This window comes from Podarcis muralis, chromosome 1, assembly GCF_964188315.1.
Source record: "Podarcis muralis chromosome 1, rPodMur119.hap1.1, whole genome shotgun sequence".
NCBI lineage: Eukaryota > Metazoa > Chordata > Lepidosauria > Squamata > Lacertidae > Podarcis > Podarcis muralis.
Genome location: NC_135655.1, coordinates 11,892,830 through 12,037,008, shown reverse-complemented (window position 1 = coordinate 12,037,008; position 144,179 = coordinate 11,892,830). Strand labels below are relative to the sequence as shown.

The 144,179-nt window shown below is 46.1% G+C and overlaps 1 protein-coding gene and 1 long non-coding RNA gene across 6 annotated transcripts in view; one reads left to right on the top strand and one right to left on the bottom strand.

The window, feature by feature from the left end:
• Window positions 1-28,640: 28,640 nt before the first annotated feature.
• NUDT14 (nudix hydrolase 14) lies at window positions 28,641-82,235 on the bottom strand. 5 transcript variants are annotated; one of them, XM_028745820.2, is made up of 6 exons: window positions 81,938-82,198; window positions 59,347-59,390; window positions 50,272-50,364; window positions 40,458-40,522; window positions 37,637-37,874; window positions 28,641-30,065 (listed from the first exon to the last, which is right to left on the bottom strand). In XM_028745820.2, exons 1-6 carry the CDS (start codon window positions 82,016-82,018, stop codon window positions 29,822-29,824), a joined length of 765 nt encoding a protein of 254 aa, XP_028601653.2. In that variant the 5' UTR covers window positions 82,019-82,198; the 3' UTR covers window positions 28,641-29,821. The 5 variants fall into 5 exon arrangements, with proteins under 5 accessions (XP_028601653.2, XP_028601737.2, XP_077779471.1 ...); XM_028745904.2 differs by lacking the exon at window positions 81,938-82,198 and adding an exon at window positions 75,775-76,136; XM_028746157.2 differs by lacking the exon at window positions 28,641-30,065 and adding an exon at window positions 30,073-35,440 and having other exon boundaries at window positions 81,938-82,235.
• Window positions 82,236-134,134: 51,899 nt separating this feature from the next.
• LOC114584816 (uncharacterized) overlaps window positions 134,135-144,179 on the top strand; it is a 16,993-nt gene continuing 6,948 nt past the window's right edge. Inside the window, exons 1-2 of the long non-coding RNA XR_003703706.2 lie at window positions 134,135-134,566; window positions 134,958-135,014. This is a non-coding gene — a long non-coding RNA (uncharacterized LOC114584816). The remainder of the gene's footprint in view (window positions 134,567-134,957; window positions 135,015-144,179) is intronic.

The window sequence follows — 144,179 nt, the reverse complement described above, 5'->3', positions numbered from 1 at the left end:
CAGAGCTCCTCCATTAAATCTGCAGGTGTGGCAGTAGAAGCACTAGACCAATGTCTTGTCTCAGTAATGGGCCAGAGGAGAGTCAGTGAACTGAAACTTAACCCACGGAAGCCCTGCTGGTACATGGCTCAGTTGACTGGATGGATGGATGCAACTTGCTCTGGATGGGATTGAACTGTATCAGAAGGGGCAGCTTTGGGGCACTTCTGAATCCATCAGTATCACTATAGGCCCAAGTGGCCTTGGTGCCTCCCACACCTTCCATCCTCTTTGGCTAGTGACCCAGCTGCGCCCCTATCTGGGCCGCAACTGTCTTAACTTCTGTTGTCTGTGCTCTGATAACCACTGGATTGGATGACTACAATGCTAGACTGCCTCTGAAGATGGTTCAGAAACCACAACTGGCACAGAATTGGATAGCGAGCTGGTCCAAATATTTGTTGTTTAGTCGTATAGTCGTGTCCGACTCTTCGTGGCCCCATGGACCAGAGCACTCCTGTCTTCTACTGCCTCCCGCAGTTTGGTCAAACTCATGCTGGTAGCTTCGAGAACACTATCCAACCATTTTGTCCTCTGTCGTCCCCTCCTCCTTGTGCCCTCCATCTTTCCCAACATCAGGGTCTTTTCCAGGGAGTCTTCTCTTCTCATGAGATGGCCAAAGTATTGGAGCCTCAGCTTCACGATCTGTCCTTCCAGTGGTCCAAATATACATCACCAATTTTAGTATGACTGCACTGGCTACCAGTTAGTTTCAAAGTACAGGTTTTGACCTATAAAGTCTTATAAGGCTCAGGACCCCTGTACCATGGGGACCGCCTCTCCGCACATGGACCCAACCTGGACCCTGTGGTCATCATCTGATGCCCTTCTTTGTGTACCCCATCTATGGGAAATTTGGAGCGTGGCAACGCAACAAGGGGCCTTTGCAGTGGTGGCCCCGTTTGTGGAATGCTCTCCCCAGAAATGCATGCCTGGTGCCACCTCTCTCTATCTTTAAGCACCGGGGGCAAAGACTTTTCTCTCCTGTCGAGGAAAATGCACGTTACAGACCCAACTTCCTTTTTAACCGCTTTCATTTCGTGGTGGAAGACATGTTTTCTGAAAATAAGGACCTTTTATGCTGTTGCGGTGTGCACTTTGGATAAATGCTTTTTTTAAAAGGGCATTTCATCATCTCCCTTGCCTTCAGACAAACCTGGCAGGGGGAAGGCAATTCATTCCATGACCTTGGTCTAAAGCAAACAGAGGCTGCCCTGTGCAGCAGGTGCAATGAAGTTGATCGACTAACAGCCTGGCGCAGGGAGTGTGGGGATGGGTTGGGCTCAGCTAAACATTCAAGTGTTCAAGTGGCCTTTCACCAAAGGAGGCATGCGGCTTTGATTTAGTTCTGGGGAACAATTGGGCTCACACCTTGCCCGCTTTGTGCTGCAACAGGTATGATAAATTTGGAAATGCCAACCACTGTACAGTGGTACCTGGGGTTAAGTGCTTAATTTGTTCTGGAGGTTCGTTCTTAACCTGAAACTGTTCTTAACCTGAAGCACCACTTTAGCTAACGAGGCCTCCCGCTGCCGCCGCCGCACGATTTCCGTTCTCATCCTGAAGCAAAGTTCTTAACCCAAGGTACTATTTCTGGGTTAGTGGAGTCTGTAACCTGAAGCGTCTGTAACCTGAAGTGTCTGTAACCCGAGGTACCACTGTAAAAAGGGGCGGGGGGAGAAGTCCTGTAGAGTTGGGAAAAGGCAAATATGAAGTGACATGACAGAAGCTGATAAATGGCATGGATAAAGTATACTAGGACTCATGGGCATGCACAGATAAAAGACCTTCTTAAAGGTAAGGGTAAAGGGACCCCTGACCATTAGGTCCAGTCACGGACGACTCTGGGGTTGCGGCACTCATCTCGCTTTATTGGCCGAGGGAGCCAGTGTACAGCTTCCGGGTCATGTGGCCAGCATGACTAAGCCACTTCTGGCAAACCAGAGCAGCGCACAGAAACGCCGTTTACCTTCCCTCCGGAGCGGTACCTATTTATCTACTTGCACTGGTGTGCTTTCGAACTGCTAGGTGGGCACAAGCAGGGACCGAGCAACGGGAGCTCACCCTGTCGTGGGGGTTTGAACCGCCAACCTTCTGATCGACAAGTCCTAGGCTCTGTGGTTTAACCCACAGTGCCACCCGCATCCCTGTAACGCAGCACATATTGAAACTATGGAACTCATTCCTCCAGGAAGCGGTCAAGGCCACCCAACTGACTCATGGAATTGTAGAGTTGGAAGGGGCCCAGGGTCATCTAGTCCAACCCCCACACTGCAGGTATCACAGCTAAAGACAGATAGAAGAAGATGCCTTCACCCTGGTACAGTTCCTCTTTATCACATACAACGGCCAGCAAGACAACAAGAATCCGCCGGCAGCATACGAATCAATCTGGCTAACCTGATCCAAAAACCAGGGCTGGATTTAGGTTTGATGAGGCCCTAAGCTACTGAAGGTAATGGGACCCTTTATATGCCCAGCTGTCCTTTGTCAACAACAAATTGTCTCTGTTTTTTGTGTTGAATATATGCTATATGGTAATTTAAGGACCTGATAGCTATCTAAAGCCGTTTGCACATAACAAAATATGTATTTTATCAAAGTAATTGTTGAACCGAAATACAGTCATACCTGGGGTTGAAGTTGCTTCAGGTTGAGCGTTTTCAGGTTACACTCCGCGGCGACCCAGAAGTAATGGAACGCGTTACTTCCGGGTTTCGCCGCTCACGCATGCGCAAACATTCAAAATAATGTCATGCGCATGTGCAGAAGCGGCGAATTGCGACCCGTGCACGCGCAGACGCGGATTACGTTCTGCTCTGGATGCGAACGGGGCTCTGGAATGGATCCTATTCTCATCCAGAGGTACCACTGTACAATTGAAAATATATATCCAGTTTTTCCCCCTTTAAATTTTTTGGAGGGCCCCAAGAGAGTGGGACCCTAAGCTATAGCTTGTTTAGCTTATATGTAAATCCGGCACTGCCAAACACACACACACACACTGCTCACACAGAAAAACAAATCTCACTACAGCCAACCAAAGACAGCCAACCACACCCTAGGCCACCCCCAACCTCCCTCATCACTAAGGAAATACAATGAGCGAATAGTAAGAGAACCCACACAAGTGACGCTGACACAAAACCCCACATATACACTAAGTAGAAGAATGGAAGCATTGCTACCCCACCCCACTCACCATTCCCCCCTCTCCCTCTTTTCTTCCTAACACTGTATGTAACACAACAAATAAAACTGATCTGTAGAAAACACAACTTGAAAAAAAAGAGACAATGCATGTATTTTTTGTAAACTAAGAAATCTTTAATAAAAATATATTTAAAGAAAGGAAAGAATGCGTGGCAGATGGCCATCCAAACTCTGTTTAAAATCCTCCAAGAAAGGAGAGCCCACAACCTCCTGAGGGAGACCGTTCCACTGTCCAACATCTCAGATGGCTTTTAAAAGAGGACTGGACAAATTCAGGGAGGAGAAGGCAATCGATGGCTACGAACCACAATGGCCGTGTTCTGCCTCCACAGAAGGGGAGAGGACTCTTGTGCTTGGATTCTCTCTCTTTTTTAAACAAAAGTTTTTTATTTATACAACAAGAAAAACACACACACACAAATACCAAATTACACACAAATTACAAAAATAACCATAGACACATAATTTTCTTAGCAAACAATAAAACATCTGTTGGTCTTAACACTAAAGACCCAACCTCCCGCCTATTCCATATTTCAAATTCATATTACTTTTTGCCAGTACACGCTTTTATCATAATTGAACTTATTCTCAATAAATCTAATTTCTTATATCTACCTTACAAGTATTACTGAAGTTCCTCGAATGCTGCAACAGAATTTAAACTACTATATTTATTTTTCAGATAATCTTTGAAAACCTCCCATTTTGAAACAAATTCCTGTTTTGATTTATTCTTTATTTTTTTCTGATAAGCCATCTAATTCGGCATATTCTGTCAGCTTTTGGATCCAATCTTGTATAGAGGGGATTTCATTACTCTTCCATTTTGCTGCGATCAAAACTCTTGCTGCCGCCGTCGCATATAAAAAGATACCCTTCCTCTTTTGTGGAATATCCAAATCTGTTATTCCCAGGAGGTAGGCCTCTGGCTTTTTATTGAAAGAGATCTTTAGCATTTTTTGCAGTTCTGCATGGATACTCTCCCAGAATACCTGTATTTTCCTACATATCCACCACATATGGTAGAATGTTCCTGATTCACCGCATCTCCAACAATTACTTGACACATTTTTATACATTTTTGAAAGTTTCCATGGTGTTAGATAGATGGTGCTTGGATTCTCTTTGAGGGTTTCCCACAGGTATCTGGGTGGCCCCTGTGAGACCAGGACGCTGGACTAGACAGGCCATTGGCCTGATCCTGCAGGCTCTTCCGATGGCCTTACGTCCCCTGCCAACAAATTGGAACAAATGTTCCATGAAGACCCGATATAGTCTAATCTCTGTGCAAGCAGATCAGGATGAAGGAGCGGGTCAGTCGAGGGAGCATCCTTCTGATAAGCGAAAGCCTGTGCAAGGTAGGGTTACCAGACGGAAACCTGGAGAGCCTTTACGCCTCCCGATAAGTTATCTCTGGCTTTTGCCCATGTGCTGTGGTTTATCTGCAGCCTCGATCATTTGCATCAGTTCAGGGAAGTGGTCTGGCCAAGGGACAGGCCGAAGCAGCTGCCTCTGCCTTGCCAACTGTTGCGTCAAGAGCTTTAAAGGTTTCCGAATGGCCCCTGTCTTTGAATCTGGCAATGCTGGTGAGTGGAGGGCTAAGGCTCTTCCAGTGTGGACACCCGGCACTCTCACTAAAACTACATTTCCCAGCATCCTCTGGGGTAAGTCCTGGTAGCAACCCAGCCAGATGGGTGGGGTATTAATACTAATAATAAGCTAAACTGCTATAAAACTAATATAAATGTTGAAATATACTCGGAGTCGTTCATGCTCTTTATTCAGCTCATAGTGGTGAGGAGGAATGGAAGTTCCCCCAGAATGTCTGCTTTATATACATTATTTACACAATGGGCCCCACGTGATTGGCTAATTCCGGGATTCACCTGTAGGCCAATCAGGTTGCGGATTCACTTCCACCTGGAGCTGGATAGGGTGGCTTCTGTGGAACAATCAGACTGCTGAATTCTGGATCCTATTGTTCTAGGACCAATCAGACTGCTGCAATCTGGATCCTATTCTTCTAGGACCAATCAGACTGGATCCTATTGTTCTAGGACCAATCAGACTGCTGCATTCTGGATCCTATTGTTCTAGGACCAATCAGACTGCTGCCTTTTGGATCATATTCAACTCACTACATAACAAATGTGTTGGGCGGGTGAGTTATTGTTTTGCTATTATGTTATGTATTTTTGTACTGTAAACCATCCTATGACCTTCAGATGAAAGGCGGTATATAAATTTAATTGATTGATTGATTGATTGATTAATAGTGTAGAGAGAACCTCTGGGCTCAACATCTTCCAGTTGCAACACTGTGACTTATTAAGTTTGATGTTAACAGATTCAGCTTACCCCACACAGAGCTCTTTGGGGAAGCCATGTGTTTTAAATCTGCTTAAAATGGATGGACACAACCTCAGATTTTACTTGCCCTGATCTTTGCCCGAGTGTTGCTTACCTGGTCTTCCCTCCCAGCATAGCAAGTCTGGGACTGGTTGCAACTCTTTCAGCATTTCCTTCATTTTATTTAGTTTTGTTTTTTTAAGTAGAGCATAATTTTCTTTAGATACCTTGGTTGGACAGACCTAACCTTCTCTTCTACATTTTGACCCTCATCCTGCCATTTTCATAACGCAGGAGAGCAGTGAAGGTCACTTCCCCCTCAAGGGGAGGGTGGGAATCCCTGAAAACTTTGCAAGGAGCAGAAGGAAGAACGAACTGGGATGGGTAGGGAGAGAGAGAGAGATGTCAGTGCATTTGCAACACATGACTCACCCAGGAGGGCTGGAGATTGCAGAGGGAGGAAGGAAGGAGACTTAGAGAGGATGGATGGAGACAGTAAAACTTGTCAGTCCGCACATCTCCTGGCATGCGCTCACAGCGAGGAATGTGAAGGGGTGGAAGGTTGTGCAGGCAAAGGGGTGCCTTCTGAAGGGCATGTCTGAACAGGAAGTGGAAGGCATGTCCGCTCCTTGTTCTGGGTGAGTAAGAATGTTTCAAAGAAACGCGGGGGAAATGCCTGTTCTGGTCTTCCAGGAACAGTGGGACGCAGGCTCTGGAATGGCCCTCAAGCCGCAACTTCCAAGTATGGATTTGTGCCTTTTAAAAGAGGTGATGAGGGAGGTTGGGTTGGAAGTAGAGGTGGGAGAATCTGTCAATTTCACGTTCTCATTTTTTTCATTTAAGGTGAGTTCGTTTCCACATCAACCTGCGATGGTGGTGATGATGGTTAAAAATGTTCATTAAAAATCCAGCAAATTTATCCAAATACGCACATTTTTCTATGCAGTTTTTAATAATAATAATAATAATAATAATAATAATAATAATAATAATACAATAACAAGAATAATAAATAAATAACCTCTCCTGGTATGTCCCATGGAGGACCTTACGGTCTTCAAACAAAAACATCTTGGAGGTCCTGGGCCACAGGGAGGTTAGGCTGGCCTCAACCAGAGCCAGGGCTTTTTCGGCTGTGGCTCCGATCTGGTGGAACGCTCTGTCACAAGAGACGAGGGCCCTGCGGGACTTGACATCTTTCCGCAGGGCCTGCAAGATGGAGCTGTTCCACCAGGCCTTTGGCTGAGGCACAGTCTGACCACCTCCTTTGGTAATCCTCACAGAACTCTAGCCCAATGGTTGCCATTAATTTGATTCTGAATTGATTTTAAAATGAATTGATTTTAGAATGCTGTGTTACTTTTATTGTTGTTAGCCGCTCTGAGCCCAGCTTCTGCTGGGGAGGGTGGGATATAAATAAAATTTTATTATTACCGTATATTATTATTAAATAAATAAGCCACCCATCTGGGCGGTTTCCAACAAATTGAAACATTAAGCACAGTAAAACATCAAATATTAAATACTTCCCTATAGAGAGCTGCTGTAGAATAATAATAATAATAATAATAATAATAATAATAATAATAATAATAATAATAATTTTTGCAAAGCAGTTTTCCCTACTCTAATGCATTTTTTTGCATGTTATTTTCAAGCAATATGTGCATTTTTACACTCACTTTACTCTGCTTATGGCATCTTCGTTCAAATGACTGCATGGCACAACACTGCCGATGCCGAAGGACAGCTGTGCTTTGGTTCATGTGTCGTTTTTGGAAAAAGCATGAATTGGGTCTGTTCACCTTTAAATGCAAACCGAACCAAATTTCTCCTGCATCCCAAACGACCCGTGTGCAGAAGATGATCATTTATTGATATGCTGTCATCAAAGTACTTTGAACTGCCCCGGTTGTGGCAGGGTGCCAGGGCGCAGCTTGTCCCAGAACATCATATGGCACAGGAATCATGATATACCAGAGAGTCTTGGCGCACAATAAGGACATAAGAAAAGCCCTGCTGGATCAGACCCATCTAGACCACCACCCTGTTTTCACAGTGGCCAACCAGATACCTCAACGAAAAGCAAATAGGATCCAAGCACAGGAGTATTTTCCTTGTCTTTGGTTTCCAGCATCTGGAAGCATGATTGCCTCTCACCCTGGAACCAGAGCAAAGCCATTCTGGTTAGTGGCCAGGGCCGGCTCTACCATGAGGCAGAGGGAGGCAGCTGCCTCAGACGGCCAATTCTGAGGGGTGGAAAGTGACCTTCAAGGTGTGCCATGTGCTCTGCCCTGCATCTCATAATCTAGCTTTTTGCCCTAGCATGGCCAGTCCGCCAATAAGGCAACCTGAGGTAACCTGCCTCAGGTGGCATGCTTCTCCCACCCCTCTCCCTCCAGAGCATGGGCCCAGATAAGTGGGGGGTGGGGCGGGAAGCATCAGTGCCACATCTTGCCTCAGGCCCCACAAGGTCTTGGGCTGCTCATGTCTTTATTCCCTGCTTGTTCCTGGTGTGGACCTTTATCCCACCCTCGTTCCTGATGCAGACGTTCGCTTACCCCTTCTTTCCTAGTTGCGGGGAGGCATTTTGTGATTCACCTCAGGTACCAAAATGTATTGGGCCGGTCCTACTAGTAGCCATTGGTAGACTTATCCTCTATGAATTTGCCCTATTTTAAATCCGTTCCTTTTAGTGGCTGTCACTGCCTCCTCTAGCAGCAAGTTCCAAAGTTTAACTACTCAATGCGTGAAGAAGTGCTTCCTTTTATCTGTCCCAAAGCAATAACCACAAATACTTTAAAAATAAACATAGGAGGAATGCTTAATTTTCTGTCAGGGCTCCTCTCTCTCTATGACACATTGGAAACAGGCAGAAATCCGGCCACCCCACTATTGCTGGGCAATTACCATGTTAGACAAAACGGCACCTTTTGAATTCTCTTTGACTTTCAAAAATACATTTCATTTCAACACTCTGTTTTTCCTTCAGTAACAGCACCGGATCCCAAGGGTTGCTAACCTCTCCTGCCAAAAAACGCTTGTTTCAAACCTACCCGTTTGCGACAAGTTAAAAGAGAGGCAAAAAGAAAGGAGCGTCGTCACAGGGCTCTGTCAGGAGCGAAAACAAGAAAAAGATGGCAGCCGTACTGAAGACGTGGCAATTTTCACAAAAGTGCATTGTTGTTGTTTAGTTGTTTAGTCGTGTCCGACTCTTCGTGACCCCATGGACCAGAGCACGCCAGGCACTCCTGTCTTCCACTGCCTCCCACAGTTTGGTCAAATTCATATTAGTAGCTTTGAGAACACTGTCCAACCATCTCGTCCTCTGTCGTCCCCTTCTCCTTGTGCCCTCCATCTTTCCCAACATCAGGGTCTTTTCCAGGGAGTCTTCTCTTCTCATGAGGTGGCCAAAGTAGTGGAGCCTCAGCTTCATGATCTGTCCTTCCAGTGAGCACTCAGGGCTGATTTCCTTAAGAATGGAGAGGTTTGATCTTCTTGCAGTCCATGGGACTCTCAAGAGTCTCCTCCAGCACCATAATTGAAAAGCATCAATTCTTCGGCGATCAGCCTTCTGTATGGTCTAGCTCTCACTTCCATACATCACTACTGGGAAAACCATAGATTTAACTATATACGGACCTTTGTTGGCAAGGTGATGTCTCTGCTTTTTAAGATGCTGTCTAGGTTTGTCATCGCTTTTCTCATAAGAAACAGGCATCATTTAATTTCGTGGCTGCTGTCACCATCTGCAGTGATCATGGAGCGCAAGAAAGTAAAATCTCTCACTGCCTCCATTTCTTCCCCTTCTATTTGCCAGGAGGTGTTGGGCCCAGTGGCCATGATCTTCGTTTTTTTGATGTTGAGATTCAGACCATATTTTGCGCTCTCCTCCCCCCCCCCCTTCCAACTAACTTCGACTCCCCTGCTCTCCTGCATCAGATTTCTGGGCTAATAAGAAATTGATGGCGGCGGCAAGCAGCCTCCTCAAAATAAACAAAGTCAAGTCAGTCCAGCCCAGCCTCTCTTGCGGTTTTCCCTTTTGAGCTTCCACAGTTTTCCCTGTCAAACGTAGCACTTGAGATGGCAGATGTGATGAGAAACACCCACCACTGCCAGCAAACACCGCCTGGGCCTGGTTGTCTTGTAAGGCCCCTCGGAGTTGCCTGCTTCCCTTCGGATCGTTTCTAGCCTGAGGGGGAAAATAAATAAATGAAGTGGGGTGGGAAATCCCAGGCCAAGGCTTTACTTTATTACTTTATTACGGTCATAGACCAGCATAAGCAAAACATCTAAATAAATAGCATAACAGTATGCATCTAAGCGAATAATTCTTAAATAAATGGGAGCAAGAACCAAACTTAATTAAGCGGGTGGCACTGTGGGTTAAACTACAAAGCCTAGGGCTTGCCAATCAGAAGGTCAGTGGTTCGAATCCCCGTGACGGGGTGAGCTCCCGTTGCTCAGTCCCAGCTCCTGCCAACCTAGCAGTTAGAAAGCATGTCAAAATGCAGGTAGATAAATAGGTACCGCTCCGGCGGGAAGGTAAACAGCATTTCCGTGCACTGCTCTGGTTTGCCAGAAGCGGCTTAGTCATGCTGGCCACATGACCCGGAAGCTGTACGCCGGCTCCCTCGGCCAGTAAAGCGAGATGAGCGCCGCAACCCCAGAGTCGGCCACGACTGGACCTCATGGTCAGGGGTCCCTTTACCTTTACGCATAGATAATGGGTGACTAAAAATTTATAAGAAAAATTAAAAGATCAGTTAACACAGCTATATGGGGTTGTAGCCTTATTAATCCATGGGTAGGAGGGCTTCAGAAGTGCGGATCTAACAATATGGGCCTTCAGTTTAGGATTGAGTTGTAGCATAGACCATTCTTCGTTGGATATCTATCATGGCAGCACAAAATCTGGCGGCTGAATATGTGACTTCTGGGCTCTCGTCCTGTAATAATAGGGAGATGTTGTGTTGTTCTGAACATCCAGGAAACTTATATAAGATGGGTTGGATAAACCTAGTTCGAATGTCTATATAATCCTGGCAATAAAGAAGGGCACGCTCCGTTGTTTCCTGCTGCCCAGAGCCACATGGCAGGCCAACCCTTCTTGGCTCCAAGAACACGCCAGCTTGTAAGTGAAATGATTGCCTTGGATGTCAGGATCCCTCAGGATTACATTAGCGCACTAGGTCGGATTTGGGAAGCAGATTAAATTTGGGTAAAATCTCAGTCTGCAAACTGGGGGCGAGGGAATGAAGCAAATCCTTTTCCTCATCAACAGCAACTCATGTGATGTCACGCCACTGCTTCATTTGCATAGGTATGTTGACAGATGAGCTGACATAATTTTTAATTCAAGGAATGAAAATGTTTCTCCCTTTTGGCGATTTGTGTGTGTGTTTAGCTGATTACGTTTAGCGGATTACGTATGTTGCCCTCACTTGTTCTCCGGGTGCATGGGGTTTTAGGGGAGGGGTTGTACCTCTGGTGGGGGACACGTTGTGCTCCTTCTGGGGTAGTTTGTGCACCTTTGGTCCCCACTCTGCAGTCATCTCTCACCTGTGGCTCCTAGAAGCTGGCAGCAGCATCTGACAATGGCCGCACCCCAGGAACAGCTTTGGCTGGTTGGCTAAACCAGGTGAGGGGCGGTGATGGGTCTCCAACCCTCTGCCCCTGCATGCAAAGAGAGACTCTGGCGGATTGAGCAGACAAGACCAATACAGTGGTAGCTCTGGTTACAAACACTTCGGGCTACAGACTCCACTAACCCGGAAGTAGTACCTCGGGTTAAGAACTTTGCTTCAGGATGAGAACAGAAATCACATGATGGCAGCGGGAGACCCTATTAGCTCAAGTGGTGCTTCAGGTTAAGAACAGTTTCAGGTTAAGAACGGACCTCTGGAATGAATTAAGTTTGTAACCAGAGGTACCACTGTAGTGGGTCCAATGGTTAAGAAGGCCGTTTCTGCAGGTGCTGTAGAGGGAAGTGAGGGGCAGATGGGGCTTGTCAACCTGGGAAGGGAGCCCGTCTAGGAGAAGGAAAACACTGGTCCTAAATCTCCGGAGTAAACCCTACACAAACACGGAGTGGAGTTGCCTTTGGGTGAGTGTTGCTGTAGGTGTTTTCCTGTTGTTTCTTGTGGGACGGGAGGTTCTCAGCATCACCATTTGCTTCTGTGAAATGGGCATTTTGTCGTGCCCACAATACTGTCGTCCCCTCTGCCCCAATTTCCAAATTAGCCCCTGGGGCCAAAAAAGGTTGGGAACCCCCTGCCACCGCCTCCCAATTAATTTTAAAGAAGTACTATTTCTTTCTGCCCAGCAACAACCAGAGGAAAGCAACAACTTACTCTTTGAGCAGCATTATGACATTAACTCTGTTTCAAAAAGAAAAAGCTCCAAGGGCACTGCCACTCATCCACCTGCCCCCCCCCCGCCCCCGCCAGCCCGGTGACTTATTTTGGTTTGGAGCAAGCAATCATTCGGTTCCTTTAATAATTAAAAGGCATTTGAGTTGTCTAAGCCTCAAGAAAGAGATAAGCAGCTTTCTTAGGACCAGAATTCAGACTGGTTTAATAAGGCGCATTTATGGGAAGTGCTCTTGGCGCTTAGCAATGCAGCACTGAACATTTTGGGTCTCTGGGAGACAGAATGAAGAAAGGCAGTGCACATCACCCGCAGATGATATGAACTAAAATATTAAATAGTCAGCGGAGGGTAACTTTCAGGGAATTGAGATCAGGCGTGATTTTTCATTTTTTTTAAAAGGAATATTGCAAAACAAGCCTGGCATTGCTACTGCCGACCAGATAAAAACCATAAGCATCTTAGCAGTTTAATTCTGCAAGGGAGATGCAAAAAATTAGCCAGGGATGAAAGACAAAACCCATAATTAAGAAGGGCGGATTCAGCTCACACGGAATGCATTTCCGGCTGTCCCCCCCCCCGCCCCCCAAATCCCACCTTCAAATTTCCGACGTGTGCATCAATGTCAGCTGGGAAATGCTGGTTTCTGTGTACATGCAACCATGCTAAAATTACAGGATATTTGCAATGGCTAATCTGATAGGAGCCCTTGCTAATCTGCATACAGATGGCTGGCGGATGTGCTAAGTACTGTATCACTTTATGATACTGAATACCTTGGTCCAGCCAGGGCTTTATCAGATGCTGCTGTTGCTGCAGGTGCAATGGATCAGGATTCCCCCCAAGTTGCCTACAAAGGGGCCGTTACACTTTTGTGAACTCAAATAAAAGGGTCGGCTCAAAAAGAGGGAGAGGGGCAGCTTTAACCTGCCCAGATGGCATCCATTGATTCTAATTCCTGCTGAACCAGAGTCACGTTACAGAGTCCTTTTAAAATTTATATGTACATGTGAGCCATAGGCAATGTTATTGGCAGACCTCTGCATAGAGGCAGAGACAAAGAGGCGCTTCGACGTCAGGGGGAAAAATAAGAGCGATTTGTGCAAAGATGCGCTCCCTTCTCCGACTTTCGTAAAGCCAAGGAGCCTCGACTGCCGTATCTTTTCCTTTGCGGCCTTTGTTGAAAACACCGACAGTGGAAAAGAAAAGAAAAATGTAATGGAGGTTAAGCCAATTATAAGTGACACATGAGATTATTGTGCTTAAAACCTCGAAGCTGATGATTTGTAGGGATTCTCAGGACCCAGAATTTCCACTCACTTTCCAGGCCTGGACATGGCATTGAACAGAATCACAGAGCACGGTCAGAAGGGAGTGTTGGGGAAGAGATCCCCACCAGAGGTGGCACACTTCAGAGAATTATGGGCTGTCCCGTGAATCCGCTGGATGAAATAGCAGAAGAACGTTGCCTCAGGAGAGTGAGGAAAATTCTCAAGGATGATTCACACCCTGTCCGGCACTTTCTTGATCTCCTGCCCTCAGGTAGAAGATACAGAAGCATGATTAGTCGCACCAACAGGGTAAAGAAAAGCTTCTATCTGTGGGCTGTTAGGCTGCTGAATGAAAAGATAACAACAGGGCAACTGAATTTTGGGTTTGGTGGGTGTGCTTCAGTAAACGAGGGGAATTAAGACTAAGAGAGCTGAGTGGGGGGGGGGGTGCTTGTGTAATCTCACTGTATACAAGTTGTACAAGTGACAATAAAATATTTCAATTTCAATATTTCAATTCAGTAATGGTTCCAGTAGCACAGTTGCTCACTGGAAGGACAAATCGTGAAGCTGAGGCTCCAACTTTGGCCACCTCATGAGAAGAGAAGACCCTGAGGTTGGGAAAGATTGAAGGCACAAGGAGAAGGGGATGACAGAGATGGTTGGACAGTGTTCTTGAAGCTACCAGCATGAGTTTGACCAAACTGCGGGAGGCAGTGGAAGACAGGAGTGCCTGGCATGCTCTGGTCCATGGGGTCACGAAGAGTCGGACACGACTAAACAACTAAACAACAACAAGCTCAGTTGGTAGAGCAACAGACTCTAAATCTCAGGGCGGTGGGTTGAAGCCGCATGTTGGATGAAAGATTCCTGCACTGCAACACATTGGTTCCTTCCAACTCTACAACTCTATGAAGCTGAGGGATGGGACACAAAGGTCCTGCCATTCCTCTCAGCAATGGGAACCCCAGAAGAAACTGGCTGCTGGATCAGACCAATGGTCGATCTGGTCTAGCATCCTCCTCTGACAGTGGCCAACCAGATACCAAGTGGTATTCAGAGTTATTCTGATATTGGAGGTGATATATGTTGGGATACTGCTGGGGAGACGGGGGCATCAGGGAGGTCCCCAGCTGGCTCCAGCCACCGGCCGGCAGCCGGATCATCACCGGTCTCCCTTGGAAACAGCATCAATCAGCAACACGAGTCTCAGATATGTTTAGAGACCCGTACATGCTTTATCAGCAGAGCAAATAAATCTTCTCACAGCAGAAGAGGCGGACCGAGCCATGTATAAGCAGTATATTACAGCATTTGATTCAGCAGCAGGAACAAAGGGGAAAAACATGTCTGCTTCCCTTCGTCCCCAGCAAAACAGCAATGCAAAAGCTATATACAAACGGAAGTTCCCAGCAAGTGCTGGAAGTAAACAGGCATGTGACACACAACAGATGCCCAGACTTTTAGAAGACATCTGAAGGCAGCCCTGTTTAGGGAAGCTTTTAATGTTTAGTAGACTATTGTATTTTAATATTTTGTTGGAAGCCTCCCAGAGTGGCTGGGGAAACCCAGCCAGATGGGCGGGGTATAAATATTAAATTATTATTATTATATAGTATAATACAATAAGTATAGTAAAGGTAAAGGTACCCCTGCCCGTTCGGGCCAGTCTTGCCAGACTCTAGGGTTGTGCGCTCATCTCACTCTAGAGGCTGGGAGCCAGCGCTGTCCGCAGACACTTCCGGGTCACGTGGCCAGCGTGACAAGCTGCATCTGGCGAGCCAGCGCAGCACACAGAACACCGTTTACCTTCCCGGGGGTGCTTTCGAACTGCTAGGTTGGCAGGCGCTGGGACCGAGCAGCGGGAGCGCACCCCGCCGCGGGGATTTGAACCGCCGACCTTTCGATCGGCAAGCCCTAGGCGCTGAGGCTTTTACCCACAGTGCCACCCGCGTCCCAATATAGTATAATACAATAAGTATAATCAGCTATAAACACACATATAACATTATTGTCCTAATACATATATGATTAATAGAAACCAACTATATTCTGTATAAACTTGTTCCAAATGTCAATATATTTATCCAAACAAGTCTACGTTTATAGGCAATTGGTTCGTATGTTGCGAGTGTTGTCATGTTTTAAGCAGAGGGTTGTTTTTTGAGGGGGGGGTGTGTGTCTGACATGGATGCTTTATCTAAGATTCCTGCATTGTGGGGGTTTGGACCCCCGGGATCCTTTCCAATTCTACGATTCATGTTGATTAAAGGGTATCTTATCTTTATTCTTCCAATTCATCAATATTGGTCTCTTGGCCACAGTTAGGGCTTGTAGAATCCATTTCCATTGTCCAGTTGTCAGCTTTTCCCACACAGTCATATTCCCCAAAGAATCCTGGGAATGGTACTTTGCTAAGGGTGCTGGGAATTGTAGTTCTTTGGGGGAAAAGGTAAACTACAGTTCCCAACCATCTTTTATGGGATGTGGGTGTGCTTTAAATGCATGGTGTCTATGCAGCCTAGGTCTGACGACACGCAGTAGCCTCCCAGAGCTATGCCACAATGCACAGCGAGATGCGAGATATTCAGAGGGCTATTAGAAGGTTATGCTAGCATCTCAATTTCTTTATCTCTCCTAAGACGGTTTGGCCTTTCGGATGATATCTCCCTGCACGGCAGACTGCTACCGTGGAAGCCACAGGCTAACTAAGTAGACCGCTGATCATCCTGCTTACAGACTTGAATTAAAAAGCTTTGCCGATCCATCTTGAGGTCGGACGAAGGGCCAGGCACCAGGATAAGCCACGAATCGCCACCTGGCAGCAGGGCAGCTTTAAATCTCCTCTTTCTCCTGGCCAGTTGTTATTCCCCCCACTTATTAAATAAATGTTGCTACGAATCAAGGCCGACAGCCACGCAAGCAAGATGGAGTCTTTGAAAAAACAACAGCAGCCAGGCCGCGAAGAGCCAATAAAGGGAGCCAGACCAAAGAATGCATTTTTAAAAAAGGAAATAATGAAAGGAGAACAAAATAGACAAATGTTCACTTTTTCCGCCACAGACACTGTGCAAGACATAAACGTAGGGGCCAGCAATTGGAAATCTGAAAAGAAGCTCCTCCATTTTTTGGCAGGGGTTAAGGGTGCCAACGGGACGCGGGTGGCGCTGTGGGTTAAACCACAGAGCCTAGGACTTGTCGATCAGAAGGTCGGCGGTTCGAATCCCCACGACGGGGTGAGCTCCCGTTGCTTGGTCCCTGCTCCTGCCAACCTAGCAGTTCGAAAGCATGACAAAGTGCAAGTAGATAAATAGGTACTGCTCCGGCGGGAAGGTAAACGGCATTTCCGTGCACTGCTCTGGTTCGCCAGAAGCGGTTTAGTCATGCTGGCCACATGACCCAGAAGCTGTACGCAGGCTCCCTCGGCCAGTAAAGCGAGATGAGCGCCGCAACCGCAGAGTCTGTCACGACTGGACCTGATGGTCAGGGGTCCCTTTATCTTTACCTTTTAAGGGTGCCAACTGGTTCTTCAGTTGCCAACCCAAGTTCTCTCTCCTCATCTGATGTCAGGTACCCAGGTGAGCATAAGAGCCTGGCTGGACCAAACCAAAGGTCCATCTGGTCTATCATCCTTTCATGGCCTCCAACATTTCTCTGATGAAAATTGGGACATCTTATTCCATAATAATGATGGTGATTTTATTATTTATACCCCACTCATCTGCCTGTGTTGCCCCAGCCACTCTGGGTGGCTTCCAACATATATAAAAACATAATAAATCACTGAACATTAAAATAAACTTCCCTATACAGGGCTGCCTTCAGATGAGTTCTAAAGGTTGAATAATTACTTATCTCCTTGGCTTGGAGGTCGCATAACTCCAGACCCGCCAACATTTCCCTGATGAAAATAGGGACGTCCTAAGGATGGCGCTGTGGGTTAAACCACAGAGCCTAGGGCTTGCCAATCAGAAGGTCAGTGGTTTGAATCCCCGTGATGGGGTGAGTGCCAACCTAGCAGTTCGAAAGCACGTCAAAGTGCAAGTAGATAAATAGGTACCACTCCGGCGGGAAGGTAAACGGCATTTCCATGTGCTGCTCTGGTTCGCCAGAAGCGGCTTAGTCATGCTGGCCACATGACCCGGAAGCTGTACGCCGGCTCCCTCAGCCAATAAAGCGAGATGAGCGCCACAACCCCAGAGTCGGTCACGACTGGACCTAATGGTCAGGGGTCACTTTACTTTTAAGGGAAAACAGGGCAATCCAGGATCAAATCAGAAAGCAGGGCGGCTTCTGTAAATCCGGGACTGTCCCTGGAAAATAGGGACACTAGGAGGGTATGAAATAATAATAATGTGCAATACATACTGAGCAGAGTTGTCATCAGATTATACACCATGTCTACCTAGCAGTGAACTCTGCAGCTCAATGCCTGAGAGTCTCCTAACACAAGTTTATTACCTGCTCTTCTCAGATGCAACTACAGTGGTAGCTTGGTTTCCGAACTTAATCCATTCCGAGAATCCGTTTGATTCCTGGAACCGTTCGAAAACCAAGGCACGGCTTCCGATTAGTTGCAGGAGCTTCCTGCACTCCAGCGGAAGCCACGGAAGCTGTGTTGGACGTTCAGCTTCCGAAAAACGTTCGCAAACTGGAATACTCACTTCTGGGTTTGCGGCGTTCGGGAGCCAATTTGTTCGGGAGCCAAGCCGTTTGGGAACCAAGGTACCACTGTATAGATCATGGGTAGGCAAACTAAGGCCCGGAGGCCGGATCTGGCCCAATCGCCTTCTAAATCTGGCCTGTGGACAGTCAGGGAATCAGCATGTTTTTACATGAGTAGAATGTGTGCTTTTATTTAAAATGCATCTGTGGGTTATTTGTGGGGCATACAGATTCATTCATCCCCCCCCCCAAAAAAAAATTAGTTCGGCCCCCCACAAGGTCTGAGGGACAGTGGACTGGCCCCCTGCTGAAAAAGCTTGCTGACCCCTGATATAGATGCATTTACTTTCATGGATATTGTTAGAGGTCGGGTATTTGTACTATGAATCATAATGCATAGTTGAGGAATAATAGCGGAGGACTGATGTATCGGTAACTCCTAAATAGGGACATTTCGAGTGGTCTGGGGATGGGAGGAGAAGCGTTTGTGTTGGCAGGGGCTGGGGGGGGGTACCTTGGCCTGCCCAAGCCTTTGGCTCCTTTCCCCCCATTGATGAGCTTCTGAATCGCCCCCAGCTTGGAGCATGTGTTGTTCTTGCTGCTGCCTACATCTTGCGAGGCTGTGTCCTTCTGCCAAGTTCATCTGCAATTCTATGGGCCGCTCTGGAGCTCCGGACCCGTCCCTCTCGCCTCACAGGAGCAGGTGGAACAGCTGCAGCTTCTGCAGAGAGAGACAGTCAGTTGGAACGCTCCCTTTCCCAGGGAGAGTTTGGCACGGCAGCCGCTCTCGGGTTCAAAGCAACTGAAGGATGTCGGCAAAGATCACCCCTCCCCCCCACTGGGAAAAAACCCCCACAACTGGCTCGGGTGCCAAAAGCGGCGTTTGCCATGGGAGCACACCTGCTCTGGGGTCAAGGGGCAAGGCTTGCCCTGGATACGGCAGGTGGCTCCTCCCACCTGGGAAGCCTTTGGTGTGGCGTGAGGTGGCAGGGGGACAGGAGGCGGGCGGGAAGAAGCCATAAAGCCTCCCAGTGGACTGCAGGCCTCTTTTGAGGGAGGCCAGCAGGAAAGCAACATTGCAAGTAGGGAGGAGCCACCAAGAAGCTAGTCCTCATGAAGTCTAGAGCAAGCGTAGAAGGCCAGGAAGCTCTCGGTCAACTCTGGCCAGGGCTTGTGAACCAATTAGGTGTCCGTAGCCAAGTCACTCTTCCTGCTGTTTAGTCGGAGGGAGCAGGCTTGTTTTCTCCTGCTCAGAAGGTCAGGACTCAAACCAAGGGCTTCAAGTTGCAAGAAAGGAAATTCTGACTAAACATCAGGAAGAACTTTCCAACAGTAAGAGCTGCTCGACAGTGGAACAGAGGTGGCGGACTCTCCTTCCTTGGAGGTATTCAAGCAGAGGTTGGATGGCCATCAGTCATGGATGATCTGAGATTTCTGCATTGCAGAGGGTTGGACTAGATGACCCTTGGTGTCCCTTCCAACTCTTCAATTCTATGATTCTGTGTTTTCCAATTAAAATCAACAGCTGGCATTTCCGCTGCTGTTCAAAGCTTACAGCTGTCATGTGGGCATTTATAGTGGTACCTCGGGTTACAGACGCTTCAGGTTACAGACTCCGCTAAACCAGAAATAGTACCTCGGGTTAAGAACTTTGCTTCAGGATGAGAACAGAAATTGTGCTCTGGCGGCACGGCAGCAGCAGGAGGCCCCATTAGCTAAAGTGGTGCTTCAGGTTAAGAAGAGTTTCAGGTTAAGAACGGACCTCTGGAACGAATTAAGTTCTTAACCTGAGGTACCACTGTATAAGGTCTCCCCCCCCACAATGGGGCAAATAGCAAGTGTGGGGAGGGGGTTGGTTTTAATCAGGATAAATGGGGAATCGTGAAGAGTTTCGTTCCTGATCCCTTTTCTAGATGCTACAGATTTTTTTTAAGAAACCAGAGAGAATCTCCCCATTATGTGCTCCCCGCTACAAGCCGCTTCTGTTGCACAACTGATCCTCTGTTTCTGTTTGCTTTACTTGGATTTATTATTGTCGACTGATTGATTTTTGCCATTATTTTTTTTCAACAATATTTTATTGGTTTTTCCAGATACAGATTACAGAAAAAAAAGACAGAAAAAGAAAGGAAAATAAAATAACAGAGGAAAGAAAAAAAGTCAACTTTCCAAGATATTTTTCTCAAAACCAACTGGACTTCCCCACATCTCCCCCACCCTGCATTCTTTACAATAAAGATATCAGCAAATTATTACCTTGTTTCGTGCATTCCTTTGTACTTTCCAATAGTTATACTTTATGTTTAAAACTCATTGTCTAATTACTTTACCTTCGAATAAAGATCATGTTACTTTAAACGTTGGTCCTTTCATAATTATAAACTTAATTTCCAAATCTCCAATCTTGTTGCTGAAGCTAGATTTTCTGGATCATGCAAACTCTTAACATTCATATAACTTAAAATATTTTTGTAAATAATCTTTAAATTTCCTCCAATCCTCTTCAATTGTTTCTTCTCCCAAATCTCGGATTCTGCCAGTCATTTCAGCAAGTTGCATATAGTCCATCAATTGCGTCTGCCACTCTTCCAGTGTGGGTAAATCTTGTGTCTTCCAGTATTTTGCAATTAATATTCTTGCTGCTGTTGTGATTTTTGCCATTTTTAAACCTAGATGACATTTGGAACGGAAAGGCAGGGCATAAATATATATATATTTTTAACAACCAATGGAGAGGCCCATCGGACTTACAGCGAGAAGTTCTATCCTTGTCCTGTAATTTAGAAAAAGAAAGGGGGAAAGTAAAGAAGAAAAGCTGTGGTCTATGTATCTTAGCAAGGCTGGTTTATTCTTCATTGTAAGTAAGGGAATCGGCAGGCAGAACATGACCTTGCAGCGGCCAGTTCACACCTGCCAACTGTTTGGAAGAAGATTGCAGACAGCACCAGGTGTGCCGTTTTCGACAGATTTTATTGCTGGGTGTGTCGCGGGTGTATTTTTGGAGGCGAGATAGCCCACAGTGGCGATTCTGTATCAGAGTGGCCTGGGGCTTCCTTAACAGAAGGCACGTCTCTCCTTTAAGGGTTATCAGAAGACAGCTCACTCTATGTGAAGGTTTCCCCTATCTGAAAGCCGGTCCATTCCAAGCTGTAAGGAAGGAGAGGAGGAAGATCTATTAACCGTCACCACCTAGACTGCAGACTGAGCGAGCGGGCAGGTTTGCTGCTATGGTGAGATAGATGTGTTATATCTCTATTTAAAGGTAAAGGTAAAGGTACCTCTGCCCGTGCGGGCCAGTCTTGCCAGACTCTGGGGTTGTGCGCCCATCTCACTCAAGAGGCCAGGGGCCAGCGCTGTCCAGAGACACTTCCGGGTCACGTGGCCAGCGTGACATCGCTGCTCTGGCGAGCCAGCGCAGCACACGGAACGCCGTTTACCTTCCCGCCAGTAAGCGGTCCCTATTTATCTACTTGCACCTGGGGGTGCTTTCGAACTGCTAGGTTGGCAGGCGCTGGGACCGAGGAACGGGAGCGCACCCCGCCGCGGGGATTCGAACCGCCAACCTTTCGATCGGCAAGCCCTAGGCGCTGAGGCTTTTACCCACAGCGCCACCCGCGTCCCTTTATATCTCTATTTAAATTCTAGTAATTACGCCTAAATTTTCAAGGCTACATATTAGTCAGTGCATGCAAATCTGCATCTTCTTCTTCTTTTTGGAGAGGGGTGCACCCCCCCCTTGGCAATCTATAAGTGCCCATCTGACTCCATTGGTGGTGTTCTTGAGATGCCCCGAATCTACATATGGGAGAATTTTGTTTGGTCTGCATTTCAGTGTGGAATTACAAAATCTGCGTTTCTCAGACCGATATGCGAACACAGCTCTCTTCTGATATTCACACTGCTCTGAATTCAGTATAATCAGTGCTTTTTTCTTTAAAAATGTTTAGGGATACTCTCATTTTGACTCACGAAAATCACCATTTTATAGTTCAAATTGGAAAAATTAAATGGACAGAAGTACAACGATTCACAAAATGTTTAGGGGTATGTGTACCCCTGCGTCCCCCCCCAGAAAAAAGCACTGAGAATACCTGAAGGAGTGTCTCCACCCCCATTGTTCAGCCCGGACCCTGAGGTCCACCTCTGAGGGCCTTCTGGCGGTTCCTTCACTGCGAGAAGTGAGGTTGCAGGGAACCAGGCAGAGGGCCTTCTCGGTAGTGGCACCCGCCCTGTGGAACACCTTCCCATCAGATATCAAGGAAATAAACAACTACCTGACTTTTAGAAGGCAATTAAAAGCAGCCCTGTTCAGGGAAATTTTAAGGTCTAATGCTTTACCATTTTTAAGGTGTTGTTGTAAGCCGCCCAGAGTGGCTGGGGAAACCCAGCCAGAGGGGCGGGGTATAAATACGAAATTTATTATTATTGGCATGGCCAATCATCAGAGATGATGGAATTTGGAGGCCAATAGCATCAGGTGGTCCACTAGTCCCCAAGCCCTGCACTACAGACCTCTTCTTTTGCTTTCAGGCTCCCCACTTATGTTGGGGTTACACTCCCAGGTACTGCACATATACGTGAAATCGTGTATGGTGGGGAAGACCATCTGAACACCCTCTACACCTCTGGAAACCTTTGCAAAACCCTTAAAGAAACCAGCAGCACTTACCAGACTGGCATAAACGGTGGCAAAGGTGGCTCTCAGTCTTCCTCATTGCTGGAGAACAATTTGGAAACAAGAAGGGACCATTTTGGCCCACTTTGCAGTTTAAATGGATTTATGTATTTATTTCCTGGTGCTGCATGTATACACGGTCGTGTGGGAGTCGAACCAGTGCATCGTGGGTTCTTGAAGCTTGATGGAGCAAAACATCTGTACCTAATATACTCAGTGAAGCACGTACACAAGTGAATGTACACACACATTTGTGTTTTTGATCATTTTCACGACAGCAAAAGGCGGCCCAAACAGTCTCCCCTCACCTTTCGCATTTGACCCTTGCATAAATGTCTGCAGCGCAGGCTGTGAGAATCCTGGGTGTCAGTAAAGGTGATCGAGTTTGCATGGCTGAAAGTTCTGCGTTGGGTTATGCCGGCGTTTCTCAGACTTGCGTCCCCGGCTGTTGTTGGACTACAACTCCCATCATCCCTGGCCACTGGTCCTGCTAACTATGGCTGGTGGGAGTTGTAGTATGACGGGGTATGCTACCCTTCATAATTTCCTGGGGGAATAGTGTGGCTTTTTCATTAAAAGAAGGAAAGAAGCCCCTACATATATAAAAAATCTCTATAGGAGGAAAATCAGAATTCCACAAGTGATTATGTTCAAGTTGCAATATTGTGTTCTGATTTGTCCTAAGGCGGGGAAAGGAATTATGCTGCCACTGGAGCCTGGCTCTCTCAACCTAGGAGAGAGATATAGGAGATATAGGAGGAGATATAGGTGATTGTCAGGTTGGCGGTTCAAATCCCTGCGACGGGGTGAGCTCCCATTGCTCGGTCCCTGCTCCTGCCAACCTATCAAAAGCATAAAGTGCAAGTAAATAGGTACCGCTCCGGTGGGAAGGTAAACGGCGTTTCCGTGTGTTGCTCTGGTTTGCCAGAAGCGGCTTAGTCCTGCTGGCCACATGACCCGGAAGCTGTACACCAGCTCCCTTGGCCAATAAAGCAAGATGAGCGCCGCAACCCCAGAGTCTTCCGCGACTGGACCTAATGGTCAGGGGTCCCTTTACCTTTATAGGTGATTGTCAAGCTCGGAGAGGATGCTTGCCATTGGCCACTTATCCACTCCACAGCTGAAACAAATAGTGCAAACAGTTCATCTTCGCTTGTAAAGCTGACATAGGTGATGAGCCTTTGTTCCTGGATTCTTTTGCTTGCAGGAAAATCCACATTTGTGCCCATTCCGATAAATGATTTGTGTGTGAGCGGTTGTCAACCGATTGCGATTAGAGCAACACGCAAAAATTCACTGTCTTGTGTCATAGGGATTATACCTTACACATTGCGAGGAAAAGAGGAGAGAGACTTGTACGAAATTTGCACAGGCTCACTTAGTGTGCAAATGCAGAAATTTGGAAAACAATTCCTGTAATATAAATAGAAAGAACACCATGCATCTCACCATGGTGAGGAAGAGTGACCTGGGAACCTGCTTACTGTTGACGGGCAACTTCAAGGCTCCTCCTGCTCTTTTCTGAAAGTTCATTGCCTTTAAACCAGTCTTGGACCAGTTTGCCTTTCACATAAAGGGCTCTCTTGAAACAGAGGACGATGGCTGAGAACCCTCCAAACAGAGGAGAGTCATCTGTAAAACAGGACTCAGGCCACCCTGGATAAATTTGTATAGTCAACCTGGAAGCAACATCTATGAACTATGTGTGGAAACAGGGCTCTGGGATCAAACCCCAAATTCCTGATTATATAGCCCATAAAAAAAAGCCTATGCATATTTTCAAGGGCAAGGCCATAAATATTAAACATAGTTCAAGATGAGCCCGATTAGGATGCTAATTAGAATGGGAAAAAACATTTGCCCTTATTAAAGAATGGTGGCTGGCAGGCGTGTGATCAGCAGATTAGATTAGATATGCAAAACAAAGTGCAATGTGGAGATTTCGAATAACTAATTAAAAAAGTAATGAATATAGCTAATGGGCACAACCCACTCATTTATATCCCCAGTGGTGTAGCTCCCATTCATTTCAATGGTGCCTCAGCTCCCCAAAGGATTTTGCCCAACAGGTTTATTGCATTAAAAGAACCTTTAGAGCTTGAAGCTGTATGCGTGGCAGGTGGAAGAAAAGGGAAGGTGGAAAGTTATTTACAGATGTGACTTGGGAGATCTGCAGTCACAGAGCTCCTTGATCATCATGGTCTGCTGCCCAAACCCAGCAGATGCAAATCTAATTAGATCTAATTACACTTTCCAAAAAGAATGCTAATTTGAGGCAACGGTGTGCAAGGGTGTCTAAGTGCCTCTTTTGCACAACGTGATTTGCCTCTGATTTCTTAAACAACAAGCTCTTTCCAAACCACTACTTTCGGTTAACAAGACACAGGTCTCTGGAATTTAGCAATAACAATCACACCTTCTATCTCTGTTTCCTAGTCTTGATTTCTTGCTGCATGTCCCCAACAAAATCGGCAACCCGGATTTGCTTGTTAGAAATGCTGCTGGTGTGAATTGCTTTTGCTGGTTTTAATCTTGGCCTTCTTTCCTGGGTGTCTCCTTTGCACCAGAAATAACCATTAATAAGGGTGTAAGAAGGCATCCTTTTCCACCCCGTATTTCTCGCATGCAGTATTGTTTCCGTTTTGCTGCAGTCCTTTTCCTGCCCCAAAGTACATACGGTAACTCATCTTGCTGTCTGCTGCAACAAAATTACACAATTTATGTGCGCTGCGTAATGCTACTGTTAGGTGAATTTGTACTTGATTGACTGGTGGAACCCAAATACAGTGGTACCTCAGGTTAAGTACTTACCGTAATTCATTCCGGAGGTAACCTGAAACTGTTCTTAACCTGAAGCACCACTTTAGCTAATGGGGCCTCCTGCTGCCGCTGCGCCGCCAGAGCACAATTTCTGTTCTCATCCTGAAGCAAAGTTCTTAACCTGAGGTAATATTTTTGGTTTAGTGGAGTCTGTAACCTGAAGTGTCTGTAACCTGAAGCGTTTGTAACCTGAAGCATATGTAACCCGAGGTACCACTGTAATGCTCACTAATGGTTCTTCACCATCTTGGAGAAAAGGAGAAAGTGGACTACCACAGGAATTGACCAGGACCTGTTGTTGTTCAACATAACTGACTTGGATGAAGGATGGACTGGCGGCGGAGAGGACAAAGAAGAAGAAGGGGAGTTTTGTGTGTTTTGTATTTTTTTTTCTTTTTATTGACTTGTACCGTTTGATTACTTTTTTCTCCTTTTTCTTTTTCCTCTTTTTTTCCTGTAATTTTAAACTCTCAATAAATATCATTAAAAAAAGAAGAAGAAGAAGGGGAAATGGTAATCGTTGTCTATTCTTCCCATACACCCCTCAGACAAAAGGAGCAAATCTATTCACTGGTCCCACTTCTTCTTGAACTGCAACCATTTAACACACAGCTGTGCTCCACATTAACTGAGCGAAATAAATCCCCGGGCAGCATTATAGGGCCTGATCTACACACTTGGATTTATGTTTAGAGGTAAGCTCCCCTTGATCATGAAATAACCCCCCCCCCCAAAAAAAAAACACCCCTCACATTGAGAGCTGCTTCCTCTGTTCAGCTTCCTTTTTGCTTCGTGGGCAATTCAGTAGCCTTAGCTGTGTGGCGCTGCAGCGCCGCCACCGCCTTAGGCCAGAGGGGGTACTGCAGCTTTCAGCCCAACAGGGACCAGGTGACCTCAGGAGCAATCTGGTCTTCTGCAGCTTGTTGCCCTGTCCACTGAAGCCAGCTTGCCTGACTATATCATCCTTTGCACACAAGGGCAGCAGCGGCAGCGAGGGCTGTAGATGAGGATCCGTTTGCCCAGAGCTTTGCCGCCACAGAGAAAGTGCTTCCTTAGTAGGTTTGCAGGTGCAAATATGATCTGGCATACGGTGGTGAGCTTCGATGGGAGTCCTGTGTGCAGCAGCACTGTCGGCCCCCAAATAGGTTCACATCCGCATGGCTTTAAATCAGCAGCACTGCTGCAGAATGTGCGCACCTCCTGAGATTAGCTGCCTCCGAACATGCATTTTAAATCGCCCCACTGACACAGATAGCATTGCCATGGTAATTAATGCTAACACTGTGAGGAACGGCACATTTAAGGTGGCGGTGGGGAGATTTCCTATTTTAGATCCCCTGCTCTTCGGAGGATGGCTGATTTGCTCTCCATTGACAATGATGTCACCTTTCACAGCATTAGTGAAGGCTGCATTTTCACTTTATGTATCAGCATGAGGATTCCAGGGACTTCGTTTGGAAATGAGAACAGGCAATGCAATTTAATTTGTCAGAATCATGCGCTACTCCAGAACATTTTGCTTTCATCACTCTTTATTTTTCTTTTATTTATTAGACAGCTTTTGCCTCTGAACCAGATTCTCAAAGTGGCTAACAAATTAAGATTTTTTTAAAAAGGCATGATTTAAGACAACATCGAACTGATATACAAAACAACATGATAAATAGCCTCTTAAAGCGATCTCCAGCTTCCGCGATCTTCCAAGCCTTTCTATGCAGTCTTATTAATGAAAATAATAGCTGTAGTTACAGAGGCCATTTACAACAGAATTTAAAGCGGCAGCAGCAGTACCAATGTTAAAAACGCCATGACCAAATATTAAAATGACGACTAAAAAGTAAATTTAGACAGCGATACGGACCAATTCTAAAAAGGGGTCAGAAAACTAGATCCCGTGAGAACAGAGGTGGGTAATCTTTGGGCCTCCAAGCATGGCCAAAGGGCAGGGAGAAATCTGGAAGCCAGAGGTTCCCACACCTGCTTTAGAAGCCCGAGGTAACAGAAATATTCAATGTGAATCGATTTCTCAAATAGGCTTAAGGTTTTAAAAAGACACCATAAAACAGCAAATCAGTACACAACATAAAATGGTAAAAAGCAGAGCACAGCTCAAAGCCACTTCCAGCATCAGCAACAATCTGCCCATCCAACCCAATGCTGCCTACTCTGATTGGCAGTGATCCTCCGGGGTCTCTGGCAGGGGGTCTTCTTCCCAATCACCTGCCACATGACGCTTCTAGGTGAACTATGCACCCTCCACCTCCACAGTAACCTTACAGTGGAACACAATTATTTCTATTGGGAGGGGATCAAGCAAAGATTGGCCCCAGAGGAGTCAGATTCAAGAGTAGGAGAAAGATTTCATCGCAGGGAACGTTTCAGACATGCAATTACCGTATTTTTCGCTCTATAGGACGCACCCAACCATAGGACACACCTTGTTTTAGAGGGGGAGGAACAAGAAAAATAATTTCTCCCCCTCTCTGCGCAGCGCCCCTTCAGCAAAGCGGCAGGAGAAACGGAGCCCCTTCCATTTCTCCTGCCGCTTCGCTGAAGGGGCGCTGTGCAGAGAGGGGGAGATTTTTTTTCTTGTTCTCCCCCTCTAAAACAAGGTGCGTACAGTGTGTTCAAGGTGCGTTCAGTCACCTTCAGTGAAGGTAACCCGAAGCCTCCGGAGCGCAGCGGGAGTTCTTTGGAGAGCGCGCTTTCCCCCACCGCCAGCCTCAAAGAGCAGGTCGGGGCTGGCGGGGGAAGTCCAGGTCGTCCCCCCCCCAGCCCCATGGACCACACATTCGCTCCATAAGACGCACAGAGATTTCCCCTTAGATTTTAAGAGGAAAAAGTTGCGTCTTGTGGAGTGAAAAATACGGCAAGCTGGCAGAGCTGTCACAGAGAAGCCGGTGCAACTTGCAATCAGGTTTGAGGACACAATATAAGTGCTAGGAGAGGCTCCCGAGGGGCACAGAAGAACCTTGGTCCAATGGGCAGATTTTATCTCTCCCACGCCTGTGGGCCAACTTTGATAGGTGGGAGGAAACACATGCCTGTCAATCAAATGATGTCGCTGTGACTCCAGCTGACTGACACCTGTCAAAGTTCAAAGGGTGCAGCGTTTCCCAGGCACCCCAAAACCAGCTGATTTTGGCACCCCAAAACCAGCTGATTTGGGGGTGTACGAGAAGCAACTTGCAGAGGGCTGAGCACGCCCTGCAAGTTCTGTGCTTGGCACTTGGCGGAGAGCCTTGTGCCGGGCTTCCAAAGCAACCAACGACCAGCTGGTTAGGAAGAGCAGCTCGAGGAGGTTGTGTGTGATGCCAATCTATGGTGCTAGCAAAGCCCCGTCCTTAACTGGTGTCATATATGAAGTTGGGTGTATGGCAGGTATGTGTGGCTTGGCCAAAACAGAGACCACCAGCCATATCTGGTCCCCTGACTGGTCTCCTCTGCAGCAGCCAACTTTGACTCAGCAATTCCCAAACTGGACCAGGGCTCATCAGTGAGAAGACGAAACACATTTGGTACCTTAAAGCAAAGCCAGGGCGACTGCCCACAGAGAGCGCTCCGCCCTTGCCTCCTTCCAATGAGCTTTCACCTCCCTTTGCAGAGACATAGCAGAATTCCTTCTCTCCGTGGGGGCTGTTCGTTGCATCCCTGCGTGAGTCACAGCTCTGCGCCAGTCTCCTCCCAATGGGGAGGGACAGCCAGATCATCGGCTTATGCAGAAGTGTGTGCTTGCACGCGTCATCTGAAAGGCTAGTAATTCTTACTCCAAAAGTCAAACTTTTGGAGTGCCTGTGGCGGTTATTGCTCTATCCTTTAATATGCTTTTCCCGCCAGCGGGGTTTGCACGGCGTAATCACACATTACATGCATGTATATGTAGAGTAATCCAAAGGACCTTTAAAAAAAACGAATAAAAGACCCTCTTGCAGTGCATGAAACAGAGGCCGGGGGCGGGGAGGGGAGGGGGGGAAAGCAAGGGCTTAATCCTTCCCTTCCTCACCGTTTTGTCATTCCAAATTGCCATCCCCAAACAGCTGCTGCTGCAAATGCGTGTCTGTCCTAGCAAATTGGGATTCTGCTCCGCCAGCTTTAGCAACTTCTATGCTGTCCAGCGTTACGTTCAACCAGTCAATAATGAACTCACGGCTGTCAAGACTCACTGCCAATGGTGGGCGAGGACTTATGTCTGCAGCTGCAAATGATGTCAAATGCTTAACGGCCATTTGCTTAACGGGTGGGGGGGGGGGGGGGAGAAAGCAGCAGTTTCCTAATTTCTATTTTTGCGACTCTTTCCTGAAATATATACATTCAGAAAGGGGGAAAAAAATCTTATAAATGGTTTGATGGTTGGTTTTTTTTTTTTTAAATGAAATAAAAAATCCCAACCTCACCCCTCCAGAAATCTCAGCCATGGTTATTCTTTTTCTAGCAGCTTTGGGACAACGTTGGTCTGGAACCACATGAAGCTGAAGATGAAGCCCATGGTTTTAGGGAGAGCTTCGTCAAAGGCAAAAGTCATGCAGTCCTGCAGAGGTATCTCCACCACCTCAATCAGCTCCCCTTCTTGTGGCTGGCCTCCGCCTTCGCCGGCTTTCATCTCGTCTGTTACCTCGGCGTAAAACAAGGTCTGCTTTGATCCAGACACACCAACACCAGATCTTTAGGGGTGAGAGAGGGAGAGGGGAGAAACCAGTATGTATTTAAGGAAACCTTACATGAACACCTGTCAAAATAAGGGGCACTCTGCAACTGAGAGCAGAACGACACAGTGTGAGAAACACAGGATGTTGCTGAATGGCAGCCCTGCACTTCTGTAATCTGTAGTATATTATTATTGTTGTTGTTACTATTACTATTACAGTGGTGCCTCGCAAGACGGAATTAATCCGTTCCGCGAGTCTCTTCGTCTTGCGGTTTTTTCGTCTTGCGAAGCACGGCCATTAGCGGCTTAGCGGCTATTAACGGCTTAGCGGCTTTAGGAAAAAGGAAACAAACTCGCAAGAACTCGCAAGACGTTTCGTCTTGCGAAGCAAGCCCATAGGGAAATTCGTCTTGCGGAACGACTCAAAAAACGGAAAACCCTTTCGTCTAGCGAGTTTTTCGTCTTGCGAGGCATTTGTCTTGCGGGGCACCATTGTATTATTATTATTATTATTATTATTATTATTATTATTATTACCATCCAGCTTACACATTTACACGCAGCTTACATAGCTTATACTAGAACAAGCTAAAACACAGAAAAGCATAAAAATGTAATTAAACACTGAGAATTGAAATAGCATAAAAAGATCCATTAAACACGGACAATAAGAATATAAACATCACGACACCAGCCCTTTCCTCAAAAACAGTCAGTTCCCAAATATCTATTGCAGGGGTGCCAACATGAATAAAATATTGGGGGGTGGGCAGGTAAGCCCCATCCAATGTAATTGATCGACCGATGTAGCGCATGCACAGCATCTGAATGGCAATGCCCATCAGTTGGGGGCCCCCCTCAAATATTTTATTGGGGGGAGGGAACCGCCAAAAGGCCCTCGGCACTGGACCTCAGTGTCCGGGCAGAACGATGGGGGTGGAGATGCTCCTTGTTGCATGAAGGTATGAAGTTGTATGAAGAAATCAGCTGGCTGGGTTAAGACAGACGGTTGCCATTCTCACAGCAGCCCTGCGTTTCTTCTTGGTTCAGAGAAGGGTGGTCAGAATGATCAGGTGGTTGGAGGAAATCCCCTCTGGGGAAATGCTACATTATTTTTGGATTTTTGGTGACCCAGGAAGGAGATGATAAAGTTTTATAAACTTATGCATGGTGTCGAATGAAAGGGAGAAAAATCTTCTCCCTATCTCTTAATACCGGAAACGTAGGGTCCTCCAACAAAACTAACTTGAAGCAGATTCAGGACAGACAAAATGAATGCAGAATTTAAAGGTATGGAATTTGTTGTAAGTGGATGCGGCGATGCCCACCAACTTGGGTGGGAGAAATTCATAGAGGGAACGCCTGCAAAAGATTATTAGTCATGCCAGCCAGATGTTCAGTAACATCTGCAGAGGTGCTGCTGTGGGCCTTCCCCTGAGACTGGCTACTGGATGGGCTTTTGAATTGATCCAAACTGATATATTTATGTTCTTATAACACGCAGGCATGGGGTTTCCAGTTCACAATCTTGCTGCTCTGCCACACTTCCAAGTTAGACACAGTGGTACCTCGGGTTACATACGCTTCAGGTTACATACGCTTCAGGTTACAGACTCCGATAACCCAGAAATAGTACCTCGGGTTAAGAACTTTGCTTCAGAATGAGAACAGAAATCGCACCGCGGCAGCAGCAGGCCCCAATAGCTAAAGTGGTGCTTCAGGTTAAGAACAGTTTCAGGTTAAGAATGGACCTCCGGAACGAATTAAGTACTTAACCCAAGGTACCACTGTACTCTCTCTCTCTCCATCTAAATATATGTTGCAATAGGTTTATTTGTCATCCATTCTTTCATTTATTTTGTGTTCTCATTTTGTATTTCTACGTTGTGCACTGCCCTGTGATCTTCAGATGAAGGGCAGTATACAAATTTAATAAGTAAATAATAGTTATAGTGAAATAATCTACTCTAACGTTTCTGAATCCATGTTCAAAAATTGACACTTATTGATCATCCTGTGCTTTTAAGCATACAAACCCTCCAGTCAAATTATGAAATCGATTCATTAATAAAAGAAAATTCAAGCAAATGCACTATGCGGCATCTGAGGAACGTATTATACTGCTTTTATAAGCAAATCCAAAATCACGACGCTCTTTGTACTGCACGCCAATTCCGTGCACACACACACAATGGGTAAGCTGATGAGCGATTAAGGTAATTTCCCAAGGTAATTGATTTGGACCTTTACACAGTTCTGAGGTTATAAGTAGCAGGTGCAGGAAAAACACACACACAAAGAATAGAAGCAATTGACACAAAATTATATTATATTATACTATCTGCAGACAGGTGTACTGGCAGGTGATTCCGTCTAATTACAAAGCATGTCATTGTACTGTGGCCATTAACCAGAGCAGTAAGGTTAAAATTGTATTTATGCGAAGATTACCATGGAGAGTACAGCATGAGACAGCATTAACTCTACCAGGTATGGCCAGTATACTGTATTTTTTATGGGAAAACATTAAAAGACACCATTGGCAAAATAAAAAACAAATGAAGTGAAATCATATGTCCAAAATAATAATGATAATACTAATGATGATGATGGTAATAATAATAATAATAATAATAATAATAATAATAATAATAATAGCCCACCCATCTGGCTGGGTTCCCCCAACGACTCTGGCCAGTTTCCAGCACATATAAAAACATAATAAAATATCGAACATCGAAAACTTCCCAATACAGGGCCTTTTAAAAGCTTTGTATCTTCTTGAGGGCTTTCCACAGGGAGGGCGCCACTGCCGAGAAGGCCCTCTGCCTGGTTCCCTGTAACCTCACTTCTCTCAGGGAGGGAACTGCCAGAAGGCCCTTGGTGCTGGACCTCAGTGTCCGGGCAGAACGATGGGGGTGGAGACTTTCCTTCGGGCCAAGGCCATTTAGGGCTTTAAAGGTCAGACCAACACTTTGAAATGGGCTTGGAAATGTACTGGGAAATGTGCTAGATAAGAAACTTCTGAACAGCAAACTGTTTTCTGCTTGCCATTCCTCATATTAGTGAAAACAGTGTACAGATATGCATTAGATGAGGGGAAATTGCACTAAAATGGTGATGACTTTCCATGAAAACTATTATTATTATTACTACAGTCATACCTCATGTTACGTCCGTTTCATGTTACATTCTTTCAAGTAACGTCCCGTGGCGACCCGGAAGTACCGCAAAGGGTTACTTCCGGGTTTCACTGCTTGCGCATGCACAGAAACGCAAAAAAATGTCACACGCATGCGCAGAAGCGGCGAATTGCAACCCATGCGTGCGCAGACGTGCTGCTGCAGGTTGCATTCATTTCATGTTAGCAAACGGGCCTCCGGAATGGATCCCGTTCGCAACCAGAGGTACCACTGTAGTATTATTATTATTATTATTATTATTATTATTATTATTATTATTATTATTATTACAAAACTGATGTGGAAATGCGGCAAACAAAACTTTTAAGATTTGAAAAATGAGGAACTGACCCTGAGGGATAACTCGGCCATTAGAGCACGAGACTCTTAATCTCTGAGTCGTGGGTTCGAGTCCCACATTGGGTAAAAGATTCCTGCATTGCAGGGGTGGGACTCATAGCTGTCAACTTACAGATTTGAAAATAAGGGACCAGCAGCCTCAAAAATAAAGGATCAGCAGCCAAAATACGGGATTTTCCCAGCACAGGTATATTCAACTTCTGAGCCCCTCCAAGCCAAAGGCAGAAAAGCCCAGCCAGCAGCCAAGCGGTGGTTCCCACTGCGCAGCAACCTGGCAAAGGGGATGCAGCAAGGAAAACCACCGTCACCTCTCCGCTGGGAAGCGTTGAGCAAAGGCGAGTTCCCAGGCAACGCGGCCGATTTGATTGGCACAAGACATGCAAGCTCCACCCCCTAGTTGTTCTTAGACTCCTTATTGGGTGAGCAATGCAGCCAAGCAACACAGCTGGAGCCTCCCTCCTCCCTGGCTGGCAGGGAGGGAGGGAGGGAGAGGAGCTGCTTCCTTTGAAACCCGGGAAATTTATGGGACACCATCAATAAGGGACAGCACTGGGATAAGGGACTTTCCCACCAAATAAGGGACGGTTGACAGCTATGGTGGGACTAGATGACCCCTGTGGCCTCTTCCAACTCTACAAATCTGTGATTTTGGTTCTGTGACTGGTTCAGCCATCCCTACGCAGCACATAACATAGAGTCTGCCATTTAAATGACACTCCAAGGCCTAAGTTATTGGCAGAGAGGTAGGCAAAACTCAAATGTCTGGGTAAAAGGGGAGGGGGCTGTGACTGGTGTAGTCTTGCTTCTTCTGTCCGTCCTCAATCTCTGTAGGGACCTCCTGCTCTTCCCTTTGCCTCAAAAGAGCAAACCCAGATGCATCCATAATTATCCCCCCACCCTCCAAATAACATTGACGGAATGATAATACAAATGCGGAGCGGAGGTGCAATTCCCAGCCTGTTTACTCAGGAGTAAGCCCCCTTGAGTCCAGTGAGGATTATTCCTAAGTAAGCAGGCCTAGGATTGCAGCCTGTCTTTCACACCAAAGAAAGCACCTTTTCATCTGGGAAGCCAATAGCATAATCGGGCTCCAAGGAGTTGTAAGAGACAGCTCCTCTGTTCCTCTTCTCCTCCCCCTAGCAAAAGCTCCTTAATCCAGCAGGAAATGACATTTGCCAGGATTGACAGCTGTGGATCTGAATTTAATTCCCAGTCCCCCGCCCCTCTTCTTCTTCTTCTTTCTTAAAGCATGTCAGTGTCCACTTCAATAGAGTTGTCAAGGGGAAAAGCAAATAAAGTTTTCCTTTCTTTGAAAGTCCCAACTCTCCATACATTTCGACATGCATCTCCAAGTAGGGGAACAGATGCTTCCCCCCCCCACAAAGCTGCAATCTGGGGAGGCAGAAGGCTCTCAGCACATTTTCATTTTAGATTATTTAATTCTTGACATTTCCTTAATTCCAAATACTAGACGCATTCTGCATACACACAGTTGGCTTCCCCTCTTCGTTCTGGTGGAATTTCAATGTGCCTTTTTTTAAAAAAAAAAATCCTTCTAAAATAGTTGGGATTACAAAATGTATCCCAAATTGCATCTCATAATTTTGATTTAAATCAGCATGTAACGTCCCAAGGGCTGGAAAATGATCCACTTCAGTAATTCCTAAATGATGTGCTGGGGCACACCGGTGGGCTGTGTGGAACAAATGAATTAAAAATGCAACTCTCCTATGCGCTCAGTGTACTTTCTCAAAGGAGGCTGCCTGGTGTTTCTCTGCATGATTTGTTGTTCCGGCACTGCATTCTTCCAATCCACTCGGACAGGAGGTAAGACTTGAGAGGCCTTGGGCTAATAATAATAATAATAATATAGAAAAAATGACCAGATGTTAAGGGGACAAGAATAGTTGTTATATATCCAACAGTCTGATTGTGTCTGTGCCAAAAAAATGCCCCATATAGGTAGTTTCCCTCACATCATTTCCCCACCTACTGAGAATTGTAGAGTTGGAAGGGACCACAGGGGTCATCTAGTCCAACCCCTTGCAATGAAGGAATCTTTTTGCCCAACATGAGTGGGGCTCGAACTCGCGACCTTGAGATTAAGAGTCTCATGCTCTATGGGAGTGGGACAAGGGGACACAAGATGGAGCTACTGTTTTCAGTGGTGGAGCCATGTCAAACGTGACATTTTAGTTCAGCCCTGAGTAACTCTGTGCAGCTTTGAAGAAAAAACAAAAGGGGAAATAACTTGTCCGGAACTTAGGTGGGCATGGTTAGACTTCCCCGCAAACTAATTGCAGGAAGAGATATTATCTCTCCTGTGCAATCCACCTCCTCTTCAACCCCCAAGGAAGTGAAGCAACAGGTGAAGGCAGGTAAAGGCTTCCCTTGTCAGGCTACTATTGAGGAAGGGACAAAGCTTTTATTGCCTTTTCCAGCTTTCTATTTTGTTTGTTTTATGGCGGTTGTTGATGACTGAGCTGGGTTTAGGGTGGCTGTTATCTGACTGGAGAAGGGGCATAGCACAGTCAGCCTGCAGGTCTTGGGTTCAATCTTTCAGATCTCCAGATTAAGGGGGAAAGAAAGATCTCAGGAGCAGGGCTAGGAAAGATCTCTGCCAGAGACCTTTGAGAGATTCTGGTGGAGAGCATTAAAGAACATTAGCCCATGATCTGGCTCAAAGGGTTGTCAGAGTACCTAACTGTGGGATCAAAACAAAAAAATTCCTTCCAGTAGCACCTTAAAGACCAACTAAGTTAGTTCTTGGTATGAGCTTTCGTGTGCATGCACACTTCTTCAGATACTTCAGATAACTGTGGGATGTAATCCATTGGTACAGTCAAATGCTACATTCCTTATTTCCCTGGAGTGGACACAGGCAGGGGGACATCCAGTCAGGGTAACTTTCTCTTCCATTGGTCTGGAGCATCCTCCCCCTGCATGTGACCTGGGAGATGGGCATGGCTCTGGCTGACTCCACAAAAGAGCCAAGTCATGCAGCCATTTTCTTAGTCTCTAGTTCTGTCTTCACTTGCTTGTTGATCTTTTGCTGCCATGCTGCTCTCCTGGAGCCATTTTGTTCTCTTAATGTAATTTTGCTGTCTGCTGGCTCTCAGCCAGCAGCACATGAGTTCAGTCTCCATAGGAGATGAACTCACAGTTTCTTTGTGTAACTACTAAGTAAAGTCTGCCTTTCAGGGATCAAATCGTGAACTGAAACGTGAGTAAACTTTTTGTTACTGTACTCAGAAAGACTCTTGTATCTTTATTCTTTTAAGAGCGATCAAAGGGGACACCAGGAAAGAAACTTAACTAAGAGATTCAAATGAATCTGCAAACTTGCTTCCAGCTACATTGAGAGGAATCTGCTCTGCTACATCACTTAGTAGCGTCAGTGAAGGAAGGATAATATTATTCAATATATCCTTTCCTACTATCCTTAACATTCCCACACTAACAGCATGTTCGGGAAATGTTCGGCTTGTCTGATTTCTAATAATAATAATAATAATAATAATAATAATAATAATAATAATAATTTATTATTTATACCCCGCCCATCTGGCTGAGTTCCCCCAGCCACTCTGGGCGGCTCCCAATCAGTGTTAAAAACAGTACAGCGTTACATATTAAAAACTTCCCTGAACAGGGCTGCCTTAAGATGTCTTCTGAATGTCAGGTAATTATTTATCTCTTTGACATCTGATGGGAAGGCGTTCCACAGGGCGGGCGCCACTACCGAGAAGGCCCTCTGTCTGGTTCCCTGTAGCCTCACTTCTCGCAATGAGGGAACCGCCAGAAGGCCCTCGGCGCTGGACCTCAGCGTCCGGGCTGAATGATGGGAGTGGAGACGCTCCTTCAGGTATACAGGACCGAGGCCGTTTAGGGCTTTAAAGGTCAGCACCAACACTTTGAATTGTGCTCGGAAATGTACTGGGAGCCAATGCAGATCTCTCAGAACCGGTGTTATGTGGTCCCGGCCTTCATCAAGGTCTACCCTGCCAGCTGCTCTCCGAAAACCACCAAACCCAGATCCACTTACCTGCACGAAGTAATTTTCTTCAGGCTGGCTGTAGGGATCTCATACCCACACTCTTCCAAGACTTCCATGCAAGCTGTCTCTTCCAATGAGAGCTCTGGCTTGTCTACAATGCCAGCGCAGAGCTCATAGGTCACTCCCGTTGAAGGAGGCAAGTGGCCTGGCAGAGGGCACCAGCTCTCCTGGTTTTCACGTTCGAAGACTTGAGGGCAGAGCCGCTCCATCTCACACATGTAGACAGCTGGAGGGAGGGGGGAGGTAAAATGTAAGACTCTGGCACTCACCTTACCTTAACAAGAGATGGCCAAACCATCACACCAATCAAACACCTCCGGCCTCTATTTATTTATTATAAGATGCATGTTATTACAGTTGCACTTAGAAGTCCCTGGTGCATTTACTGTGCTGCGTTGTTTGAAAATAAGTTTGTGTGTGGACATCCAATTAGTGCTAATTAGCAGAACATGAGAGACTCTGCATGATTTACAAAGTTAGATTCCTACAAGATCTCTCTCCCTGTCTTTTTTTTTTTTAAGAAGAAGAGTTTGGACTTGATATCCCGCCTTTCACTCCCTTTAAGGAGTCTCAAAGCGGCTAACATTCTCCTTTCCCTTCTTCCCCCACAACAAACACTCTGTGAGGTGAGTGGGGCTGAGAGACTTCAGAGAAGTGTGACTAGCCCAAGGTCACCCAGCAGCTGCATGTGGAGGAGCAGGGAAGCGAACCCGGTTCCCCAGATTACGAGACTACCGCTCTTAACCACTACACCACACTGGCTCTCAAGATCTCTCTCTCTGTCCCCCTCCAGCATTAATTCTACTTTGGGGAGCAACTTCTGTCTCAAGGCAACTTCCGTTTGCCAGCCAACATTTCACAGGATTCATTGATACTCGCTGGGATGTTGGGCTGCACATGATGTACCAGGTGCGCAATGACGAGTGTTTCAGCCTGTCAACTCAGCTGCTGTTTTGGCAGAGTTATGAAAAGCACGCGTGTTTGTTTAAGAAAGCCCTTTTTCAGCACATAGTAACAGCCCCCCCCCCCCCCGTGCAGAGTGGATTGCGGAGTGGAATTTGCAAAAGACCTTTTGCATTAATCTAGAAACAGCTGTTGCGGTAATACTCTCCTAAAGGAAATGCTAAGAGCCGTGTAATACCATCAAAGGAAGCACAAAGCGCTGGATTCTGCACGCTTGATCCGGTCTATGTTGGCGTGCAGACTGCCAAAAGGCAGGCTGCTGCGGTGAGAAGCCTTTGTTTCAGGAAGGCCACCTTTTTCTCTCGGCCTTGCATCTTAGCCTTTCATGGCAGCCTGGCAATATATAAATTAATCTGCCATGCCGTGGGGGATAAGGGGTAGGTCACACCTACATATAGGCTGCCATGAAAGGATTGGAGTTGGCCCAAAGAGTGGGGGTCCTTTAAAAAAAGGGGGGGCTGAAGAGGTGGGAGAAGTGTCCCAGGTGAACAAAAACAAAGCAAAAGGAAACTCCTAGAATTGGAAGATCTACTGAAGATCAGGTCAATTCTGTGTCCAGGGCAGCTGTCTACCAGCTCTATCTGGTATATGGTATACAGGCTGGGACCCTACCTGCCCGCGGACTGTCTCGCCAGTGGTACATGCCCTAGTTCAGTGTTTCCCAACCTTGGGCCTCCAGCTGTTTTTGGACTACAATTCCCACCATCCCTTGCCACTGGTCTTGCTAGTCAGGGATGATGGGAGTTGTAGTTCAAAAACAGCTGGAGGCCCAAGGTTGGGAAACACTGCGAGTCTCGCTTGGACTTCTGCAATGCGCTCTATGTGGGGCTACATTTGAAGGTGACCCGGAAACTACAACTAATCCAGAATGCGGCAGCTAGACTGGTGACTGGGAGCGGCCACCGAGACCATATAACACTGGTCCTGAAAGACCTACATCGGCTCCCAGTACGTTTCCGAGCACAAGTCAAAGTGTTGGTGCTGACCTTTAAAGCCCTAAACGGCCTCGGTCCTGTGTACTTGAAGGAGTGTCTCCACCCCCATCGTTCTACCCGGACACTGAGGTCCAGTGCCAAGGGCCTTCTGGCGGTTCCCTCACTGCAAGAAGCAAAGCTACAGGGAACCAGGCAGAGGCACCTGCCCTGTGGAACACCCTCCCATCAAATGTCAACTACTTGACATTTAGAAAACATCTGAAGGCAGCCCTGTTTAGTGTGACATTTTAATGTATTTTTGATCTTTGTTGGAAGCCACCCAGAGTGGCTGGAGAAACCCAACCAGATAGGCGGGGTACAAACAAACAAACAAACAAACAAATTAATTATCATCATCATCTAGTCCAAACCCCTGCAATGCAGGAATATACCTCTGTCCCATACAGGGATCGAACCTGCAACCTTGGCGTTATCAGCATCAGGCTCTAACCAACTGAGCTATCAAGCACTCTGCAAAAGGCAGCTGCTTTCTTTAGTGGGTCACACATTTCGAAGCCTAAATGGTTGGGACTAGGGAATCTAAAGCATGTTTGTAAGTGTAGTGCACCCTATTGTCCTGGGATAGCTCAGTTGGTACAGCATGGGACTCTTAATCTTGGGGTCATGGGTTTGAGCCGCAAAAGATTTCTGCATTGCAGGGGGTTGGAGTAGATGACCCTTGATGTCCCCTTCCAACGCCACAATTCTATGATCCTACAATTCACCAGAAAGGCTAGTGCATCTTCCCCCATCTCCATCACAAAATATTACGCCACAGGTATTCAAAGGGCCACCTGCTTTTTACTGCTAAAGCCCCTCAAAAGCTGTGCTTCAATGGAGAGCAAGAACTAAAAGCAAAGAAAGGGGATTACCTGGACGGAACTGCTTCACCACAACAAAGCACCGCCGAGAAGTATTAAAGATCAGGATGGCCACGCTGAGGAAGGAGACAAAAACACAAGGGAGGAGAAAACGCAGATCAATGCACTTGCAAGCAAGGAGGCATCACTAGGCTTTAATGGGTTTAGGGGCTTGGCCTTGGAAGGCACAAGAACACAAGCTAAGGACACAGTTGTTAAATTCATAATTAATTTCGGAGACAAGTCTCTGGCACGACTCTATGTTTCCGCACACCAACAGGTAGAAAGCTGTAGAGTCGTCTGGACACATGGCATGCAATAGTACTGGGGACAGATGGAAATGATAGTTATAATGACCCTAAGTGGGACTGCAAGAAAATGTCATGGTGTGGCTCCTGTCCAGGGTTCCGGTCAGCCACACCCACTTCCAGGACTCCGCCTTTCTGTTTCCTGCTCCCAGCATTCCATGCTCACTGAGCATGCTCTGTCCTCTTGGGACGGCTTTTCCAAGCAGCTGCCCCTGGTTCTTTTTCCTAAATATTTTCGTGCTTTTTCTGCAGACCTTGCGATTCCCTTGTGCCTAGTGATATCGTTTCTTGGCTGCATAAAGACCCCCACTCTTATACAATCAGTACATCTTATAGGATATGAAACAGAGGCTTGGTTGTTTGAGACTTCCATCATATGCCAGACCGCCAACATTTTCGGCATGTTGAAGCAGTTGCCATCAACAAAAGAAATGGCGCGTGTATGACTGGCGTGTCAGTTAGTCATTTGGGACCATATTTGCTGATTTCTGCGAAACTTCTCTGGAGCAAGTGCCGTCGCTCTGACGCACAGAAGTGAACAGAAACTTATATTAAGATGGGCAAGTGGTTCCGGCAGTTATTTTACATCAGAGACAAGAAAGCATCAGAGAAAGTTGTAGTCAAAAAGGTTCGCAAATAATCACAGAAGAATTAAATAATCAAGAAGCTTCATCTTATTAATCAAATTGTTCCCTATCACATGTTAATAATAAGTAACGATGAAAATATACTTACTTATTTCATAAAATGTACACAATGCTTGATTGCAAGAAAACTCAAAGAGGTATACCCTATTTGAGGCTATAGAAAGCTTTTAATATTCCCCTTTTCTCCGTCTTTCTAAATTCATTTCCCCAACTGACTCTAAATAACATCCCATAACCAATTCTAAGTGCCTTGGAATTATCTTGTCAATCTCAAGAAGCTCTCCACCAGTAGTCTAAAAGGCCTAAAAGCATTGCACATGCAAAATGGCTAAGAATTGGAGGCTACGACACTTAACACAAATTATGCTGTGAGCAACACACACACACACACACACACACACACACACACTTCCTCTCCCTATAATATGGGTTCAGTGTAAGTTATGGCAGTTTCTGGAAGGCAGACAAATAATTGTGTATCCGAGGGTGACATGATCTATGCAAAACTCAGCCCAGTCATAAAACTCTACATAAAAGTAAGATCCACTGAGCCCAGAGCGACTTTCCTCCCCAAGCACAGATGGGACAAAATGAAGGGCTGACGAAATTCCACCCTCACAACCTGTTCTTCCTCATTTCCCTTTGGAAATTTGGAGGTATAAAGCTTCTTACAAATTTTTCCCATGCTTTTTATATGGAAGAGATTTTATCCTGGTTTTTCTAGCCGGATTTAATGCCAACTAACTGTCAAGCATATTTGTTAATTGATGTATATATTAGAGTTCCATGATAACTTGTTGACTACCGAATATTAATTTTGACTGATACCTTGCCCTGTTTCAAAGACCCAGGAATCTGTTCAAGGCGGCTGAAGGGTTACGGAGAACATAAAAGAGAGAGGTATCAAGGAGTTATACAATGCCATAGTGCTGAGAAAGCTTGTCTTTAATTCTTCATCTGTGAGATTTGCACAATGTGAAATGTGGTTATGTTTGATATTATTAAAATTAACCACAACCTTAATAAAAATAAAAAGCAGTCTCCATAGCACTGCACTTCAATGATATTGTTTCCCCAGCTTCCTCCCCCCTCTCTTTCTGCCTCTTCTATCTGTTTCCCAAAGGCTATTTTTTTGGTGTCCCCCCCCCCCCAGTGTTTTTTCCTTATAAAAACCACCCACTAGGACATGGGGTATTGCTTTCTATGAGCCAGATCGGTAATAGCCTAAGGACCTGACCATGCATGAATCAGGGTCTCTAATAAATGCAGTCCATTCACTCTCCCAAAGGTCCCCCAAGCTGTCCAGAATTAAATGGGTGTCAACACAAGCAATACAATTTGCTTGCTTATGATTCTAGTTGAATTCTGCAGAGTGCAAACAGGGGTAGAGGCAACTGCCCTACGAACATGTCGCCTTCCTACCCAACAGGTAGCCTGCATAGTATCTCTCAGGGATGCAGGACATTTGGAGAGGAAGTCATGCATATTGCCACAGCAAGAGGCACATCCTGTCTCGTTTTGCCCCCAATGGCCAGTGAGAAACCAATGACAGAACCTGAGAAAAAGCTAGGAAAAATATTTTTCACACATAGACGGGCCAGAAATGGCAAAACGATAAATTTTGAGGGGAGGGTTAAAACCATCCGATGAAGTATTTTCTCTTTCGGAATGAGGAACCAAGGCTTTTAAAGTGAATTTTTGCAACATTGCTGCTGATTCCGACTGGGTGGCTAAGCAAGCAACATTCTTAAGGCGGTGCTGGAAAAAGCATTTCCAAATATTGTAGAACGCAGAAGATCTTCAGGTTTTAAGTCTCGGAGTGCAGTCTGGGATTAGGGGAAGCAAACAAAGTAATAAAGGAAGTTTATGGATCATAAGAAAGAAATCCTTGCCAATATTTCAACTTCTCTCAAAGATGGGGGGGAGGGGCTATACTCTCCCCCATAAATGGCTGCATAGTTTTCAGAAATTTTGCATTTCTGATCTCACAGAGGAGTTATGTGCCTCTCAAGGGTTTTTAATATGTGTTCCGCTTTTTATCACGGCCATAATGATTGGATACTACACGAGTAATACATTTTCAAAAGGCTCACAAAATTAGAATTTATATTCCAACAAAGAGACAGAAAGAGAGAATAACGATGACTTGAAAAACGAAGTAGCATGTGTCAACTCACTGAAGAATGGGTTATTATCCCCCCCTCCTGATTCAGTCACTTAAAGACATACACAGAACAGATGGAACAATCAGAACCAAGCTGTCAAAGTTAAGGAACAAGATCAAATTAAACTTGAATGGAATAGTGTTTTCATTACAACTGTCTCCTTTCTGTGCCATCTTGAGACAACAGGGAACGTTGAAACACGGAAGATTTGTGAAACTTAACAAAGTATCTGCAAAAAGCCAAATTAGTTGTTAGTTCAATTAATAGTTTAGCTTCCTTGAACATTGATGAAAGGGGTTTTCTTGTTCTAAATTGGAAATGTTTGTTTACTGTCAGATATTTAAGGCGGTTCAGCGAACTAGGCTTCAGATAATTTACTTTCAGTTTCCCTTAAAAGTGGCAAGCCCTTGTGAACTTGGGGAGGTTGAGGCTTATCACTAACTCCAGGCACTGGCGGAGGAACGGGGGCGGGGGGAGCACATCACCCCCGGCCCCATCGGGGGGGTACCGTCATGGCCGCCCCGACACGCGCCGCCACCCCACCACACCCCCAGGACGCGCAACAGCCACGCCCCCACCTGCTCTCCGCCCCCGGTGCCAGAGCATGCAGCTTCGCCATTGACTCCAGGCCAACTTCAAACCACGGTTTATGGAAACTGGCTTGTTCAAACAGCTAATTGTAAACCATTGCCCCCAGTTCTCACACTATGACAAGCTGAGTTTAAGGGAAACGGAAGGTAAATGATGCCCAGTCCTTCTCCTGGCTATGTGAGAGGAAGTCGCGGGGACTGCACAAGTCTGACGCTCGCTTGGGCTCATTCCAGCTCAAGCGCATCACACTAAACCATGGTTTAGTGCAATATGCAAACACAGCTGAAGTGAAACTTGGTTAGGCTGCCCAAAATATCAGACAAATGAGAAGATAAATGGGGGGTGGGGACACAAGCTGAAATAATTAATGGGCCTGCTCATTCCAGTTTCCATTGACTTTTTTGGGGGGGGGGCTTGGCCTAGTGGTTGAACACTTCAGCCCAGTATGCCTGAAGGAGCATCTCCACCCCCATCATTCAGCCCAGACACTGAGGTCCAGCGCCGAGGGCCTTCTGGTAGTTCCCTCCCTGCGAGAAGTGAGGTTACAGGGAACCAGGCACAGGGCCTTCTCGGTAGTGGCACCCGCCCTGTGGAACGCCCTCCCATCAGATGTCAAGGAAATCAACAACTATCTGACTTTTAGAAAACATCTGTAGGCAGCCCTGTTTAGGGAAGTTTTTAATGTTTGATGCTTTATCGTGTTTTTAATATTCTGTTGGGAGCCACTCAGAGTGGCTGGGGTATAATAAATAAATAAATAAATAAATAAATAAATAAATAAATAATTTGTGTCTCTTGTTTGGCACTGGAACCTCAGCATCTGTTGTCCTCTCCCCAATGAGGGAGGCTTGGGGAGGATAGTGAAGACTAGGCATTGGGGGGGGGGTGAGGCTAGGTAGCGAAAGTGTGTGTGTTTGTGTGTGTGTGTGTGAATGTCATTTTGATGTGGGAGATGCTCCAAGGGAGCAACACCCAATTAGGAATACTGTACAGCCAAGGTTTTTTTTTCCGGGGGGGGGGGCAGAGGCATGTTTGCATATTAATGGATGTTGAACCCTTACTTGACAACACAGTAACCATTCTGGTGCTACTTGGATTCCAGTTGTCCTGGATTTCTTCGGATAATGAGGAGGGGGCTTCCACCATTGGAAAGTGCACACACAAACATTATTAAAAGGTTTATTTGAACAAATGAAATGCTTTATATCCCCCCCCTCCCCCGTATTGTAGTGACAACATATTTGGCACCATAATGGACGAAAGATTAGATCCGGCCACTGTGTTGTGTTATGGGAATGCCTAAGCAGAACACAAGGGCAGGAAAAGAGTAGAGTCTCCTTGGAATGTATGAAGCATACACAAGAATTTAATCTGAAATTGACATCAAAAGGCCCCGAACAATAGCTCTCATGTGCAAACATGCCAGAAATGCATACAATTTGTTTTTGTTCTTACACCCTCCCTGGAGAATACAGTCAACAAAACTTTGTTTCGGGTCCATTGGGATGCTGAGAGACTACAGAAAGAGCCGATGGGAAGAGAAAACTCCTTGGGAAGCGAGGGTGCCTCTGACCTGCATATACTGCTCCCTCACTTGCAAAGGCTTGCCCGTTCAAGTCAAGAGAATATTCCCAAGCTCATCCCTTTGGCCGGGGCAACTCCTCCTCCTCCCAATGAATCCTGCAAACTCAGGAGATCAGTGCTCACACCAGAGAGCTCAGAGGAGCGCTGCAATTGCTCGAGTCACTGAGTCAGGGATCCCAAAGCTTGAACCAGCAGATTTGACCCTAACTGACTGCTCGTCTGGGAACTTTGCTCCAGAAACTATGCTGCTCATCAAGGGGTTGTGATACGACGGTATTGTCATCTTGCAATGCTCCACCCTCTGGGACAGCCAATTGCTCCAAGCAGTTCCCAGCAGGGTAATACTTCTGGAGTAGCCTGCAGTCCTTTCCCCTGAGCAAAGCCACTTCCGCCTTAAGGAGGAGGTGGGGTTGCGGGCACTCAAGACCCCTTCTCGTGTGCAGGGGTGTGGTCAGCCCTGTGCGATTGGGGGGCTCTGGCTGTGTCACTCCCAGGCTGACCAACCCGGTTGGTCTGGAGGTGTGGCCCGCTCAATTTAAATGGGACGCAGCCGGGAGATCTCCTCTTTCCTCTCTCACCAGCTCCTGTTTTTTTTTTTTTAAAAAAATCCTTTAATTTGCTTTAAACAAATACAGATAAATATAAACAACCAAAATTACAAAAGAAAAATCCTTAATAATAATAAAAATGAAAAAAGCTAAAAAACTACAAAAAATATCAAAGTACATGGCATAGAACATAAGCCATTATGGGAAAGGAAAAAGGAAAAGGGAAAAGGAAAGAAGAAGAAGAGTTTAGATTTGATATCCCGCTTTATCAGTACCCGAAGGAGTCTCAAAGCGGCCAACAATCTCCTTTCCCTTCCTCCCTCACAACAAACACTCTGTGAGGTGAGTGGGGCTGAGAGACTTCAGAAAAGTGTGACTAGCCCAAGGTCACCCAGCAGCTGCATGTGGAGGAGCAGGGAAGTGAACCCGGTTCACCAGATTACGAGTCTACCGCTCTTAACCACTACACCACACTGGCTCTCCAGGAGGAGGCGGAAAAAAAGAAAAAAGAAGAAAAGAGGAAGATGAGCCAAAACACAAGAAGGCTCATCTATTGTACGCTTCCGTCAAGGTCACAACAGGTCATTATTCTTATCAATTCTCTCTATCTGCATTCCATAGAATCCCTCATCTTGGAACCAGGGAACATTTCCCTATGCCGTATCATTCTAAACATCACCAGGTCTTTCTTGATGAACCCTTATCCCCTAGATAATTATTTAAACAGCTCCTGTATTTCCTTGCTCGTGGATCTCCTCCGTTGGATCTCTTCCGCTCCCCGTGTTGGCTGCCGTTCCTTCTGGGCTTGGTACAGTTCACAGCCTCTCTGCCGGCTTCCGTGAGCGCTCCTGGTTCCTCACTCCTGGTTCCTCACTCCTGGTTCCTCGCACCTATTCCAAGGTGCGTTTACAGGTCGGCTTTGGGGCGCAGTGCTGCTCTCTGTTCCTCGCTCTAGGAAGCTTTGGAAGGCGCATTCGGGTGACCAGCTTGGAGGCACATTTGGGGGTTGATCAGCTGAGAGGCGCAGGACAGCTCTCCCTGCTCGATCTTGCTCTGTGTGTCTGTGTCCTATCACTGATGCTTGACTTTTGTTCCCTGTTCAATTCTTACTCCTTTCCAGCCTCATGGGTGGGCAGATTCCTTTTTAGCTAGTAATGGAAAAGGTAAAGGACCCCTGGATGCTTACGTCCAGTCGAAATCAACTAAGGGGTGAGGCGCTCATCTCGCTTCAGGCCAAGGGAGCCGGCATTTGTCCGCAGACAGCTTTTCCAGATCATGTGGCCAGCATGACTAAACTGCTTCTGGCGTACAGAACACTGTGACGAGTGCCAGAGCGCACGGAAACGCTGTTTACCTTCCCGATGCAGTGATACCTATTTATCTACTCACACTGGTATGCTTTCGAGCTGCTAGGCTGGCAGGAGCTGGGACAGAGCAATGGAAGCTCACCCTGTTGAATGGATTTGAACCGCCAACCTTCTAAGTGGCAAGCCCAAGAGGCTTGAAGGTTTAGACCATAGCGCTATTAGCTAGTGACCTCAGCAAGCCTTTGACATTGCTTCCTGCAAGTTTCAGATGGGTCCTTGTGATTGACTTTGTGATTGAAGTCCTTGTCCAGACTTCACCTCCATTCTTTTCCAGCACAGATGAAGAATCAGTGCATCTCACTTTAGAACTCTGCAAACTTTGCCCACTTCCTCCCTTGACTCGGATCTTGATTCTGCAAGCACTCTTGGCAACAGCAGTGGGCAGGAGTTACCTGCAACCCAATGTATGACAGTTTCATCGAATTTCATTTTCTTACCCTCTGCTTGAGAATGTTCCACCCAAACATCAGAGGATCTCATTAACAGAAACCATTGCCAGAAAAAGAAATCTGAATGAGACAGTTATATCTTTATAAGCTACTGAATTACTGGTGGTAGTGATGGGGATGACAACCAGTTGCAGCACAGTCCTAACCACGTCTACTCACAAGTATTACTGAATTCAATGGTTCTTATTCACAGGTTAGGACTACAGCCTTCGTCTCAGGATGAAACTGGATGTAGAGCTAAAACAGTCCTATACACAAACTCTCAAGTGCTGAGATTGTAAAAGCACTGAGTTCATAGAATAGAATCATAGAGTTGGAATAGACCACAAGGGCCATCAAGTCCAACCCCCTGCCAAGCAGGAAACACCATCAGAGCACTCCTGACATATGGTTGTCAAGCCTCTGCTTAAAGACCTCCAAAGAAGGAGACTCCACCACACTCCTTGGCAGCAAATTCCACTGTCGAACAGCTCTTACTGTCAGGAAGTTCTTCCTAATGTTTAGGTGGAATCTTCTTTCTTGTAGTTTGGATCCATTGCTCCGTGTCCGCTTCTCTGGAACAGCAGAAAACAACCTTTCTCCCTCCTCTATATGACATCCTTTTATATATTTGAACATGGCTATCATATCACCCCTTAACCCCTTAACCTAAGTTGGTTGAGTGGCGACTCAAATGGAGAAAAGCCAGGGGGAAAGGGAACTGGTAAAAAGCAAAAGAGATATTCACTAACTTCTCAGTTACAACCAATGCATAGTTTTTGAAGAAGGCAACTAAGAACAACACACCATAAACATACAATGTGATAAATGGAGTGACATTCACCTCCTTTAATCAGGCAGGCAGATCAAGCAGCTTAGGCAAGAGAAAACACAGCCACTCAACTCCAGGGCCGTTGCACTAAAGCTACAGCCTTTTGATTATTTTCTGGTGCAACCCCTTTCCTTTCCCAGAGCTTTAACCATTAATGCAGGCAGGCCCTGGATTAAATGTGGGCACGCCTGCACAATCTTTCGTTGGCTCATTGAGAGCTCCTTCAAAGCACGCTGCATCTCGCTCCCCCCACCAAAGGCCAATACCGTTCCAAATGGCTACTTAAGATGCCGCCCCTCAGAGACGCAAAGCCATAAGCTCTTGACAAAAACACTCAGCCTTTCATACTAATAGCCAAGTGGACGCTCTCCCCCTCAAAAAGGAAGATAATTAGAGAGGTCTAAAAGGCTATCCCTAAAGAAATGGTTTTTGCAACCCCCCCCCCCCCAAAAAAAGAAATTCATCATGCAATGTACATTTTTAAAAAATGCATTACAATCGTAAATTTGGCAAGTACGTTTTAACTTTTCTGCGGTGATGCAAAACACTACTAACCTGATGTTGTGGTCAAAGGGCTCCTTTCTTTTTTAAAACCACAATCCAGTATCAGATATATTTGGCAATGACTCCTGTTTGACGCAAGTGCTATGAGATTATATTGAGTTTTATAGCTTATTGTGCAAGAGTAAATTTATAACAGTGATGGTATTTGGGGTCTTAAGGACCTCAATCTTAATTTATATGGGTCCTAGAGGCCTAATTCAAACAGAACAACAAATCCCCCTCTTTCTCCACACTTGAAGGGAGAAAGCTTAAACCAGAGCTTTCCAAACTTTTCATGTTGGTGACACATTTTTCAGACATGAATCATTTTGTGACACAGTAATTCAGTTTTACTAACAAACCGGAAGTTAAACTAATCCCTTTCCAGCCCTGGGAGGAGCGCCGGGAGCGTTCGTGCAACACACCTACACACTACAGCCGACACACTAACGTGTCACGACACAGAGTTTGGAAAATTTTGGTTTAAACCATTCAGTTTGTAGAGAACAAGCTACGGTTTCCTGTTTTTTAATCTGAATAAAGGAAACTATGGTTTATGCACAACATAGTTACTCAAGAAACCAATGTATCAAATCACTGTATCCAGCAAAGTAGTGGGGAGGGGGGCATAGTTAGCATTTCACTTCAAGATTGGGCCATGACCTCCTGATACCTTCCTCCTGCAGTTTTCCATTTCATTAAATACCTTCTTACATGGATAAAAAATACTGAAGCGTTAACACCTCCTTATCTGAAATCCTGCATCAACATAAAGTAGGAATAGCAATGCTATAATCAAAATTATAATATAACCTGCAATAAAGCATGTCTCTCCTCCCAAAGCAGGCACTCTTAACTCTCCAATTGTTTGACTTCACCCCCGAAGGCACACTCTTCCAGTGTTTCCTGAGACAGACGGATGCCAAAAACAAATCAAAATTTTTAATGCAACCCCTGCAATAACTTAATTACAGTGGTTTCCTGCCCCTCATTAATGTTAACTGAAGCCTAAATGATTCCAAAACTCTTCTAGTTAAACATTCACATTGCGTGTGTGTCCATGTATCTGTGTTGAAACACCACAGAACCCCTTTATTGTACAAAACATGCATGAAAGATGAACTAAGAAGAGCAAAAGGAAATTGTTTTTTTATATGTATATATTTATGCACCTGCAGGGTTAAAACAACAACAGCGTGAATGGGGGGGGGGGAATTACTTTAGCAAGATATTCCTTGTGACGCCACAAGCAACAAGCCCTGCTCCTTTAACAATCAGCCTTGCAAGAGAATGAGGAGTAGCAATAATTTTTAAGGCGTATTAACAATCCCAGAAGCATCTATCTTTGAAACATAAACCACAGCTACAGATTATTACATTGGCTTGAGCTGCCTACGGCGTTTTATTTAATCAGCGTATAAAAGAATGAGGTGCCGAAGGACATTTTTTAAAACAAACAGACGCTCAGCAACATGGGTTCGTGTGTAATAATGGATAAAATATAGAGTGTAAGAAATTAAGCAACAACAAAAAAGGGAAGTGGGCTGTCGGGCCAACATTTTGTATACAATACACCGCATCAGTCACAGCATTTTAAAGTACAATATACTGTCTCTCTGTGTGAGATACTTTGGCCCACATCCCAGGATCCGCAAGACAAGGAGACCTCACTGTTCCAAATCATTTTAAGGCGGAGGCGCAGGGAATATTTAAATAAAATTTGAAGTCTATTGTGCTTATAGATTCACTCAGCTTTTTTTGGGGGGGGGGGGTGTCGCTTGCGACACGTGTTGCAATGACCTTTGATTATTTGTAAAAACTGTCTTGCCACCCCCACCCCCACAATGCATTACGTTAACACCCTAACCCTGAAGGAATCCAAAACTGCGATGGCACACAGAACAACTTGCACTGGTTGCCACGATGGCAGACCCAGTCCCCTGCCTGCTGGTTGCAATCTGTGCAGTGCATGTGGAGACAGCTTTTTAGAAACTAAGGGTGTGCCGCGAACGCAAGATTCACCTTGTGTCTGTTTTGGATCTGCTCTGTGGTGTTCCAATTAGATTTGTTATTTGGGTGACGATAATTCACTGGGGATAAAAACTAGACCAGTCCATCAAAGCAAAGGATCCCTTCTTTTCCTCTTTACTCCTTTCCCCTTTGGAATGCTAGTGTTTCCCCAATGAGTCTGGTTTAACTTCTCAGAAAAGGGATGGAAGAAAAGTTTGTGCATCTAACTTTCTGGATAAAGCAAGGCCACAAGGTGACTTGGAAGTTTAGAGGGTCCCTGATCCCACTCACGGCATCTTGTTAATGGTGCAATCCAAGGAGCACGATATCATTACTCAATTCACCCTGGTTTGCCTCATTATGAAGGCTAACAAAGAACCACTGCACACCCTCAGCAGAAATGATTTTCATGTGGTCTGTTGACGAAACACCCTAAACACTCTCTAAGAGTAGTTCCTAAGCTGTGCACTGAGGCACGCTAGTGTGCCATGAAAAAGTAGGAACATGGTAGTTGTCTTATGTGTTCATTTGTCTATTCTGTTGTCTACTCTGACTGGAAGTGGCTCTTCAGTGCCTCAGACAAGGTCTTCCCATCACCTACTACCTGATCCATCTGCTTGAATTTTGCGTAAGGAGAAGTAAGCTTCCCATTTTAATTCAGAAAAAAAGAGTACCGTATTTTTTGCTCTGTGAGACACGCCAGACTATAAGACGCACCTAGTTTTTGGAGGAGGAAAACAAGAAAAAAAAAAAAATTCTGAATCCCAGAAGCCAGAACAGCAAGAGGGATTGCTGTGCAGAGATCCCTCTTGCTGTTCTGGCTTCTGGGATAGCCGCACAAAGCCTCTTCAGGGCAGCGGGATGAAGGGTCCCCCTGCCCTGAAGAGCACACACATGACACACACACATTTCCCCTTACTTTTTAGGAGGGAAAAAGTGTGTCTTATAGAGCGAAAAATACGGTATTTCTCAGCTTTCGGAAAACTGGAAGCAGTGCCCTATCTTTCAGTCTTCCACCCATCCATATTTTTGTGCCACGATACAATTTTGCACATGCACATCTGCCAAGAGTGGTCATTGCCAGGGCTTTGATGCCAACCAAATCTACGGCAACAGAATGGCTCTGCAGATTTACTTGCCACGCTGGCAATGGCTGGCCTTTAAAGTCCATTCCCCTGAATTTGTTAGCAGTGTAATAATCCAAGGGACCTGGCCTTTAGGACTGGACTCTAATTGAAAATAAATTTATACACTATAGGAGGGCCAACCCAACAGGCTGTGTTATTTGCTAGCCTCCATCCAACCTGTGGTGCAATGGATGAGAATCTCACCTTTGTCAAAGAGGCATTGTCTCAACCACACACAAAAAGCAGATGGTTTCATAAATGCACACCTCAATTCTTCCAGGTGAGCAGGAGGCACCATCATGCTTCAGGGGCGCATTCCAGACAGACAAAAGCTTTTGAGAAGTGTGTGGGGCAGGGCTGGGGTGTGGCCTAGGGAAAAGGGGTGTGGCTTGGGGAAAGGCATGGCTTGGGGGAAGCCCAAGGGCTGAGAAGACCCAAGAGCCGCATGTGATTCATTTCAAGGCAGCTCCCTATGTTCCAATTAAGGTCCCGTCCAAAGGATAATTATGAACGTGTGATACATACAAATCAGATAGTTATCTCAGTTGAAAGATATTTGGTTCTTTGGCTCATTCCTCTCGACAAAGGCAGGATGAAATTCATTATTCCCTGCATCATCCTTGATAAAGAGGTGTCAAGTCCAGACTCGACCAGCTTCCAAACCCTGCTGATTGCACAACATCCCTTCGCAGCTTGTTCAAAAAGCTTTTCCTTAATGTTTAACCTGAAATGTTCTGTCTTCAGCTTCAGATGTCTACTTGTTCTGTTCGCGGTGGCCAAGGAAGATAATTGATACCTGTCTGTTTTTAAAGATCTCTTTACATGTTTATAAAGAGCACTCTTGTCTCCCTGTAAGCCTTCAGGGCCCAAGTATGAACAAGCCTCCCTCTTGTAACAATTCCCCTTGTTTGGTTTTCATTCAGCATGTTTGCTTGGTCTCCTTTGAACTCCACCCCCCCATTCAGAATATGTTGAAAATATTTAGCATTACTCAAAGATCCACTCGAGCTTTTTATCATTTTGGCTCGTGTAATTACTGGGCTGCCAAATCCCATTGCATGATGATGGAGAGGTACTTCGGCTGGTACCTCCCACTATGCCCGATAGAAAAGCCTGATTTGTTCAGTTACAGGGCTCTGGGAAGGCCATCATGAGGGCTCTGGCAGCTTATTGGTGACCTTCCCAGAGCCCAGTAAACAAGGAAAACCTGCTGGGTGCAGAGGTGGGGGGAATAAATCAATGGAGAACGGGGAATGGTAGGCTTCCCCTGCTCTCCTTTTGTTATTTATTCATTCCTCCATCCTGGGGACGCGGGTGGCCTGCTGATCGTCAGGTCGGCGGTTCGAATCCCTGCGGCGGGGTGCGCTCCCGTTGCTCGGTCCCAGCGCCTGCCAACCTAGCAGTTCGAAAGCACCCTCGGGTGCAAGTAGATAAATAGGGACCGCTTACTGGCGGGAACGTAAATGGCATTTCCATGTGCTGCGCTGGCTCACCAGATGCAGCTTGTCACACTGGCCACGTGACCCGGAAGTGTCTGCGGACAGCGCTGGCTCCCAGCCTATAGAGTGAGATGAGCGCACAACCCTAGAGTCTGGCAAGACTGGCCCGTACGGGCAGGGGTACCTTTACCTTTACATTCCTCCATCCATGTAAGGTAGTGATCACATATATGTAAACTGAGCGTACGTTGCAGGCCCAGTGTATTCAATGCTTTCAACATGAATTGAGTTCCCAGGTGGGTTATCACATGCACTGGCTATTTTGCAGGGTCTTGTGTGAATTGCATAGTACACAGTTCGACAAATAGTGGGACCGTTGGGTGGGGTTTGGAGGCCACCCAGAACCTTTTGGCCTTACAGTATGACAGCAGGAGATCTAGGAGAAGCGTCAGTAACAAAAACAGAACAAAAAGGTTTCCTTTGTGTGCAGCTGTTGTTTAAATTTAGTACTCCAAAAGTTAAAAAAATGGGTATTTTGTGGCAGCATCCAAAAAGTCGCAATTAAAAAACAAAACAAAAAAAACAAGAATCATGATACATAAAATATGTTGGTCTACAGCTGAGCTTTCCAAACTGTGTGTTGTGACACGTGTTGGCTGCCGTGTGCAGGTATGTCATGCAAACGCTCCCCGTGCTCCTCCCAGGGCTGGAAACGGGTGAGTTTAACCTCCGGTTTGCTAGTACTGGGACGCGGGTGGCGCTGTGGGTAAAACCTCAGTGCCTAGGACTGTCGTATGGTCGGCGGTTCGAATCCCCGCGGTGGGGTGAGCTCCCGTCATCCGGTCCCAGCTCCTGCCCACCTAGCAGTTCGAAAGCACCCCTAAGTGCAAGTAGATAAATAGGTACCACTTTATAGTGGGAAGGTAAGCGGCGTTTCCGTGCGCTGCGTTGGCTCGCCAGAGCAGCTTCGTCACGCTGGCCACGTGACCCGGAAGTGTCTTCGGACAGCGCTGGCTCCTGGCCTCTTAAGCGAGATGAGCACACAACCCCAGAGTCGGTCACGATTGGCCCGTACGGGCAGGGGTACCTTTACCTTTGCTAGCAAAACTGAACTGCTCCTCTAGAAAGTGTGTCACCAACATGAAAAAAGTTTGGGAAGCTCTGATTTACAGGCTTCCTGAAAGGTGTGGGAAGGTTCCTAGAATTCTTTAAAGCGTGAAGTTTTTATGGAAACATGTTACAGTTTTTTCTCTCTCGTTTTGACTCTGCAAAAACTCCCTTTACCTTGCCTCAGTCTGAGGCTTGCCTCTTGTTTTTGCGGGGACTCTTCTGTACGTGATCATTACGCCCACAAAGGTTAAGGGTGCTATGCCTGAGGGCTGACGTGAAAAAAGTGCGACTCAGACCTCCCAAACCTGTAAAAGGATCTCTCATTTCAGCTGCATATATAACATGCATTTGAGACATATTTGCATACATTTAAAGGGTGCTGGGGAAGAGTAGCTCTGTAAAGGATAACCTACAATTCCCAGAATTCTTTGGGCATAAGCATGTGCTTTAAATTTACGGTGCACACACAGCCTCTGTCAGAGAGCTACCACTCCCAGCACCATTAACAAACTGCAGTTAACAACACTATTATTTATTACAGGGCAGTTTACAATATGAATTCTTCAGAGGTGGGCAGGTGCTTTAAAACTACCGTATTTTTCACTCTATAAGATGCACATTTTCCCCTCCAAAAATTAAGAGGAAATGTGTGTGCGTCTTATGGAGCGAATGCAGGCTCCTTGGCTTCAGCGATAGCAACATGAAGCCTCCGAAGCGCAGTGGGAGCGCTCCCACTGCGCTCCTTGGCTTTGCATTGCTATCTTTGAAGCCTGGAGAGCGAGAGGGGTTGGTGCGCACCAACCCCTCTCGCTCACCGGGCTTCAAAGATAGCCACCTGAAGTCTCTGGAGCACAGCGGGAGCTCCCGCTGCGCTCCGGAGGCTTCGGCTTGCTATTGCTGAAGCCAAGGAGCCTGCATTCACTCCATAAGACAAGGTGCGTCCTATGGTCGGGTGCATCCTATAGAGCGAAAAATACGGTACCTTATGAATGTTACCTTAGAAAGGTGTATTTATCTAGGACAGCAGTGCTGGTTGGTACTGACGGCAGTTTTCATCCAAAACATTTGTAGGGCACCAGCTTGGGAAAGACTGATCCAGTATATGCTCACATTGGCTAATTTAATGAGCCTGGTTTTTTTTAAAAAAATGCTCAGTAGTTTCTACCACATGCATGGACCTGGGATTGAAGGCCAAGTAGTTTGGAATCTTGTTATCTTTAGTGATTACTTAAATTTAGAATATTATGAGCGCATTCAAAATATCTTATTTTGCGATCTGAATGCATCACTACTAAAAAAGGAAACTTTCTTTTAGCATGGTCCCACAGCTTAACGCACTGCGTCACAATTGAGACCGCAAAGGCAACTGATCTCCAGTTGTGATTTTAAAAAGGAAAGGAAAAGAGGAGTAAACAACGTGGAAAGACTAATGAATGAATCTGTAAAAAAAGTAGTACAATGCTTTCAGTAATTCAAATCTCAACATCATTAGCCACAGCCAATTTGACTGAGAGGAGCAACCTCTTTTGCATAGGCGCCAATGAAATGAACATGAGTTTTCAATGTCGGTGGCATGTATACCTTTGTAATGCAAGGGAGTTGAGTTAATATGTGAGCATTATGTTGCTTGTTCAGTGCATGGAGCATCCGTATTAGAGGCCAGAACAGTTCGCCCGTCACCCATAATCCTTCCTCCAATGCCTGGAATTGGCTGCTATCAACATGTGAAAAGGTTCTAGGGGTCTTGGTGGACCACAAGCTTAACATGAGTCAACAGTGCGATGAGGCAGCAAAAAGAAAAGAAAAGAAGCTAGTGCTATTCTTGTTCTTGTTGTTTAGTCGTTTAGTTGTGTCTGACTCTTCGTGACCCCATGGACCAGAGCATGCCAGGCACTCCTCTCTTCCACTGCCTCCCGCAGTTTGGTCAAACTCATGCTGGTAGCTCCCAGAACACTGTCTAACCATCTTGTCCTCTGTTGTCCCCTTCTCCTTGCACCCTCCATCTTTCCCAGCATCAGGGTCTTTTCCAGGGAGTCTTCTCTTCTCATGAGGTGGCCAAAGTATTGGAGCTTCAGCTTCACAATCTGTCCTTCCAGTGAGCACTCAGGGCTGATTTCCTCCAGAATGGATAGGTTTGATCTTCTTGCAGTCCATGGGACTCTCAAGAGTCTCCTCCAGCACCATAATTCAAAAGCATCAGTTCTTCGGCGATCCGCCTTCTTTATAGTCCAGCTCTCACTTCCATACATCACTACTGGGAAAACCATAGCTTTAAGTATACGGACCTTTGTTGGCAAGTTGATGTCTCTGCTTTATAAGATGCTGTCTAGCACTGTCTAGTGCTATTCTAGGTTGCCTCAACAGCAGTATCAGATCAGGGAAGTGATAGTCCTACTCTATTCTGCTTTGGTTAGACTGCACCAGGAATACTGTGACCAGTTCCAGGCACCACAATTTAAGATGGATGTTGACAAGCTGGAAGGTGTGCAGAGGAGGGCAACCAAGATGATCAAACGTCTGGAAACCAAGTCTTATGAGGAATGGTTGAAGGATCTGGGTATGTTGCAAAGAGAAGCAAATCGGGTGACCCCCAAGCGTGCTGCACGTTTGAGAAAGGGCAGATTACGAAACTGGTCAAGCCAAGAAGTAAATAAAAAAGAACGCAAGAGGCTTGCAGCGCAGGAGGCATCCGCAACGAGTTCTACCCCAAAATAAAATTGATCTCTGCATTAACAGTTCCGGATGACAAACTTAGGGGCCTGGGGTGAAGAAGCCCTTTGTATTCCTACAAAGGTATAAAGGCTGCAGTGCAGAGCAAGATGGCTTGGCATGCTCACGGTTGAATGCTGTGCTCTGTAGTCACAAAAAAAGTTGCCGGATGACAGCTGCTGCACATGCGAAGGCAACAAATGTTTTGTGACCAGAGATGACTGGTGTGACACGTGCACCTTATGCAATCGTGTAAAACAGCAAGCAGCTATTTTAAAAACGTCCTGTGAAAAAGTCCTTTAAAAACTATAATTGCAAAAAAACACACACCCCACCCAGCCCTTCTAGAAAACATATTTAGTGAGCTTTTCTCTGTAATCCCCCCCTCCTTTAAAAGGCTGCTAGGTATCATAGCTGCAGTACTTATGAAGTGTTATATGCTGGAGAAACAATTTATGAAGTTATTATGTTCGAGAACAGCAAGGCGTAGCGAAGTACTGCATTTCCAGCAATTCACTGATCTCTCTAATCCCCCAAAGGAAACCTCTGGAGACTGGCCTCTCTTCTCCAAGCCGAACAGTGATGTTTTTGAAGTGTGTTCCCTGGCTTTGGAACTCCCTTCCTCTGTGGGCATACAAACAGTCTAAACCAAGGGTCAAACTAGACGTGACACTAAATGCATCACTTGGAAACACGTCAGGGCTTTTGAAATTTAATAATAGATGCGTGGGAGGCGGGGGAAAGCTTTTTTTCAATACAGTATATGGCTAACAGCAGCGTGGGGGGTTTCAATAGGAATGCAGCCGGGAAGGGTTAAACTTACCCTCTCCGTGTGATGCAGCCCCCATCTATTAGTCTATTAATATCACATCTGATTTGGCCCAGAAAGCCAATTCAAACTATTAGGAGGGGAATGAGGAATGGTTCATATAGAAAATGTACTGCGTCAGTATGAAGATTGGGGGGGTGGATGGTATGCTTGAATGCATAGCCATGTTTTGAATTTCCCTGTATGGCTAAAACCAACATATCAGCCCAAACCCAAACAAATAAATCTCTTCTAGTCTAGCTGAAACCTCCTTCCTGGTGCACTGTTCCCCTTTGAGAGGATGGTATAAGTGCCAGACCTTTCACAGAGATTTGCTGTTTGTACACAACCAAATGGATGCATGGATTGGATCAAACTGGTTAAGAGACTGAACTATAATTCAGGAAATCTCTGGTTTGAATTTTGCCTCTGCTGTGAATTCACCAAATGTCCTTAAGCAATACTCTCGCTCTAACTCTTAGTTTCAATGCCAGGCCTTATAGGACAACCGGCTCACCTGAGAGGGTTTGGTATACGAAGGATGATGAATGCGAACAATCAGAAGTGCTATATGACTGTTAAGTGGATAGATAGATAGATAGATAGATAGATAGATAGATAAGATGAGAGAGAAAACTGATTGGTTGAAGGAATATGTAAAAGAAAAAAATGCTGCAAAATTTACCTGTCATGTGTCCTCATGAAATCCCATTTCTTTGAAATGCCATTCTGCAAAACAAAAAAGCCATCCCTAACAATTAGTACAGTATGTTAGTCTTCAATCAACCAATCAACCAATTGTTCCATACATGTGTATGGTTTAAATGCTATTGTAGCTTATGTTGGAAGCTGTTTGTATTTGGCACAGAGGTGGCATAGAAATAGTGTTACAATAAATACATTTGATCAGTTTAGAATATTTTGCCAAGAACTATGGCAGTAAAGGGAAAGCAATGCTGGGGCTGGGGGCTGGGGGGTGAGGAACTGGTGCCACCGGGGGAGAGATACGGGGTCTAGAACCACCATCCTAGCTTCTGTTGACCTACTTGGTCTCCTTTAAAAATTCCCAGCTGGATGACCAATGGCAAGAGAGGGCAAGGTTCCTGCACCTTATCATGGTTGCACATAAAACACGCCATGTACCTACTCTAGGCTTCATTTCTCACCATCTAGTCCTTGTGAGAATGAAGGAAATAAGTCACATGTTACCCCTGTATTTTCTGGAATTACGCTACAACCTCTTTTCAGCCTTTGGGTTTTTATTCATTCATTTGCCATTTCACACCAAGGAGTTTTCCAAAGCAACTTACAACATAAAGCTTAAAAAACCCATATAAAGCACAACAGCTAAGCATGCTCATCCAAGATTAATTATAAAAGGGCAAATCCTTTTAGGAAAATGAGCACCGAAACAGGCCGAAACCCGCTCACTCACTGCCCTTCAGATTAATGATCAAAGGCCTGAATGTACAGCAATATTTTAGCATTTAGCACCAGGCTTGCTTTCCGGGAGAGAGCACTGTACAAGTGGGGAGCCACCACCGAAAAGGCCCTTTCTTGTGTTGCCACCATGCTCAACTACCTCAGAGGAAGCAGGGGGAGAAGGGCCTCGGGTGGCAAAAGGCTCCTTGTTTCATTGTGTTATGTTTATTTGTTGGTTTAAAATCGTATCTGTACATAGGCAGAATTTCATTCAGACTTTTGCACAAGGCCCTGGTTCATCTTTTGATGAACAGCAGCTAAGAAATACTTCACATAAATAAATTGTCGCAATGTGTGAACAAGGCTCATTTGGCAGCATGTTGAAAACCTTAAGCCAGGTGAGAGAAGAAGAAAAAGGATGAAACTGAGTCGCTGGGTGGGTGAAGATGCAGCACAACAAAGGCAGGCCTGAAGGCTTCTATACGGAATTTGTCAGGGCAACTGAACACAGAACAGTTGGTGGGGATTAGGCGACTGCAACACTGCCTTGGATAATAAGCTTCTGAACTTCTAGAAGTTTAACCAGGCTTTTTGCTGCTGTTGACACTGACTGTTTGTCCAATGGCTGGTTTATATGACATTTCCACAGGGCTAATTACAAAGTGGTTGCTCATTCTAGGAGAAACTCTCCTCAGACTGCTCTGAAAGCAGCTCTGAAAGCAGTTAAAACTGACCAAATCTATAAGGAGGTGTCATGGGGGGCGGGGAATGTATTTAGTTAAATATGCAGGCTTGGATCCTAAGATAAGTTAAGGGTGTTCACAGAGGGAAAGCTTCCCCCCACCCCCCATTGCCCAGATATCACTTGTGACCCCTGAAAGGCCTCTCTGGCAGACAGGGGTTCCCTCCTGAACAATGTGGGGTTCAAGCCTGATCACTCCCTGCAGAGATTCACCCCAGCCCACGTAGTTCACAAAAGCCCCAAAACCTTCCAAATAGGCTTCAGGTAATTGCAGGGGGATGTATTTTCTTTCAAAATGCGGGGATTTGCACTCTCCAGCGGGAGAGAGCACCCAGCAGGTTTAAAAACACTCTCAGAATTAAGCAACAGTATAGCATGAAATATAAATTGTTACAACTCTTTTGCAAATCCTGTTTAGTCTGCTTTAAAGCTCTTGCCCCCCCCCCCCAACCCTCTGCCAATGAACAGACCACACACTCTTAAGTAAGTTAAAAATGCTTTACTTACTAAAGCCAAAGGTCTGGTTCATGCATTATTCCACGCAGCAGCAAAGAGAACACAAGTACTTTTGGGTGCAAATACAGACTTTGGCAATCCCATCTGCCATTGAACCCAATGTGTTTTCACTATATGCAATTTTGGCTTTAGGTGCGATCCCTGGAACATAATCCCTGTGTTAAATTGCAGGCTTGCTGTGCTACATAAGCCTGACACAATTTCAAAGTGCTTATCTTTCTTTACCAAATACAAGAAAAATATACGTGCTAGATTAGATCACTAAGCTAGGCCTTTGGAAGATCTTCCGAAGAAAGCTGGAAGCTTTCCAATTTAAATGATCCTATTCAAATTTGCATAAGGTAATGTAAAAATTTGCAGAAAATTTCCCAATTCGAAAGTTTTCCAGAAAACTCATCTGTACCTGGCCCAAACAATTTCATTTAGTAGCACACTGCAAAGACAGAGCTTTCCACTTTTGTGGACTGTTTAATCTACAATAATGAAGACATAAATAGATTTAGAGTCCTCTAGGATAGGCATGTTTTCGCTTATCCCTATGCACTGGTCCAACAAAGCTTTGCAAAGGAATATCAAGGAGCAAGATTCAATTTTGCATGGCCAGCTTGCACCTGTCCAAATAAATAATGCAATAAACAAATGAAAGTGTCCAGCATCCCATTGTTTGCTGTGGCAGAAACTCAAATGACTGCCATTTGCTGCCATTGTCCTTGTGTAATGCAATTTGAACTCGGCTCTATGCAGCCGAGTTTCTATTGTGCCAAATGCCTGGCTCTTTGCTAAGAGCCCGCTATGAAGGCTGCTAATTATTAATTCCAGGTAAACAGTTGCCAATGGTTATATGACTCTGTGTACTTTGCAGAACAATAAATCCAACTGTGCTTATAGTGATTTTTATCAAGAAATGGGCAAGTTCGTGGCACTGATTTATCTTTCTCCTGTTCAACAAACCTGCATATTCATAGAATGATGAAGAGATGGGCAAATGGGAATACACTGGTGGGTGTGGGGGGGGGGTCTTGTAGGGCCCCTAACATAGCCCTACAACTGCAACTACTGCAACCATTATTATGCACTCCAACCTCTGCCTGTTACTTGGGAGAAACAACTGAGAAATGTTAGCAAGAGTATTAAGATCCCTTTGCTTGTGTCTCAACTTATGGGGGAGCAAGTCAGTAGCTGTCAAGGGCCGGCTGGGCACAGAGGAATGGTGGGAGGCACCAGCTGGGGAACTATCAAGGGACGAAGGTTCAGAGGCTGGGAAGTGGTGGTGGGATGACGATGAGTGGTCAGAAGGAGAAGAGGGAGCAGACTGGGAGGAGGTGTTGGAAGCTGAAGAGGTAACAGGGCTTAGTGAGCAGGAAGAGTCTGTGGTAGAGAGAAGTCCAGAATCAGAATGAGAAACTGAAGCAAGCAAGTGGGAAGAGGGAGGTCAAGAGGCAGAGATGAATCAGGCTGGGTAAGTGTCACGGGGGGTCTCCCCCTCCTGCTGAGACAAGCTCCCCTCCCCCATGTCTCCCAGAATCAGAAGAGGGCTGAAATGGGTGTAGCAGTGGCAGGCTGCATGCAGGTGCAGTCTCTGATTGCCTGAAAAAAGACTGAAGAGGAGGGGCCTTAGATGGCTGTGGGGAGTTGGGGATTTTCAGTCTCAGCAACTGATTCAGGGAGTAAGACCTACCAGGGATGGGCAGCGGTGCTCATTAGGCCTGAAACTCAGCCAAGTCTGGGAAGATCATGTTTTTGCTAATGAAGAGTTAACGCCAACTTTGAGCAGTGTGTGATTTACTGCTGGCTTGCTCTATGACAGTAGCCTCCACCGATGCAAAACGTAGCCCCTCATTAGAAACTGCTCGACTTTTCAGGGTTTGCAAAGTAAACAGCAGTCTTGTTTATTTCTCTTACTGCAACCAGTTTGTGCATTTGAACATTTAAATGTGATGTAATCAAGTGGATCCATGTTTTGCATGCACGTTCTCTCCCCCCTCCCCCGCACGCAAATAGCTAAAACAACAGAAAGCCTCCGGCAGCATCTCTTTCGTAGTAACTCATCTCCAAAGGCCTGTTTAAATAAACATGTTTCTACCTGTCTGTTACCCCCAAGCAATGCTAAACTGGTTGGCCTACTTCGGGAGAGGGTGCCATAACATGGAGGCCACAGCTGAGAAGGCCCTGCCCCAAAAGACTGCAAAATACTATGCCCCACCACCACCGCCTGGCATAAACTCAGAAAAAGATCTTGCCATTAGATCTGTAAAGGCAAGGTATGAAGGTGCTCCCTCTATGGCAATCAGGTTTTTAGTTCAAGGAATCAGAGTTGGAAGGGACCTTGAGGATCATCTAACCTAACCCCTTGCAATGCAGCAATATGGAGCTGTTCCATATGGGGATGGAACCTGCAACCTTGGTGTTATGAGACCAGGCTGTAACAAACTGAGCTATTTACATTTGAAAATGATCTGCAATGTGTACTGTCTCCAAGCTCAGTAGCAAAACACCTGCTTTTCATTCAGGTGGGCCCAGATTCAACCCCTGGCATTTCCAGTTAAAAACCTCTCAGGTAGGGAGGTTGGGAAAGCTTTGACTACTATCAGTGCAGACAGGGTCCCCATTCTGGACTGGATGAACCAATGGGTCTGACTCAGTATAAGGCAGACAACCTTTCTCCCTAAGCCAAGCTGTGCTAGCCGCACAAAAACAAGAGGAAGATGCTTAACCATCATTCTCAACATGAACCATCTCCTTGTCTGCTGCACTTTTCGCTCCCACTTTATTTATCCATTTTCCATTTTAGCTTAATGGAAATTGATTTCACATCCATGTGGTTTGCAGGAAAAGATGACGGGAGATTTCATAATTTGGGGTTGTTGGATTGGATTTTTTCTTTTTCTTTTTGCTAGCTGCATTATTAATGCCGGCTACTGTCATGTGAAGTCAATAGCTAACATCTCCAGTGACTATGGCAATGCCCTGGCACGCTCTTTACCTCTAGGTCAATCTGAACTTGGCGCGATTCGTTAGTGTGCATTTCCATTTGCATGCCTCCACCCCTGCATTGTTTCAATTAGCCCTGTTTTAGGGCATCACTTTGAGCGCGGCCTTCGTGTAAACAGAATTAACGAGGAAGAGAAAACAAGGCTTCGCCTTCCGTGCCAATCGCCGCTTAAAACCAGGAGGGGATTTTGAAAGGAAGCACACAAGTCTATTCTCCATGCGATATTGTGAAATCGGAATTATCAACATAAATTGTACATCGCAAAACAGAGGCAGCACGTTTGGGCTTGCACAGATTTCTACGGAACAAACTGAACTGAGCTCCTTTCTACTCCCCGTTGCAAGAAGAATGGCATTCCAACACCCCCTGAAGTGGGCGAAAAATATGGCTCCCCTTTCAAAAGACGTTTCCCAACACTATGGAAAGGAAGTCTGGTGTGGCAGATACAGCACTAAACTTGGCCCTGAGCTCAAACATCTGCCTACCTCTCTCTTGACAACCTTGCCTGTCCACCTAATCTAAACTTCTCGGGGTTTTCATGAGGGCAATATGGGATAATCCCCATATAATACCACCCTGAGCTCCTTGGAGGAAGAGTGGGATGCGAATGTGATCAGTAAACAGATGACTGTTGGTACTGAATAATTGGATGAGATTGTTATCTTCAGCTGTGATACTGCGCTTCCCAGTGTCCATTGGGAGCTCTGAGGTGTTTGAGGACAACCCCAAAATTCAGGGGGGATGGATGAAATCAGGCTGCTATAAGAAAAACCCCACTCACCTCTGCATCTAGCTCTCTCCTCCACTGAGCTGGGAAGCATCATGGCCGGCTCTACCATTGGGCAAGGTGAGGCGGCCAGCCTCAATAAACAGATTTAAGGCTGCCGTTATTATTCTCACTTGCTATTGTATTTATGTTATGCTACCACAGAGGGTTTAATTGGTATTTTCTGCTGCAGGCACCAAGAATGAATCCCGTTTGTATCTCAAGTTGGCTACCTTGAACTAAAAAGACATTTAAACCAACCAATCGGGGGACGAGTAGAAACTATCTCCCCGCCCCCTCCCAAGAATGGTACACAACCCAAAAGTCGCACTGTAATTTTTACAAACCGTATCCATTTTAGTCTTCAAAGCGAGGGTTATATTTTGGCAGGAGACTGTAATGAAACTGCATCCAGATGGTGAAGGCAGTATAGTTTTACTGTTCAAAAGGTGTCGTTTTTACCCATTAGGAGGCAAAACAAACATTTGAGAAGTGCATTCACTTCTTCAGCTGTTCATGTGAAACAGGGGGCCAGGCCACTATTTTTATTTCAAACCCATCAGCTCCAAGGACAGGTAAGCTAAAATCTGCAAAATTTCCCTTTATTTTTAAGACAGCATCGTGAGGTGGATTTGTAGGCACAAACTGACACAGCTTTTACTCCTAGGATTTATAAACCCTTGATTTACTTTGTGATGAGGCAACCAATGCCGCCAAATTTTAAACAGATGAGTTATTTCTGCCAGCATGTGGAAGTGGAGAGAAAGTGTCAGGCTTGGGCCAGGGAGACCTGGGTTCAAATCCCCGACCCAGCCACAAAGCTAAACGAGTGGCCTTTGAGCCAGTCACGATCTAACCTTCCTTATGGGATTGCTGTGCAGATAAAACAGAAAGGAAGGGAACCAAGTATACCATCTTAAGCTCCTTAGAAGGGAGGCACAGAATGCCTCTATACTGTATATTGCTTTGTCATCCAAAGCAATCGCATTCTGTCTATAAAGCCCACTCTTTTCCTCAAGCAAGCAGACAGTACTATGCTGAACTTGATACCTGAAAGGGGGGAGGATATGTCGCCGGCACTAGGAAAGCTGATAGGTTCAGGGGTCAAAGCTACGGCTTTTCCTGCTACCTTCAGTTTACTGCTAGGTCAGCAACTGCATCTAAGGTTATAACCTGGGATGCAGATGTGAGGCAACTGGAACTGGCACAAATTGATTCTGGGGGTGGGGGGTGGGGAGCAACTTGGCGCTTCAGTAAAAGAAAGAGCCGAAAGGTGGACGTTATACCACTTAGTGTTATATGGCTCATTTTTAAATAAGGGATGATAAAAATAATAATAATATTATTTATACCCCGCCCATCTGGCTGGGCTTCCCCAGCCACTTTGTGCGGCTCTGAACAGAATATTAAAAACACGATAAAACATCAAACATTAAAAACTTCCCTAAACAGGGCTGCCTTCAGGTGTCTTCTAAAAGTCAGATAGTTGTTTATTTTATTGAAATCAGATGGGAGGGCTTTCCACAGGGCGGGCGCCACCACCGGGAAGGCCCTCTGCCTGGTTCCATGTAGCTTTGCTTCTCGCAGTGAGGGAACCAGCAGAAGACTTTTGAAAGAGGACCTCAGTGTCTGGGCTGAAAGATGGGGTTGGAGACGCTCCTTCACGTATACTGGGCCGAGGCCATTTAGGGCTTTAAAGGTCAGCAAGCACCAACACTTTGAATTGTGCTCGGAAACATACTGGGAGCCAATGTAGGTCTTTCAGGACCGGTGTTATATGGTCTCGGCAGCCACTCCCTGTCACCAGTCTCGCCACTGCATACTAGATTAATTGTACTTTCCGGGTCACCTTCAAAGGTAGCCCCATTTAGAGTGCATTGCCTTACACAGAGTGAGAATACTTGGTCCACCTAGCTGAGTGCTGTCTACACTGGCTGGTAGCGACTCTCTGAGGTTTCTGCAGGGGAATTCAGCCACGGATCTTCCACAGATGCTCTACCATTGAGCTACGGCCCTTTCCCCAATAATTAATTTGCTTAAAAAAAAAAAGAAAAAGACAGGGCCCAGCTATACATTCTGGGAACAGTCCAACACTTCCTACATGCCGCACAACGAAGACTGAATGATGCTCATAAAATAATTGTGTGAGGTTGCAGGTAAACTGGGGTGCACTGAGTTGCGTCCCCCACTTCTATTTCCCAAGGGGAAAATCTTCCAGCAAGAGCCAGATTTCTACCAAAACATCCACAGTCAATCCTGGCCCAACCTTTCCCTCTATGAAAAGGGGAAAGCAAGCAGCGATGTGACTGTAAGTGCGGAGAAAGAGACCTTAAAATAAACACCATTTAGCCATGTTTGCTACACTGGTGCGCCAAAGCACTCGGTGCAATTCACAACTCAAAATAATGGCTAAGAGAGATGATACTTTATAGGGGAGGCAGAGGAAAATGAGCAAGTAGAAGCTCTATACTAACTCCCCCAGTGGAACCTGGTGGAATTGAAGAATATGCAACCAACCTTTCCACTAAAACCTGAAGACAGAAACTGCCAGGGTCAGATCATTATTCCTCTGTAGCAACCTCCCAAGCCTTCTTGCTTTTTTAAAAAGAGAAAAAGGAACCACCAGAAGGAGAAGCACTAATATAGAGCATTTAGCAGGTGAGGATTTTCACTTTTGTGGGAGTTGTAACTATAATGCCTTATTTAAAATATCTCCGTATTTTAAATCAGAATCACAAAAGTCTTTTTAACAAGCTATCCTCCTATTGGTATGTTTCACTTTGAAAGCAACAACCGTTTTAGTAGCTCAGCCTCCTCAAAGTTCCAGAGAAGCCATTTTCCGCTCACTTGCTTTGAAAGTCATTAAAATAACTTGATGAAGAGCAGCAGCGGGGGGTTAATGGAAGGCAAGGCTTACACACAATCTTTAGATTTCCCCCGAAGACTTTCTCACAGGACCTTCTTACAAAAATCACGAGGACCTTTCACCTCCCTCCAGTCCCCTGCAAAAATCAATACAAAATGGACAGATGCTACCAAGCCCCCGATTTTAAATTATGTCTTACATAACATAGCGAGCGGCCCTCTCCCTCTCTCCAATCGTGAACCTGCAAAACATATGCTTAAAAGGATGGCGAGTTTCCGTGTGCATGTGTTAAGTTTGGAGTAGACAGGATGCTATGAAAGAGGACAGCAATAGTTCACGGGTAAACTTTCATTACCCATTGGTGATAAATAGAGTGGCTGGGCGAAGGACAAGAATACTTCTTCACCAAGAGCCAGTTCACACACGCCCATCACTTAAGGGCCAGGTAAGGGGACGCGGGTGGCGCTGTGGGTTAAACCACAGAGCCTAGGACTTGCTGATCAGAAGGTAAGCGGTTCGAATCCCCGTGACGGGGTGAGCTCCCGTTGCTCGGTCCCTGCTCCCGCCAAACTAGCAGTTTGAAAGCATGTCAAAGTGCAAGTAGATAAATAGGTACCGCTCCAGCGGGAAGGTAAACTGCGTTTCCGTGTGCTGCTCTGGTTCGCCAGAAGCGGCTTAGTCATGCTGGCCACATGGCCCGGAAGCTGTACGCCGGCTCCCTTGGCCAATAAAGCGAGATGAGCACCACAAGCCCAGAGTCGTCTGCGACTGGACCTAATGGTTAGGGGTCCCTTTACCTTTTACCTTTAAGAGCAACACTGTTAGATCACTCTAAAACGGTCCATTTAGTGCAGCATCCTGTTTCCCCGCAGCAGCTAACTTGATATGGCTGGAATTGGGATGGCAGATTTCCCCAGGCCACACACCCCTGCCAGTCAGTTGATATCACTGGGTGACATCACCTGATGGGTAGGGTTGAATCCTGCTGGGTGCAGCTTCACCAGGGTGCTGCCTGCAGGCAGGGGCAGACAACTTAAGGCCCGTGGGCCGGATGCGGCCCAATCACCTTCTCAATCCGGCCCACGGATGGTCTGGTAATCTGCGTGTTTTTACATGAGTAGAATGTGTGCTTTTATTTAAAATGCATCTCTGGGTTATTTGTGGGGCATAGGAATTCGTTCATTTTTTTTCCTTTCCAAAATATAGTCCGGCCCACCACATGGTCCGAGGGACGGTGGACCGGCCCACGGCTGAAAAAGGTTGCTGACCCCTGCCTGCAGGGGACGCACTGCTGAAGCTGACCCCAACCTGCAGATGAACTTTGACAGATGGGCAGGACTTCCCACCTACAAGTCACCTGACACCAGGTGATTGACAGGGGTATAGCCCCACCCATCAGTCAAAACTGGCCTGACGGGTGAAGTGGAGATAAATATCCGAAACAAAAAAGATCCTAACCCTGAGATATGAGAAGTTCACAAACAGAGTGCGAAGGTGCTGATAACACCAATATGCAGCTGCATTGCAAGGGTTGGACTAGATGGTCCTCAGGGTCCCTTCCAACTCTGCACTTCTATGATTATATGATCCCTACCCCCAGCAACTTGTATTTAGAAGCATAACATTTCTTCTGATTAATTTTATCATGGTTAGCAGCTGTTAAGAAGACCTGTCATCCATGATTTGCAGGGAAGCACGAATGTTCCATCACATATTAAATGTCATGTAAGTTCACAGTGGGGATGCGGGTGGCGCTGTGGGTAAAACCTCAGTGCCTAGGACTTGCCGATCGTCAGGTCGGCGGTTCGAATCCCCGCGGCGGGGTGTGCTGCCAACCTAGCAGTTCGAAAGCACCCCTGGGTGCAAGTAGATAAATAGGGACCGCTTACCAGCGGGAAGGTAAACGGCGTTTCCGTGTGCTGCGCTGGCTCGCCAGATGCAGCTTTGTCATGCTGGCCACGTGACCCGGAAGTGTCTTCAGACAGCGCTGGCCCCCGGCCTCTTAAGTGAGATGGGCGCACAACCCTAAAGTCTGGCAAGACTGGCCCGTACGGGCAGGGGTACCTTTACCTTTAAGTTCACAGTCTCAAACACCACCATTTCTCAGACCTAGATCTCAACACCTGAGGAAGAACGGGGTGGTAGAGTGCTGGGGTGGTAAAATGACCTGTATCACTTTAGAATGTTTTGCATGTGTCTCACAGTTTTGAATGCTTCCTGATGTTAGGAGATCCCTGCCAAGAAAACACCAGCACAGCAGATCTCCAGGGCTTGATGAGCTGCATCCAAGTGTACCAAAGGAGCTTGCGGATGTAATTTCAGAGCTTTTGTCTATTATCTTTGAGAATTCTTGGAGAACAGGTGATGTCTCTACATTTAGCTGTTGAGGAGCCGTGCAGTGTGCATACCAGTCTGAACCACGCCAAAGAGCAACACGGAAGGAGGAACTATCCTTGGTGCTTCCTCTCATCACTTCAGTGACGTGCAAGAAAGAGCCCCATTTGAGACGGCAACTCCGCTTTCAATTCTTAAAAGGAACAGAATCGCTAGATCTAGCAGTCCATTGGTAAAGCATATGTAATGATATTTGCGTTTTCCAGCATTCCTTAAATGATGTTTAGGTTTCTCTCCAGTCACCTGTACGCTTAAGGGTACCAGGTGGCCAACAAGCCAGGGCTGTTGCACCTTTAACAGTTGTGCAGAAGATAGAATTTCAGTAGGTGCACTGCAAACAACACCTCCTGAAATTCCCTCTTCTACGCTTTTATTAAAGATACAGGAGCCCTGCTCTCTCTCTCTCATGCATCTGGTCTAAGGTTATCAGATGTCCCCGTTTCCCAGGGACAGTCAGTCCCCATACAAAATCCATTGAAGTTGAAAAGTGTCCCCGGATTCATTGGAAAAAAATCTGGTAATCTTAATCTGGTCACCCAATGTAGATTCCGTTTATGCTGTGCTTCTGTCACATCACTGCTCCAAATACTCTCTTCTCCAAACTCTGGCTTAACCTGTTGAGGGACAGGGCGCCACCCATTGGCCATCTTGCACTGAGCCTATCATCATTATCATCATCTCCATCTCTACACTGCCCTTCATTTGAGGATCACAGGGCATCTTACAATATAAAAACACAAAAATGCATGACATAGTAACAAACAAGAACACCACCTCCCAGTTTAGAAGGCCATGGATTGTTGAGTCAGTCGTCCAGGGTTGTCCCACACAATGGGGCATCAGAGTGACCACTCTCAGCCCTGCCCTTTGGGGGGCTCCACACCCTAACGTGGAGGCAGCTACAGTTGGGAAAGGCCAAACTCAAGAATGGAAAGCAAAATACTGGCAGACAACAAAAGAGGTTTAAAGATCTTCTCAAGGCAAAACTTAAAAAATGTAGTATAAACACTGACAACTGGGAAACACTGGCCTGCGAGCGCTCCAATTAGAGAACAGCCTTAACTAAAGGTGTCATGGACTTAGAAGAACTCAGGGTGAAAAGAAGAAAGAAGGAGGCAGCTGATGACATAGGGGAGAAATATAAGCTTTTTCAAAAAGCAAAGTCTCCCCCAGTCTTATCTGGAATGAGTTTCAGTTTGTTGGCTTCAAGTTACAAGAAAGATATTCTGACTAAACATCAGGAAGAACTTTCTGACGGAAAGAGCTGTTCAACAGTGGAACGGTCTCCCTTAGGAGGTTGTAGAGCAGAGGTTCCTCAAACTCGGCCCTCCAGATGTTTTGAGACTACAATTCCCATCATCCCTGACCACTGGTCCTACTAGATAGGGATCATGGGAGTTGTAGGCCAAAAACATCTGGAGGGCCGAGTTTGAGGAAGTCTGTTGCAGAATCTTCTTCCTTAGAGGTTTTAAAGCAGAGGTTGGATGGCCATGTATGCTTTAGCTGAGATTCCTGAATTGCAGGGGGTTGGATTAGAAAACCCTTTGGGTCCCTGCAAACTCTACAATTATATAATTCTAATCTCCCTTAAGGGGACGCGGGTGGCGCTGTGGGTAAAACCTCAGCGCCTAGGACTTGCCGATCGTCAGGTCGGCGGTTCGATTCCCCGTGGCGGGGTGCGCTCCCATCGTTCGGTCCCAGCGCCTGCCAACCTAGCAGTTCAAAAGCACCCCCGGGTGCAAGTAGATAAATAGGGACCGCTTACCAGCGGGAAGGTAAACAGCGTTCCGTGTGCTGCGCTGGCTCGCCAGATGCAGCTTGTCACGCTGGCCACATGACCCGGAAGTGTCTGCGGACAGCGCTGGCTCCCGGCCTATAGAGTGAGATGAGCGCACAACCCTAGAGTCTGGCAAGACTGGCCCGTACGGGCAGGGGTACCTTTACCTTAATCTCCCTTAATGGCTCACCATGGGAAGATAGCTTGGCTTGATTAAATTCCAACAGTTGCCTGATCCAGAGGCTAGAGGGGTCTGGTACCCACAAACTCACAGCAATATTTCCCCTGTGCTAATTGCCACAGATAGCCCAGCTCATTAGAAGGCAAGTATGCACCTGAATCAGACAGACTCACTTTGCAACAGAGGTAAAGGGGCTTGTCTTCCACCTGGAGTTGGTAAGCGCATTCAGACTTAGGGGTTTTCCACCCCGCCCCACCTAGGCTCGAAGCTGCTCACAACAAATAAACAAAGTCCACAAAACAGGGCAAGACACCAGGCAGATTAGAAGCCATCAATAGAAACATTATTCAACAACTGCATCTGAAAGCCTTCCTTGAAAGCTGGGTTTTGCAGCCCCTCCTGAAGGCTAGCAAGAGCATGCTCCAGCAGACATCTTCTGGCAGACTATCCCACAACCCTGGGGCAGTGACTGAGAATGCCTTGCTTCTTGTGCTACTTGTCTCTACCTCCCGCAATGATGGCAAACAAAGCAGAAAACTTGAGGGCATTCTTGATTTGAGAGGAGGGGCCATATGGGAAGAGGAAGCCTCAAAGATGTGCCGGTCCCAGACACTAAAAGGTTGAAAGCAGTAGCTGGGCCAGAAGCTATTTGTGATGTGTGCTTGTTTATTTCCTTTTTTTAAAAAATAAAAAATATTAATGGTATAGCCAACAGGACAAACAGAGTAGTCCAGCAATTCAAGAAAAGAAAAGAAAAGAAAACTAACAATCGAGTATGGACAGGTATAGGTTGAGGAGACAAAAGGGATAAAAATATTGAAAGAAACTTGTTCAAAAGAGGCAACGCTACAGTGTTCTAAGACATAAACAATGGGTCAAAAACTTGTATAATCAAAAGCAGCACCAGATGCTATCATATTTGGACGGCGTTCATCATCCGTGTAACTATGTCGCTAAATAAGCTTTAAAAAAACACCAGATAGCCGCAAAGTCCCATCTGAGAACCCAGCCTTGGTGGGCTAGTTTCTCTGATGTCGCTATAAATAAGACTTAGAAATAGAAACCAATTCATAATAGAGAGAGCATAGAAGCACCCTTCCAGCGCTTGTTTACTTTTGGTGTTGCTTGGAGGCCTTTTTAGATAAGTTTAACAAATACAGTGGTACTTCGGGTTACAGAAGCTTCAGGTTACAGACTCCGCTAACCCAGAAATAGTACCTCGGGTTAAGAACTTTGCTTCAGGATGAGAACAGAAATTGTGCAGCAGTGGTGCGGCGGCAGTGGGAGACCCCATTAGCTAAAGTGGTGCTTCAGGTTAAGAACAGTTTCAGGTTAAGAACAGACCTCCAGAACAAATTAAGTTCTTAACACGAGGTAAGCTAAAGGTAAAGGGACCCCTGATCATTAGGTCCAGTCGTGGCCGACACTGGGGTTGCAGTGCTCATCTCGCTTTACTGGCCAAGGGAGCCGGCGTACAGCTTCTGGGTCATGTGGCCAGCATGACTAAGCCATTTCTGGTGAACCAGAGCAGCGCACAGAAACACCGTTTACCTTCCCGCCAGAGTAGTACCTATTTATCTACTTGCACTTTGACGTGCTTTCGAACTGCTAGGTTGGCAGGAGCAGGGACCGAGCAACGGGAGCTCACCCCGTTGCGAGGATTCAAACCGCTGACCTTCTGATCGGCAAGTCCTAGGCTCTGTGGTTTAACCCACAGTGCCACCAGCGTCCCTTTAACCCGAGGTACCACTGTAATAAAATAGTAACAATATTCCAAGAGAGTGGTTTCACCTCATCTTTGTTAGCACGCAAAGGGCACTGTGCCATAGAGTCTAAGAAGGGTGCAAGCAAGCAGACATGACTTTTGTTTTCATAAGACAACCATTCCCAGTTCTGCAGAATCCTGGAACAGCCCTGGGGGAAGAGAGTTCCCAAGCATTATGTGAATTTTGCCTCTGGCAGTTGCTGGCAGTCAAGGGTGTTGCACGCACATCCAGTGTTTGAAATTCCCCAGGCGTCAGGTGCGTTTTGCTACTGGAACACGGCCAATGGCACCCATGTGGAGATTTCTGGGCTCCAGGCTGGCAACCACAGTTTTAAAACCTCTGCCTTAGTCCATTTCCGTTTCCACTGTGTGGGTTTCCCCTTCTTGCGTACTGGGACAAGTGAATGCTTTCTAAGAGCAAGCTACAGTCAAACAATATAGGTGAGATCACAGAGTCGTAGAATCATTCAGTCTAACCCACTGGCAAATAGACATTCCATTGTGGTGACCGTAACCTAGGTTTAAGCTTATATATCGGAGTTTCTCACACCGCTCATGTCCGGCTTGCAGGCTTCCCGCAGACATCTCGCCCGCCACTGTAATGGACTACATAGACCACTATTCTGATTCAGCAGGCTCTTCTGGTGTTGGTTTGGTTTTTAATTCATTTACACTCCTCCTTTCTGCCATGGAACTCAAGGCAGAACACATACTGTCTCCAGCCTGCCAGCCATGCAGACCTAAAATTCGTTTCACAAAGCTGATGCATCAAGACCTGGGATATGGGCTGAAGATCTAGCCCACTCTGATATCTTGGAAGATAAGGCATTTATATATCTCTGCCTCTCCATCCAAACACCCCATAGTGTATGATGTTCTTGTTAAGTGCTTTAGACATGTGTAAGAAACTGAAAGAAAAGCTATAAACCAGGAATAGGCAAACTCAACCCTCCAGATGTTCTCGGACTACAACTCCCATCATACCTAGCTAACAGGACCAATGGTCAGGGATGATGGGAGTTGTAGTCCCAAAACATCTGGAGGGCCGGGTTTGCCTATGCCTGCTATAAACTAATGAGCAGAAAACTCTTTTGTGTTGATTTTCCAAATCAAGATGAATCAGAAGCAGCAGATGAATATCACATCACTGTGTTATGTTTATTTGAGCATGCACAGAAGCCACTATAAGGTTCGCAGCCCTCCAAGAGGGTTTTCATGCCTTTAAGCATTGCTTAGAAGGGAACATACACCAAATGAAACTGCTCCTTTGGCAACAACACCATGACAGCAAAGAGAAAAGGAAAAATCTGCCTCCTGGGCATCACTTAAACCAGGAGGTGGAAATCTCAAATAGATTAATTGAGCAAGTTTTAAGCTGTTTTAAGATGTTATCTGCTGTTTTCTTATTTTGTGCTATTTTAGACTGTACACTGCTGTTGTTTCAGTTTAATGCGTAAACCTGCAAACAAGCACAGCCTACAACTGATGAAAACCCACCAATCTTCCCTACCCATCTTTGGTTATTGCTTCCTGATAAAAACACTCTTAGCAGTATAAGGATTTCACTGATAATAATGTAATTAAGCAAGCAAGCAAGCAAGCAAGCATTGGTGTCATTTCTTTCTACCTTCTGAAAGGCAGAAACTTTCCCATAATTACGCCGAGCAGATTCAAGGAAAGGACATCACTCACCTTGCGGTGTTTGGTCCTTCTTTTGCCTGTAATGTATTCATCACCACTCATCACATCTGTCCCTGCAAATCCTATTTCCTGTTCTATTCATGAGGTGCAGCAACCTGGAGCTTTAGAGATTGCCGCCACACTTTTCCCATGGCCTTCTCACCTCTCCTCTCCCCGAGCAAGTACCCCATTCCCATTGTTTATCATCTGTTCTCCCCTGCTGGAAACTGCTGTCAGATGTTCACTTATCCCTAATCTCGCTTGCTGCCTTTGATATTCTTTCTAATCCAACAACCTGTCAACTGGGGCATCGGCCCATGTCCAGGCCAGCTGCTCTGTCCCAGGCTCCAAGATTCTCTCCCAGACTCCATCTGAAATGGTTTTAGGGGATTCTGACCCAGCAAGGAAAACGTGAGGCAAATAATTAATGTCATCTCTATCTGCGCTGATGACTCTGGTGTGCCATTAAGCACTCCGCCAATGAAGGAAAGTAACTTTTTAAAAGTTGCTTTAAACTCGGGCGTTAATGTATGAATGAAACCCTGGTCAATGTTTAAGGGACATGATTGAGGACAAGCAAGGTCTTGAGGAAGGCAGTGAGAAGATGCTTTTTAATTGAAAAGCAAATCTGCATATAAGCCTCCCAATTTGGACAGAACTTTCTGGCACACCTGCAGCTTTAAGGCAGAACTGCAGAGCAAATGTTCAGCAGCAAACTTTCCTCGTGCTAAGTGTGAAATATGAACATTAAACATGAGCAGGTGGTTAAGATGCATTGCTACAGCACTGCAAAAACTCAGTGTCCCCCCCCCCCCCACTTCTCAGGCAAGAAGGTTGCTGCTTCCCTCTTTACAGACCTTTTTTCCAGCGCGTTTTTAAAGCTCTGTGGCAGGTGAAGCTTTTCCTGGCATGGAGACCAGTTTCATCTGCTGAAACTGCACAGGAGAAAAGCCAGTAAAAGTAAAATAGAAATGGGGAATTTCCACCTGGGATAAAGCACAAAATTAAGTCTAGCAGTTCCCAGAGCCTGGGGGAACCTGTCTATTTTTAAAAGTTCTTAGGAACCATCAAAACTCTGTGATGGTGGCCGATACCCTCGCACCTGATGAAATTTCCTCCTTCTCCGTGATCCTTGAAAGCACAGGGACTGGATCTTTGCAAACTGCAACTCTTGTTAGAAAAGCTGCCTTTCTTCGGATTTCTCAGGGTGGGAATGCTAACTTCTATGACAGTTAACCTTCTCTGTAAAGATTTTGAGCAGATTGCCTGATGTTTCTTAAGAAGCACTGAAAAGCCTCTGCTAGGATGATACTCTCTATTTGCACTCAGTATCTGACCTTTTTTTCTTTTTCTTTTTTAGTATAATCCTAACTCCACCAATTTAGATAGTTCTTTTTCTTTCTTTTTTAAGAAAAGTGCACAAATTGCATTGTATGTCTCAGATACAGCTCAACTGCTTTCATTTTGTACAGGAATTCAAAGGAAAATTAAACAAGGAGGGTTTGAGAATGCGTAGAGATGTACGCAAAAATATTCATATGACAGATAACTGAAATTAACGTCCGGCAGGTCCAGACCCTGAGAAGGCAAGATTTTTCCAGGTGTGTCTGTTCCCATTAGGGTGTTGCAATGAAGAAAAAGGCCTTGACTCTTAAAGGTACAGGATCCCAATTTAGGGCCTGGAGCTGATGACTTTAAATTAGAGAATGGTTCATTTCCTTTCTAAAGAGTGAATATTGATGATGCTGGGTCATGCATATATAAAACACAAACACACACACATTAGACTAGCTTAAGATAATAACACACTCACAGATTAGCACTCCAAATAATTTTTCATTAATTTTAATCCTTGCGCTAATTTACAATGCACACCAATACACTGATTTATTTTGTGTTTTATAACGAAGCATAAACTCTGAATTCAGGAGAACATTACATATGAAGCTGCCCTATGCTGAGACAAACCACTGGCTCAGCATTGCGTCTGGCTAGTAGCAGCTCCCAGGTCTTGAAGCAGGACCTTTCATAGATCCTTCAAACTGGAGAAGCCAGGAAATGAGCCTGGGACTTTCTGCAAGAAGGAGCCAAGGCCCCCTCCCTTAAAATATCTGTATATCTCAGCTTCTCCATTTCACATCCAGTGTACCCCTGCTGCTATTTTTTGTAGCCATATAGACATGGTATTTTAAGCCTTAGCTTCCAAGAGATATCAATGATGCTTACGAGAAGCATCTGAAAGAGGGTTCTTGATTAGATTCATCTTTGGTCTATTCTTCCTATGTTCTTAAAGGAAAAGGGGGGGGCTTATTGTGCTTTTACCACCTTTTTTAAATGGCCTTGAGGAATAGGATCTATTTTAAAAAATGTGTCTAAGTATTACAACAAAGGGACGCGGGTTGCGCTGTGGGTTAAAGCACAGAGCCTAGGACTTCCCGATCAGAAGGTTGGCGGTTCAAATCCCTGCGACGGGGTGAGCTCCCGTTGCTCAGTCCCTGCTCCTGCCCACCTAGCAGTTTGAAAGCACGTCAAAGTGCAAGTAGATAAATAGGCACCGCACTGGCGGGAAGGTAAACAGTGTTTCTGTGCGCTGCTCTAGTTCGCCAGAAGCGGCTTAGTCATGCTGGCCACATGACCCGGAAGCTGTACGCTGCCTCCCTCAGCCAATAAAGCGAGATGAGCGCCGCAACCCCAGAGTCGGCCACGACTGGACCTAATGGTCAGGGGTCTCTTGACCTTTACTTTATTACAACAGCTTGACAAAAATCAGCTGCGAAGCAGCACTACACGGCCACTATTCACCATTGAATAGTCAACTCTAAACCATGAGATCCACCTGTTCCTTTTTCCTCCTCCTGGCAGATCCCCAAAACACGGAGAGCCGTACTTCCTATAAGTATTTGAAAGAGACCGAAATATCAAGCCTGCCCCATGCCTAAGGCTAGTAATATAAACGTGCAGTCCAATCCTATGCTTGTCTTCTTGGAAACGCCTCCAAGTGAGTTCAGTGGGGATTGTTCACTAGTAAGACTGCAGCCTTAAAAAAAATGTATGTTAAAATGTTCGGTTATTCTCCACTGGAAGCTAATGAGGAATAATGACAATTGACAGCTCGGCTCATTCAAACACACCAGCAGAGAAGATCTCATCATCAGCCTAGCAAATTGAGAACATTTGAATTTCCAGCAATATGAGGAATTCAACACTATTTTAAACCCAGACTGTATGAGTAAAAAGGGAGCTTCTGTTAAAATGTCTTAACTGTTCATCAGTTCAGAAGAAGGGAACATTTAATAAGTGACAATATATTATTAAATCTATTTAAGCTGGTGGCCACCACCAGTGTTAACCCGGCGCTGTGCTTGTATTTTTCCATTTGCAAGAACACTGACCCTGCAGCAAGGTGTTTTATATTGAAATTGTAATAGCTGTGAAAACTGTGCAAGACATTTAAGAGTGCTGTTAGCAATCGATATTCCACGTACTGGGACAGTAGACCTCTGAGTCATAGAATCACAGAACTGTAGAGTTGGAAAGGGACCGTGAGAGTCATCCAGTCCAACCCTCTGCAATGCAGGAATCTTCTTTCTGGATAGTAACACTTGTCTTTAAAATAAGTATAATAAATTGCCTGGCGTGCTCGGGTCCTTGGGGTCAAGAAGGGTCGGACACGACTAAACAACAACAAATAATTAATTGATTGAGCATAATTAATTAACTAAATTATTGAAATGTTAATTGATTATAATGATATTCATAATTTAGCACCATGCTCCCATCTGCAATTCCGCAATGGAGTGAGATAATTATTATTTATAAAGGGGATGTCTAATTGGAAAGAAGGTGTACTTGCCAGTGAAGAACACATTCATTGATGAATGAGACTTCTTTTCTGTATCTAAATAGTGTCTACCTATTTATTTATAGTCTGCGTGTCAGCGAAGGCCTTTTGGTATGCCTCTTGATTTGATCAACCTTCCGCCCCCCCCCCCCCCCGCAACACATTTTCCCAATCACTAAGCAGATTTTAAAAAATAACAAATAAAAAAATGCCCCCATCTATCATGGTTGTAAAACTAGGGTTGTCATATCATTATGTCCTGACATAGTGGGCATTCAGGCCCCTTAAGCAGCGTCTGGGTGAAAATCGCTGAAATGTCTTTGAAAATCCGGACCTATGGCAACCCATGTTGGTAGTAGATTTAGGCGATTTTCATTTAAAGTAGCTCAAAAACTCATTTTCCTTCTTGTTGAGATTTCTCCAAAAAAAAAAAAATAAAAAAATCAACAATTCAGCAACTTTGGGCAAAACAAAGCAAAACAAAACGGCATGCCAGAATCCTGGGAAGTCTAGTTTCTTAACGCTGCTGAGAGTTGTTAGGGCAGGCAACCCCTATTCCTCTCACAGAGCTATAATTTTCAGAATGGCTTAACAGATAATCCCTCTCCCCAGAGAACTCTAGACCTGTAGCTCTGTAAAGGCCTTCCTAATAATTCTCAGCACTGTTGACAGACTACAGTTCCCAGAATTCTTTGGGGCAAGCCACAGCTGTTTAAAGTGGTATGGTGCTCTTTTGGATGCATAGTGCAGACAGAATAGTCAGAATTTCACAGTCCCCATCTAGGGTAGTTGCCAGAAACGAATGCAGCAAAGGCAGACAGAAAATTCCAGCTGGGCCATTCTTGCTAGGAGTGTGCGTTGTGCTTGATGACACAACGCTGCCTGTGCACAGATGGCTGCATCTGTTGTGTGTGTAGCCGAGGAGTCACTGCTTGCCTTTTTACCTCAAGGCGCTCCTCAGGCTCCAGCAGCTGTGGGGCGGAGGATACAGCTCCCCGCCAGCATTGCCGAGCACCCATAAGCAGGAAAGCTGAGAGAAAGGTGTGTGCTCAGGGCATGGAAGCTCACAGCATACTTGGGCAGTCTCAGAATGGAAGCATTTTCTTTCCAAAAAATAAAATCACTCGGTGCACAAGATTGCTAGCTATTTGGTAGACACACGAAACAGGGCCTTTTCGGTGGTGGCTGCTCCCAAACTCCTTCCCTAGAGCAGATAGACCGGCTCCCTCCATGTTGATCTTCCACTGGCAGGTGAAGACCTTCTTGTTCGAACAAGCTTTTGGGAACTGATGGCCACCTGTCATGTATGAATGAGATGAGATTCCCGTATTGCAGGGGGTTGGACTAAATGACCCTCAAGGTCCCTTCCAACTCTATGATTATATTTCTGCTTTTAATTAAAGGGCTGGTGCTGTGCTCCTCTTCTTGTAAATATTGGTATGGTTTTAACAGATTATATATATGTGTATGGTTTTAATTTGATCAGCGCTTGGTTTCCCCCCCTATTCTTTTAGCGATTCTTATTTTTATCTGCAAGCCGCCTAGAGTCCCGTCAGGGGAAAAGAAACATACAATAATTTTTAAAGCAAAAATTGTGCTGCCTTTCCCGCCCCCTTGCAGGTACAGAATTTTGCACATGCCCAGAGCCATTCAGCGGATTCGATTTATTCTATTTCTGCTCCGCTTTTCTTTCAAATGAACCCCAAAGCGGCTTACAAACCATAAACAACAAAAACAAGCAGCGTAAATCATACGGGGGAGAATCAAACCCCAACAAATCATCCTTGAAACCGCTACAACCTATAGAACACTGTTAACAAAGCAACAATAAAGAAATATATATATGGCTGAACATCGCAATTAAAGCCAAAGTCCGATTACACGATTTGCACATCCGAGTTAAACAATACCTTGGGGGTGTGGGGAGGAGGGTGCTGCAGCCCCTCTCTTTCGGCAACCAGGAACCCCCTCTGCCCTCAGCCACGAAAAAACCCACGTCCTCTGCCCATGTGCAAAGTGCTTCCCCCCTCCCCCCCCCATCACTTCTACATGAACCTCAGGAACCTTATGGGGCAGGGGGTGGGGGGAAACCACTGTGTCACCCCCGCCAGGCTTGAGCCCCGCCACCTCTCCAGCAGCGGGGGTGGGGGAGAGAGAGGGGCAAAGGAGGAGGCAAGGCGGCCCCTCACGCCGGAGCCTCCGTTTCCGAAGCGCCGGGCTTGCGTCGGAGGCGGCGGCCGGGGCGAGGCCTAGTCCGGGCGGAGGGAAGGCGGAAAGAAAGCGGCGGCGGAGCTTCCTCCTCGCTGGGCCGCAGACCCTCCTCACCGGGCTTACCTGGCGGTAGCGGAGGCGAAAAGGCCTCAAGTACTGGGAGTGGTCGCAGGGCCCCACCGCTAAGTCCTCGATGGATTCCATGGGGGGCGAGGAGGAGAAGGAGGAGGAGGAAAAAGCAGCGCCTTCGCCTCGGAGATGCAGCCCGAGAGGGGAGCGAGGAGGAGGGAGAGAGAGGAGAGAGGGTGAGCTGCCTCTCTCATATATATTTATATGCCGGAGGTGTTCTGACTGGAATATGCACCTGTGGCTGCGTGTACATGAGACTTTTAAATCACGCACACAGCTTCTCTCTCTCCCCGACCCGAAATCCTGGAAACTATAGTTCCCTCACACACAGAGAGAAAACTACAGTTCCCAGCACCCTGAACAAACTACACACGGAATGGCAGAAAGAGATCGGAGTGCTTGGCATATGGCAAGTCCCCGTTTTCTCCCGGAGGCTTCCTCCCAGCTGAGTTATTTGCAGCTTGAGACAGAGCATAAAACGCTCTTCTAGGTAACCTTTGTGAAATAATAATAACAATAACATTAACAATAATAATAATTTATACCCAAGCCACTCTGGGCGGCTCTCAGCAGAATATAATAAGCACAGCATATTAGTTCCATGCTGCAGATTTGAGGCAAGTAGGCGAGCCTCAGAACATCTAGCGAGCATATCACAGGCGAAGCTTGACAGGTACCATATGTGTGTGTGTGTGTGTGTGTGTGTGTGTGTGTGTACAGTCATACCTTGGGTTACAGACGCTTCGGGTTGTGTGATTTCGGGTTGCACACCCCACCGCACCCGGAAGTACCAGAACGGGTTACTTCCGGGTTTCAGCGCTTGCGCATGCGCAGAATCGCAAAATCGCACTTTGCGCAGAAGTGCTGAATCACGACCTGCGCGTGCGCAGATGCGGTGCTGTGGGTTGCAAATGCAGCAGGTTGCGAACGTGCTTCCCACGCGGATCACGTTCGCAACCCGAGCACCCACTGTGTGTGTGTGTGTGTGTGTGTGTGTGTGTGTGTATATATATAAATATACATAAATATGTGTGTATATATATAAATATAAAATCTACGAAAGCATATATATATATATATATACAGTCATACCTCTTGTTACGTTTGCTTCAGGTTAAAGCTTTTCAGGTTGCGTTCTGCGGTGACCTGGAAGTACCGGAAAGGGTTACTTCCGGGTTTCACCGCTTGCGCATGCACAGACGCTCAAAATGACGTCACGCACATGCACAGAAGCGGCGAATCGTGACCCACAGACGCCAGTTGCGTTCTGCTCATGTTGCGAACGGAGCTCCGGAACGGAACCCGTTCGCAACCAGAGGTACCACTGTATATATACCGTATCTCTCTCTCTCTCTCTCTCTCTCTCTCTCTCTCTCTGTGTGTGTGTGTGTGTGTGTATAGTATTTTTATTAAAGATTTTCTTGGTTTACAAAGCATGTGCAATATATATTGCAGGTACCATATATTGACAGATACCATACAGGTTATTTGTTTGTCTGTAGCCTACTGCAGAGGCTTTCAACCTTTTTTGGGTCCACGGCTCCCTTGACCAACTACCTTCTGTCTGCGGCACCCCTGTGGGGCTCAGGAGCCCAGTTAGGTCACCCATTGCTTGCAGCCCCTCACCCCTTTTCGAACACCCTACCTTGAGGAGAGTTCCCTCAGTCTCTTCTCTTCTCCCCTCTCCTTGGGAGTCCTCTGGGCAGCCCCTGCTGCTGCCGCCCCTGGTCTCTGAACTGCCCCCCACTCCACCCCAAAGAGAGGTGCCTCCTCACACTGCCCCACAGGGGCCTGGGAAGCACCCCTGGCCATCCCCAGAGGTAACATTCGCCTGCTGAGCTTGTAGCCAGGGCTGCTGCAACAAACAGCTGTGCAAGACTTTGGGAGGCAGAGATGCGAGAGGGCATTAGAGGAGGTAGGGAAGGAAAGAGGGACAGAGGCCAGGGTTGCCCACAGCATCCCTGACCATCATTCAAGGCACCCCAGGGTGGCACGGCACACTGGTTGAATACCACTGCCCTACTGTGTTTGAGATAGAAATGTGTACAGTCATACCTCATGTTACATCTGCTTCATGTTATGTTCTTTCAGGTTATGTCCCGTGGCAACCTGGAAGTACCGGAAAGGGTTACTTCCGGGTTTCGCTGCTCGCGCATGCACAGAAGCACAGAAGCACAAAATGACGTCACGTGCATGTGCAGAAATGGCGAATCGCAACCCGTGCGTGTGCAGGCACGCTGCTGTGGGTTGCGCTCTTTTCATGTTGCGAAAGGTGCTCCAGAATGGATGCCGTTCACATCCTGAAGCAAACGCAACCTGCGTCTGTGCGGGTCACGATTTGCCGCTTCCTTGCATGCGCGTGACTTCATTTTGAGCGTCTGCGCATGTGTGAGCGGCGAAACCCGGAAGTAACTTGCTCCGTTACTTCCGGGTCGCCGCGGACCGCAACCCGAAAATGCTTAACCCGAAGCTACTTCAACACAAGGTATGATTGTAGTTATATGGTCAGGATTGAGATGTACTCCATTCTTTTAAAATTATGCACCAAGAATAGCTGGGTTCTGCAGCCCTTCTCCTCCCTAGGAGGTTTTTGAGCAGAGGTTGGATGGCTATCTGTCATGGATGCTTCAGCTGAGATTCCTTCATTGCAGGGGGTTGGACTAGATGACCCTCGGGGTCACTTCCAATTCTATGATTCTGTGATTCTAAATTGAGTAAATTTAACCATTTCCCATAACTTCCACTTTTGCACAACGGCACTTGTTTATTTGTTTGATTATTTGCCTGCCTTTTACTGCAGGATCCCAGGGCAGGTTGCTGCAATTTAAATACAGTGGTACCTCGGGTTTAGAACTTAATTCGTTCTGGAGGTCCGTTCTTAACCTGAAAGTGTTCTTAACCTGAGATACCACTTTAGCTAATGGGGCCTCCCGCTGCTGCTGTGCCGCTGCCACGCCATTTCTCGGTCCAGTATACCTGAAGGAGCGTCTCCACCCCCATCGTTCAGCCCGGACACTGAGATCCAGCGCCGAGGGCCTTCTGGTGGTTCCCTCATTGCGAGAAGTAAGGTTACAGGGAACCAGGCAGAGGGCCTTCTCGGTAGTGGCGCCTGCCCTGTGGAACGCCCTCCCAGCAGATGTCAAAGCAATAAACAACTATTTTACTTTTAAAAGTCATCTGAAGGCAGCCCTCTTTAGGGAAGTTGTTAATGTTTGATGCTGTACTGTTTTTAATATTCAGTTGGAAGCCGCCCAGAGTGGCTGGGGAAACCCAGCCAGATGGGCGGGGTATAAATAATAAATTATTATTATTATTATTATTATTATTATTATTCTGTTCTCATCCTGAAGCGAAGTTCTTAACCTGAGGTACTATTTCTGGGTTAGCGGATTCTGTAACCTGAAGCGTCTGTAACCTGAAGCATCTGTAACCTGAGGTACCACTATACAGTGGACGCTCGGGTTGCGAACGTGATCCGTGCGGGAGTCACGTCGGCAACCCGCAGCGCCGCATCTGCACACACGCGGGTCGCAATTCAGTGCTTCTGCGCATGCGCAAAGCGCGATTTAGCGCCTCTGCAGATGCACGAGCGCCAAAACCCGGAAGTAACCTGTTCCTGTACTTCCAGGTTCGGCACAGTGCACAACCCAGAAACACACAACCTGAAGTGTCTGTAACCTGACTGTATTGAAATAAGTTTTGAAGGGGTACAATCAACTGAGAGAAATGGGTGGGCCCGAAAAATATCTCTTTCAGGGGTCAAAGGCCAGGGTGTAAAGAGGTGCCTCTTCATCGTATGACAGAAACTACATAACAAAAGTGCCAGACACACCTGGGTGGCGAGGGGTTGCCACAACTGGAATCCTCTTCTGGAACCATGTCCAGCTAGTTGTTTCCGTGGTAACCACTTCCTTCTGCTCTTTAGTCATGCAAAGGGATACATAACAGGCTGGGCCAGAGCCAGTAACCTAACAAAGAGACTAGCTTGTCCGCTTCAGCTGCTTTTCTTTCTACAAATCCCCACCTTGCCGAAATAAAACCACGGTTTAGGAGGAGAGCGACATTCATTCTGCTGCACCCTTGTCCTGCCCAAATCCTATAACGGTATTTTGTGGGCAATGGTGGTATTTTTGAGATTCCTCCATGCCTGTTAGCCAGAGTGCTTCCTTTCCCCCCACGAACCCCAGACTGTATCGCTGCTCATATATCGCCCGCTTCAGGGGGCAGATGAATTGTGACCACACGGGGCCTTTCTGCCTTAAGGAGCCATAGAATTAGTCAGTGCATCCATGATGACTTAACATTTCATGCTGTATTCCTCCTCTCGTAACCCATGGTTTGAGAATCCCTGCCCTAACCTACGACTTAACAAGCCACAGGTGGCTTTTAAAAAAGGAAAAGAATAGGTATTAAATCTTCTGTTGCATGTGATAATTATGTTTATATATGGGTAACCGGGTGCCTTGCTTGTAATCTCGGTGGTGAATCTTTAACTAAGACCCGAAATGCCAATTAGATGATGTCACTATCACATTAAAAGGCAAAGCAGCAGATGGCCGGAATTTCAGAATAATGTTTTAGTACAATCGATACATTCGCTTAAGTAGTGATTAGCAAACAATTGCGTTTGTGTTCATCAGTCTTGCTGTTGCCTAGAAAGTGAATACAAACCAGAGACGAAATGACTGTGACAAATCTGGAACTTCTGTTCGAGAATCTAATGTTGCCCTATCAAGTGTTAGGGAGTGTTAGAGAGACGTTTTCCTTACTGGCAGCCAAGTATCAGGAGGAAAAGGCAATCAAGCTATCCGATCTACAGAAGAGGGAGTCTGGGTTGTGGCAGTTTTTTTGTGTTTTTTTTTAAAGGCACATAAAGGGATTAGATTTTTTAAAAAGTTAGCAAAATGAGGATAATAGTAGAAGAACTGTAATAAAAAATTCTGTTTCATTTTTGCCAGGGTTGTTTGTTGTTTGCTGCTTCCGTTCCAGGTGTTGCAAGCATGAGCTATTCAACAAAAGGATATTTTGTAATCCATAGGAAGGACATTAATTACCCTGCATTTCACATTGTGAGTAATCTGAAAATATTTAGGCAATGCTACCGGATTAATGCCTTTTGAATGAGAGAACACTGGAGAGGGAGACCCATAGCTGTTTCGCAGTATTTGCTTTATTTACCTACACTGAGATAAAAGGTAACCCCCTTTAGGGTTTAGAGATGTAGTGAAAGGGCTTTAGGCTCACCTTCTCCCTCCTCAGATTCCTTTCTCCCTCCTTTCCTCGTTGGAAGAATCAGCAATTTGCCATGTTGTCTTGAGTACAGGGCTTTGCTTTGCTTCCAAACCAGAACTGAAATCCAGAAGAATTCAAACAGTGGTTTCCGATTCTTCTTTGGAGGCAAGCAGTGGTTAGCCCTATCTGAGCATCTCAACTCCCAGTGGCTTGCTCAAACCAGAAATGCGGGCAACTGGAACTTAGGAAGGCGCCTTATACCAATTCATACCATTCATTCGTCTAGCTCAGTATTGTCTGCTGGTAAGGGTGGCAAAGCTGGTGCTGACTAAAATGACAGCTTAATCCCTTTGCTCTTCTCCTGATCCAGCAGAATGATAAAATAAAACCAACTAAACCAAAATAAAATAGAGCAAAAACAAGTGGACCTGTTCTAGGACATGCATTTAAAATCTAAAGAAAGGAGTCTGGATACATATTTTTAAGCTAAAGAACTCATGAGCTGTGGTTGCTTCACAGAAAGTTTTCAGACAGTGACCTAACAATGGCACCAAAAAAATACAGAAGCAGTCAATCAATCAATCAATCAATCAATCAATTTATAGTGCATAGCCAAAGGCCTTTACAGTGTACAGCAGAGGGCAAGGCAAGGCTTTCCTCTGGAATTGCACAACATACCCTATAAAAAGTTTACAGCATAACATTTTTAAAATAGAGAGCGCTGACATATCCAGAACTGAGCTTCTTAGCTGTCAGAGCAAATTTGGCTAACAGGTGTGTAATCTGGAGATCTTTATCACCTAGGACCTGACTGTCACCTCCTGGGGGGATCGGCCTGAGAGACAGTCAAGAACAGGTGATAAAAAAAATTTCTCTGGGCATTGGGTATAAGGGGCAAAGCAGCACGTAAACACAAGCAGCCAAAAGATAGCCCAGAGGCTATCTCAAAATAGAAATTTCTCAAAATAGAAATTTCTCAAAATAGAAATTTCTCAAAATAGAAATTAAAGATGACTTTTCAGAAGCAATAAAATGTTCGGAAGGAAAAGTGACAGAACTGACAGGAAATATACAAGGAGTAACTAAGACAGCTTCTGAAGCGTTTGATATGTGCAAGAATTCTAAAAAAGACTTTTTTGGGGGGCGGGAATGGAATACACTATCCTTTCAATAGATGCCTACCTCCAGGAGCTGGAAAACAGATATTGCAGACCAAATCTGAGGGCTCGACGAGTGGAAGGAGGTCTGAAGAAACAAGGTTATGGTGATATTGCAGATGAGTTGTCCAAATAATTCCCTGAAATTGGTCTCGCCACAGATCGAACTGAATGCACCCATAGTGCCCCACCCCAAAGCCTAAAGAAGGAATTCCCATACAGACATAAAGTTTCCTTTAAAGTACTCTCTCTGTCTAACTCAACACTGGTATGGTAACTCCTTTTTGTAAAAGACATTCCCCCTGTGAAACTGTCCATCTGCCATTCAACGCTGACAAAAGATTTCTTCTCCCCATAATTGCACAAATTTCCTTTCCCTTGAAGCAGTGTGGGTGAACCAGAGGGACGTCAATGGAAAGGTAAAAGAAATTCTCCTTTGCTCGCAAGTCTCGTATGGGGCGGGGAGTGCCACTGAAGACTGTCTCTTTCTTCCCATTTGTTCAAGTATGGCAGTGAACTATAGATATTTGCTGTTTTCCTTCCTGTTTAGGTTAGGTCAAGGTTTGGGTCTCCCAATCCAGGCAGATTTCTCTTCTCCCTGTCCTGCAAAACAACACAAGGTGTTGATGGGTCGCCCGCCCTTGTGGCTGGCTTAGGCATGGGGGTTAGTTAAACACAGCTCGCTCTCAGATTTCAGTGGCACGTGAAGCAGGTCTTTACACCCCAGAGTTATCTGGGTTTTGTGCGGCCTTAACACAGGTCTGCGCTACCTGTGACTCACCAAGATGCATGAAACAGCCAGCCATATGTTGTGGCTTGCTTGGCAATCTCCTCTTTTGTTGCTGTTGTAAGAAGGTGACAGGAAAAGAAGTGTGTGTAATAATGATAATAATAATAATAATAATAATAATAATAATAATAATAATAATAATGTAACCTGCCCATCTGGCTGGGTTGCCAACGTACGTAGTTCACCAACATACGCTGCTGCTTTTGGCATGGAGGGTCACAGGTTCACCTTAATAAGAGAAACACCCCCTGCTCCCAACATTGCAAAGTTTCACTCTTGCCTCTGTGTTCACTGTAATGAAAAATTGAGTGACTTCTCTAACTGTGTGGGATTCCTGCCAGAGAGGGCTACCACAATCACCCACCCCGGCCAGCAAAGGGGTACCTGCGTCTCCGTCCACTACATGAGAAACAAAAATGCAACCGGTGAAACTTTTCCCAGCGTGAAGGAGGGGGCCGTTGCCTGATAATCGTTTGTTAGAAGCCCCGGGGGCCAAATGCAGCCCCTCCACCCTCTCTCTGGGGCCCCTGGGACACTTCCCAAGCCAGTCCTCCCCCCCCCCCCCGAAATTAGCAGACGCAATTAACTTAGGTCCATTCATTTCAGTGAGCCCACTTTGAGTAGGACCAGTCGTGACTACAACCCAGGGTGTGTGCAAGTGTGTGACATTTGCCGTGCTCGGACCGATTAGCGTCCAGCTCCGCACACCTCGGGCAGGATGCGGCCCCCAGAAGGTTGGCGAGAATGGAATGCGGCCCCTGGGTTCCCCACTCCTGGCCAGAAAGATTGAGATTGCTTCTCTCTCTCGCCACACAAGCTGCCACTGTGCAGTGCTGTGTTCAGCCAAAGCCAGAATGTCATCCTGCTGATCAGCAGTGTTTGTTTTAACTCCTGTTGGCTTTGGAGGCTGGCTGCTGGAGAGCCCTGCCCTTTCTCGCAGCCCTGCTCCTGTGCCTGGCAGCTGTGGAGGGCAGTGAACACCCTCCTGGCTGCACCTGTGTGAGCGTGTGGAGCCAGTGAGTCAGTCCTCCTCCTCCTTCTCTGCCTGCCCAGCCCAGCCCAGCCCATCTGCTCAGGCAGCAGCCCGGTGTTTACCTTGGACACAGGAATGTCCCTTGCAGCGCTTCTCCCTTCCGCTACTGCAGCTTTTCACCAGAGCTGCCTGAATCATTCGTTCCCTGTTCCTGCTTAAGGCACGCTTCCTTAAGGGGTAAAAACAACAACTGCCACCATTGCCTGTAGGACTTATTGTTTAACTACAAAAGTCATACAGGAACTCTTTGCAGAGATGGCAGCCTCCTTTGGGTTGTACTCAGCGGACTCAAGCTATAACTAACGTAAAACTCTTGCTTTCAATGGGTCAGATTCAAACATCAGAGGAGACCCATTGGGTTTCGTCCAACGTAGCACGGCGCAAATGTTCTGCCAGTGCAAGGGTTTCTGTTTGCATGACAGAGCCTTCCCCCTCTCGCCTTCCCCCTCACCACATGCCCCTCAAAACGGTTCTTGGAGTTCCCCTGACCCACTGGAGCAGATTGGGGGAGGATGGGTGCACAAAGGAGTGGAGATGGGGGCAAGTTCCATTGCACCAGGCGAAATCCTTGGACTTGGAATCATAGAATCATAGAAGAGTTAGGAGGGGCCCCAAGTGCAGGGATCTCAGCTAAAGCATCCATGAAAAGATGGGACACATTAGTTGAATACCACACATTGAAATGAATAAAGGTAAAAGGACCCCTGACCATTAGGTCCAGTCGTGGGTCATGTGGCCAGCATGACTAAGCCGCTTCTGGCGAACCAGAGCAGCGCACAGAAACGCCGTTTACCTTCCCGCCGGAGCGGTACCTATTTATCTACTTGCACTTTGATGTGCTTTCAAACTGCTAGGTTGGCAGGAGCAGGGACCAAGCAACGGGAGCTCACCCAGTCACAGGGATTTGAACCACCAGCCTTCTGATCGGCATGTCCTAGGCTCTGTGGTTTAACCCACAGCGCCACCCGCGTCCCTTATTGAAATGAATAGATATGACTAAATTAGACCCAGTCATTTCCTTAGTTCTGCTCTGAGTAGAACCTGATTAGATGCCACCTTTTGCCTGCATGGCAGTCACTCAGATTGGAACCCCTGTTTTTTTTTTAACCTTGTGCTTACAATAAGCAACTAGCTGGAACATAAGGACATAAGAAGAGGCAGGCTAATGTCCCATCTAGTCAACATCCTAGCCACCCAGATGTCTGTGGAAAACCCAGAAGCAGGGCTGCCTGGGCACAAAAGCGTCTCCCCTCCTGCCATTTCCAACAGCTGGTATTCAGAAGGATTACTGCCTTTGACCATGGAAGAAGAGCATAGCCATTGTAGTTAGCAGCCATTGATAGCCGTCTCCTCCATGAATCTGTCTAATCCTCTTTTAAAACCATCCATGTTGGTGGCCATCAGTGCCAACTTCTTGATATCCTCAAAATGAACCCATATTCCGCAGGGGGAAATTGCTCTGGCTGTTGGAGGCCCAACAGCTGGCTGGAGCTGTTGGAAGTTGGAATCCAATAGTATCTGGAGGGTCACAGTTGCTAGACAGGCAGAAGCCAGCTGGTGAAGCTTTTTCTATCTTGTGGGAACTCAGGTGTCCCTGTGAGATCTTGCAAGAGCATCCCAGAGTTGCCACGCTGAGCGAGCCTTGCCCCCCAAGCAAGGTGGAGAGCTTAAAAGCTATTTTCGCACAGGGTCCGCTTGAGTTATCAACTGTATTTGCTACTAGAAGGACTGATGATGCTTTGAGGTGCGTAGATTGCAAATGTACTAACAATGGATGCAGTCCTTTGCATAACCTGGGAGTAGGTCCTGTTGAGCTCAGTAGGGCTTTTGAGTAGACATGTATAAGGTAAAGGTGAAGGCACCCCTGCCCGTACGGGCCAGTCTTGCCAGACTCTATGGTTGTGCGCTCATCTCTCTCTATAGGCCGGGAGCCAGCGCTGTCCGGGTCACGTGGCCAGTGTGACAAGCTGCATCTGACGAGCCAGCGCAGCACACGGAACGCCATTTACCTTCCCGCTAGTAAGCGGTCCCTATTCATCTACTTGCACCCGGAGGTGCTTTCGAACTGCTAGGTTGGCAGGCGCTGGGACCGAACGACGGGAGCGCACCCCGCCGCGGGGATTCGAACCGCCGACCTTTCGATCGGCAAGTCCTAGGCGCTGAGGCTTTTACCCACAGCGCCACCTGCTGATAGCCGTGTATAGGATTGTATTTTAACAACTGTGGCCTGAATAGGTCCCACTGTACATTTTTGTTTTAATACCTTCTGTGTAAAGTAATGCAACTTCTGATTGTAATTTGTTTTAAACGGTTTTTAATGTTGTATTTTACATTCTTGTGACCTGCCCTGGGTTTTCTTAATAAAGGGCGGATAATATATAATGGAATGTAATATTAATAATAATAGCAACAACAGTTTGCCACACAGGTTTAAGTTTATTTATATTGAGTGTCATGAGAAAAATCTCATTGGTGCCCATATGCAGATTTAAACCTATAAAACCTGTTCAACCGCAGAGAACAGTTGGTTTGCTTCGTTAAAATGTGGATGGGAACTAACACACAAACATGTCATGCACTATTGGCATGGGAGTTAATTTTTGGTGCTAGGCAATTTGATTAAAATTGTGTTCTTGATAGTCTATGGTGCCTCCTGTATCCTGCCATTGTGTTCATGTATAAAAGAATGAGGTCTGCCCTTTCCCATAAGAATATAGCCACATTCTTTTTTCAAGTAAAGCCAAAATGGAGGGGAGCTGCTGAGTGCAGGGAGTGGGGTGTGGGTGTGGGTGTGGGTGTTTGAGGATCGGGACATTCGCAGGGAAACCAAAATGCTTGTTTACAAATCTATTGTACTACCAACCTTACTATATGCTTGTGAAACATGGACCACTTATAAATGCCATCTCCAACTTCTCAAAAGATTCCATCAACGGTGTCTCCGAAAAATCTTACACATCACTTGGGAAGACAAGCGAACTAATATCAGTGTACTGGATGAAGCAAAGATCAACAGTGTTGAAGCAATGATTCTTCAACATCAACTTCGTTGGACTGGTCATGTTGTGCAGATGCCTGATTATCGTCTTCCAAAGCCACTACTCTATTCCGAACTTAAAAATGGAAAGCGTAATGCTGGTGGTCAACAAAAGAGGTTTAAAGACTCTCTCAAGGCAAATCTAAAAAAAATGTAGTATAAACACCATCAACTGGGAAACACTGGCCTGTGAGTGCTCCAGTTGGAGAACAGCCTTTACCAAAGGTGTCATGGGCTTTGAAGACACTCGAACTCAGGACAAAAGGGAGAAACGTGCTAAGAGGAAGGCATGCTTGGCAAATCCACACCGTGATCTACTCCCACCCAGAAACCTATGTCCCCACTGTGGAAGGATCCAGAATTGGCCTCCACAGTCACTTACGGACTCGTTGTTATAACTGTGTTTATGGAAGACAATCTTACTCGGCTACGAGTGATCGCCAAAGGTGTGTGTGTGTGTGTGTGTGTGTGTGTGAGACATGAACTTGAAACATTTTGCAAATCTTTAAGTTGATAGTTATTGCTCTAGTGATTGGTTGTTAAAATGAAACTGAGTTCTTCTCTGCCCCCGCCCCGCCCCCCAAATCTGGGTTGTAGCCAATTTACTCAGAGTTGGCCTATTGGAATCAATGGACATGCTTGACTTTGGCTCATTGCTTTCAATGTGTCTACTCTGAGTAAAACTTAGTTAGCTGTAGCCCATGGTCCATGTCAGCAAAATGAGAAAAAAGTGACTTGAGACTGGGAGGTCCTGCACAGCTTTCTCTTTAAAGTGACCACTGATTTTAAACGCCACCCCCTAGCCAGCATAACAACATTTGCCTGATACATTTTTAAAAATCACTGCAGTGCAGTAAACAAACCCTGATGTTAAGTGGTTAATTTATAAACTGAAATATCACTGCAATAAAAAACTCGCTTCCTTTGATCTTGCAGTTACAAAATAATTAAAGTATTAAATTGCACATTAGACCTCCAACCGCTGGCAGATGTGAAGCTTCTTGAGAGTGGGATGCGGGTATGACTGAAAGGCAAGTTGAAAGACAGTTTAGTTTTAATTACCCATAAATTTAATTCCTTTCTTAATTTCAAAGATATCTTAAATGAAAAGGCAGTGCTATCTAACATCAAATTTGTTACATTAGATATAAGAACTTGGAAAATTCCCCAGATCTCTCTTTCTACACACTTCTCACTGCTTTCATATTATTGAGAGATGCAGTGAGGGACTTTAAAATTAACATTCGTTGAGTTCCCATTTTAGAATAGGAGAATTCATTCCCCCGCCCCAATGCCTTGAATTTTGCTTGGCCAATGGGCTATTGCCTTCGGCTAAAATGGGCAGTAATTCTCTCTGAAGGATTAAAACAAAAATGGTATCTCTTAGTTTAAATGCAATGCAAACCGTGTTCCTCAGTTTCCTTGGGAAGATTGGTCTGGGAGCTGCCATTTTAATTTCCCACAATGCATCTAGTCTAGCATTACTCCAAGGCATTGTGGGGAATTTATATGGCAGCCAACCACCACTAAATAACCCCCCCCCCCCTAGGACCCAGCTCTGCCTCAGAGACTTGGAGGCCTATCACAATCTGATGTCTATCAGAACTGAGGCAGTGTTAGGCCCAAACTCTTGGCAAATCCCAGAGCTGCTTAGATCAGGGGCAGGGAATTTGTGGTTCTCCAGATGTTGGTAGACTACAGCTCCTATCATCCCTGATCCCTGGCCCTGCTGGACAGGGCTGATGGGAGTTGGAGTTCAGCAACACCTGGAGTGCCACAGGTTCCCCATCTAGTGACTCCTCTATGAGGCTACTCTGAAGGGTGTCGATCTGACTGGTCACTCGGCAGTAGCCTCCCTTGGCCAGAGCTAGATGAGTGTGTTGCGCACACAGAAGGGCTAATCAAGCTTTGGTTTGGGATCTGCCCACATGTCAAGCAATATTTGGGGGGTCGGTGGGGAGTAGAGCAGACCTCACCACCTTTGGCAGCTGGGGTAAAAAGACAGAAAAAAGCACTAAAGCATACAGAACCCAGTGTGCCCATGTGGGTGCAAGTTGTCGGCATGCAAAGGGTCGCGAGGCCAGCTGGCTAGCCCCAGCTGGGTCGTCTCTGTCTAGCCGTCCCTCTGCGAAGACCCATCGGTCTCTGATCCGGTGTAAATCAGTGACCCAGGCTTCAAAACCAGGGCACACTATGTCAGAGTAAACTGCACACACCACACAGAATAGGCGTGAGGCTTGTGGAAGCATACTACAACTACGGATTTATTAATCATAAATCAGGACAAAGAAACATGTTTTCTGCCTCTTTGTCTTCTTCTCAAAGAGACAAGGAGAAGCAAAAGCTATACACACAACGGACGTTCCCAGCAAGCTGTGCTGGTATGTAAACAGACATGTGACATGCAACAGTTCCATGTCTGCAACTAAAGGTGGAATGGAATTTTCCAACACACACACCCCGAGCCATCAGATCAATCATTTAGTGAGTGAAGAGGGGGTGCAAAGCTCCTTCCTCAACTGATCGGCATGGCGGGGGTGTCTGTGTGTGCGCCCTGCATGTGCATCATACTTGTGCATTATTTGTTTGTTTGTATACATAATGCTTCATGCTAAAATAGGTGTCTAAGCAGTTCACAAGTATAAAAGCCAATTGCGCAATCATGAAATATAAATGCCTGCAATTAAATAGGCGCAACCCTATGAAACAGGAGACTCAAGTCGAGAGATCAAGGGAAGGCCTGTGCAAACTTAAATTTGAATGTTTCTGTGTGTTTGGGCTTAAGTGTGTTGTGACTACACCTACTTTTGCCCATGCCCGATGCTAGCAAGGACTGGCCAAGAGCGGGCCGAAAAGATTGTCACTTCTGGTGTACAGCTGAATCTTTGCCGCAAGTCCTGCCGGAGGTGTAAGTCCTGGCACAAGAAGTCTTCCATGTGCATCTCCACTATGCCACCAGCAGTTTAAAGCTGGTGTCCAAGGTTTGCTGCATGTCGCCACCCCACCCCTTTCATTATTCCCTCCTCGGTACAATGGCATGTGCAACAATAGGCTGTAAATTTCTCCACGAAGAACTAAGCACTCCGTACTGTAAACAGGAGACTCTTTAAGCGGGAAACAATAAGGGGTTTCTTGGAAAACGCATACTATGTGCAGAAACGCAGCCCTCCAGCTAGCAGTAAACGCGTTTTTACGAGTCCCCATCGGGACCTCTGGAACTTGGTGTGTGTGTGTGTGTGTGTGTGTTGCTGCAGCAGTAACCGGAGCCCATGTGTGAATGACAGAAAGATTCTCTAGGGAGGAGAGAAAGAGAATCTTGGGAAGAGAAAAGAACTGAGGGCAGCGTTGGAGAAAATTCTTATCTAGCTCATTCGCAAAGAAAGGAAAAGGCAGACTTCTTGGCTCGTGCATCAGGCAGGGAAAAGGGGGGGGGGGGGGGAGACAAAAACCACTAGTTAAGTTACCACCTCTCCTCTGCCTTGGATTTTAGATTTTTTTCCAGCACTGTTTTTTCTTTTACCAAAATAGGAGAGGAAAAGTTCTGCGAACAGCATTGGAGGCCTTGTGGACAGAGGTCCCCATCTCTGTAGGGGAGCAACAGTAAGCATGCTGCTTTTTTTGGGGGGGGGAAAGAAAAATCCCCCCTCCAGTGATGTTAGATAATGGGTGTTTAACCGCAGTCGTCACTTGAGCAGCCAAGAGTGAAGTTTGCAGTCCAAGCGATGCTTTTTGCAAAAACTACTGATCTCTTATGGGGCGCGGGTGGCGCTGTGGGTAAAACCTCCATGCCTAGGACTTGCTGATCGTAAGGTCGGCGGTTCGAATCCCCACGACGGGGTGAGCTCCCATCGTTCGGTCCCAGCTCCTGCCAACCAAGCAGTTCGAAAGCACCCCTAAGTGCAAGTAGATAAATAGGTACCGCTTTATAGCGGGAAGGTAAACAGTGTTTCCGTGTGCTGCACTGGCCACGTGACCCGGAGGTGTCTTCGGACGGCGCCGGCTCCCGGCCTCTTGAGCGAGATGAGCGTGCAACCCTAGAGTCGGTCACGACTGGCCCGTACGGGCAGGGATACCTTTACCTTTACTGATCTCTTAAGGTTGCTTCTGTCCGTGGAAGCTACCCCAATTCAGAGCAAAGTAGGCATCCAGCCATACTGTTAAAAGCACTCTCATGCCACTTTTAGCAGTCATAGCACCCCCCCCCCCACCTGGGAACTGTAGTTTGATAAGTGTGCTGACAGTTGTTAGGAGACCCCTCCCAGAGCTATATTTCCCAGCACCCTCAACAGACTAAAGTTCCCAAGATCCCTTGGAGAAAGCCATGCCTGTTCTAAGTTGTGTAATGTGGGGGGTAGGGACGCAGGTGGCGCTGTGGGTTAAACCACAGAGCCTAGGACTTGCCGATCAGAAGGTCGGCGGTTTGAATCCCTGCGACGGGGTGAGCTCCCGTTGCTCAGTCCCTGCTCCTGCCAACCTAGCAGTACGAAAGCACGTCAAAGTGCAAGTAGATAAATAGGTACCGCTCCAGCGGGAAGATAAACGGCATTTCCGTGCGCTGCTCTGGTTCGCCAGAAGCGGCTTAGTCATGCTGACCACATGACCCGGAAGCTGTACACCGGCTCCCTCGGCCAATAAAGTGAGATGAGCTCTGCAACCCCAGAGTTGGCCACGACTGGACCTAATGGTCAGGGGTCCCTTTACCCTTACCTAATGTGGGGGGTGGGTGGCCTGGGGAGGTTCCAAGGGCCTGATATAAAGGGATGGAGGGCCACATTCAGCATCACATGGTGGAGGTTCCCCAACTCACTCTATAACTAAAGCAATTATCCACTTCACTCTTTCTCTATGTTCCAATAAGCCTGTTCTTTAAGAAAATATGAGTGAGAATAAGTAAGATCCTGTTACCTACAATCTGACAGATGTTCCCTTTTTTTGTCCTTGAGGAAACAGAGGAAATGTGTGATTGCCTTGTAGTTCTTCCTCTGCTCCTGAGTGACAAGGTTGCCTACTAGTCATGCCTTTCCTTTATTATTCTTTTGTTTGAGAAGGAGCTGCACCTGAGTGCAACTGGAGGCGCTGGATTCCCAAACAAAAGGAGTTTTCTTTTAATTTTAGCAACAGCATCACTCAAGCGGAAATCAATAGACAGGCTCCTCTTCCTCCAGCGGAGAGGAAGTGCTGACAAAAAGGGGGATATATTTAGATGTGAACTATGCAACTCGTAAAAAAAATCATCATCGCCATCTATGTCATCCAGGGGATCTGATTATTATAGGCCATGACAGCCTGGGGTCTGGGTTTACCATGCGCTCCCCCAAAATGTGTGTTTGCTTGAGAATCGTTTGTGTGTCGTCCCCCCACCCCCAAATTTGCATGGTTTTCTGCGATTTGCACCATTTCCCCATGGAGTTTTCATTTGGGAATGCATTGGTAAGGAAGGACAGATGGACAGAGGAAACGCATGGAGAGGATGGAGGGGAATGGGAAATTAAAATATGCATGGGGAGGAAGGAGGGAAATAGGAAATAAGAAGTTCTGATAAGCTGCCATGTGCAAGGACAGGAAGTTGCGCTGGGTACAAAAGCATACAACCAAGGAAAGATTGTGACACACACCTCCCACATCCAGATACTTCTCTGCTGGAACAGGGGAGACTTAGTTTAATGACCGAGCTTATGCTTTGAATGAAGAGCGTCCCAGTGCCAATCTGTGGCAGATCCTGTGCTAAGGATCCGGGGCATGAAAAAGGATTGGAGGACCACTGCTGATCAAAATGGACAGCAATGAGTCAGGCGACAGACCAGTGGCAGCCTGATTCATTTGAGAGCATCTTTGTATGTCCTTATTGTCTCTGCTTCATTCCTGTTCAACTTGGATGGGCAACTCAAGTGCCTTAAGGAAAGGGCAGTAGCTCAGGGGTAGAGTGTCTTCTTTGAATGCAGAAGGTCATAGGTTCAAACCCAGGCATCTCCCTGTCTGAAACCCTGGAGATCTACAGTCATACCTTGGGTTGAAGTTGCTTCAGGCTGAGCGCTTTCGGGTTGCGCTCTGCAGTGTCCCAGAAGTAACGGAGCGCATTACTTCCGGGTTTTGCTGCTCGCGCATGCACAGACAGTCAAAATGGCATCACACATGCACGGAAGCGGCGAATTGCGACCCGTGCAGACATGCAGACACAGGTTGCGTTTACTTCAGGGTGTGAACAGGGCTCTGGAACAGATCCCGTTCGTATCCAGAAGTACTGTACTGCAAAGCCAGTGCAGACAATACTGAACTAGGAAGATAGTTCGGACTCGGTATAAGGCACCTTCCTATCTCCATAAACCCCTTTTTCTTCAAGTACTCGAGACTAGGGCACCTCTGGCTTGGGGGCCAAATTCTGCCCTCGAGGCATATCTCTGGCCCTTGGTACTCACCCCAGCCACACCCTCTCTCCCGAGGGACCCCCACCATGCTTCATGTTCTCCTTGAACATTTCTGTCCTTGAACTCCGCTAACTGGCCTGGATGGAGGTTAGAGACGGGTCTCTGAGTATACGCAGAAGCTAGCCTGCATCAGTTGCTCCACCCACTTTGCCTCTGGACTTGCATGTGGCCCCCAAAAGGTTCCCCAGAGTGGAAGGCGGCCCTCAGATAGTTAACAAGAAAAAAGCCGCCATGACCTCATCATTACCAGGTCTTGAGGGTGGAGGAAACAACAGGGATTTCCCTCACCTGTATGTCCCACCTATGACCTGCAAGGAGCAATTGGCTGCCTGCCGTGGGCCTGGACACAACCTGTGTTCTGGAACTGCAAGGCAAATCGGATGCCAGACTTGGAATGTGGAATGATGCAAATGCCATGCCAAGGTTCGGCATTCTTTATCCAAATTAAGCAGCCAGCAACATACTAAAGTCACAAAAATGCAGCCCCGGGATATTTTATTTTCCTTCTGGCTGTCAGAGCGTTTCCTGGCCGTAGCGGGGAGGTGGGGGAGTTTGAAAAACAGCCGCAACCAGGCTGCCTTTTACGCGAGTTGCTCAGGAAATATGAAAAGGAAGCGCAGTTTGAAAAGCTGGCACGGAAAGAGCAGCCGTCTCAGTGGCACGATTCCCTCAACCTCCATGGAATAATTGCAGAGTTAGAAGGAAGGCAACCGAAAGCCCATCTATTCCTACCTAGGTTGCTCACTGGGCAAGGCTCTTTGAACTTATTAAACCAATCCTGACCCAACTGTCAAAGTGCTGGTTTTGTCCTATAAGGCCTTAAATGGATCAGGACTGCCTCTCCCCATTTGAACCCCCTTGGATCATGAGATCATCATATGAGGCCCTTCTTCTCCACGTGCCTCTTCCATGAGAGGTCCAGAAGGTGGCAACACGAGAATGGAATTTTCTGCTGTGGCTCCCCGTCTATGGAATGCTCTCCCCAGGGAAGTTCAGCTGGCACCTTCACTATACACCTTTAGATGCCAGGTGGAAACATTCATCTTCAACCAAGCCTTTCGCTGATTAACATCTGATACCTTTTTAAATAGGGACGCGGGTGGGCTGTGGTCTAAATCACTGAGCCTAGGGCGTGCCGGTCAGAAGCTCAGCGGTTTGAATCCCCACAATGGGGTGAGCTCCCACTGCTCGGTTCCAGCACCTGCCAACCTAGCAGTTCGAAAGCACGTCAAAGTGCCAGTAGATAAATAGGCACTGCTCTGGCGGGAAGGTAAACGGCGTTTCCGTGCGCTGCTCTGGTTCGCTAGAAGCAGCTTAGTCCTGCTGGCCACATGACCCGGAAGCTGTACGCCGGCTCCCTCGGCCAGTAAAGCGAGATGAGCGCCGCAAACCCAGAGTCGTTCGCGACTGGACTTAACTGTCAGGGGTCCTTTACCTTTACCTCTTTTCCTTTTAAAATGTGTTTGGGGGTGTTATTGGTTTGTTTTTCTTCTTGTTTCTATTATGTATTTTGTGGTGTGTTTTTTTCAATTTTTGGATCAACGACAGTATACAAATTTATTAAATAATAATAATAATAGTAATAGTAGTAGTAGTAGTAGTAGTAATAATAATAATAATACCCTGTTACCCAATAAACCAGGTTACCACCATATAACACAAGGATGGGGAGCAGGAGGAACTCCAGATGTTGTTGGACTACAACTCCCATCAGCCCCTGCCGGCACAGCCAATGGTCAAGGATGATGGGAACTGTAGTGCAGCAACATCTGCAGGGCCACAGATGTTCCCCACCCCTGATATAATGGTATCTTCCCAATGTAAAATACACCAGGATAAGAAGTACTCTCCTTCCTTGGAGGTGTTTAAGCAGCGCTTGGATGGCCATCTGTCATGGATGCTGTAGCTGAGATTCCTGCATTGCAGGGGGTTGGACTGGATGACCCTCAGGGTCCCATGCAGCTCTAAGATTCTATGATAAGGTGATTCAAAGGAAGGAAGTCTGTCTCTTTGGATACAGTTATTCATGTGAAAATGGCAATGCAAAGCCATTCACTCCATTGCTTTTCCTACCAAATTCCTAACAACTCTCTTATCTTTGTGGCTCATTGTTATCTGAAGTAGCAAAATGTCCGCCCACCGGTGATATTGTTTGTAAACCCCAGCTTGGGCCAGTTTATAGAGTTTGGAAATGTTCAAGTATGCAAATAAGAGAGAGGATAGCAGGTTGGTGGTGGTGAGGATTAGTAGGCTGGCTGCTGACCTCAGGGTAGCTCAGGACAGCCTTTTCCGTACCACAACTCCTAGGGGCATGTAGAATTTATGGGGCTATCTCCTGAGGTCACAGGTCTTGCAAACTTGGCCTGCGTGCCACCTTCCCTTCCCTTCCTGTAAGCGTTCTCGACAGGAGCAGTCTTGCCTGAGTCCCATGCTCCAGAGGAAAATACTCGTGCAGCGTTTGCAAACATCTCAAAACATCGCTGTAGAGATGGGGCTTGCTTTTTGACCGCGTATTTTCGTTATTACCGCTAGCCTTTGTGTCGGGAAGGGAATGTGATGCAAAGGAGTTTATTATCCTCTGCACATTGGGAGGGAATCACTTAAAACTTTTGAATTAAAAATGAAGAGAAAGGCTTAGTTTTTCCCCCGTCATTGCGAAAGGCAGCTGATGGATGTTGCGCTCAGGAACTTTGCTTATCTCGTGTTGCTCCAGCATCCAAGCCCCTTCCCCGAAACAAACAGGGGCCTACCTAAATTGTCTGCGTGCCAGCTTTAGGTGCAAATTTGGGTGAGAAAATGCTGTCTGTACCAGTGAGGATGGAGTCAAGGCTTGGCAGTCGGTTTTGAGAATGGCATATCTCGGCTTTTCAGTCTGCTCCAAATGCCTTCCTGTCACCAAGCGCCATTACGTATGGGCAGGAAATTACACATTTATGAGTGATTTACTTCTAAACAAACACGGCTACCCAAACAATAAGTTATTGAATTGGGCTGTTAGCTTTTTAAAGTATCCCAGTGAAAGATCATAACAGCTGTCTCAGCTGATAACTACTGTTTGGGATAAGAATATTGTTGACTGAGTTATTAGCCAATTGTTTTCGTGAAAGTCGAGCTGCATCTTTTTAGGTTTTGGGGGGAATAAAATAGGTGGGGGTGAAATCACATATCAATTTTCTTTAAAATAATGTATTTTTCTGAGCCCCCATAATCATGACTTCTTTGGGTGAGGGCTTGACGGCGAAAGAGCTGTTGCAGAGGCCACATCAAGATTCTTCTTTCGAAATTTGAATTCATTGAATGTTTGGGGGTGGAAAGGCAAAGAAAGAGGGAGTGTGAGAGGCAAAAAAGAAAAAAGAAAAAAATGAAATTATAAGGCATTATTTATTTATTTCATTTATGAATCACTCCCTTGAAAACACCTCAAAGCAATTTCACAATACAGTTGTACCTTGGAAGCCAAACGCCTTGCTAAAAAGGTAAAGGTAAAGGACCCCTGACAGTTAAGTCCAGTCACGAATGACTCTGGGGTTGCGGCGCTCATCTTGCTTTACAGGCCGAGGGAGCCAACGTTTGTCCGCAGAAAGTTTTTCCAGGTCATGTGGCCAGCATGACTAAGCCGCTGCTGGCGAAACTAGAGCAGCGTACGGAAACGCCGTTTACCTTCTCTCCGGAGCGGTACCTATTTATCTACTTGCACTTTGACGTGTTTTCAACGTCAACGTGTTTTCAACGTGTGGTTTAGACCACAGTGCCACCCACATCCCAGAACACCTTGCTAGTCGAACGTTTTGGCTCCCGAACGATCGAAACCCGGAAGTGAGTGTTTTCGGAAGCTGAATGTCCGGCACAGCTTCCACGGCTTCTGATTGGCTGCAGGAAGCTCCAATCGGAAGCCACAACTTGGATGTCTAACTTTTAGGTAGTCGAACAGACTTCCGGAACGGATTCCATTTGGCTTCCAAGGCACGACTGTACATAGTTTGGAGGCTACCGTGTCACATTTTACCATCCTCTTACTTCCCTCCTGAATGTGATAAAACAATGCGGTTCCATGATATTAAAATGAAGATATTTTAGGGGCAAAATCTCATGAGCCCTTGGATTCGCTCAGAGAAATTATTTGAGCTATCAAAAGAAAAGAAAAGAAAAGAAAAGAAAAGAAAAGAAAAGAAAAGAAAAAGAATCTCCACCAGAAAAGCTCAGCTAATCTCCAAGTCAATCTGAGACAAGCTTCAAAGAGATCACACATTTTTCAATTACCGTACTTTTCTGTGTATAACACCCCCCCTATTTTGGGGGACTCAAAATTTAGAAAAATTGGGGTGGGGGGGGAGGCGAGATTTCACGAAGTTGTTGAGCTTTCTGTGGGGAGGATTGCCCACAGTTGTCGAGCTTTTCGGGGGGGGGGGCCAGAGTTGTTGAGCATTTTTTAGGGGAAAATGCCAAAAATCGCTCACCCGCCAGACCAACATTGACTCTCACCACCAATAACAATCTTCAACTCGCGGCAGCACCCAATCCCACGGCCCCAAAGTGCACTACCCATGTATAAGACGACCCCTAATTTTGGACATGATTTCTGATAAAACTAACATAGTCTTATACACAGAAAAGTACGGTATTTTCACACATGTTCAGTTTGATACGGGAACATAAGAGCCTTGTTGAATCAGGCCCCTCTAGTCCACGCACTTGTTTTCACAGTGGCGAAAAGGAAGATCTTCTTCATCATGATTTACTATTTGTCTAGACTGTGCCTTACTCATCTTGTATGGTTTATAGGAGGAAGGAAAAGAACAAGGTGACAGGATTCTTCTTTTTTCTTTTTAATGGCATCGGTTCATTATTATTTCTCTTTAAAATACATCATGGTCAGGATATTTCCGGTGATACTTTTACAGCTTTGGATGATTCATCTGGACCTTTTCTTGGGGTATTTCCACCTCTTCTTCTCTTTAAATAATAAAGCACACAACAGCAAGCAAACAGCTCTACTTCTCCATAACACACATATGTTGTGTGAAGTATATTGTTATTATTTTCAGCTCTCCTACCCCACTGAAATGGGAAAGGAGGAGGTGGACTTCAAAAAGGTGCTGTGAAATGGTTTGTTAGAAACGTTTATGTATACGTTATATCCTGATGTACTTTAAGTATATCTGCCCTTATCCTTGTGCACAAGTTGCGTTGACTGGAGTATAGTAGGAGTTGAAAATGTTCTGCTTCTCCCAGGCCCTTCGCTAATTAAATAAACTATGGCCTTTTGAAACAGAAGAGGGTTGGTTTGTTTGTTACTATGTTATGTATTTTTGTGCCTTTCTAAAGGTAAAGGTAAAGGGACCACGACCATTAGGTCCAGTCGCGTACTACTCTGGGGTTGCAGTGCTCATCTCGCCTTATTGGCCGAGGGAGCCGGCGTACAGCTTCCGGATCATGTGGCCAGCATGACTTAAGCTGCTTCTGGCGAATCAGAGCAGTGCACGGAAACACCGTTTACCTTCTCACCAGAGCAGTACCTATTTATCTACTTGCACTTTGACGTGCTTTCGAACGGCTAGGTTGGCAGGAGCAGGGACCGAGCAACGGGAGCTCACCCCGTCGCAGGGGTTCGAACCGCCGACCTTCTGATCGGCAAGCCCTAGGCTCTGTGGTTTAACCCACAGCGCCACCTGCATCCCACACTATAATCTTCAGACGAAGGATTATATAGAAATTTAAGAAATAAAATAAATAAATAAATAAATAACTTCCAAATCAGAAGAAGCCATGAAAACTCTGGATGCGTTGGTTAACTGGATCATAAAATCACAGAGTTGGAAGGAACTTCAAGGGTCTAGTCCATGGACAGACAAACTAAGGCCCGGGGACCAGATCCGGCCAAATCAACTTCTAAATCTGACCTGTAGACGGTCTGGAATCAGCGTGTTTTTACATGAGTAGAATGTGTGCTTTTATTTAAAATGCATCTCTGGGTTATTTGTGGGGCATAGGAATTCATTCATTTCTCCCCCCCAACAAAATATAGTCTGGCCCCCCACAAGGTCTGAGGCACAGTGGACCGGCCCCCTGCTGAAAAAGTTTGCTGACCCCTGGTCTAGTCCAACTCCCTGCGATACAGGTATCACAGCTAAAGAATTCATGTCAGATGGCCATCCAAACTGCTTGAAAACCTCCAAGGAAGGAGAGTCCGCCACCTGCCGAAGGAGTCCATTCCGCTGTCGAACAGCTCTTATTGTCAGGAAGTTCTTCCCGATGTTTAGGCGGAATGTACTTCCTTGTAATTTGAATCCATCAGTTTGGATTCTACCCTCTGAAGCAGCAGAAAACAAGCTTGCTCCATCTTCCATGTGGCAGCCCTTCATAACATTTCTCACTCCTTCCTGGGTTGTGCAATTTTGACTAACACAATATGGCACACAGCCCTGAACTTTGCTGTTCACTGGAATTTTTTAATTCTAAGCCCGGAGGCATGGACTTTTGGTTTCTTTGTTTGTTTGCATAGTTTCTGTACCCTAAGCACATATACTTCATAAATAAGAAATGATGAAATAAAATAAAAAAAAACACAAAGCTCTAAAATGCTTAATAGTTCCGAGTTAATAGCTTTGTCCAAGTAGATTTGGCAAGCATTTAATAAAAGTCATGGTATTTAAAGCTAAGCTATTAGCAGTTTTTTTTTAAATGACTGCTTTGATCTAGTATACGGGATATTCTTCTCCAAAAACACATTTATGCCAGGTAGAAAATATTTCAAACACACTTAACTCTGTCTGCAAATTTCACTCATTTTAATTTTATTTAACAAAATTTAGACACTGCTAAAGAACCACCACACCAACATGTTTCCATCAAGCCCTACCTCACCTAAGGGTGTCAATATCACACCAAGATCTAAGAATGCATTTAAGAGACCTTCATCCGTTAAGAACTCCCAACTAGTTAACTGCTTGCTCAACAGAGCCTGAGTCATCCCTGAATTCAGGTAAAATCTCTGAATAATACATGCAATTGGATCTCAAAGGCTTTGTTTTCTGAGTTATGCCATTTCCCCCTTTTTGGATGTCGAGTTTTTTTTGTAATAGGAAACCTTGACTTTTATGAAGTCCCTTTATTACACGGAAGCCAAGAAACCTGTCTTTGGTTTTCATCCTTCTAGACAAGGTCATTTTTCAAAAGGTTTTAAGAGTTGATCATAAGAATAATGTGGGTCACAGCAACCTGACCTGTGGCAAACAACTTCTACCACAGGAAGAAAAACCTTTTTGAATAACAAGAGTTATTTTATACTTGATTCCTTCCTTCCTTCCTTCCTTCCTTCCTTCCTTCCTTCCTTCCTTCCTCTTTTTTCAGACTGTTTTGTTGTTGTTTAGTCGTTTAGTCGTGTCCGACTCTTCGTGACCCCATGGACCAGAGCACGCCAGGCACCTCTGTCCTCCACTACCTCCCGCAGTTTGGTCAAACTCATGCTGGTAACCTCGAAAACACTATCCAACCATCTCGTCCTCTGCCGCCCCCTTCTCCTTGTGCCCTCCATCTTTCCCAGCATCAGTGTCTTCTCCAGGGAGTCTTCTCTTCTCATGAGGTGGCCAAAGTATTGGAGCCTCAGCTTCACGATCTGTCCTTCCAGTGAGCACTCAGGGCTGATTTCCTTCAGAATGGATAGGTTTGATCTTCCTGCAGTCCATGGGACTCTCAAGAGTCTCCTCCAGCACCATAATTCAAAAGCATCAATTCTTCGGCGATCAGCCTTCTTTATGGTCCAGCTCTCACTTCCATACATCACTACTGGGGAAACCATAGCTTTAACTATACGGACCTTTGTTGGCAAGGTGACGTCTCTACTTCTCAAGATGCTGTCTAGGCCTGTACAGAAGCAGATGGGGCTCATCCACCAGGGAAGGGAGCCCATCCCCATCTAGGAGAAGGAAGAAAACTCTTACCCTAAACCTCTGCTGCCTTGCGGGAAATCTTCAGGAGAATAAAAGGCTAAGGTGTAAAACCTACACAAATCTGGAGTCCCTAAGATAGTGGGATGGCCCCTTGAACTCCTCCTTCTGGCAACTCCTGCAGCCAAGCTGGTGTCAAACATCTTGCCCTGCTTTCCTTTGGACCACATCAGTGAGGCCGAGAGAGGGGTCTTGTTGTCTGGGCAGCCCAGGACCTCCATACACACTGCCTGTCCTTGTGCCCCGGGGAACTCCCTTTGTTACTAAAACAGCCATTCAACTTCATCCCTGGAGGTAAACTCCATTGTCTCTTGAGACAGACGGATGTCAACAACAACAAAAGATCCTAATAAGGCAAGGATTGGGGGGGACCTTAGACCCAGGTGTGGCCCTCCAAGCTTCTCTAGCTGGTCCTGGGGACTTTTTCCAGGCCACCCCGCTTTCCCCAACCATACCCTCTACTGGACCTGGTTCACCCACTTTTGCCCCTGTCCTCACCCAGCTTTTAAAGTATCTACAGTGATACCTCGGGGTGTGAATGGGATCCATTCCGGAGCCCCGTTCACATCCTGAACGCAACGTAAGCCGCTACGGTGCATCTGCGCGGGTCGTGTTTTGCCACTTCCGCGCATGTGCGTGACGTCATTTTGAGCATCTGCGCATGCGCGAACGGCAAAACCCGGTAATAACGCACTCCGTTACTTCCGGGTTGCCGCGGAGCGCAACTCGAACGCACTCAACCCGAAGCACATTCAACCCGAGATATGACTGTATATGAATATGTCCTTCCTTTCCCATGCAGAAATTTCCAGCTGTTTTTGGACTACAACTCCCATCATCCATAGCTAGCAGAACCAGCGGTCAGGGGTGATGGGAATTGTAGCTGGAGACCTAAGTTTGGGAAACCCTAGACTAGATGGTTCTCTATGACCTGATCCAGCACGTTCTTCTTCAGTTCATACACTATTTTTATTATTTCAGCAGGCATTTGAAGGAAGCCTTCTGTTTTTATGATTGATTTTAATTGACTTTATCAGCTGTGATTTTCCTTTTTCTGCAAACTTTATGCATACCCTTTAGAAACTTCAGCAGGTAAATAAGTAAATAACAAGAAAAGTTCTTGTTTCCTGACTGCCGCAGGCCATTAGGCCTGGAGTTAGCAGGGAGGTCATTCTCGAAACACGGCCACATCCTTGCCAAACGCAGGTGACTCTGGATGCAGCAATAAAGCAATGTTTTCTTAAAGTCATTTGCTGACCCAGGCACGCCGGGGTCCGTGAACAAACCGGCGCTTGCTCCCCGAAGACCTTGCTCGCAGTCAGCACCAGACAAGGCAGTCGCTACGGCATCAGCCCATTTGAATTGGAAATAAGGTGTTGTTAGCAACTCTTTGCATGGGGTGGCCCTCAAATCAAGCACCGTAACTGGCGGGTGACAACAGCGGCAACGCGGAATGGAACGGGCAGTTGTTCCTTTGCGAGGGCTGCATCTTTTCCACTGCCCGTTAATCCAATCAATAATTAACCTGCCTCTTAGCAGGGCTTGTTATCATAGCAATTCAAGTAGAAAGAAAAAAAAAAGTGCCATCAACCTGACTAATTTCTTAGAGAAAGCCTTTCGGGCACAGCAAGTAGGCTTGCAGCTTGCAGTCCGACATGCCATACAAGCCTCTCGAGGCTTGTCTACATGAACAGCAACGACGGTGATCTGCATGACTAAGCAGGCCTGCCGTTGGCCGTTTATTCATGAAGCAGTATGGGAAACTCGGGTCACATCTCAGAAGGAGAGGTCGTGGACTCTCCTTCGTTTGAGGTACTAAAGCAGAGGTTGGATGGCCATCTGTCATGGATGCTTTAGCTGAGATTCCTGCATTGCAGGGGGCTGGACTAGATTGTCCTTGGGGTCCCTTCCAGCTTTGCAATTCTGTGATCCACACCATACATTTATAACATTCTTATAGCACTTTTAGAGGGCCGCAGGTGGCACTGTGGGTTAAACCACAGAGCCTAGGACTTGCCGATCAGAAGGTCAGCGGTTCGAATCCCTGCGACGGGGTGAGCTCCCGTTGCTTGGGCCCAGCTCCTGCCAACCTAGCAGTTCGAAAGCATGTCAAGTGCAAGTAGATAAATAGGTACTGCTCCGGCGGGAAGGTAAACGGCGTTTCTGTGTGCTGCTCTGGTTTGCCAGAAGCGGCTTAGTCATGCTGGCCACATGACCCGGAAGCTGTACGCCGGCTCCCTCAGCCAATAAAGCGAGATGAGTGCCGCAACCCCAGAGTCGGTCATGACTGGACCTAATGGTCAGGGGTCCCTTTACCTTTATAGAACTTTTAACAGTCCTGGTTTCCCCTAAAGGAATCCCGGAAGCCGTAGTTTGTTGAGGGTGCTGAGAATTGTACTCTACAATTTTACTCCTAACAACTCTTATTACCCATAACAAACTAAAGTCCCAAATGCTGCAATCTTTCTTCACAGGACCTTAGGACCCACGTACCTATGGGACCTCTCCTGGTATGCCCCGCGGAGGACCTTAAGGCCCACAAATGGACAACACTTTGGAGGTCCCAAGTCGCAAGGTGGCTAGATTGGTCTCAGCTAGGACCAGGGCCTTTTCAGTACTAGCCCCAACTTGGTGGAACGCTTTGTCACAAGAGACTAGGGCCCTGCGGGACATGACATCTTTCCACAGGGGCTGCAAGACAAAGCTGTTCCGCCTGGCCTTTGGTTTGGACTCAGTCTGACCCTTATGTTTCCCTCCCCTTATGGTTTTGATCTATGGGCTACTTTTAAAATGAGGCTGCATTTTAAATTGCATTTTAACCTGTATTTTAAATTGTCCCCCCCCCCCATTATGTTTTTACTGTAATTTTACTGGTATTAGCCGCCCTGAGCCCGGCTCTGGCCGGGGACGGCGGCATATAAATAAAATTTATTATTATTATTATTATTATTATTATTATTATTATTATTATTAGGGAGTCTCTTTACCCCCTTGGTTACCCCTTTCTCCAGCTCTACAATATCCTGAGGCGCCCAGAACGATGTTATTTCGTGCTGTAGCATCCAACCAGCTCTGCCGCTACTTGTTGCTGATGTTGCTCCCACTGGACCACATGACTTCTTGAAAATCTCTGGATATTAATCCCCTCCCTTCTTTTGTGGCCTGGGAATGTGATCTGAAAACCACGGAGGTCCTTTTTTTTTTTGGTCTGGGTGTTATTTTGTTTTCTTGCGATATTCTGCCTCTCTTTGTCCAAAGTGTACCTTTCTCAGGATCTCCGTCTCAACTCCGGTTTGATATTTCAACATGAAACACTTGAGAAGAAAAGGCAGGTGTTTGGTTATGACCTGTGGGAACATGGAATCGGCTCATTGTTTGGTCACCAAGGTGATACCCCACTTTAGTCAAGTGTCTTGAGATCTGCAAGTAGGCCTTCTCGGCATTTTCACCATAACTAGCATTTTTTTAAAACAACAACAACACCACATACACACACATTCTGAACAATAAACTACATTTTATTTTAGATCTACCAGGAGATCTCTGACCAGTTTGCAGTGGTTTTCCGACTCCCGCTTGTTAAAAGAATCAGAAGTAATATTGCAAATTTTAAATGGAAACCTCTTCCACTGGCTGGCTGGCCTTGTGAAATCCTGACAACTGGTATGGAGAGACAGTGGAGGAATAATCATAGCAGTTTCGGTAGCCACTGGAAACCTTGCCTTCCATGATTTGTCTAATCCTCTTTTAAAACCACTCAAGTTGGGTGCCGTCACTGCCTCCTGTGGCAATGAGTTCCATAGGTTATATTGCATATCTAGCTAAGTCACCCTCAGAATGAAACAGGTCACTTGAGTTTGATTATTTTGACGGGTCTGCCGCTGAAGATGACTAGCGCTTGATGTAATTGTTAAGAGGGGAGGGAATCTAAAAACAAAACAAAAATAACAATAATTGTCAGTCTACATTCTATACTTTATTAGCAACCCGGCAGTTAAATTAGATTCACAACCTTCCTTAAGATACGTGCACAATATTGCCGCTGTAAAATGTTCTGGGTGGATCCGGCTGTAACTGATGCCCTCAGCTGAGCATGTCAGTTAAGGACAACATCAGAAGCAACATTTTGAAGGGGTGGGGGGACAACACACCTCAGTATTTATGTTTAACGTGCTGTCAGAGCTATTGTCTAAGGAAACATATATCCCTCTGATGAAGGCCTCTGCCTTTGACCAAATGCAACTAGCAAACGCATAGGCGTTCAACGAAAGCCTTTACTCTTTTAGGTAAGGGCAGTAAGCATAGATTTTGCAGGGCTGGGGAGGAAATCTTAGGAATTTGTGTCTGCTCCACAGTTAGCGCCAGAGCAAAGTCTGACATAATGCGCATTCCTCAAGAAAGAGAAATATATGAGAGCCAGACTACATATCATATACATTGACATGGAATGGCTAATTATTCTAGAGAAAAGGCTGTTTTTTCTTAATAGAAGATGCTCGGGGAGAGGGTTGTTTTCAGCAGAGCAGCGAAAGGGGTGCTTAACTCTGACCCTACCTGTTGCTTTTTCAGACCCTCCAAGTGCCCCTATTTTCCAGGGGAAGTCCTGGATTTACAGAAGCCGTCACGGTTTCTGATTTGATCCCAGAATGTCCCATTTTTCCTTAGGACACCCCTATTTTCACGGGAGAAATGTTGGAGGGTTCGGAATTATTCGACTCCCCCCCCCCCCGGTGAGTCATATGACCCTTGCCTTGCTTTCCCCCTGAAAAAAGTGCTTTTTGGCAGGTATGCAATTGAATTTCTCCTCCATCCCACACTGATGCCTTTGGTGGATGAATTATTATTATTATTATTATTATTATTATTATTATTAACCCAGAATCCTGCCTGTTTCCCTAGCTCAATTCAAATCTGCAATGCCCCAGAGAAGTCCTGTGTTGCAGTAGTGTGGAAACCTTTGAGGGTCGAGTTAAAATAGCCAGTTATGAACTTCTCCCCCCTCTCCCAACTGTGGTGAAGTTTGCCCACATTTGCTAATTGCAAAGAGATAATATGGCTTTCTTGTTACAAAAGCTTTGCGTTCAGTTATGTGATACGTTACGCATGCAGTATTTATCGTTTACTTCAGTTAATAGGTTTATGTAGATTGTAAACGTTTCATATGAATTGTATAGCTGTGTGGATTTAATCTGACCTAACTTTAATAGCGGGACGCAGGTGGCGCTGTGGGTTAAAGCCTCAGCACCTAGGACTTGCCGATCGAAAGGTCGGCAGGTTCGAATCCCTGCGGCGGGGTGCGCTCCTGTCATTCGGTCCCAGCGCCTGCCAACCTAGCAGTTCGAAAGCACCTTCGGGAGCAAGTAGATAAATAGGGACCGCTTACTAGCGGGAAGGTAAACGGTGTTCCGTGTGCTGCACTGGCTCGCCAGAGCAGCGATGTCACGCTGGCCACGTGACCCGGAAGTGTCTCCGGACAGCGCTGGCTCCCGGCCTATAGAGTGAGATGAGCGCACAACCCTAGAGTCTGGCAAGACTGGCCCGTACCTTTACCTTTAACTTTAATAGCCAAAGCCGTGATCTGAACTTCGTTTCCTTGGATAAAGTCTCCACTGGCCTCAGTGGGACTTTACGTCCCAGTAACTGACCTTACAAGTGGAACTAGAGGCAAGAGGTTTGAGGCACTCTAACTCGGAAGAGGGCAAAGCCCAACAACAGTTTATTGTGCAAACGGTTTCATCTGCATTGCCATTCTGTAGTGACCTCTGCTGGGTAACAGCTGAAGCTGTAATATCCTGTGCACTGCGACACTCAGCAGATCTCGGCGGCTTTTCATATCATCTCTAATCAAGCTGTGTTTGATTGCTGATCATCAGGAATGCACTTGAGATGTTCAGAGGAATTCTGGGAGTCACACCTACCTGTGGAGCATTTGTGTGTGGATGCAGAAGCACAGGTGTGCTCGCCTTCATTGCTAAAGAGAAATTTGGACTCTGCAGGTTAAGGCTGCAGTCCTACACAGACTTGCTGGCGAGTAAGCACCATCAGCACAATGGAACCTACTTCTGAGTAAGTGTTACTTCCAAACAAGTATGGCAGGGTAGGGAAGCAGTCCTGAGATGTTGCTGGACTACATCTCCTATCAAGGACGCGGGTGGCGCTGTGGGTTAAACCACAGAGCCTAGGACTTGCCGATCAGAAGGTTGGTGGTTCGAATCCCCGCTACAGGGTGAGCTCCCATTGCTCGGTCCCTGCTCCTGCCAACCTAGCAGTTCGAAAGTGCAAGTAGATAAATAGGTACCGCTCTGGCGGGAAGGTAAACGGTGTTTCTGTGTGCTGCTCTGGTTCGCCAGAAGCGGCTTAGTCATGCTGGCCACATGACCTGGAAGCTGTACGCCGGCTCCCTCGGCCAATAAAGCGAGGTGAGCGCCGCAACCCCAGAGTCGGTCACGACTGGACCTAATGGTCAGGGGTCCCTTTAACTTTACATCTTCTATCATCCTCAATTACTGGCCACGGCGGCGGCTGGTTGGAGTCACAAGCACGTAGTTAAACTGTGGAACTCACTCCCACAGGATGGCTTATCAACATGGGTGGCTTTAAAGAGGATTAGACAAATGCTTGGAGAACAAGGCTACCAATGGTTACTAGCCATGATGGGTATGTTTGCAATATTAATTGTTGTCCACAAAGTTTGGAGAGATCCTTTCAGAGCTCCTCACAACCCCCTTTTGTTTTTACCACCCTGAACAATCTGGAACTGCCCATCTGTTCCTGATCCATAACATGACTGTCCTTATATCTCATGATTGCTAAACTTACTCAGAAGTTTTTGGGAAGGGAAAGCTAAAAAAATATATTTAAAAATCTATGTATTCTTCTTCTTCTTTAATTTATATACCACTGCTGCGCCAAAGCGGCTTCTAAGTACAGTGGTGCCCTCTGGTTACGTAAGCTTCAGGTTACATACGCTTCAGGTTACAGACTCCGCTAACCCAGAAATATTACCTCAGGTTAATATTAGCTAAAGTGGTGCTTCAGGTTAAGAACAGTTTCAGGTTAAGAACTGACCTCTGGAATGAATTAAGTACGTAACCAGAGGTACCACTGTACGCCATGCCAACTGGATCAGCTTAACTAAATGCTTACTGGGTGTTGACACTAGGCCAGCAAAGAAGAGAAATAATAGTTTTCTGAGCTGCATGGTGATCTATGCAATCCACCTCCTCTCCAGTTTGATATAATACAGGCCACATTCACCCCTTGCATTCAACACCCCCCCCAAACCCCCCTGTTAACTGTAGTTTGTTAAAGGTGCCAGGAATCATAACTCTGTGAGGGGTAGACTGTAGCTCCCAGGATTCTTTGGGGGGGGCATATGCTTTAAGGGTACTGGGTGGATGTGACCACAGTCCGCAGAAAGATGTCCCACATTGTTCTCCCGAATGTGTGAGAATCTCCTCTAATCACTTAGAGCGGGACCTACATTTCAAAGTACCCTAAAGAAAGCATGCTGCTGACTTATATCAGATGAGAATCTGGCCTAGAATTTCAAACACAGACTGGTTTATTAGCACCGAGAGAGCACTGGCGCTTATTCAAATTCCCTGCAGAAAGCTCAGTTGTTGGAACTTGCCTCGATATGTGTTTTTCTTTCTTTGATCACCATTAATCATTTCCATTTGCTTCATGGATGGCCTTGTATGCATTCTACAAAGACTTGTTTACTTGTGCCTCGCCAGTAGCTGTGCTGTGCTCTGGCGCACAAAAGGCTGCCTCTTAGCTCCGATGAAGGGAGCGAACAACTCCACTCACGTGTGCATTCACTGCCTTGCAGAGCGTCCGTCAGCACTCACTCTCCTGGCAGGCCTTGAACCCAGTGACCTAAGGGATATCAGGCAGGAATTCCCCCTGCATGTTCCTGCTGCCACCCAACTTTGATCAGAAGAGGGACCTGGATGGAGCCAAGGAATCCTTCTTACAGCAATAGTGCAGAGCAGGTCCCTCATTGCAAACATTATCGCAATTGCTAAATTCCAGGTTAGGTTTGATCACTGGTGTGAGCGGCTAGGAGATTTGGTCTTGCTGGGTGAATTCTTCCTTTGTCTCCCCTTCGAATGCACAAGGACTGGGCCTGATGATACAGTCATACCTCGGGTTACAGACGCTTCAGGTTGCGCATTTTCGGGTTGCGCACTGTGCCGAACCCGGAAGTACTAGAACGGGTTACTTCTGGGTTTCGGCGCTCACGCACGCGCAGAAACACTAAACCACACTTTGCGCATGCGCAGAAGCACTGAATCGCAACCCATGCGTGCACAGACGCAGTGCCGCAGGTTGCGAACGCGGGTTGCGAATGTGCCTCCCACACAGATCACGTTCGCAACCTGAGCGTCCACTGTATATGAGTTATTTAGGACGTCCCTATTTTTGTCGGAGAAATATTGGGGTGTCTCTATTTCCATCTCAGAAATGTGGGAGGGTATGTAGCAAGCAACGTGCTTCACCAGCATGGTGGAGACAATTGCACCTCCAAGGACTGCTCCCTTGGTCATGAGGTGCAAACCCTCCCAACATTTCTCCGTTGAAAATAGGGACGTCCCATTCCATAATGATAATTTTGCTATTTATACCCCACACATCTTGCTGGGTTGCCCTAGCCACTCTGGGCAGCTTCCAACGTATATAAAACCAATAAAACATTAAACATTAACAAAAACTTCCGTACACAGGATTGCCTTCAGACAGCTTGGGGTTCGGATAACTCCATAACCTCCAACATTTCTCCAATGAAAATATGGACATCCTACCATACCCTCTGGACATGGATGGCGCTGTGGGTTAAACCACAGAGCCTAGGACTTGCTGATCAGAAGGTCGGCAGTTCGAATCCCCGCGACGGGGTGCACTCCCGTTGCTCGGTCCCTGCTCCTACCAACCTAGCAGTTCGAAAGCACGTCAAAGTGCAAGTAGATAGAAAGGTATCACTCCAGCGGGAAGGTAAACGGCGTTTCCGTGCACTGCTCTGGTTCGCCAGAAGCGGCTTAGTCATGCTGGCCACATGACCCGGAAGCTGTATGCTGGCTCCCTCGGCCAATAAAGCAAGATGAGCGCCGCAACCCCAGAGTCGGCCACAACTGGACCTAATGGTCAGGGGTCCCTTTACCTTTACCTTAACTTCCAACATTTCTCCAATGAAAATAGGGGCATCCTAAGGAAAAATGGGACATTCCGGGATCAGATCAGAAACCGGGATGACTTCTCTAAATCAAGGACGTCCCTGGAAAAGAGGGGAACTTGGAGGGTCTGGAGGTGGTGTTGATGTTTAGCTCCCCTGCACCTTGAAAGTACACAGAGCTGAGGTAGGAAGTTGGAAGAGTGTCCCTCTTTCCCACTTCCACTTCCATCTCTTTGCAAAGCTCAGGTTAATTCCTTTTCTGCCTCTTAGGGCATGGGCTTATCCAGGGGAGAGAAATGACTGGAGGGGGCAGGTTTCATAGCCCTCTCTCAAAAATCCTAACATGCTCATGGGGACGAAAAGATAGGCCAGCCCTGCTGTGCGGAGTCTATAACCCAAAGTATTCTTTCTTTTAGCTGTACCACCATGGCGCTGGTTCCTTCTTCGCGATGGTCCCATGATATCTAATGCAAATAGGACTCAACCAGAATACCTGCTGACATGCAGTTACCCAAGCAACCATGGAAAGTTTGACAGTTTTTCAATTAATCATGAGAGCAGGGAGCATGATGAATGCATCTAATTTGTGTTTTGCAAAAGGGTATGAGAGAGCATGGTTGTTGTGGCATCCTTTCCTTCTTTTTCTGCACGGTCGTGGTCTTCCTTTGAGGCTTCGATCGGCCCATGGGTTTTCTTTCTAAGCTGCACGCAGGACTGAACAGCTGCCTATTGTTCCTGCTTAGCATACGCTGGAATCCAATTCGTCTTCTCCGCTCTCTTCACTTTTCTGTGTTATTCTCTGTTCCACCCCTGGCATCAGTAATCTCTGGGTAATATACCACTGGTGTCATTAGCTGCCAGTCCTGCAATATATCAACTTGTTTCCCCCCTATTAGTCAAACAATATACTGTAGTTTTAATTTCAGGTTGTGAGGTGTTCTGCATTATACACCTTCTGGCAAACACGCTTGCCCCCAGCTCAGAAAATATATATATTTATCCCAAGAGCTAAACTATAATCCACCTTGAAACTTCTGTTTAATTTTCATTGATTTTATATGATTTGATTGTAACTGGAGGGCACTGCTTAATGCTTAATCCACTTTTTGTTCAGGTCGGTAGTGATTCTGCCAAGTAGTCTACCTAGTTAGACTGTAGAAATATTTACTTCTTTCTAATTTTGTTTGTTATCATTATTCCGGCCTGGTGGGTGCTCCCCCCCTTGCACAATTAATTACCTGGGCGATCCTACATAAGCAGGGAACCCATACTGATGTCATGATGCAATGTTAACAGTCAGATTGTTATATGATTTTATTTTAACGTGGGTTACAGCAATAGGGCACAGAAAATATCAGTGAACAATGAAGTACAATAGCAAATCGTGAAACATAATAAAATATCATCCATCTGCCAGTTTGTCACTATGCCGGACAGTTCCTCAGCATCCAAAGCTCTAAGGAAAAATACAATTCTTCCACTGGCTACTGAAGTCGGCAAGAACCTCTAGTCTAGAAGGAGGATGGAGAGCTATTCAGCCTGGTGGTCCAGATTCTCAGCTCCCCCAACTTTGGCAGACCACTTTGACAGGTGGGCGGTGCTGAAATCGCCGTGATGTCATTTCCCCTCTGCAGCATGAAGATACCAGCCAATCCAAGCAGTGGTTGACAACAGTTCTGATCAACTATTTGGCAGTAACTTCAAGCCCCACTGAGATCACCTATTTCCTGCTGGGCTGGGAGTCACATACAACGTCAGCTCTGGGGAGAGGTGTGCAAAAACTGCCTCCTGGGCCAAATTATGACCCTTAGGAACACAGGCAGGGGGGATCCCCACCTCTGCTCTAGAAGAACTGCTTCCATAATCGGGGTGCTATTTGGCTTCTTCCATAACATTGTGAGGATGGAAGAGGGCAAGAAGTATATGAAGGAAGTCTAAAGTTACTGTATAGTGGTACCTCGGGTTAAGAACTTAATTCGTTCTGGAGGTCCGTTCTTAACCTGAAACTGTTCTTAACCTGAAGTACCTCTTTAGCTAATGGGGCCTCCTGCTGCTGCTGCGCCGCCAGTGCACAATTTCTGTTCTCATCCTGAAGCAAGGTTCTTAACCCAAGGTACTATTTCTGGGTTAGCGGAGTCTGTGACCTGAAGCGTCTGTAACCCGAGGTACCACTGTAGTTATATATTGTTCTTGTATTTGCATGCAAACCATTAAAAACTATTTGGACAAAAAAGGAAGAAAGAATGTATTAAGGAATAAATGAACAAGTTTGCAAGGAGTGCCAAAGAGCTCTCAGAAACATGGCCTTTTTTGTGGCGGAGGAGAGAAGAAGAAGTGTTTGGATTTGATATCCCGCTTTATCACTACCCTAAGGAGTCTCAAAGCGGCTAACATTCTCCTTTCCCTTCCTCCCCCACAGCAAACACTCTGTGAGGTGAGTGGGGCTGAGAGACTTCAGAGAAGTGTGACTGGCCCAAGGTCACCCAGCAGCTGCATGTGGAGGAGCAGGGAAGCGAACCCAGTTCACCAGATTATGAGTCCACTGCTCTTAACCACTACACCACACTGGGAGGTGGTCCTGACTTTTGACTCAGCTCTAGAATGAACATCTGCACTCAGAAAACAGGGGCATTGTGAGTTAGTAGCCGGGCACGCTTGATTCACCCAAACAGTTCTAGCCTGACTTGGGGACAGTGGGCAGCCTGAGGGGAGGTCGAGCTCACTCTGGAACCTTACTGCAGGCATGGGGAACCTGTTCCCCCCCATGGAAATATTGGACTCCAACTCCAATCAGCTCCAGCCACTGTGGTCAAGGGTCAGGGAAGATGAGGGCTATAATCTATTAACATTCAAAGGGACAAAGGATCCCCACCACTACTCTACTGCCTAGGGGACATTCTGATAGCTAGCCCATGCTGTAAGCAGCAATGGAGAGCACTGGCGAAACTACTGGCCTCTCTCTGTCTTGTCCACTGCAGGAGATGCTCAGGCTCGGAGCAGGTGAATTTGTCGATTTAAGTTTCTTTCATTTTCTAATTTACCCTGTCTTAAGTTCACATTTCCACAACAGTTTGTGTTAAACGAAGAAGTCATCTTGAAATTTCAGCTGTAAGATTACCTCCGTATGCAAGTCTGTATGCAATTTTGTCCAATATATACTTTTTTATTTTTGCAAAGCATTTCCCTCCAACAGGATGCATTTGTGTATACTTCACCCGGCAAAATTCGGAGAAGTGTGAATTTCAAAGGTTGGCATTGATTTGGTTTCTCGTATTTTTTTTTTTGGGGGGGGGACTGTGAATTAGGAAGCTAAATGTGAACTGAACTGAATTTCTCACCTAGCCTGAGCTAAGGCAGCGGTCTCACCCTGCCTAGGAAATGAAGATTAACAGGAGGTTTGGAATCAGGGCTGTGCTGGTGGGCTGAATGAGAAACCTGGAAGGTGTGTGTGTGTGTGTGTGTGTGTGTGTGTGTGTGTTTAACCCTTTACCTTTTAGTTGTCTTTCCCTATTATGTACTAAAGTGGCATTTAATAGGGGGGAATTCTTCTTTCCTTCATTAGTGTTGCATCCCTTTCTCAAAACACAAAAACCCAGAAAAATAAATTAAAAGTTGGCATATTTATGGAAGCAAGAAGAATTGCACAGTGTTATCAGCAAAATCCACCCTGCCCCAGCATGTAGGTGGAAAGCAAGTTCACACAATTTTGCCAAAATGCAGCGTGATGCTGGATCAACAGAGGCCTCCGAGCATGATTCTCTGTGTGATAACTCCAGATTTAATGGAGATCAGTTTTTCCCCCAAAAAAGGGAGGGCTTGACTGCAAAACAGGAACCCCATTGCCACTAAAAGCAAAAGACTTCCCTTTTTTCCTTCTGTACCTCCAAAAGGTTCCAATATCTTCCCATTTAACCAGTTTCCCCCTATTTTAGTAATCTTCAGCTATTATTATTATTATTTCCTCCACAGCAACATCTCCCGAATATACCGTATTTTTTGCTCTATAAGACTCACTTTTTCCCTCCTAAAAAGTAAGGGGAAATGTGTGTGCATCTTATGGAGCGAATGCAGGCTGCGCAGCTATCCCAGAAGCCAGAACAGCAAGAGGGATCGCTGCTTTCGCTGTGTAGCGATTCCTCTTGCTGTTCTGGCTTCTGGGATTCAGAATATTTTTTTTCTTGTTTTCCTCCTCCAAAAACTAGGTGCATCTTGTGGTCTGGTGTGTCTTATAGTGCGAAAAATACGGTACACTCAGCACTATCTCACATACAATTGCTACCAACCATTCCCGCCAATAATACCTATAATAGTCAATCCCTAGCTAACCATTTGCCACAAAGTGAGTGTAGGGATTTCAAAGAATCCTTGTGTTTAAAAATAAATACTCGTTCACGCACTTCCATCTAGAATAATACACTGCAGCATGAACACCGACACAGTCACCGCTTCCTGTTCGTTGCCCACCTGGTAGCGTTTTGCTCTACACTGGTTCAGCATCTCACACTGAACGGTGTTCGGCAACTTCATAACGCAATGGCAACCCTGCCACCCAGCCTCTTACTCTGGGCAGCAAAAACAACAACAGCAAAACCAAACATGATTCCTGTTGCTACTCAATAAAGCATGGCTTGCTTTCTCTTCACTTTTGCCTACCAGATGATAAATTCAACAAGGCAAACTTAAAGGGGAAGGGAACGTTGCCCTCCTGGGCAACCCCAAAGGGCAGATCTGAAGAAGTGATGCCCTTTGGTGTCAATCCCCTGCCACATTGCAGCAGCACTCTTCATCTCGTCTGTGGGTTGGGTTGCAACTCATTTAGACTTCTTGCCCCGTCGACCTCAGCTAAGCTTCACCGTGAACCATACTTTTGCCTTAGGCCCTTCTCCGGGTCCATTTACTCATTCCTTTATTGTAAAATGTTTATCCTGCCAACGGGCAGGTTCCCCTGGCAACTAACAGCATGGCATCTCAAATACGAATACTAATAATATCACTGAATGTCTAAAATGAACAATAAAAGTACCGGAGCCAGCTGAACAGCAGCCAGTGAAACAGGCTTGTCCCATTCTAGCTGAACAGCATTTGCGTCGGTTCCTGGCCTCTCTGCCATCTTCCCATTGGGTGGGCATCCTGCTAGCTTCATACACCTATATCCCAAATATACCTCTATAATCAGGGCCTGGATAGCTCAGTTGGTTAGAGCCTGGTGCTGATAACACCAAGGTTGCCGGTTCGATTCCCATATGGGGCAGCTGCACATTCTTACATTAGACTAGGAGATCCTTCCAACTCTATGATTCCATGGAATAAAACAATCTAACGATAACGTTAAGTCAACAGTGCAGAAGGCAGGGGCCCATTTATAGAAGCAACACATTTCCAAGCGAGCAAATGTGGTTATTTGGCTATGCGATGGCAGGCGTCAAAGCCTTTAAAGTTCCTGGAATCAGTGACACTTTTAAGCTTTAAATTTTAACCAGAGAGGTTGCGAAATGCAAGTAAGTGGAACGTAAGGCTATTTCTTCCTTAGTTACAGCTGCTGAACCGGCTTGGCTATTTACATATTGAATGGATGGCAAATAAAAGACTCTGCCGTGCAGTGAACGGCTTGTTTTGTGTGCATGTGGCAGCAGCACACCTCCATGCGCCCGGCCGTCCTGCGGGTAATCTGGTTGCACATCAATAATGCATCGGAGAAGACTTGTCATTCCATATGGCTAAGTTACAAGGTGCTTCTTGGATTTCCGAGTTACCGGATGCGGCCGTTCCCTCCGAGGCATTGACAACGTCCCACTCCTGCTTTCGTGAAGACTTTAGAAAAGCAATAATAATAACTGGAAGCCAAACTGAGCATTCGGCAGCAAACCCACGCCACTGCAAAGCTTGTTGGAAGTTAAAAGAAAGTACAGTCATACCTCATGTTATGTTCTTTCAGGTTATGTCCTGCGGCGACCCGGAAGTACCGGAAAGGGTTACTTTTGGGTTTTGCCATTCGCGCATGTGCAGAAGTGCTAAATCACACTTTGCGCATGCGCACAAGCGCCAAATCGCACTGTGCACCTGCGCAGATACGGCGCTTCAAGTTGTGCTCTATTCATGTTGTGATCAGGCCTCCGGAACAGATCCCGTTCACAACCAGAGGTACCACGGTACTTATTCATGCAGCGCTTAGTTAGATGGTGGGACCTGCTCCCTCAGGATGCAGTGAAAGCTCATGGCTCCTGCAGTGATTGGCTCCTACTTCTTGGTTTCCCACAGGCATCTTGTTGGTCACAATGAGAGCAGGATGCTGGACTGGATGGGCCATTGGCCTGATCCAGCAGGCCCTTCTTACATTGCTAGGTGGATGTGGTTTGGAGGAAACAGCCTCAAAGGCCAAATTAGTACCCTCTACTAGGCCCATCGCCGAAGAATTGATGCTTTTGAATTATGGTGCTGGAGGAGACTCTTGAGAGTCCCATGGACTGCAAGAAGATCAAACCTATCCATTCTGAAGGAAATCAGCCCTGAGTGCTCACTGGAAGGACAGATCCTGAAGCTGAGACTCCAATACTTTGACCACCTCATGAGAAGAGAAGACTCCCTGGAAAAGACCCTGATGTTGGGAAAGATGCAGGGCACAAGGAGAAGGGGACGACAGAGGACGAGATGGCTGGACAGTGTTCTTGAAGCTACCAGCATGAGTTTGACCAAACTGTGGGAGGCAGTGGAAGACAGGAGTGCCTGGCGTGCTCTGGTCCATGGGGTCATGAAGAATCAGACAGGACTAAACAACAACAACTAGGCCCAAGCTGAGCCATGGGCTGGAGCCTCCCCATGCCTCTTCTACGGAACTGGTTTCCTAGTTGAACTGCTCTTCCTCTCGAGACAGTTCTCCCAATGCTTAACTGAAATCTAACCCTCCTGACTTAGAGCTAGTCTTGTCCTTTCCAATGAGATCGCCCTTCACATTTTCAGAGGGCGCTGCAATGATGCTCCTTGTCAGCCTTCTGTTCTCCAGGCTAGATAGACCCAGTTCCTTCTGCATAGGACTTGTTTTCCACACCACTAGCCATCCTGATTGCTCTCCTCTGAACTGTTCCATTGGTCTTCATCCTTCTTCAAGTGCGGTGCCTAGAACGGAATACAAATTCAGCTTGGTTCTGTGGGGGAGGGGAGTGGGCGTCTGGGGAAGTTGTGATGTGAGGGAACTGTTACCCTAGAGGTCTCCGGACGCAGTTTGGTGCATTCCTTCTGAAAGCATATGTCCATTATTTTCATTGTATAAACATAAAAACCTTCAACAATGAACAAAAAGCAGTGAGGAGGTACAGAATTTATTTTTCCAATATAAGCCATTTCCTTTGATGTGCTAGTTTCTATTTTGCAAGAGGTAAGCACTCTGTGTCATGCTAGGATATCCGACCAGACTTTGCTATGAGTCACTGGTGGCTGTGTACTGTCTTTTTTTATTGCAGCGGATGATAAGATAGTCCCAAGTTTCAGTAAAATAATCTTTGCATCTTTAGCTTCTAGCTAAAGGTCCATATAGTAAAAGCTATGATTTTCCCAGTAGTGATGTGTGGAAGTGAGAGCTGGACCATAAAGAAGGCTGGTCACCAAAGAATTGATGCTTTTGAATTCTGGTGCTGGAGGAGACTCTTGAGAGTCCCATGGACTGCAAGAAGATCAAACCTCTCCATTTTGAAGGAAATCAGCCCTGAGTGCTCACTGGAAGGACAGATCGTGAAGCTGAGGCTCCACTACTTTGACCACCTCATGAGAAGAGAAGACTCCCTGGAAAAGATCCTGATGTTGGGAAAGATTGAGGGCACAAGGAGAAGGGGACAACAGAGGACGAGATGGCTGGGCAGTGTTCTCGAAGCTACCATCATGAGTTTGACCAAACTGCAGGAGGCGGTGAAAGACAGGAGTGCCTCGCGTGCTCTGGTCCATGGGGTCATGAAGAGTCGGACATGACTAAACGACTAAACAACAACAATTTGTTAGTTGCTTTGCTCATTTCTCATTGTTGCACCAATGACTTCTGGATACTTAGGAACATAGGAGGTTGGCTTGCCCAAAATTAGACCATTGTCCAGTATTGTCCATTGCAGTTGTGAGGAACCTTTAGTCCTCCAGATATTGCAGAACCACAACCACCAATAGCCCCAGCGAGGATGGCCAATAGCCAGGGATGATGGAAGATGTTGTTCAGCAACATCTGGATGGCCAAGTGTTCCTCACACTTGGCCTGCACTGACTGGCAGCAGCTCTCCAGAGTTTCAAGGCAGGAAGATATTCCCAGTCCTACCTGGAAATGCCAGGATTCAAACCTGGGACCTTCTGCATGCAGAGTAGATGCTGTGCCACTTCTTGTAGTTGCAAAACTGCCTAGCTACCATAATAATGGTAGGTGTCAGGGCTGAATACCGGCAACTTCAGGCTGAAAAAAATACCCTGGCTAAAAGTTATTAAAAATCATTTTGGGATGTTAGCAGCGGCCTTGTGTTCTGAGGGAATTCAACTCCCCCAATCCGTTCAGGTGGTGAAATAAGCCCCTTCATAGAATCGGACCTACCTTAGGGGGTGGGAATCCACGTACAACTTGAAGTTGCCAATTTACATTCCTGTAAACTCTTTGGCTTGTTCCACCTTGTCCAACGAACTCTGAACAGTACCTAGAAAGTATCCACATTGTGCTTTACCTTTCTCCCACCCCTCTGCTGAATAAAAAATGATGCGTGATCTGATTCCCCCAATGCATAAAACATGACTGCAGATAAGACATGTAGGAAATCAAGGACTGCGGTTTGTGCGCACACCTCCTTGTGATTATGCAGCCTCGCGGATGGCTGCGGAGGGAGAAGCGCTACCAACCATCTGTCTTGGGGAGAAGCTCCTTTCTTTTGGTGAAGTCGGCTGTGAAGTAATCGCGGGTCTCCTTTTCTTCTTAAACTATTATCTCTTTTCACTGTGAACTTGATTAAAATCCAGGGCACCGCGTGCAAACAAGCTTTGTAAATTTGTACTTGGACAAAAGGGAAGGGAAAGTGATCTGCCTGGCCGGGGGGGTGGGGTGGTATTTTTGTAAAAGATGGGGGGGGGGGGGAATAGGAAGGCAGGATGCGAGGCTATGTAGCATGCACTTAAAGGTAAAGGTAAAGGGACCCCTGACCATTAGGTCCAGTCGTGACCGACTCTGGAGTTGCGGCGCTCATTTCGCTTTATTGGCCGAGGGAGCCGGTGTACAGCTTCCAGGTCATGTGGCCAGCATGACTAAGCCACTTCTGGCGAACCAGAGCAGCGCACGGAAACGCCGTTTACCTTCCCGCTGGAGCGGTACCTATTTATCTATTTGCACTTTGACGTGCTTTCGAACTGCTAGGTTGGCAGGAGCAGGGACCGAGCAACGGGAGCTCACCCCGTCGCAGGGATTCAAACCGCCGACCTTCTGATTGGCAAGTCCTAGGCTCGGTGGTTTATCCCACAGCGCCACCTGTGTCCCAACATGCACTTACCTGGATGCAAACTTCACTGGGGCTCAATCTAGGGAAGGGGCTTTCAATTGTTCTTTCCCCACGGAGCCCTCTCCACACCAGTTATTCTGTATGAGATTCTCTGCACATTTATCATGGAGCCCGATGGTGTCGCAGAGGTTTGGGGGCATTTTCTGGGGTGTCAGTAAGTTCATCTTGGGGCAACGGCCAGCTCTGTTGAGCTTCCATGTTGACTACTACTACTATTAATAATAATTAATTATTTGTACCCCCACCCATCTGGCTGGGTTTCTCCAGCCACTCTGGGCAGCTCTCAACAGATTAAAAACAGAATAAAGCATCAAACTTTAAAACTTCCCTAAACAGGGTTGCCTTCAGATGTCTTCTAAAAGTCAGATAGTTGTTTATTTCCTTGACCTCTGATGGGAGTGTGTTCCACAGGGCAGGTGCCACCACCGAGAAGGCCCTCTGCCCGTTTCCCTGCAAAGTGGAGTTTAAAAATAAAATCTAGTAGATATGTTCCAAAAAGCATCTTTTCTACAAAAGGGAGCTGTAATAGGAATTAAGGTGTTACCTGAATTGGGGCATGGAGGGAACAAGTACCAGGGAACACCGGTAGATAATCGAAAACTAGTCAGCAGCCATTTTGAGATCAGCCATAGAAAGAGACCAAACTGTGGGAGGCAGTGGAAGACAGGAGTGCCTGGCGTGCTCTGGTCCATGGGGTCATGAAGAGTCGGACACGACTAAATGACTAAACAACAACAACATAGAAAGAGTTGCCTCCTGTTGAACAGAATTTCTTCTGCGCTTCTATTTCCCGTGACATAGATTTATAAAGTTTTAGTAATAAAGTGAATGTCACTGCCCTGACTTCTCATTTAATGCCGTTACTGAAACCGTGCACGACCACAGCACAGAAAGACGAAAGATAAGCCTAGGTGAAAACTAAAACAAATACATATCGTGTATTTAAAAAGTAGGCGTGGACGTCTGTGTCCTCTCCTGCTTATCTGTCCCTCGTTAACTTTCACCAACAAAGAACCTTTACTGTTTCCAGAGATGGGTGCCACCGCATTGGAAGATGGACATTGACAAACTGGAGTCTGTCCAGAGGAGGGCAACCAGGGTGATATAAGGGATATATTAAAGCAAAATGCTTCAGTGAGAAAGAGGAGGATTGGTTTGAGAAGATATTGAATTATTTGGGTAGGTTTGAGCAATTTGGGGCAATTAAAATGTTAAAAAGTTAAATGAACTTTGTGGATGGAGGAGTGTTAATGTATATAAAATTGTACATATGGTTGATTTGAATATGTTATTATTGATTATGTATACCCAATGTAAGGGACGTGGGTGGCGCTGTGGGTTAAACCACAGAGCCTATGACTTGCCGATCAGAAGGTCGGCGGTTCGATTCCCCACGACGGAGTGAGCTCCCGTTGCTCAGTCCCTGCTCCTGCAAACCTAGCAGTTCGAAAGCACATCAAAGTGCAAGTAGATAAATAGGTACCACTCCGGCGGGAAGGCAAACAGCGTTTCCGTGTGCTGCTCTGGTTCACCAGAAGCGGCTTAGTCATGCTGCCCACATGACCCAGAAGCTGTACTCCGGCTCCCTCGGCCAATAAAGTGAGATGAGCGCCGCAACCCCAGAGTCGGTCACGACTGGACTTAATGGTCAGTGGTCCCTTTACCTTTATATTCAGCTCCTAAACCTTACTGTATTTGACGTTTGGCTGTGGTTACTCGGCTGTGTGTTCAACCGGTTGGAATTATACAGCCTCACAAAAGCAGAGAAGGCACAGCTGCTGGATGAGACCTGGGAGGAGTTTTAGTATATTTGATTAGGAAGTTTCAGTTACAGTGAGGGTGTTGCATGCTGCTGTGGTTATATAAAACTAGAGTTGGACATCTGGCTGATCTCTTTATGTTTTTGCCCCTTTCTTCTTCCTTGATATATGGGGGAGATTTATTGCTTGTGAATTGGGACACGGTGACTCACTCTGACAGAATGAGCTCGCCTGAGGGCACCGAAACCCTTTGTAAACATCCTTTTGTCAGGGACGCCCAGAGGTTTGCTGAGGCCTGGGGCAAAAAAACCACGAAGATTGCCTATTTATTACATTTGCATTCTATTCGTACTCTAAGTAACTTGGAGTGGTGTGGATAGAATTGCTTCATTTTAACTTGACACCAGCCCTGTGAGGTGGGCCAGGCCAAGCGACAGGGATTCACCCAAGATTATCCAGAGAGGTGGGTTTTTTGTTTTACTAACTCAGCAGGGAGTTGAGTCTCAGAGTGCAGAACAGCCTTACACTCGACCGCTGACACGTGCAGCGACCCAGAATGCAAACAATGTGCAAACAGGGAGTTGACTGTACTTATCTACAGCTTTTCCATCAGGAGCTGTGCCCAAAGCGGCTTAGAACAAACATTCAAAGTATCAAAATAGAGAACGCTGGAAATTCAAATGTACAAAATACAGAACATGTCAGTAAATTCAAAATAATTTAGCAAACAGACTGAATTCAATACTACAGAAGAAAGAAAACCCAATCTAGGCTTAAGTACAAAAGTCTCTTTCTCGGCCCAGAGGCGTAGGAAGGTCAGGTGGTACTCGGTGTGGAAAATTTCTTGTCACCCCCCCCCCCACATTGATTTTAATTTTTTTGCCTGCAAAAATAGTTTTACATTATTTCATATTTTCTTACAAAGGAATAATAATAAGTAATAATAATAATAATAATTAATTATTTCCCGCCTATTATTATTATTATTATTATTATTATTCCTGAGCTTCCTGGAAATACCAACTGCTGGTGCAGGTCCTATTGCCCTTCGGAAACGATGGTTCAGCTTTGTGAATGTCCCTGATCCAGCTCACAACTGTTGCCTCTGTAACCGTTCCAAACCAACGGAGCAGCAACTGGAAGTAGCTGCTGTTGTGCATCTGACTCACTTCGCTATATGAGCAGGATCCTATCGGTGGCAGATCAAGCCTCAGTCTTGCCTGAAGCTGCCTTTGCAGCCCCGGCACAGACCTCACAAGCGCTTCTCCATCTTTGAATTTGCATGAGTAAGACGATGTACCACGAGTCTGTTGCTTGAAGATATCCTGCTCTGCCCTCCCTACAGCGATTCAGGCAGACTCCTGAAACAGGAAGACGAACCTCAAGGAAGCACCGGAGGATGCCAGTCTTCAGCTATCTCCAAAGCTTGTCTCGTCTTGCCTCTCTTTGAATGATCTTTACTTTGGGAATGGAAGATTCCAAACTCTTCTCCTGGTGGGCCAGGTAAAAAGTTATGTGAGGTCACCATGCCTGTAGAAACCCCTGTTGTTGTTTTCACCAGTAAAGGGCCTTCAGACACCTTTCCTGTGGTTGGCAGCTACTGAAGTTAGAGGTGACTGAAGAACTTCATCACTAACTAACTAACTAACTAACTAACTAACTAACTAACTGTAAACAGATAAGAACATTGCGAGGATTATTGTAATAACCTGCAGTTTTATAAGAGTATATATTTAAAGCAGATGAATAAAGGAGTAAATTAAGTTATTTTGGATATGCAGAAAATATTGAAAAAGTAAATTTAATGAATCGCAGAAAGGGGGGAGGGAAGTCAAGTTCTGAAATGTTAAAATGATTGTAAAATTATTGAAATGCATAAAATTGAAAATCACAATAAAGAAGAACTTGATCTCTGTCATTTGGTTGAGGGCTATCTTGGGCTTGACACAATCACGGTTATAAAAGGCAACCCTCATTCTATTATCGATATGGGATTGTAAGGAGGCAGCGATTTCCATCAACGTCGTACCCCTTCCTCTGCAGTTCAGTTTCCGCTAAAACCTATGTTGTTTGTATCAGTGCCCGCTATGGCCAAAGCAAATGTAATTAATTATGTAATTATTCACACAATCAATTTCAGTGCATTTCAACGGGAGGGGAAACAATAAAAAACAATGCAAAAAACTGAATTATTTGCATAACCTTTGCAGGCAAGACGGCAAAAGCTGCCCATACTCACTTGCATAATTTTCATTCCTGACCTCGGACAAACATGCAAATGGTTGATCTTTCCACTCCTATTTCTGTTTGCAATGGCCCATCCAGCCCGGCATCCTGTTATCACAGTGGCCAACCAGATGTCTGTGTGAAACCCTCTAGCAAGACCTGAACACAAGAGCCCCCACCTGCCCCGGCAGATGAAGATGATGGACTTTTCGGAGCTCACTGACCTGACTGGAAGAATCCGCGACCAGAAAGAAGAGGAGTTTCAAAAGGACTGGAGGAAATTTAAGGACTATTTGAATAAATATTGTAATATAAAAAATTAGAAATGACTTGAAAGAAACAAATAGGCCTAGGATTAAACTAAGTTATAATTAAATAAATGGGATTTAGAATGTTAAGAAAAGTGAATAAGATGGACTATAATTGGAAAGTGTTTTAGTTTAATAATGATATTGGAAAGCTGTTACTTTTAATTACAAGGAAAATCAGAAGGGAGGGATTTGAGGAAGACAACCAAGATGTTTAAAAGGTTGGATTTGTGAAGAATTAAGTTTGTTGTTATTGTTTAGCTGTTTATTGTTCCCTTTCCCCCCTCCCTTTCTCTCTCTCTCTCTCCCCCCCCCCCCCCGTTTTTGTGTATCATTTTGCTTTGTGGTTTGTGTTATCATTGTGGAATATCTAATAAAAAAATTATTTTAAAAAAGAGCCCCCACCTGCCCCACCCCCATTGGGTTCCAACAGCTGGTATTCAGATGTGTGGCTGCTTCTGACTGTAGACACAGAGTATAGGCATCACGGCACTGACAGCCTTATCCTCCATGAAGTTCTCCAATCCTGAGCCAACCTGGATAGCGCAGTTGGCTAGAGCATGGTGCTGATAATGTCAAGGTTGCGGGTTCGATCCCCACATGGGACAGCTGCATATTCCTTGTACATTGGTACCTCGGGTTACATACCCTGCAGGTTACATACGCTTCAGGTTACAGACTCCGCTAACCCAGAAATAGTGCTTCAGGTTAAGAACTTTGCTTCAGGATGAAATCGTGCTCTGGCGCCGTGGCGGCAGCAGGAGGCCCCATTAGCTAAAGTGGTGCTTCAGGTTAAGAACAGTTTCAGGTTAAGAACGGACCTCCAGAACGAATTAAGTACTTTACCCGAGGTACCACTGTATTGCAGAGGGGTGATCCTCAGGGTCCCTTCCAACTCTACATATCAATTACTTTATTATTTTATTCTATTTTATTATTATTTTTCAATATTTTTTATTAGCAATTTCAACATAACAAAGTATCAAAACATATCCGATTCATTATTTTTTCACCTTCTCCCCTCCCCATCAAACCCTCCCCCCTCAGCTCCTCTCTCTGATTTCTCCACACGTATTATTCTCTGCGTATTGTAAAAATCTTTATATTGTCTGTCTACTATGTTAACAATCAATACATTTGTGTATGTTTATTCAAAACCTGCCAAAGAGTCCAGTTCATTTTGTTGTCTTTTAAAGTATTTTGTAAAAAGTTCCCATTCTTCTTTGAAATCACAGTTGTCCTTCTCTCCCACAGTTTGTATGTCAGTTTAGCCAGTTCTGCATAGTTCATCAATTTCCCTTGCCACTCTTCAGGACAAAAGACTTTATTATTCTATTTTAAATCCATCCAAGTTGTCTCCTGTGGGAGCATGTCCCCTACTTTAACTAGGCACGATGTGAAGAAGGACTTTCTTTTACCTGCCGTGAATCTCTCAACATCCAGCTTCATTGAATGTTCACAAGTTGGCTGGATGCTGGACTAAATGGACCTTCCATCTGATAACTCTTCACATGTTCTTACATATGGACTGTTGCATATATATACCGGTAAACCACGCTTTGCTTCCTCTGTACATCAAGCCCACCTCATTTTAACACTTTTGGAGAATATGGTCTCTCGACCCTTTAAATAGCTCTCTCTCCCCCCCCTCACCACAACCAGTCAGCTGTCCTCCTCATTCCTGCAGGTCAGACCTGTGGCTGTTCCTGATGAGACACATGCAACCTGACCCCCACCTCCCCCCTCTCCCCACCCAGCTGTTCCTCCTTCATTTCCCTTCCCTGGATCTAGTCAAAGTCACTCTGGCGAATTCTTTACGCCTCTCAACATACAAGAGGAAGGGCAGCGGGGTTAGAGGGCAGGGTATTTTAAACAAGTCTCGGGCGGGGGGAGGGAACGAAAGAATCTTCTGACACAAAAGAAACATGTGGGATTTATTGGGACAGATTGCAAAATGGAAGTAATATTTGGCGGATGGTAGTCCGGACTGATAGGTGTACAGTTAAGACTTTTGGACAGACAGGCTGGAATTCTAGTCTTACCTGGGTGCTGGCCGCTTAGCACCGAAATCAATATCCATGCCGGGCCAGTTTGTTTTTTGTTTTGTTTTGCCTGTTAGCCTTTGGGCGAAAGACTCTCAGCACCTCCTCCAATTTCAGCTGTCTTCATAGGTAAAGGGACTCCCGACTGGGGTTGCAGCGCTCATCTCGCTTTAATGGCTGAGGGAGACAGCGTACAGCTTCCGGGTCATGTGGCCAGCATGACTAAGCTGCTTCTGGCAAACCAGAGCAGCGCACGGAAACGCCGTTTACCTTCCCGCCAGAGCGGTACCTATTTATCTACTTGCACTTTGACATGCTTTCGAACCGCTAGGTTGGCAGGAGCAGGGACCGAGCAACGGGAGCTCACCCCGTCTCAGGGATTCGAACCGCCGACCTTCTGATCGGCAAGCCCTAGGCTCTGTGGTTTAACCCACAGTGCCAGAAGGACTGAAGCTGAAAGGGAGAGAGCATGGGATGAGAATGTCCCTTGCCTGAAATTGGAGAGCCACCACTAGCCCATGGGCTTAGTTAGACCTAATAGGCCTCCCCATTTGGCCTACGAGGCCATTCTAGCCCAGCTATGCCCACCTGCCTTATACTCGATGTTGTATATTATGCCAGGTGTGGGAAGGTGCAGCCAAAAGCGGCTTCGCTGGCACCACCAATCAGTGCTTGCCAAGGCCCTTTCAAGGCACAGGATAAGATGCTGCACATTGCTTTGGACAGGGCTTCTGAAGAGCCAACAATGAGCTGGTTTGTAGTGTTTGGAGAGTTGCTTCTGAAGACCCCTGTGGAAAAAAATAAATAAATCCCTTGATGTCATTGAGATGTCAGGTGACAGACAGGCGGAGGCCTCCTCCTACCTGTCCAATTTGGCCTGGCAGGTGTGGGGAAGATAACAGTCCTTATATACAGTGGAACCTTGGTTAAGAACTTCATTCCGGAGGTCGGTTCTTAACCTGAAACTGTTCTTAACCTGAAGCACCATTTTGGCTAATGGGGCCTCCTGCTGCTGCTGCGTTGCTGCTGCGCGATTTCTGTTCTCATCCTGAAGCAAAGTTCTTAACCCGAGGTAATATTTCTAGGTTAGCGGGGTCTGTAACCTGAAGCGTATGTAACCTGAAACGTATGTAACCCGAGGTACCACTGTATATATAAAGGCACCACCTTGTCCAGTGACTTTCATTCCAAGGAAACACAAACCAAGGTATGTGTTGGCACTCCTGGAACAGAAGGCAGGAGAGTCTTTGTTTAGAGGATTCCACCAATAACCTTGATATAAATGCAATGGTTAAATGAATTAATTCAATGTTCTTAAGACCCACTTTTCAAATCTGGGGTGGGTGGGCAGGAACTTCCTTCGATGCTCCTCTGCCCTCCCCCAACTAAATTTTAAGAATATCTGAAGAGGGTTTATCTGTATGCGCTAGCAGGGGCAGACTTTTGTTTTCCAAAAAAATAAATGAGAAGCCTGCATGTACTAAACACAAGGTTTAGTGGAGACCCTTTTCTGAATAGATTAAAAAAAAAAGCGCAATTTTTCATTACAGAAGATGAGTCAAGGAAAGAATGTGTGGCTAATTCAGATGAGAGGGGACCCCGGGGCGGGATTTGGAGACATGTTAATGCAAACACTTGGGAAGTTATCAAAGTGATATTATCATCTCTTGAACGTGTTTCACAGCTTGAAAAACAGCCTTGCATAATTGCATCTGAAATATAAAGGGAAAACGACCAGAGATATTATGTCTCTTCGCAAGGCTGTGCCTAATTTGCTCCTCTCTGATGATTCTGTTTTCCAGGCTCTCTACAGTTTTCGACAAAACCCTTCAGCAGCATCCGGCTAATGTTGCTTTCTGAAATGCTACATTGAAGACAAAGGTTAAATTTAAAGAGACTTCCCCGTGGCTTCCTTCCAATGTAACAGTTTGCTGGATGGTTGTACAATCGATGATGTTGAGTCACCTGTTTGTCTTGTGCCAGGTAGGTTGTCCAATTTATTTCAATAATTATCATATATACTGAGCTGCTTGTATGTTTACATCCCTTTTTAAAAAAGAAGCAGCAGCACTTTCTTGGGGTGGGAGAGCGATTGCAAAACAGCTCTGGGGGTTGGCCTGGAAGGGGTGTTGGTGACGGCATGGGTACTATGCAACTGGCACTGTGCACTGTTAATGTCTCCTGTTAATATTGCCTTCAGCTGATTCTCCACACTCCAGAGCTCAGTCTGGGAGGTTTCAATGTGCATTTTCAAAGTTTATTTTGGAAAATAGCAGGTATGCAATATCCAGAACAGATCCACGTCTTGCAGCATAAGATTCTAGAATTCTGAGCTTATCTTAGTTTGTCAACATCTGCATTATTTCTCTTGCAGGTGCTCCGGAGTCGGCGCTTCTGATCCATGAATCAAAAATGTAGCAGAATGTTCAAGGTATGTTTGCACCGAATCCAAAAATACTGCTTCCAAACTATCCCTAGTGCCATACCAAAATTATTAGAACATAGCTCAGTTGGTTAGAGCGTGGTGCTGATAATGGCAAGGTTGCAGGTTCGATCCCTGCATGGGGCAGCTGCATATTCCTGCATTGCAGGGAGTTGGACTAGAACAGCCTTTCTCAACCTGTGGGTCCCCAGATGTTGTTGGACTACAACTCCCATCACCCCTAGCTAGCAAGGCCAGAGCTCAGGGGTGATGGGAGATGTGGTCCAACAACATCTGGGGACCCACAGGTTGAGAACCACTGGGCTAGAGCATCCTCAATGCCCCCTCCAACTCTACAGATCTATGATTCTATAATTCTATAAAAAGAGCCTGCCTGCTGGGTGAGACCAATGGCCCATCTACTCCAGCTTCTGGTTCTCATAATGGCCAACCAGATGCTATGGGAAGCCAGAAAGCAGGAGCTGAATGCAACAGTTCTCTCGCCATCTGTGGTTCCCAGCACATGGTATTCAGAGGCACACTGCCTCCAATGGTGGACATGGAACATAGCTATCATGGCAAATAGCCACCTATAGCCTTACCTTCCACAAATTTGTCTAATCCACTTTTCAAGCCATCACAGTTGGCACCCAAGTCTCCATCTTGTAGAGTAAATTCTATAATTTAACTACAGCCACGCCTCGGGTTGAATGCGCTTCAGGTTGAGCGCTTTCGGGTTGTGCTCCACGGCAACCTGGAAGTAACGGAGCGTGTGACTTCCGGGTTTCGCCGCTTGCGCAGGCACTCAAAATGGCGTCATGCACATGCGCGGAACCAGCAAAACACATCCCGTTCGCATCCCGAGGTACCACTGTATGTGGAGAAGTCCTTTCTCTCATCTGCCCCAAACCTTTCAACATCCATCTTGATTGGATGAGTTTTAGTATTATGGCAGAAGGAGCCAGCCTTCCTTCTAAGAGTCTGTGACGCTACTTTTCCTTGGTGCCCAAAATCCTTCCAAATGCATTTGATTAGCTGGGCATCTTGCTTCGTTGCCCCCACACAACGTCCTCTGGCTCCATCTCGGTTTTCCTGTGTGATTATGTCCAAGAAACACCCTGTCTCCTTGTGCCTCGGTTCCTCCATTTGTTACCTGTCATTTATAGAAACCTGCCATTATTAGTGTAAAGGTCAGAGGAAAAAATGACTAACGGCCGAAGTGCGAAACAATATTCAGCCCAGAACTGTTTTCTGGGGTGTAATGTATGTGTCTCTCCTGTTTCTTGGAGCGATGGCTGGGCCAAATACAATGTAAAGGAAATGTCCTTTCATCTAATATTAACAATCAGAGTCCGGGAGAGGGGCGGGGGAGGCGGATTGACCTTAACGTGAACATAATTCAAATGAGTAATAATTTCCTGCTATTTTAGGGCAGCCTTCAATAAATTTATTGTTCTGCAGTTTCATAAGGTTAGGCTGGGTTGCTGGGAAAGCTGATATTGCTTATCAGGCTTGCGCCCAGGCATTATGGTCTCATGAATAGCGCCCTCAGGCTTGTCACTGCTGGCGATTGAATTGATACTGGCTCCGGGGGAACCTGGGGAGGACCCCGGTTTCTCAAGGATTGCAATGAGATAATAAGGCTGGTTCACACAGTCGGGAATGGAGGAAAGCTGTAAACAGAGTGGGGCTCCAGCACACAGGCTTAAACCACCCCCACACATTGCAATTTGTAACGTGTACATCAGCTATAGGGACATATAGGTGTACACACATAGGGACGTGGGAATCTGCCAGTTTCGGGTTATCTGTTTCTCATTTCTCCTGGCCTTAAGTCCAGCTCTCCTCATCTCCACTTTGTTGTTGTTGTTTAGTCGTTTAGTCGTGTCCGACTCTTTGTGACCCCATGGACCAGAGCACGCCAGGCACTCCTGTCTTCCACTGCCTCCCGCAGTTTGGTCAAACTCATGCTGGTAGCTTTGAGAACACTGTCCAACCATCTCGCCCTCTGTCATCCCCTTCTCCTTGTGCCCTCCATCTTTCCCAACATCAGGGTCTTTTCCAGGGAGTCTGGCCAAAGTATTGGAGCCTCAGCTTCAGGATCTGTCCCTCCAGTGAGCACTCAGGGCTGATTTCCTTCAGAATGGAGAGGTTTGATCTTCTTACAGTCCATGGGACTCTCAAGAGTCTCCTCCAGCACCATAATTCAAAAGCATCCATTCTTCGGCGATCAGCCTTCTTGATGGTCCAGCTCTCACTTCCATACATCACTACTGGGAAAACCATAGCTTTAACTGTACAGACCTTTGTTGGCAAGGTGATCTCCACATCCGCTTGCAATTAAAAAGCAACAAGATGTCATCGCGCAAATTCATCAGCATTTGCATGCAATTTTCTCCTAACGTACACATTCGTATAGAGTTTTGCTTAATAGACACGTTTTCTGATTTCCTCTGATGTAATGAATTTCTAGAATGTTATTTTCATGAATGTATGCATTTCTGTGCACTTTGCTCGGCCAGAGAACTCTGCTAGAAACTTGCAGAAGGTTGATTTTTGAAAGATGGCTGCGTTTCAGCTGGCGTATTGTTTTGTAAAATGTGAACCTGCTAGATTCACCTTTGGATGTGCACAGAATGAAATCTGCGTCTTGTCTTTTAGATTCTAGGACTGCAGGCAGAGGCTGGCTTGCTTGCTATTGATCTTATGGCGGCTATGATCTACCTCTACGGTTGGAGGCAGTTGCTGGGAATCAGAAGAGAGTGTGTGAGTGTACGTGCATGCGTGCACGTGCAGGCGCGCAGAGGGTGAGGAGTTCTGTTGAACTTATACAGCTACAGGGCTCTTCTTATGTACATGCAGGTCCCACTTAGCAAACACAATGCGTTTCCTGGAAAGTGTTCATTAGGCAAGTGTTCACATAAAGTCCACAATTTCCATTGATTCCTATGGGAAAGCGTGTTCTCCTTCATGGAGAGCACGTGTTGCGATGGGGTCTAACAAGACACCTCACTGTTGACGGGCGGGGGAAAGTAGTTGACCACCTTTCCGATTGGGCTCCTCTTGTCGTTGGGGAGAATTTGATGTTGCCATTTTTTGATTGACAGCCAAGAAGTCTTTTATTCCCTGCGTGCAGTGTTGAGCTTCCTCTTTTCGCTGCGTGCATTGGATCACCCGCCCACCCTCCCTATATTTAGGGTTGTTCGTATTGACCTTGCTATGCCTGTCATGGGGTCGTCTGCTTTTGGGGCAGGGGCCCGGTAGGAATTTTGTCCATTTGGCTGATTGGCTGGGGCCATTTGGGCTTTGCCTACTGCGTAGCAAATCGTCACAACTTGTAAGGTTGCAGTTAGGCATTGGTTTTATGAATTGGTAGGTGGAGGGGCATGGATTGGCTGTGCCTTCCCCTCCAATGCTGCTGCAAGGATATTCCGTTAAAGGAATACAGGGCTCGCCGTGCTTTTGTCCGAACCCCTGTCAAGGGGCTAGGGCCACGCAAGAGCCCCTGGAAGCATTTGGGGAGAGGTGAGGGCATGGTATCCAGCTCCATCTTTTCCCCCAAAGTGTTTCCCCCTTTCTGACTTTCGTGGTCGTGCGAATGTCAGTCTGTCCCCGTGCGGGGTCAGATAGTCACAACCAATGCCTAAGCAACCACTCACATTTTTCGTATTTTAATAAAGTTGTGGCCAAAATTATGCCAAAAACCTTAAACAAAAATTCTGTGTGAATTGTGTTTTATTGGGGTGGCTTGGGGACCTCGACACACAACTTTTCTAACTTGTCCTTTGTCTGATCTCTCGCTTCGCTTCCTCCATGGCTTCTTCCTGAAATGGCTTCAGCCACCCAGCAAAAGAGAGGCAATGGGAAAACATTTTCTTTTTTAAAAAAAAAAACCTCTCCTGCTCTCTGATTTGTCCAATTTCCCTCCCTCACCTCCCCGCATAGTTTCTGCCTGAAAATGGCTGCCACCAACTAGCAAAGCACAAGCAAGTAAGGAAGTGGGAAAATTCTGCCTGTTCAGATATCTGAATATACAAAGTGTAAAGCGAGGTTTGGGCATCACTCTTTATGTTTGGATAACTGAATTTTTGCACAACGAGCAGGTGGATAGCAGGACCTGCATTTACAGTACCTATGATAGCAAAGGAAGTGCTTATAACACCCTAAGGAACTGCGTTAGTCTGTTTACTTTAAACAGTCAGGCAGCATTGTGGCTTGGCCACAGCCCCATGTCAACAATCTGGAGCCTTCTTGGGGAGGCCTGCAGGGCTGCCTGCAGACTGGTCAGTGGCTGGCAGACCTGGGTACAGGGATTCCCCAGGGCGCAGGGCCAACTGGGTGATGATGGAGCCTTCCTGGATCAGACCAAAGGACTGTCTTCTCTAACATCCTGTTTCTTACACTGGCCAGTAATATCCAAGGCAACACGATGACCAAGTGCAACAATGCGATGTCAATATAAACTCTTTATATAATCTATACAGAACACTGAACAGTATGAAATATATAAATTATGCACCATCTGCAAAACCAAATAAATCTTGTAAATCTTTGAAAATCACAAAATATGCACTCTTGATGGATTCTCTTGAAAACAGAACATATTTGGTTCTAGTTACAGATAGGTAGCCGTGTTGGTCTGCCATAGTCAAAACAAAAAACAAAAAAACAGAAAAAAGAGATTCGTCAACAGGCTCATCACAGCTATCTGCCAATCACCCATTCCCACCATCCTTCTGAGTAATACCCCTCCCCACCTTCTCACTATATAGAAGGATCTGGCAACTTCTGTTTCAGTGTATCTGAAGAAGTGTGCATGCACACGAAAGCTCATACCAAGAACTAACTTAGTTGGTCTTTAAGGTGCTACTGGAAGGAATTTTTTTTGTTTTGATATTTGGTTCTATGTTTATTTGGTTCTATGTTGTCAAGAGAATCCATCAAGAGTGCATTTTTTGTGATTTTCAGAGATTTACAAGATTTCTGTTTATTTGGTTTTGCAAAGAGTGCATAATTTATATATTTCATACTGTTCAGTGTTCTGTACAGATTATATAAAGAATTTATATTGACATCGCATTGTTGCACTTGGTCATCGTGTTGCCTTGGATATTACTGATAATTGTTTGCAACACAGGGGTTTAATTGTTTGGTTACTTATTGTCTTACACTGGCCAGCCAGATACTTATGAGAAGCTCATATTAAACAGCAGCTTTCTCCTGCTTGTCATTCCCAGCGACAGATATCAGAGACATGCTGCCTTTGACAAGGGAGGTAATAAATAGCCACCAGGAATAGCAGCCACTGATTGCCTTAGCCTCCACGAATTTTCTATTCCCCTTTTAAAACCATCCGCTTTTGCCATCACCAACTTGTGGGAGCAAATCCCATTGTCAAAGAAGTGTGCAAGATGGGTTAGGAAATGGTCCAGTTTTCAAGACAGCGTAGCTGCTGCATTTTCAAGCACCCACACTCCGTTATCAGTAGAGATGGGTGACTCCATTTCGCTTTCTCTCCGCTTCCTATTTTTCCAATCTTCAGTTCCATTCCCCACACCATTTTGCAAATATTGTTTTCAAGTCCTCGTGAAAATTCACCTGTGTTTTAATGTGAATTTTCACACTATGTACAACTTTGTAAACAATGTTGCCTAGGATACATTCCCTCCCCCCCAAAAAAAGTTGTTGTTTAGTCATTTAGTCGTGTCCGACTCTTCGTGACCCCATGGACCAGAGCACGCCAGGCACTCCTGTCTTCCACTCATGCTGGTGGTCAAACTCATGCTGGTAGCTTCGAGAACACTGTCCCACCATCTCATCCTCTGTCATCCCCTTCTCCTTGTGCCCTCCATCTTTCCCAACATCAGGGTCTTTTCCAGGGAGTCTTCTCTTCTCATGAGGTTGCCAAAGTATTGGAGCCTCAGCTTCAGGATCTGTCCTTCCAGTGAGCACTCAGGGCTGATTTCCTTAAGAATGGATAGGTTTGATCTTCTTGCAGTCCATGGGACTCTCAAGAGTCTCCTCCAGCACCATAATTCAAAAGCATCAAGTCTTCGGTGATCAGCCTTCTTTATGGTCCAGCTCTCACTTCCATACATCACTACTGGGAAAACCATGGCTTTTACTATACAGACCTTTGTCGGCAAGGTGATGTCTCTGCTTTTTAAGATGCTGTCTAGGCTTGTCATTGCTTTCCTCCCAAGAAGCAGGCGTCTCTTAATTTCGTGGCTGCTGTCACCATCTGCAGTGATCATGGAGCCCAAGAAAGTAAAATCTCTCACTGCCTCCATTTCTTCCCCTTCTATTTGCCAGAAGGTGATGGGACCAGTGGCCATGATCTTCGTTTTTTTGATGTTGAGCTTCAGACCATATTTTGCGCTCTCCTCTTTCACCCTCATTAAAAGGATCTTTAGTTCCTCCTCACTTTCTGCCATCAAGGTTGTGTCATCTGCATATCTGAGGTTGTTGCTATTTCAAAAAAAAATTATGAACCCTTAAAATAATACATGTGTGTATGTTATTTTCACTAAATGTGCATTTTTAAATGCATACTTTACCCCCATTCAACGCAGCTTTCTACACAATACAGTGGTACCTCGCAAGACGAACGCCTTGCAAGACGGAAAACCCGCTAGACGAAAGGGTTTTCCGTTTTGGAGGCGCTTCGCAAAATGAATTTCCCTATGGGCTTGCTTCGCAAGACGACAGCCCATAGGGAAATCTCCGGGACAGCGGGGAAGCGCAGCGCGTCTTCCCCACTGTCCTCGGACCTCCTCCGAAGCCTGGCGGCAAGGCGGGGACACCTCCTCCCGCCGCCGCCGGGCTTCGGAACGATGCCCCGATGCCGGGCGGCGGGGCGGGAACCTCTCACCCCGCCGCGAAGCCTGGGCGCGCTGATCTCAGCGCGCGCAGGCTTCGGCATGCCGGCAACTCTCCGCAAGCAGCGGCAGCGCTGCCGCTGCTTGCGGAGAGGTCCGCGAAGCCTTGGCCGGACAGCTTTTGAAGGCAGGCGGGGGGGAGCGAAAGTCTTTGTCCCCCCTGCCTGCCTTTAAAAGCCCTCCCGGGAGAGCGGAGAAACGCGCTGCATTTCTCCGCTCTCCCGGGAAGGCAGGCAGGGGGGAGCAAAGACTTTTGCCCCCCGCTGGCCTTCAGAAGAGGTCCAGGACCTCTTCTGAAGGCTGGCGGGGGGCAAAAGTCTTTGTCCCCCCTGCCTGCCTTCCCAGGGGCTTTTAAATCGCCCCGGACATGCCGCCCGCCAGCATTTTAAGATCGCCCCGGACAGCGGAGAAGCCCTCCGCTGTCCCGGGGTTTTTAAAAATGCTGGGGGTGGGAAGAAAAGCCCTTGTCCCCCCCCAGCCTTCAGAAGAGGTCGGGGGACAGACTGTCCCCGGACCTGGTCTGAAGTCGGTTTCCCTAGGAACGCATTAATTGATTTTCAATGCATTCCTATGGGAAACCGTGCATCGCAAGACGAAAAACTCGCAAGAAGAAAAAACTTGCGGAACGAATTAATTTCGTCTTGCGAGGCACCACTGTACTTGGCTGAAGAAGCTGCACTGCAAAATCTGGGGTAGTATGAATTTAGGAAGATGGCTGTGTTTTGGTTTCTGCGTATAGTTTCAGGAATTCTGAAGTTGGTAGATTCACGTTTAAATGCCAATGGAACTGAATTTCTCCCCCATCCGTCTTCGCCAGCCGTGCAGTGCAATTCCACTTTAAAAAGCAAGAGAGGAAACCTTTTCTTGTTTCAGATCAGAGCCATTGTTTAAGCTTCCTGTTGTTATTATTCCGACACAAAGAATTTTAGGTCTTGGCTGCCGACATTCCAAAGCGACCCTCGGGTTCTAAACAATGTTTCACCCTAGGAATGTTTTCCATCTTGGAATCACATCATCTGCATTTTTTTGGTAATAATAATTAAAAAAATAACAATCTGGATATCTTTCATGTGGGTATATTTTATTGAAATATCGGCGTCCCTCCCCCAATTAAGAAGCTGTTCTTTTCATCATCATTAAATTAGTTCGATAACAATGTGATTTTTTTTTATTTTTAAGTAGGAATTATTTTACCCTTGCAACTAAATGTCCCTTTGTTTAGCTATAGCATGTTTTGGCTGCATCCCCCGCCAGAAATAGAACCCCAAATAGCACCCAGAAATGAATCAATTAAATGCTATTTTCCTTTGCATTTTATGAATTGCGTGTCACTTGCATGTTGTTGTTGTTTTGAAAAAGAAACACAGAAATGACACATTTCCTATAAAGAAAATAAGGAAATCATCTGTAGACTGTGAGCTTTTTGATAGACTTGAGATTGTTAATTTTTTTAGAAGTAGAAGCTCCAATCCTAAACACACTCACTAGTGAAGAAGACCCAATGGGGCTTCCTTTTGAGTAAATATGCATAGGGTTTTGCTGTAAGGGGTCGGATCTTAGTTTGAAAACTTTGAAAAGATCAGCCTAGTAGGTGTATAATTAACCTGGAGAGGAACTAGGACAGGCATAGGCAAACTCGGCCCTCTGGATGTTTTGGGACTACAACTCCCATCATCCCTGACCACTGGTCCTGTTAGCTAGGGATGATGGGAGTTGTAGTCCCAAAACATCCGGAGGGCAGAGTTTGCCTATGCCTGAACTAGGAGGAGAAATGGATATTAGGCCAGAGAAAGTTCCAGAGAGACAGAAAGAAAATGGAAGGTGGAAAACCGATTCAGTACCTCCAGGACCTGAAAAGTTTGGACAACTAAATCAATGTCTGTTTGGGTTTCCCAGAAGACTTTCTAACTAGAATGTGCTGCCAAGTATTGTTTTGGGGAAAGTGAATTTAAATAGGTTCAACGCTCAGTAGGACAGTAGAACTGAGACTCCAAGGGTCTGGACAATATTTGATTTCAGGCAATGAGATTGCGAGAGGATGAATCCCTCAGCTTTTAGTCATCTCCTTGACTTCTCTGCACACGGTTCACAGAATGCCAATTCCCACGAGTTAACTGAGATCATTTTTATTACTTTGGAACAGGGGTCAGCAAACTTTTTCAGCAGGAGGCTGGTCCACTTTCCCTCAGACCTTGTGGGGGGCTGGACGATATTTTGAAGAGGGGGAAAAAATGAACAAATTCCTATGCTCCACAAATAACCCAGAGATGCATTTTAAATAAAAGCACACATTCTA

What these genes read in the sequence shown, in the direction of transcription:
- NUDT14 (XM_028745820.2), bottom strand. Translation starts at nt 82,018, where the DNA reads ATGGAATCCATCGAGGACTTAGCGGTGGGGCCCTGCGACCACTCCCAG. An exon ending in TTCATGAGGACACATGACAG is followed by an intron (nt 50,365 to 59,346) that starts GTAAATTTTGCA and finishes CGTCTGTCTCAG; the next exon opens with GAAACACTGGAAGAGTGTGC. An exon ending in GGTGAAGCAGTTCCGTCCAG is followed by an intron (nt 37,875 to 40,457) that starts GTAATCCCCTTT and finishes CCCTCCCTCCAG; the next exon opens with CTGTCTACATGTGTGAGATG.